General features: G+C 40.0%; 1 protein-coding gene and 1 long non-coding RNA gene across 5 annotated transcripts; one reads left to right on the top strand and one right to left on the bottom strand.

The window, feature by feature from the left end:
- Positions 1–999: 999 nt before the first annotated feature.
- On the top strand, positions 1,000–103,057 carry Memo1 (mediator of cell motility 1). 4 transcript variants are annotated; one of them, XM_076558679.1, is made up of 10 exons: positions 1,000–1,197; positions 1,922–1,999; positions 54,105–54,186; positions 57,729–57,797; positions 67,917–68,029; positions 70,898–71,009; positions 81,238–81,380; positions 90,062–90,138; positions 100,913–101,017; positions 102,394–103,057. In XM_076558679.1, exons 2-10 carry the CDS (start codon positions 1,939–1,941, stop codon positions 102,523–102,525), a joined length of 894 nt encoding a protein of 297 aa, XP_076414794.1. In that variant the 5' UTR covers positions 1,000–1,197; positions 1,922–1,938; the 3' UTR covers positions 102,526–103,057. The 4 variants fall into 4 exon arrangements, with proteins under 4 accessions (XP_076414794.1, XP_076414797.1, XP_076414796.1 ...); XM_076558681.1 differs by lacking the exon at positions 1,000–1,197 and adding an exon at positions 80,082–80,127 and having other exon boundaries at positions 1,941–1,999; XM_076558682.1 differs by lacking the exon at positions 1,000–1,197 and having other exon boundaries at positions 1,867–1,999.
- On the bottom strand, positions 41,530–45,789 carry LOC143270065 (uncharacterized). The gene is made up of 3 exons (XR_013046947.1): positions 45,681–45,789; positions 42,230–42,289; positions 41,530–42,071 (listed from the first exon to the last, which is right to left on the bottom strand). It is a non-coding gene; the product is annotated as an uncharacterized LOC143270065 (long non-coding RNA).
- Positions 103,058–115,339: the final 12,282 nt, after the last annotated feature.

The following is a 115,339-nucleotide window of genomic DNA, read 5'->3' as shown; positions in this document are numbered from 1 at the left end:
CAATGTGGGTGCTGTGACTCAACTTAGGTCCACTGAACAACAGTACATTTTTAAAAAACTTCTGAGCCATTTCTTCAGCCCAAGAACTTGCATTTTATTCGTCAGTGTGGTCTTTGCTAAATTTAATAAGTGACACAAGCTCTTGGGAGAAAGAAGCAATTTACCTTTTTTTGTCACTGAAATTAACCACAGTGCTTTCCTCATAACACTTGAGAGCTTGGCAAAAAAACCTAACCAAACAAAAAGTATATTGTTATGGCGTTAAGGAACACTGCATTTGGGTATTAGGCAGCTAAACATCTACTTTGGATCTAGTTTTATGTGAAACTAAGATATACCCGTTGTATGATTTGGGCCCCAAATATTTTCTGGGAGATGGGCAACTTATTACACTTTCCAGTTTTGGAATCCTGCACTTCAAAGCCAAAACCACTTCCTTTTTGATTCTACCCAACTTGGAATTCTTTGCTGCCCGACACTTAGTGGAATACTGGGATTGAATAAGGTAAGTGAAGGGTGACATTTGTAGTACGCCTTTTACCATGTCCGGCTCTTCGAACGCATTAACTCATCATAATGCCAGGTACCCCTCCTTGCCGAATGCCACCCCCCCCCCAGCCCCCATTTTACAGAGTCGGAAGTAGCTGAGACAATCTTTGCCACACTGCAGTTACGGCTAAGATACAATTAGTAAATATAACTGTGTCCAAGCCACTATTAGGAGGGAGGGAACGAGCCTGGGAAGCGAAGGCTGCATTCTTACAGCCTCCCCTCCCCGGTACGCTCCGCCGCGCTCCCGGTTTCTACAAATGAAACTTCGCAGCGCGGCCCTGGACTTGCATTCCCGGGGTGGGAATCCACCAAAGGACGCCCCGTGGCGGGCGGGCGGGCAGGCGGGGGGGAACCCCGACCGGACTCCGGCGGGCGGGCAGCGACCGCGTGTGCCTGCTGAGCCGGCGGCGCGCGGGGACCAGCCAGGCGGAGGCCGGGGGTGGGGTGGGGTGGGGAGGGAGGGAGGGAGGGAAGGGGTTCTCCCCGCCTCGCGGCTGCGTCCTGCGCCCCGCGCCCTGCCCCCCCCTCCCCCCCAGCTCTGCTGGCGCTAAACCCCGGAGAGCGGAGCGTGCACGCTGAGCCTCCTCGGAGGGCCCGGCCGCGGCGCTGGGCATGCTCAGTGGGCCGGCCCCGGTAGAGCGGAGAGTAAGGACGCGTGGGCTTCCCGGGTTCTGCCTTTCCCCGGGTTCAGGCCCCGGCCCCGGGCTGTAGGGTGGGGGATGGCGGAGGGGGTGCGGGGGATGATGATGATGATGGTGGTGATGGTGGTGGTGCCACCACCACCGCCGCCGCCGCCACCCGACCCCGGATGGCGCGGGGACCCGGCCCCGCTTCCGCCGTTGAGCGCGCCGCACGGCGGGCGGGGGCGCGGGGCGGGGCCGGCGGGCGCGCGGCCGGAGGGCGGCCTGGCGGTGGGGGCGGGGCGGGTGGGGGAGGGCGCGGAGTCACGGGGGTGGGGTCAGCGGGGAGGCTCGCAAGGCCGCGCGCGGCGGGGCGGGGCGGGCCGGGGGGCGGCTCGCGGAAGCAGCCCGGTCAGGGCGGCAAGCGGCGGCGGCGGCAGCGGCGGCGGCGGAGGCGACTCCGCGGCCGGGCGGCTCGGGCGAAGCCGCCGTGGGCCTTATCTTCCGGCGGCCGGCGGAGTTTGTGGCGATCGTTCCCGCCGCCCGCCCGGGCTGCCATCTCCTCCTCTTCCTCCTTCTCCTCCTCCTCCTCCTCCTCCTGCTGGGCCGGCCCGGTCCCCTCCCCGCGGCCGCCTCCTCCTGGGCTGGGCCCGCGGCGTCTCGTCCCCTCGCGGAGCCGCCGCCGCCGCCGCCGCCGCCGCCGCTGCTGCCGCCGCCTCCTCCTCCTCATTCATCCTCGTGCACCATAGGCGGCACAGGCACCAAGATGTCCAACCGAGTGGTCTGCCGGGAAGCCAGCCACGCCGGGAGCTGGTACACCGCCTCAGGTAGGGAGCCGGGCCGGGCCGGGTCGGGTGGCCGAGCCGGGCGGGCGGGCGGGCGGGGACGCGGGCGGAGGGCGGCGGGCGCGGACCGCGTGCCGAACGAAGGGAGCGGGCCGGGCCGCGCCGCCTCCTCCATCCCGGCGCTCGGGCCGGCCGCCTGGCGCCCGTGGAGTTGGGCGAGGAGTTGCCGGGCCGCGCCGCGCGGAGCCGAGCCGGGTCGAGCCGGGTCCCGGCCGGGGCGAGCGCGGGCTGCGGGGCTCCGGAGGACGGCCGCTAGCCGCGGGGAAGGACGGAGCCGGTGCGGTCCTCGTGCCAGCGGCCGGCCGGGAGGACCGCAGCCTTTGCCCTCACCCTCGAGGCACCCCGCGCCCCTGGAAGGAGTGACAAGCAGTACTTTTCTCCCCCACTTCGCGTTGCCACTCTTGGTCTCGCCGGGAAGATCTGTCAGCCCAGGGCCTCTAGGGGATTTGTCGCTTTTGTATGTGGAGGCTCGGGCAGAGGTGCTTGCCAGCCAGGGGCTCTGGGTGGCCTCCTAGCTCTTTTGTCAGTGTTTGCATTGTTAACTGTCATCCAGGGGCAGCTGGAGATGGCATCAGCACTTTTCCCCAGCAACCTCTCCAGTACCCGGCGCTCAGCACCGAGGGCTGGACGACCTGTCCGGTTAGCTTAGGTTTTGAGAGAATTCTGCGTTCTTGTCTGCACTCTCTTAAAAAAAAAACCACAAACCAAAACCATGTGGAGTTCTTTAGGTAAGAAAAGGCTAGGGCCGATTTCCCTTTAGTACACAACTCTGGTGATGTGGATTGCCTTTTGAGATTATTTTCAGGGGTCACATTTTCTGGTATGGTAACAAAGAAAAGTTCTTCCGTGATGAATTCTGGTGTCTAGTCTATCTAGGTTTGTCAACAACTGGCCCTGAACTTCATGTTGTCCTTTGCAAGTCCTAGGGTTGGATAGTGACAAGATTTTTTTTTTTTATTTTTTTTTTTGGAAAGGCAGTGGTTTTCTCTGAGATTGTTCAACCAGCATCTGAACAGCATGCACCTTACTGGTTCACAGGGGATTTGCCCTACTAAGACACAAAAGAATCACACTTGGGTTGGGAGCTCCTGCTAACAGGTAGCTGTAGTTTTTGCATTAGATAAGTATGTATGACATCTGATGCCCCTACAGTGTGGTTCCCTTCATGATCCTGAAGTACTTCACACTTTTAATCAGTTCGCACAACCTGGAAATGTCAGTTAAGCTATTCTTGTGTCAGTATATGGGGAAACAGAGAGATTTAGTGCTGCACCCAAGACTAGCAGAGTGGTAAAACAGGAATCGAACAAGCCGCCGGATCTCTGGCTCCCGAGTGGGCCCTTTTAAGATCAATGCATTGTTAAACAGCAGGCTTATAAATAAGTGCCCCCCCCCCCCAGTATGTTTTGGGGAATTAGACAGTCACATTTTTCATATGGCTATCTTTGGCATTTATTCATTGTGCTTTTTCTATATTTTTGTTTTTCCAGACAGGGTTTCTCTGTGTAGCCCTAGCTGAGTTCTGCAGACCAGGCTGGCTTCAAATTCACAGAGATCTGCCTGCCTCTGCTTCCCAAATCCTGGGATTAAAGGTGTGCACCACCACCCAGTTTACATTTGTTACAAATGTTTTAAACTTGTGTTGTAGCTTACCTTAGAATGTGGGCAAATATTCTGGGGAGGAAAATTTTAGATTGTTGAACATTTATATGGGTAGTAAAATTGGACACAGTTGACACTTGGTTATAGAATTCCTTAGTGTTCAAACACAGGATGTAGCCTTTAATCTGGTTCAAAAAATCCTGATTATAGATACTTAGTAGTAGTAAATAAACCTGGACTATTTCCTTAGAAGTGTTGATATAGGTAATTCCATTCTTTTCTAAAATTTGGGTGGACTGCATAATACATTACTGGAATTCAGATGTATGATTTTTTTTTTGAGGGGGTATGAGACTTTTTAAATTTGACTAATATTGAGGAAATTAAGGGAAAACTTAAAACAGTTTAGTTTTAGAAGCTTAGTTTGTATCCTAAAAACAAATGAAGCAAAATTATAGGTATGTAATGTACAATTGGTCTGATAACGTGAACCTGTAGTGTTAAGCTAGTGTCCCTATGCTGAAATAATGACCTACTATTGGGGAGTTTTTATTTGTATTCCGCTTTTTTTTTTTTCTTTTTTTTTTCCTTTTTTAATTTGAGCTAAGGATCAAACCCAGGGCCTTGCGCTTGCTAGACAAGTGCTCTACCACTGAGCTAAGTCCCCAACCCTTTTTTTTTTTTTTTTTTTTCGAGACAGGGTTTCTCTGCGTAGCTTTGCACCTTTCCTGGAGCTCACTTGGTAGCCCAGGCTGGCCTCGAACTCACAGAGATTCGCCTGGTTCTGCCTCCCGAGTGCTGGGATTAAAGGCGTGCGCCATCACTGCCTGGCGAGTATTTTGTCTGCTATTGTTTCTCTAGTCAGCTAGTCCATAAAGAACTGAGAAGTTTACTGGGTGGGGGGTGGTGGGTGGCGGCGGCAAACGCCTTTAATTCCAGCACTCAGGAGGTAAGAGGCCAAGGCAGAGGCAGGCAGCTCTCAGTGAGTTTGAGGCTGGCCTGGTCTAGAGTTCCAGAACAACCAGGACTGTTGTTAGACAGAGAAAGCCTGTCTTGAAAAACAAACAAACAAACAAACAAACAAAAAAAAAAGAACTGAAGAATTTAATCCCACTTGAGAGGCAGAGGCAGGCGGATCTCTGGTCTACAGAGTGAGTTGCAGGATAGCCAAGGTTACGCAGAGAAACCTTGTCTCAAAAAAACAAAAGAAACAAACATAACAAAAGAACTGAGGAAATACTTGTTTGTTGATTGTCATTTTGTGTCTTGTCTAGTAGTCAGGTTGTACACATAGAATGAAAGTATTCAGTTATTGAGAGAAGAGTAACTTCAGTTAACTAGCTATTTCAAAAAAAAAGTTGTCCGCTTATCACATACATTCATACACATGTGTCTTTATCTCATTTACACTTTGTTATATGTTGTTAGAGCCATTGACTGAGGGGTGTAAACTGCTGCCTGCCCTCCACGAATTTAGAGTTTATTTGAAGTACATTATAACTCAGAGCATCAGCTAAATATCTGTTAAATTGAGATAGTGCATTTAGAAGTTCTGAGGAGGGTGGAGTCATGCAGAGGGTAGCATCTGAATTGTGTTCTGAAGGAAGAATATTTAGTCAAGTCAGGAGCAGAAGGAAAGAACACTGGGTTGGGAAACAGCACACATTTACAGAAGCAGGTCGGTGTATGTAGTCAATTTAATGAGACGGTCAGTTCTTAGGGTTCAGTTTGAAAGCCTGGGATAGTGGATTGGAGCTGGAGATGCTTGTGAATGTTAGGCACTATAGTGATTGTACTTGTAGTGATTATACTTGCTCGGTACGGAGCACCTATGGAGATTTTCGAGTAGGGTATTAATTCGGTGCAGGTATCATTTTAGGAAACCTAATCTCATAGGAAGGTTAATCCTCATTTTCTTACCAACAAGGACCAGCAAACTAACTATGGCTCACATCCCACGTGTACACTGTAAACCTTAAAAAAAAAAGTTCATTAGCTAAATTGTGTTTTTAAAAAGATTCATTTTTATTATATTTAATTATCTGTGTGTCTGTGAGGGGCTATGTGCTCGTGAGTGCAGGTGCCCTCTGAAGCTAAAGGGATTGAATCCCTACTGGAGCTGGATGTTTTATTTATTTTTATTTTTTATTTTTTATTTATTTTTTTTTTTTTTGGTTTTCTGAGACAGGGTTTCTCTGTGTAGCTTTGTGCCTTTCCTGGAACTCACTTGGTAGCCCAGGCTGGCCTCGAACTCACAGAGGCCTGTCTCTGCCTCCCGAGTGCTGGGATTAAAGGCGTGCGCCACCACCACCGCCGCCGCCGGCTGGATGTTTTAACTTTTAAGTGATTGCTTAAAAAACAAAAAGAAGCTAAGTGAGATCGCTTTCACAGTTCTGCATGTATCCCATCGGCTCCTCATTAGTCACTGAACTCTTAAAACTGGTATTGTGGACAGTCACCGTTTTCTACTAGCTGTACTCCTTTTTTCTAGCCTTATCCGTTAATTCCACCTCTGTATTGCTTCCTGAATAATCTTTTGACGGAATCATTTCCTCGCTGACCCATGGTGTCTTTGGGAGGAGGTTGAAGTCTTGACTCCTCCTCCTCTTTCCTTGTCCTGACAGCTCGCCCATTCTGGCCCATCTTGGTGTTACTAGCCTCAAGCAACGTTTAGCAGCTGCTCATTGTTTCCTGAAATATAGCATGCTGTTTCTTATCTCTGTGCCTTTTGCTCAGACTGCTCCCTCTGTGGAGATGTCCTTAACAGGATAGTTCCTGCTCATCCTTTAGGGGGTGTTTACATCTCACAGAGGTCTGCTTTATGCCTTGCCTTTTTTGATAAGTTTGTGTCCCTGTAGCACCAAAGGTGTGTCTTTGTACTTTTCTCTAATTATTTATGTATAAGGTTATTGACTCCTTAAAGCTAGGAAGTTGTTTTATTATTTTTTGATACTACAAATAACCTAGCAGTTTTTTATTTAATTATTGCATTTTATTTAGTTTGTATACAGATGTGTGCATGTGCGTTGGCATGCATGTCGTGAAGGGCGTGGGGAGAGCAGAGGATAACTTGTGGGAGTTCATTTTTTCTTTCTACCATGTGTGTCCTGGGAACCAAACTCAAGTTGACAAATTTGGCTGTACCTTTCCCTGCTGAGCCAGGTCAGTGGTCTGACGCACAGGTTTTTACATAGATTCTCGGCAAGCCTCTACATAAATGAGTGTTAAAAGTGCTTGGTGTATAATAGATGTGATATTTAATGTTGATTGTCAACTTGACAGGATCTCACTGAAGAGACAAGCCTTTGGGCATGTCCTTGAAAGATTACTTAGGGTGGGTTCCTTGAAGTGTGAGGAGCCACCCTAAATGTGGGCTGCACCATGCTTGTGCTGGAGTTCTGTGCAGCCTGAAAGGAGAGTTCCAAGTGCCTGTTATTGCTCTCTGCCTTCTGATGGGGATGAAATGTGAGCAGCTGCCTCCAGCTCCTGCCACCAGCTTTCCTGGCTCTGATAAAGTGTCCCCGCAACTGTGAGCTAAAATAAACTCTTTAAGTTGTTCTCGTAAGTTATTTTGTCACAGTAACGAGAAAAGTAACTAATAGAGTGGGTAATTAGCAAGTAGTGAGTACTGGCAATAGATGTGTTCAGAGCGATACTCATGTTTCAGTTCTGAAGAGCAGTGAAAATGACAGAGGACTGGCCAGGGGCTTGAGCATAATAAAGGGGGAGGAAAGAGTTAGAACTCTCGATAGCAGTTGTGGATCCATTTAATGTTAAATGTAAAAAAAAAAAAAAAAGATGACTGGGCATGGTGGTGCACATCTCTAATCCTAGCGCTCTGGGAAGCAGAGGCAGGTGGATCTCTGTGTTTGAGGCCAGCCTGGGTCATGTCAGGAACCCATCAGAGCAGCTGGTGCCAGCATGGAGCAGATGAGTGTATTCCAGATTGCTGGAATGGGCCCTGGGCAGCCTGCCTCCCCCCCCTCCCCTCCCTCCCCCCAGGTCCACAGAGGGAGTTCCAGAACAATCAGCTACACAGTGAGACCTTGTCTCAAACACCTCCCCAAAGTGTGGGACATAATGTGAAGAAAAATGGAATAGTATATCGTTAGGTGAGTTTTCTCAAACACACACACACTCCTAACCTGCATCCAGCACACGAAACATTAGTTTACCTATGTTCCTTACATTCTTATAGCATGTTCATTGAGTTTCTTTTTTTCATTTTTTTTTTTTGGACTTGAAACTTTATTTCCTGACTGGGAGCCCCTTACGAAGGAGCCTGTGGACCAGGGGGTGAGGCAGGCTGCACAGGGCCCATTCCAGCAATCTGGAATACACCCATCTGCTTGCTCCATGCTGGCACCAGCTGCTCTGATGGGCTCCTCACACTAGACCCATGCTCTGTACTGGCACCAACTGTTCTGATGGATTCCTCATGCTTTGGGTCTAAGGAGTTCTATCATTAGCACAAGGACTGCCTGGGCTAGAAAGAAGTGGGGTTCATCTTACTGTTCTGCTGGGGTCCTGTTCTGCAAGTACACACCATTGACCTTGCTGGCCCAGGGCCCAGCTCAGATGATGGGGCTCACTCACAGTATGCTATTACAGCTCTAGCAGACATGGGAAGAGCATAGCCAGCCCTCTAGTGTCTTGGCTCACAGCACTTCTCAGAACAACACCCCCCACTTGGGACATGACTATCATCCAGAAAGCAGCTTCAAATCCAGCTTTGGACACTGCTTCCCCCTAGTGAGTCCTTGTCCTTACCGTGCTCTGAGCATGACAGAAACAGCCCAGTGGCAGTGGCAGTTGGTGTTCTAAGGGAAGGAAGGCCTTCCCAGGACGGTAATGAGGATGCCACAAGGATGAGGTCACAAGTCCAGGGAGAGAGGACACAGAGGCTCTAAGTGGTCAGTGAGTCACAAGCAGACAGCCTCATTTCATACTCAACCTAAGCACTTCCATCCCAAGTCCTGAGCCTGCTTCAACTCAGGAGGCCTACTTTTGTCTTTGAGGGTGGAGAAAGAGAGTCTGTGACCAAAAGAGGTATCAGGGGCCTCACTGGGGGCCTCGTGGGCTCGAACCATCTGAAAGCCACCACAGGATGAAGATTAGACCCAAGTCAGGATAATACCGAGGAGAAGGACAAAGGGACAGCTGGTTCTTCATGAAGGCTCCAACACTGATGTGCTTCATTGAAATTCTTCTGCTTAACTTGGCTTTTGTGAGATAAATTCATTCTCATTATTGCAGTATGTGAATATGCCTTGTTGTATCCATTCTATTACTGGTGGACATTTCGTTTTTAAGTAGTTTTTCTGCTGTATATACTTTTATCTTTTATATTTGTTTTGGGTGGATGTATTTGTGACTTTCCTGATTATGGAATTGAGAGAATTACTAGGCTATGGTGTAGTCATACTATTTTACTAGGACCTTCTGAAGCAAATTTGCACATGAGAATTGCATGAGAGTTTGTTGTTCTACATGCTTGTATTTGTGCTGTGTGGTGGAATAGAATAATTGTTTAACCGTGTAAAGGTGTGTTGCTTTGTTTATGCTGTGTTTAACTGTGTAAAGATGTGTTGCTGTTTTCACCTTGCCTGCCTAAGGCGCTGATTGGTCTAATAAAGCTGAACTGCCGCCGGGCGTTGGTGGCGCACGCCTTTAATCCCAGCACTCGGGAGGCAGAGCCAGGCGGATCTCTGTGAGTTCGAGGCCAGCCTGGGCTACCGAGTGAGCTCCAGGAAAGGCGCAAAGCTACACAGAGAAACCCTGTCTCGAAAAACCAAAAAAAAAAAAAAAAAAAAAAAAAAAAAAAAAAAAAAAGCTGAACTGCCAATAGTTAGGCAGGAGAGGGAGAGGAGGGGCTGCTGGGCAGAGAGAAAAGGGGGCCAACCAGCCGGGGCCCAGCCAGCGAGACACAGAGGAGGCAGGAAAGCAGGATGGACAACAGTATATAGATGAGGTAGACGAGCCTCAGGGCAGAACTTAGATTATTAGAAATGTGTGCTAATTTAAGTTAGAAAAAGAGCTAGCTAGAAACAAGCCTAAGCTAAGGCCAAGTATTCATAATTAACAATAAGTCTCCTTGTCATGATTTGGGGGCTGTTGGTCCAAGAAAGCCTGCTCCAGTGCTGGCTAGTTTAATGCCAACTTGACACAGGCTAGAGTCCTTGGAAAGATGGGAACCTCAATTGAGAAATGTCTCCCTAAGACTTGGCTGTAGGCAACTTTATAGGGCAGTTTTAATGTGGGTGGTGCCATCCCTGGACTGATAGTCCTGAATTCTATAAGAGAGCAGGCTGAGCAAGTCAGGGGAGAAAGTCAGTAAGCAGCACCCCTCTATGGCCCCTGTATCAGTTCCTGCCCTGCTTGAGCTCCTGCCCTGGCTTCTCTCAGGGCACCACAGTCATAATTCAGGATATGTAAGCCAATAAACTCCAAGTTGCTTTTGGTGATGGCGTTCCATCATAGCAATAGTATCCTAAGACAGTACCGTTGGTCTTTTTTATTTTCTGTGTTTTCTTTTTTTTTTTTTCAAGACAGAGTAGCTTTGGCTGTCCTGGAACTCACTCTGTAGGCCAGGATAGCCTCTGTGGAGACCCACAAAGGTTCCTAGTGAGATCTGAGCTTGCTTTACCCAGCAGAACTGACTAGAGGATTGCTTGACCATGTGTGTGGTTACCAGATGATTGGAAGGGTTGGCACTTGGCTGTCCTAGGGGGAGGTCTTTGCTCCACCCCTTGGCATTCCTATAAATAGCCCTTTAGAAGAGACAGAAGGGACCGATGGATTAGGATCCAGGCCCTCCCAAACTATCCTGTGTTTCTGTCTGTCTCTCTTCCCTCTATCCTTCTATCTAATTAATTTCTCACTTCTCCCTCCTCAAGAATACCCTGGGAAAAAAGTGGGGGCTGGTCCCCCACAAGCCTCAAACTCAGAGACCCTCCTGCCTCTGTCTCCCTAGTGCTGGGATTAAAGGTGTACACCACCACTGCGATGATTTTTTTTTTTTCATTTGGTCTTATTATTTTGCCTTAGAGAAAAGCAGGCAAAAAAGAACAAAATGAATAGGCAAACTCCTGTTATTGCTTGGTTGTTGCTAGTTCTTTTTCCCTTTCCTTCTTCCCCTTTCATATGCAGTTTCTAAGTAAACAGTCCTTTCTACTTCAGTGGTGCAGTGTGTATTTATCTACTTCTGCAGTTTGGTCTGTTTGAAGAAGATGTAAATGACAGCAGGGTTGGAGAGAGGGATTGACAGTTAAGAACATTTGTTGCTTTTCCAGAGGACCCGGATTTGAGTCATAGCACCTACATGATGGCGCATAACCATCTGTAACTTTAGTTCCTGTGGATCCAGTGTCTTCTGGTCTCTATGGGCACTAGGCGTGCTCATGGTTTGCATAGATATACATGTAAGCAAAACACCCACACACGTAAATAAAAAGAAAAGTAATTTAGAAAGGCCTGGGGCTGGAGAGATGGCTCAGTGGTTAAGGGCTTGGTTTCTGGCACCCATGTGGTGGCTTACACCGTCTGCAACTATAGTCTAACACCCTCTTCTGGCCGCTGCAGGTATCAGGCACCGTATCCAGTACACTGGTACACATGCACTCAAAACACTCACACACAAAATAAAAATAAGTCTTGAAAAGAAGCTCTCATGGGGCAGGGAAGATGGTTCACACACTAATTTTTTTATTTTTCCTTTCTGGACGCACGGTTTCTCTGTGTAGCCCTGCCTACTAGGATTAAGGGTGTGCTCCATCACCGAAGCCTGGCATCTTATACCTCTCTTAAAGAGGGGACAGCTTAGTTCCTATATTGGGTGGTTCACAACTACTTGCTACTCCAGTTCAGGAGTGTGCTTAAACTCCCACAGGCACATACATATACATGTTAAAATAAATCCCAGAGCTGGAGAGAGAGTTCAGTGATGACGAATGTGTACTGCTCTTCCAGGGGACCAGATTGAATTCCCAGCACCCACACTCGGTGGCTCACAACCACCTGTAACTGTAGATCCAGCGAATTCTACTCCTGGCCTTCATGGGAAATTAAAAATAATGAAGTAATCTTTAAAGCATCCTTCATTAGATTTATTTCACAGGTACACTACATGTATATGTGTATAATCTCTAACCTACAACATTATTCTACTAAGTTGCTATTTCCATTTATAGATATGACTCAGAGAGATTGAGTAACTTGTTTAAGGTGTAACAAGTAAGTGGAAGAGCCGGTTTGACATACAAGTAAAATTTAATGTTAGGGCTTTGGTGAGCTAGGTGCCGTCAACACTGAAATGTCTGTTTCATTTCAGATATTTCTATAGTATAGTGTGGGCACCTAACTTACACTTATATCATTTATGGCTTATAAAACATGCTTCTATGTTAAAACTTTCAACTAGTCTTATTACTAGGTATAGGACAGTTGAGACAGTTGGGCCTTTGATCACTCCCATCCTGCCATTTTATAGCTGAGAAACAGACTTGGAGGAGACTTCATTTTATGAGTCACACTTTTAGAAAAATATGAGCTTGGAAGTTTTAGTTATTTGGAATCAGTAAGCATCTATCCATCCATCCATCCATCAATCTATCTATCTTATCTATTAATCTAATCTATCTTGAGATAGCATTTCTCTGCAGCCCTGACTGTCATCTTTATGATTGTAAAGTAAATGTTTTTTAAAAGTATCTTTATAATTATGAAGTAAATATCTTGAGTTACAGAATATCAAAGATGAAAGAGGCTATGAAAGCATACCATACTTGCCGATGTTATTCAGGTGAATATCGTCAAGCAGTTGAACTTTGTTAGCACCACAGAGAACTTGGGGTCCGATGACAGCTTGAAGGAGTGGTTGTCTCCTTGCACTCTGTGAGTTCAGGTTTGGCAGCAAGTACCCCACCATCCGAGCCATTTCTAACTCCCAACCCCCCAGGTTTTTAGACAGGGTCTCATTTAGCCCAGACTAGTCTTCCCCTGCCTGTGTAGCTGAGGATGACTGTGAACTTATGATCCTCTCATGTCCATACTTGTTTATGTGGTGCTGAGGATGAGAATGATAGGAAGGCAGCCTTACCAGTTCAGTTAAACATGTAATTGGTTTTTAAAGATGAGCTCTAGATTTTGGATTGAGACTAATACAATTTTATACTTTTTTTTTTTTTTTTTTAAAAAGTGGGGTCTTACATAACTCCAGCTGGTCTTACACTCACTGTGTAGCAGAAGATGACCTTGGAACACCGCCTTCCTCCCCATGCTGGGATTACAGGCTTGCACCACCACCTCCAGTTTACAGTTTATATGGTGCTTGGGATCTTGCCCAGGGCTTTCTGCTTGCTAGGCAACCAGTCTACCAACTGTTACATCCTCAGCTCCCTGGTTACATTTTGTATGTCTTTTTCTGTTTTCAAAGAGGAGGTTATGCCACTAAACCCAGCCCCAGGTGTGTGGATACAATTTGAAGGAAGAATTGGGATTGGTTGACATGCTTGAAGAGAATGCTCTTGAGAAAGAGATGGGTCATGGACATCTTAAGGTTTATCACTGATCAGTTTCAGTAATGGAGTTCTAGCATCTCAAATAGGAAGACATTTAAGAGGCACACATTTGGAAAAAGGTTAGGAACTCAATTTTGGTTTGTTTGAGATATTTGCTGTCCAGTCCAGTAGTATAATATGAGTCTGAGTTGAAGGGAAGGTGTACAGTTGTGTTTTTGTTTGTGTTTTTAGTATTTTTTTTGTTTTTTTTGTTTTTTTTTTTGTTTTTCGAGACAGGGTTTCTCTGTGTAGCTATGCACCTTTCCTGGAACTCACTTGGTAGCCCAGGCTGGCCTCAAACTCACAGAGAACTGCCTGGCTCTGCCTCCCGAGTGCTGGGATTAAAGGCGTGCGCCACCACCGCCCGGTGTGTTTTTAGTATTTTGAAACAGATTTTCTCTGTGTAGCCCTGGCTATCTTGTGTCCAGAAACTAGCTCTGTAGACCAGGCTGGCCTCGAACTCACAGAGATCCTCCTGCCTCTGCCTCCCAAGTGCTGGGATTAACGGTGTGTGCCACCACCACTATGCACAGTTGGGAATTATTGGTGATAAAGTTGAGTGTCTGTCTGGATAAGGATAAAGCACCACTGGAGTGAGGATGATTAGAAAAAAGAGTGTCAGTGTCTGAACCTTACAACATCTCTAACATGAGGAGGCTGTGATCAGGGCAGTATGGAGACAAATTGTCTCTAAGCAAAGAAAATGCTCTGTCGTCTTAACACAATTAAGGATGCAGTTGAGTAGTAGAGTGCTTACCTAGCATGTGTGAGGCCTTGGGTTCAATCCTAAGAACCATTAAATACAAAACAACAGTTGGGAACCATGGCTCAGTGGTTAAAAACATTGGCTATTCTTCCAGAAGACCTGGTTTCAGTTCCCAGCATTCATATGGCAGCTCACACAGTCCCAGGGGATCTGATGCCGACTTCTGGCCTCCACAGACACTGTACAAATGTGGTGCCAGACATACATTCAGGCAAACAGTAACATACATTAAAAAATAAATAAAGTATATATAAAAAGCCAAAACCAATCAACATAGTTCATGTAGATTTGCCTGGGCACTTTTCTTTGGCAAATGCATGTAATTCTGGTCTAAGCTTCTCTGGTCTTAGTGTTCTCTTATATCACTGTCAGCTTCTTACTGGTTGCCCAGTTTCTGTTTTCTTCACATGGATGAACAAGAGAGACCTCTAAAAAATGTAATTCACATGCGGGGCAGTGGTGGCGCACACTGTTAATCCCATCTCTTGGGAGGCAGAGGCAGGTAGATCTCTGTGAGTTTGAGGCCAGCCTGGTCTACAGAGTGAGATCCAGGACAGGCAGGACTATACAGGGAAACCCTGTCTTGAAGAAACAAACAAAAAAGTAAATAATTTCCATGAGTGCCAGGCATGCATGTGGTACACATACATACCTGCAGGCAAAGCACTCATACATGTAAGAAATACATTATGTTGGGTTTGGGAGTTGCACAGATATTGAGTCCACCAAAGTTAGATGAGCAGAGGCAACTTTATTCCATCACTGTGGGTACCGGGACTTCTAACTAGTTAGGGCCACGGGTAGGGTGGGTTCTGACACCGTGACCCCAAACAGAGGGAGTAGCCCCCTTTTAAAGTAAAAGACACAGTGTGTGGGTTATATAAGACAAGAATTTTTACAATATAAGTCTTGGGTATATTCCGGGAGTTTACAACTTGTGGTAACATTTTACAACTAGAAGTACAATTTGTGATAACAGGGTGTTTGTATGAGCTTACTAGGGGGTTTATTTCCACAAGTTTGTGGTTATTTTAACACAGCTGGGGTCTTCATTTTTCATCAGCTGTTGTCACTGCAGAGACTGGACAAGGGTCATGCAGCAGAGGAAGCAGGGTAGGTGGCTAATGGTTTTGAAATATTGTGGACTCACAACTAATGTATTTACTGTATTTAACCTTTACAAAGAATTAGAAAGAAATCAGGTGATATTTTCTTAAAATCACAGTAAGACTTACTACGATACCAGGTCTTGTGTGCTGTGATCTCAGTTTAACTTTGTGGCTTTTGTATCACAGCACTGTTTTTCTTTTGTGCTGTTTCAACCATTCTGGCCTCCCAGCCATCTCCTAGTATGTCAGGCTAGTCTTGCTGGAGGACTTTTGCTTGTCCTTCAGCAGAGTGACTAATTCTGGCTGCTGATCAAGGAAAGGACATTTTTATTGACTCCTGTATTTTGTTATAGTTTGAAGGAAAAGTAGGCAGGAATGTTAAGAATCAATGAACGTAGCTTTCGTCGCAGTGTCCTGAGAACAGTAGGACTGGAGATACCTTTTGCTTGAAAGAGTTACGGTCAAATAAGTTTAGGAAATGTAACATCTGTTTTTCTTTCTTGGTCCCTGATAGCTTGCAGTAGACTCATTTATGGCTTATTACTTAGTCTGTTTGGTGAGTCTTCCGTATTCTTTTGGAAATAGTGTATATTTTCCTTAATTGTGTGGTTGGATGCTCTCTGATTGTAATTAGATAAAATTGGATTATTAATCTGTGTTGATTTTCTTTTTTACTATTTCTAAGTATTCCTAGAGCCCCGTTGAAGTGTGTAAGTATACTTGGGGGTTTGGTCCCCCACTTTGGTTTTGCTCATTGATTGTTTCATTTTGTTGTTTTCCAGAGAGTGCATGTCTTCCACCCCCAAGGGGGGCTGCACTCCTGCATAGTTTCTGAGACAGGGGAGTGGGTGTGCTCAGGTGGTATGGCCTCGGTTACCAGTTCAGCTTTCTTACGGTTAATACTTACATAGTTATTCTGAGTTTCTTCTGTTCCTGTGGTAAAACACTTTGACCAGAAGCAGCTGAGGAAGAGGAGGAGGAGGAGGAGAAGAAGAAGAAGAAGAAAGGGTTTATTTGGCTTGTTATTTCCAGTACACCATTGAGGCAAGTCAGGGCAGGAACTCAGAAAGTAACCTGAAGTAGAAACCGTGGAGAAATGCTGCTTGCTGGCTCTTTCTCAGGGTTTTCACAAATTCGTGTTTAGGTAGTTTTCTTATTTAGCCCAGTACCTCGGCTTTATTTCATCTCACATTTGCAGGTAAAGGTCATGTCTGAGTTGAGTCAGGGTTGGGACTCGGGCATGAGCTAAAGCAGGCAGTGAGGAGTGCTGCTTGCTGGTTTATGTGCCATGGCTTGCTCAGCTTGCTTGCTTTTAGAACCAAGGAGCAGGGGTGACATGGCCCATCATGATCCACATTCTCAATTAGTAATCAATTAGTAATCAAGACAGTCCCTTACAGGCATGCCCGTAGGCCAGTTTAAACTAGACGGTCCCTCAGTTGAGGCTTCTTGTTTGAGATGACTCCAGGCTGTCAGGTTGACAGTTAAGGCTAGCCAGAGCAGTGATACATGGTTTTCTTCTGTCTCTGGGTCACTAAGACTAGCCTAGGGTGTGATGACCGGGGAGAAGGACCCGAAGAATTTAGAAAAGCTGTTATACTTACGGTTCCAGTTTAGTACAGAGGAAAGATACAGATTAAAATTAGCAGAGGGGAAAGAAATCTCATGAGGTGGTGTCCAAGAGAAACAGATGGAGCAGGCTGCTGTCCTTCCTGTCCTGTGGTGTGTGACATGTATGAAATACTGCATCCAGGGAAACTCATCTGGATGTCAGTACTTAGGATGTTTGCTGGAGTTTACTCAGGTAGGTGGGGCCCATCTAAATGTAGGAGATGAGCAATTTATTTACCAACTACCTTCCACCCTCTGAGGGGGGTGCAGTATGGCTTAATATACCTTTAAAATGAAAATGAATTCACTGTAAATCACATTGATAGTAAAAACTGTCTGTAAACAGTACCTGAGTATATAGTTCTGTGGTGTTTATTTTTTATTTTAATTTTTTATTTTTTGGTTTTTCAAGACAGGGTTTCTCGGTAGCTTTGGAGCCTGTCCTGGACTAGCTCTGTAGACCAGGCTGGCCTTGAACTCACAGAGATCCACCTGCCTCTGCCTCTCAAGTGCTGGGATTAAAGGTGTGCGCCACCACCGCCCGGCATGTGGTGTTTAATATATATACACAATGTTTGTAGCCATTACCATTATCCATCTCCACAATGTTTTTTCCTTTCTCAAGTGAAAGACGCTGCCTTTATTTAAATAAGGACTTCTCGTTCTTCCCAGCCACGACAACTATTCTGTTTTGTTTTGTTTTATTTCATTGAGTACAGTGCTTTCAAAGTTTACCCACACTGTAGCACATCTAAAAACTTCATCCATTTGAAAATATTTCATGAACAATTTTATACACATATATTGTGTATTTTGGTAATTTTCATCTCTCATTACCTTCTCTCATCTCTTTCTCACCCACACTGAACCCGTTCTTCCCAACAAATACTCTTTTTTTTTTTTTTTTTTAAATTTTATTTATTTCATGTGCATTGGTGTTTTGCCTGCATGTATGTCTGTTTGAGGGTGTCAGATCCCCTGGAGTTACAGACAGTTGTGAGCTGCCATGTGGGTGCTAGGAACTAAACCTGGGTCCTCTGGAAGAGCAAGCAGCCAGTGTTCCCAACCACTGAACCATCTCTCCAGCCCCCCCCCCACTATCTTATTTTCATGTCTGTTGTTTTATTTTGTGATCCACTGAGTTTAATTGGAATTCTTTGAAAGATTATGGGTGGGATATTATTTACTAGAGAATGGGCAGCTTAATACTGGTGGCTATATTATTGAAGTAACTCCGCTGCATCAGCAACCAGTAGAGTCCCTCCCCCATCCATGATGGGAGGTTGTTTGGTCCCATTAAGTGCAGATAACCACAGTTGCTGTAATTTCATGAGTACAGTGGCCATGTCATGTCCGGAAGATGTGTTTCATATCACTTCTACCATCTTCCGCCTCTTAGTTCTTTCTGCCCCCACCTCCTGATATTCCCTGAACCTTAGAGGGTGTGATACAGATGTCCTGTTTGGGGCTGAGCACTCAGCAGTTGCTGATTCTCAGCCCTCTGACCACGTATGGAACTCTGAATTAACTGCTGCCCACTACGAAAGAGGCTTCTCTGAGCAAGGCTGAGAGCGGCGCTAATTCATGACTCCACATAAACATTGGGGTACAGTTTGACACCAAATAACTCCTCTTCAAGCCTGGGACCTTCCCAGCCATGAGTGTTTGACCAGGTTTAATGTACCAGGTACCAATTCCCTTCAGTGTAGTAGGCCACAAATTCAGTTAGAAAGCGGTCATGTTATCATTGTACCAGTCAGCACATCTTGCCTTGGAAGATTAATTAGTAATAATGATAATAATTGTTGTTAGAGACAGGGTCTTCTTTGTATCCCTGGCTGGCCTGGTATTCACTTTGTAGACTCAGAGATCCACCTTGAGTGCAGGTTCAATGTGTTATTTTAATTATTTTTAATCCTGTGTATGTGTGAGTGAGTATAGGTGCCCATGCAGGCCAGAGGAAATGGATCCCTGGAGCTGGAGTTAAAAAGTAGCTGTGTGCTGCCTAATTCAGTTCTTTTGCAAGGGCAACAAACTCTTAACCACAGAGCTCTCTCTCCAACTGTGTGTATGTGTGTGTCCGTCCGTCTGTCTGTCTACTTTGTGTTTTTGAGAGAGTCTCTGACTCCTTGGTACTTGCTGATGGAGCTCGATGGCTGGCCCCGTCTGCCTCCCTAGAGCTGTGCCGCCGTGCCAGGCTTTGGATGACAGTTGTTGGGATTGAACTCGGGTCTGAGTGCTTGTGCAGCAAACCCTTCACTTGGACCATCTTCCCAGCCCCCAGTTTTTTCTTGTTTCCCTATCTTAATCATGGCCTTTAAATAGTAGCTATTGCAATGTCATTTTTATAATCTCTGAGCTGGGGTATAATTGTTTTTCTTATGCTGTGGGTCATGATTTCCTCCCCCCCGCCCCTTCTTGATAGTGATGGGACTTGAACCTAGGGCCTTTCACTGAACTAACTGCATCCACATCTACATTTAAAAAAATTAAAAACAAAGATAGAAACAGTTTTACGTATTCCAGACTAACCTAAAATTTGCTCTGTGGGTGAGAATCATCCTGATCATCCTGCCTCCACTTCCCGAATGTTGGGAATTAGGCATATACTACCACATTGGGTTTCCTACTTGTTTAATTCCATCAAACATTATGTTTTGGGGTTTGTTTTGAATTTTTCATAATAGGAGTGAGATGTTTCTACCCAGGAGAGTAGTAGCTCCAGTGATTTATGGCCTCTGAGGACTGGAAATTATTTTTTTACAGAAGTTGTTCTTTGTTTTGCTATGTGGAATGTCACACTTTAAAAAAAATATTTTTTGTGTTTATGTGTATGGGTGTTTTATCTGTATGTATATTTGTGCACAGCTTATGTGCCTGGTGGCCACTGAGGCCAGAAGAGGGTGTTGCACCCGCTGGAACTGGAGTTACAGATGGTTGTGACCCACCATGTGGACCTGCCTCTGCCTCCTGAGTGCTGGAATAGAAAGGTGTGTGGCACCATGTCTCCTGGAGTGGTCCCTTGACTGTCTCTCTTGAAAATACATTTTTTTTTTGGCAGGGGAGGCCTGGGTCTCAGTATGTACTTGGCTGGCCTGCAACTCATGCACTATGTAGACTGGCCATGAGTTCAGAGAAATCCACTTGCCTCTGCCTTCTGAGTGCTAGGGTTAAAGGAGTGCAGTCCCAATCCTGGCCTTAAATTCTGTAAAAATTACATTCATTTGTTTATTTGGTGTGTGTGTGTGTGTGTGTGTGTGTGTGTGTGTGTGTGTGTGTGTGTGTTGTTGTTGTGTATGTATGCTGTGGCATGTGTGGCAGCACTTAGGAGACAACTTGGAGGAGATGGTTTTCTTCTTCTGCCATTAATGGAATTTCCCACGGGCCTGCCCTGAGAAAAGCCTCCCAGAGTCCTGGGGGAAGATCCTATGTCCGGCGTGGGGCTATCTGAGGGAAAAGAATCTATGTACACCATGCTCTTTATCCGTTTACTTTATTCTTCTATGACAAAATTCTGTTATATAGCTTCAGTTCCATCCTGAGTCTCAGTTCCTCTCTGTACCTACTTTTTCTGTCCCCTCACAGCCCTGGTAATAACTGAGCCTTATGCTGTTGGTCTCATCTTCGTCCTCCATCTATCCTTCGTGGCTCCCTGATAAACTCTACAAGAGCTCTGTATCACCGTCTACAGAATCTCTGCCTTGTCTGCAGAGAACTGGCTTGTCCTTCCTCTCCTTGCCATTCTACTCTCTGCCCCTCTGGAATTCTGCTCCAGTCCTTACTGCACCTGGGTATGCAAAAAGCCCCATTGTCCTCAGTCAGTTGCTCTGGAATGCCACTAGGCCTGAAGGAAGGGGATGGTCTGAGCTTTATTTGCACAAGAAGCAAAGCTGTGCATCTACAGCCTGCTTGTCTCCTAGGCTCAGTGGGAGAGTTAGTTACCTAGAGGAACAGCAGGTCTGAGACCTGAACTGTTTGCCAAATGGCCTAGTATTATATGGGCCCACAAGAATTTCATAGCAGAAGACAGCTGAAATAGTAAAAACTGAGTTACACCAAATATTCTGTGATAGATGGCTTCCTCTAGAAAAATGCCTTGAAATTTCTAGGTATGGCTTTAATACGCAGCTGAATCTGTATAATATATTCTTGTGGCCTGCAAGATACCGTGTGGGTCCTGGGGGTTGAGTTCAAGTCACCCTCCCAGCCCTGTTTATGCCTCCTGAACACTAGGACTGTAAGCATGTGCCACCACAGCTGGCTTTCCTTTCATTTAAAAATTTAAAGTATTTTACTTATGTGTGTATATGTGTGTGTCTATGCCTGAGTTTGAGCACTTGAGTTCAGTCCTCGAGGAGGCAGAAGAGGGTGTGGGATCCCCTGGAGGTTGTGAACTGCATGCTGTGAGTGCAGGGAACTGAACACAGTCTGGAAGAACAGGAAGAGCTCTTAACTGCTGAACTCCCTTTCCAGCCTCTTGGTTTTGTGAGTTCTCACTGTGTTGCTGGCTAGCCTGGAACCTGCTATGTGGTGTAGGCTGGCCTTGTATTTGAAGCGATCCTCTTGGTTTTGTGTTGCTGGCTAGCCTGGAGCCTGCTATGTGGTGTAGGCTGGCCTTGTATTTGAAACGATCCATAGCCTCCTGAGTTCTAGGACAGACATGGGCAAACATGCTCCCCGATTCTAAGAAGTTTGTGATGTTCAGCAATTTTTTTTCAGGGCTTCTGTGTGAATTGCTCTTATTATGTGCTTTTGGCTTGCTTCCCAGTGTATGCTTCTAATTGTTTCATTAATTCACTTTTTACATTGCCATCTTTTATCCATTTTGAGTTTATGATAATTAAATTTCAGATATGAACCTACTTTATTGTCATTACTGTAATATCCCTTTTATATTCTATTTTGAACATGAAAATTTAGATTTATGATTTTATTGAATTCTAGTGTTTGTGTCTCCCTCCAGACAGCATATTTGATTTCATTGCCTTATTCTTGGGTCTGTTAATACAGTTTTTATTATTGTAGCTTTAGAGTTACTATTGTTTCTCTTCTGTTTCAGGAATTTCCTGGATACTTTTCATTTATTTATTTATTTATTTCATACGGGGTCTTCAGATGTACAGCAACATGCCTTGTTATTTCCTGTTTAGTTTTTTCTTTTTATGAGCTTAATTATTGGTTGCTTATTTTACATATAAATTTAGAATTAGGCTTTCTACTTACTAAAACCAAAATGAAAGCACTGTTGCTTTTTAAAAAAATGTATTTTTATTTTATATGCACTTGTGTTTTGCCTGCTTGTATATCTGTGTGAGGTGTCAGGTTCCCTGGAACTGAGTTACAGACAGTTGTGAGCCACCACATGGTTGCTGGAAATTGAACTCGGGACCTCTGGAAGAGCAGCCAGTGCTCTTGACCGCCGAGCCGTCTCTCCAGCTCCTGTTGATGGTTTCTTTTCCTCAGGTTTTGCTAAGCTTATAAAGAAACTTTGAGAGAAATTATGTTTTTTAGTTTTTTTCCTCTCTCTTTTTTTTATAGACGTTTGATTTCCTAATTGTTTTTTTCAGTGCTAGGGATTGAACCCATGGTTTTGGGCCTACGAGGCAAGCGCTCCATCACTGAGCAGAATTCTAGCTCTTCAGGATTGCTTATTTACAGGGTCAGTTTTCTTCAGTAGGTTTCCTTAATTATTCTATGCATAGAAGCATTTTGTGTATTAAGACTTTACTGATTTTTTTATTGTTTTTAATAATTGATATTTGGTTCTGTTACTTTTCTAGGAATAGAGTAATATTTGCATTCAGTGATAATTTTACCTACTTAGCAAGTTTTTTGCCTTCAGTTTTTATTTTTCTTCTTCTCTAATAGTGTTTATTGGCTAGTACCCACCTGGAGAGTAATGTCTAACAGCGATGGCGATGGCAGTGGAAATGCTTTACCTGTTATGCATAACGGCTTTGTTTACATAGCCATTCTTCTTAAATTTTATTGTACTTATTGAGTGTGCATGTGTGTGCGTGTGCGTGTGCGTGTGCGTGCGCGTGCGTGTGCCAAAGTGCCTTTGTGGGAATGAGAGGACACTTTGCAGCAATCTCCTCTCCTTCTACCAGGGAAGCCCCAGGGATTGAACTCAGGTCACCAGCCCTGTATAGAACCTGTTTTAGGGACGGGGACACACACACACACACACACACACACACACACACACACACACACAGTTCCCCAGAGATAATAACTCATGAGCGGACCCTGAAGTTTCTCTAGGGGAACTTAACTTGTTTTCTGTCTTCCTACTGTTTTCCCCTCCTCTAGAGCGAGGATGAGCAGCAAGGTATAATTCTTACTCTAAGCCACTTGTTCCCAAACTGTAGATTGTGACCACCTGGGTCACCTAAGACCATCCGAAAACACAGATGTTTACATAACGATTCATAATAGTAGCAAAATTGCAGTTATGAAGTAGCAACAAAATAATTTTAAGGTTGGGGTCACCACAGCATGAGGAACCGTATTAAAGGGTTAGGAAGGGTGAGAACCACTGAGCTAAGCAGTGATAAGATCTCCTGTAGTAGGGTTCTCATCTTCAGTTGAATAGAATGTGTGTTTTCTAAAGGTTCAGATTGTTAATACATTGGCTTTACAGGCTATATTATATTTGCCTTTGCACCTATTCAGTTCTGTCTTTGAAGTGTGAAAGTAGTTGTAGTTATGTAAATGACTAGGTGGCAGTTTTTCAATGAAACTTTATTGACAAAAAATATATGGCAATAACTCTGTTAGATAGCATGGGATGTTAATCATTATGGAAAGAAATAATACTCTTTAATTAGAAAAGGTGGCATAAGTAATTTAAGAATTAAATTAACTACAGCTCTGAGAAAAAGATGTGAAAGTTTACATGTTATACAAACTTCATATGAAGTTGAAGTAGTCAGATTAAGTTATTTGTGACTGAAGGCACAGAACGTAGTGTGATTAATTTCCTTTCTCCATGGTGTTTGGGAGTAGAACACAGGGCCTGGTTCTTGGTAGACAAGTATTCTCTACAACTGAGCCGTAAAGGAATTGGTGAAATAACTTGTGCTCTTACTGCTTTTCTTATTTTATCAGTAATTGCTTAATTTATCCTTGTTTTGAGCTTTTCATGACTGATTTATGATATACTTAAAAAATGTTTTGCTGGGCAGTGGTGGCACATGCCTTTAATCCCAGCACTTGGGAGGCAGAGGCAGGCAGATCGCTGAGTTCAAGGCCAGCCTGGTCTACAGAGCGAGTTCCAGGACAGGCTACAAAGCTACACAGAGAAACCCTGTTTCAAAAAACCAACCAACCAACCAACCAACCAACCAACCAACCAAAAACCAGTTTTTCCTTGTGGGGCTGGGGATGTAGTTCAGGTTTTAGAGTGGTTGCATAGCATACGGAAGGGCCTGGGTTTGATCCCAAGCACCACCTAAACCAGGCATGCAAGCCCAGTGCTTGGCATTGGCAGGTGGAGACTAGAGATTAGCATGGAGTTTGAGGCAGCCTTTGATACATGAGACCCTGGCGCAAAACAGAACAAAAATACTCTCCCTTTTGCCTTAGAACTCAGATTGACCAGTCCTTATCTCCTGCTATGAGATTTAAGTTGCTAGCAGTAGTGTTCTGTGTCATATCTAATAAAAGGGGAAGATTAGAGCTTTTTGTTTTTCTGAAACCAGAATAAGAAATAAAAGTTGAAAATGTATTATAGGGGCCAGAGAATTGGTTCAGTAGTTAAGATCATTGGCTGCTCTTCCAGAGGACCTGGGTTCAATACCCAGCATCTTCATGATGACTCATAATCATCTGTACTTAAAGTTCTGGGGATTCTGACACCCTCTTCTGGCCTCTCTGGGTACCAGGCATGCATGTAGTACACAGACAGACATATAGGTAAAATACCCAGACTCATAAAATAAAATGGATGAATTGATGTATACATGCTTTATGTTATTCATTGAGAAGCCACTTTGTGTGTGTGTGTGTGTGTGTGTGTGTGTGTGTGTGCGCGTGTGCGCGCACATCTTGCACATCTATGTATTTGCGTGTAAGTTGAGAGGTCGCCCACCCTCAAGTACTGTTCCTTAGGATCTCTCCTAACACTGTTCACCCCCAGGGTTTCATTTTGGGACCTGGAGCTCACTGATTAGAGTACACTTGCAGATGAGTCACTCTCAGGAGAGTCCTTCCCTCTCCAGTTATAGGATTACAAAGCCCATTCTCCAGCAAGCTTAGCCTTTTACCTGGGTCCTTGTGTGTATGATAAGGATTTTACTTACTGAGCCGTATTCCCAGCACACTCCCCTCCCCATCTCATTTTTATACCCTTTCAGTGTTCTCTTTCTATCAGGTGGTTGCTTTTATGGATTAGATCTCTGCCTGGTGTTTGTGTTTTCAAGTATATGTGAGCATAAGTCATTATTTCCTCCTTTCTAGCACATAGTATAATCAATTAGCTGTTTCATAACTTGGTCTTTTTGTAAATTACTAATTTTAATAATTTGAGATCTGTTTACTTTATAAATAGGGAATCTATTCTGCTTATGATAATCTTTTCAGGATCTTCAGAGGAACACAGGTATTCAGATAAAATGTTATTTGATCTTCACCAAAATAGAAATTAAAACTGTAAAACCTTAAAGATAGCTTCTTCCCCCTTCTCCCCTGGAGACAGGATTTCTCTGTGTAGCCTTGGCTGTTCTGAAACTCACTCTGTAGACCAGGCTGGCCTTGAACTCAGATCTGCCTGCCTCTGCCTCCTGAATGATGGGATGAAAGGTGTGCATCACCATCACCCAGCAAAGATACTTGCTTTTAATGTATTTAAGAAATGACAGAACACCTGTTAATTGAAATGACATTTTAAACCTAAATAATGATCTTGACAACAATGGTTAAAGTTTATCCTAATTTATATTTTCACAAATGTGAAACAGCTGGATTCCCTTATTGATCCTCTTGTGATACATTGTTTTTCTTGAGGCCCGTTGGTAGTGTCTGGCCCCATGTAGGTAAGTGTTTGGAAAAGGCAAAGTGTTTTTTAAAGACTTTCCACATGTCTTTTGATGCCACCTTGAAACTCAACCAATGGTAGTTTCCATTTAAACATCCTAGTATTTGCATCCTGTTGACTGATTACTACACAGCATTTCATATAATGTGGAACTGTCAACAGAGGCAAGATGGTGCACCCTAAGAGTTGTTACTTAAGAATTGATTGCAGGGTAGAATTTGAAGTCACAGTAGTGGAGCTTTAATACTTCATTTTTATTAAGATCAGTTTGTGGCCTTCTATTTTGAATTAATCTTTCGTCTAGCCAAAGTTTTCTTCAAACATCATGCCTTAGTCATTTGGAAAATGTTTATTCCTTGAGTTACAAGATCGACTAATTGTTTACACATTCCTTGCTCATTGTCAGAGATCACTCTTTACTATCACCATTCTCGTGAGGACATTTCTGACTCGGGAAGCTGTTGAACCCATAGCGGTAGGAGCAAATTTTGCAGAATCCAAAGTCTGAAGTGTGTAATTTAGCAATAAATACTGTCAGCTTTTCCTTTGATGGGACAGGTTCTTCGTTCATTTTCAAGGAAATGTCTGCTAAATACCCAAGATGAAGTAACCATCATCTGTCAGTTGTTCTCTCAAGAAAAATGGTGGTGTTTGTAGTGGTTAGTTCCTGGCAGCTCAGTCATGCCTTCCTTGACATAGCCCTCTCCTGTTTTAGTGTGTGGACTATGAAAAGCTGTGCACCAAGGATTGAGATTGACTGTGTAATACTTCCAGCTTTATCAAGGACATTTCCTGTGTGAACCGTTAGGTGAAGTTACGGTGGTGAAGGATGCAGTGAGTATTACTACAGTTTTTTGCATCTGCTCATAGGACATCTGAAGTTCAGATGTCCTCCAAGGTTGTCAAGGAAATGTCAGGACAAATACCAGTCCAGGGAAGGCAACACACAATGTTTCAGTATTATGAAAAATTTGACCTGTAGTATAATTAATGAAAATTGTACTTCCTGGAAGTGTCTTGGGGATCCCGAAGAGATGTGCTTTGAGAACCCCTGAATTTAAAAATGCTTACTTCTGAGCTAGGTGGTAGTGGTGCATGCCTGTAATCCCAGCACTTGGGAGTCAGGGGGATCTCTGAGTTTGAGACCAGCCTGGTCTACAGAGTGAGTTCCAGGACAGCCAGGACTGTTTCACAGATGAAGCCTGTTTTGACCCCCCCCCCCCACTATAAAAAGCTACCTTCTTTATTGGCAGTTACATAGAAGGAGAGGAGAGAGGTTAGGGATGTGCTTCAGTGGCGGAGCACTTGTCCAGCATGCCCGAGACATGCCATTAATCCATCATTGCAGGGAAAAACAAAACCAATAAACCAAACTCAAACCCTTTCTTCTTATTTTCAGACAAGTCTTGCTGTGTAATCCAGGCTGGCTTTGAACCTTGAACTCTTAGTAATCCTTCTGCCTCAGCTTCTTGAGTGCTGGGATTACAAAAGTATTTCACCATGCCCAGCGTTTTCTTTTTGAGTGCTAAGGATTGTCCATACTGGGGTATTAGTTACTTTCTGTTGGCTGTCATAAAACACCATGACCAAAAGCAATTTATGAAAGAAAGTATTTTAGTTTATGATTCCACAGAGAGGAGATCACATTTTCAACCTTAGAGATGAAACAGAGAGAAAGAACTCAAAGCTGGGTGAAACTGTATACTCTCAAGGCCTAACCCTAGTGACATGCTTCCTCTAGGAAGGCTGGCCCTTCTAAGGGTCCCATAATCTCCCCAAACGTCACCATCAGCCAGGGGACCAAGTGTTCATATATTTGAGCCCGTGGAGGGCATTTCTCATGGAAAACTATTGAAAGGCAAATACTTTACCTTTGAACTACAACCCTAGCCCTTTAGAACTCTTCTAATAATTAATTAATCAATTAGTTAATTTTTATGACAGTTTCTTTACATAGTTCCTGATGTCCTGGAATTCACTATGAAGAGAAGGCTGGCCTCCAATTCAGATTCACCTGCCTTTGCCTCTCTAGTGCTGGAATTAAAACTGTGTGCTACTGCTCCTGGCTAGAGTTCTTTATTGTAGTGGTTACCAGCTTTTTCTTTTTTAGGTATTTAAATTAAAAAAAAATTAATTATGTGTATCTGTGTGTGGGTAGATGCACACGAATATGTTGGTTTTCCTGAGCTAGAGTTACAGGCATAGTGAGCTGTCTGATGTTGGTGGTAGGACCAAACTTGGGTTCTTCTGAAGAGCAGTAAGTTTTCCTAGCTGCTGAGCTGTCTCTCTTCCAGGCCATGGTTCTCAGTTTTAATCTTTCTCTATTCTTCCCCCTCAGTATACACTGTGCAAGACTACATATCCCTTCCATTAATTACAGTGGCTTATTTTGATATAATTCTCAAAGGGACTATGGGAAGAGTAATTTATGTCACAGCTGATTTTGATATATTTTCCAGCTTCTTGAGGTAAAGACTGATGAGAAACCCATTGAAGTAGAATTCTGTAAATGTGAGACCCAGATAGCTTTGGAAAAAAGAATTCAAAAATAGTTGTAGTACACAGCACAGTTAGATGTCTGCTGCTTTGAGCCTCGAGAAAGAAAACTGGATTATTGAGAGTAGAAGATGAGATCATCGTTATTACTTTAAAAAAAAAAAAACTACTGCTCACAGTAGAAGGTTACATTACCACTATGAATTTTGTATTTCTAGCACCTGGAGCATCTTCTGCACAGAGCAGGAGTTCACAGAATGCTTCATGAATGATAGTGACTCATCTGACTAGTTGTTATTTGTCTGATACCAATTTTCTGAATAAGTGATAGCAAAGTTTATGTGTTATAAGATCATATTTTCTTACTGTACTTGTCTCAATTTTATATCTTTTTTTAAAAAAAGATTTTATTTATCATGTATACAGTGAGTGTTCAGCCTGCAGGCCAGAAGAGGGCACCATATCTCATTGTAGATGGTTGTGAGCCACCATGTGGTTGCTGGGAATTGAACTCAGGACCTCTGGAAGAACAGTCAGTGCTCTTAACCTCTGAGCCATCTCTCCAGCCCCCCCCCCCTTTTTTTTTTTAAATTTGAAAGCCCAAGCTGGCTTTCTCAATTTTTTTTTTTTAAAGATTTTTTTATTTATTATGTATACACACACACCAGAAGAGGCCATCAGCTCCCACTATAGATGGTTGTGAGCCACCATGTGGTTGCTGGGGGTTGAACTCAGGACCTCTGGAAGAGCATCCAGTACTCTTAACCACTGAGCCATTTCTTCAGCCCTATATCTTAAAACTTAAAAAATATAAATCAGATAATGTGACTGTTTACCTGTTGTGACTTGAATAAGAATGACCCCCATAGACTAACATTTGAATGCTTAGGGAGTGGCACTCTTGTTGGGGTAGGTGTGGCTTTGTTGGAGGAACTGTGTCACAGGGGGCGGGCTTTGGGGTTTCAAATGTTCAAGCCAGGCCCAGTACCTCTATCTCTTCCTGCTGCCTGTCAGTCCAGATGTAGAACTCTCAGCTCCTTCTCCAGCACCATGCCTGCCTGCACTTCGCCACTTCCCTCCATGATGATAATTGTCTAAACCTCTGAACTGTAAGCCATCCTCAATGAAATGTTTTCTTTGTAAGAGTTGCAGTGTTGTGAAGGTTGTCTCTTCACAGCAGTAGACCTTGACTAAGACAGTACCTTGAAACATTCAGCAATTTCTCTGTTGTACTTAAGTTTATGACTAAAGCTTCCATTTGGCCTTTGCTTGCCTATCTTAAATTAATTGTCTTTATTATTCTTTCCCTTGGTTCACCATGTTTATTTACTTATGTGTGTGTAGGTCAGAGGTCATTGTTGGATATCTTTTTCAATTACTCATTGCCTTAGATAGGTTCCTTTGTTGAATCTGGAGCTCATTGATTGAACTAGATTGTTTGGCAAATGAGATCCAGGGATTTGCTTGTTCCTGAACCCTCACTAGGACTGAAGTTACAGATGTGAACCTCAGTTTGGCTTTTACATGGGTCCCTGCAGTTTCTTCATGCTTCCACAGCCTCTGAGGTCTCATTAAAAATAACCTACTTTTACTTTTTGGAAGTAGTTACCTTTCCTCTACTGCATACAGAATAGCAGTGAGACAAATAGTTTTCCTTTTTAATGGTATTTAAATTATAATTCAAGGTGAGAGTATTTACTTGCTGTCTACCTGTTTTCCTTTAGAGTTTACCTGCATGGGAATATAGATTTCTTTATCTTTACTGACATTTGCATAACTGGAAATAGCACTGGTACATCACAGACATTTGTAAAAACTATTCAAGTCAATGTGTTAGTGAGGAGAATATTTGGAAGACATGATTTTGGTTGCTCAAAGGTGACATCACAACTATTAGTTTTGTATTCCCAGCATCCAGGGTGTCCTGATATCAATAAAAGTAACAGTTATATTTACTAATAATTAAAGACTTTAGTAGTTTTGTTCTACTAAGCTACTAGTTCAACATTACTTGTACATTGGGGTTTCTGATCTAAAAATTTGCCTCCAGAATATGAAGCTTTCTATTAATAGATGAATAAGTACAATTCTAAATATGTTCAAAAGAAGTATAATAAAGAATACTAATTTCTAATATCTTGTAACTTATAGACTCTATCATCCCCAAAGCTAAGAATGTCCTCAGCATCTTAGGCCTATAAAAAGCTTTCTTGCTGGGTGGTGGTGGCACACGCTTTTAATCTCAGCATTTGGGAGGCAGAGACAGGAGGGTCTCTGAGTTCGAGGCCAGCCTGGTCTAGAGAGGGAGTTTCAGGACTGGCTCCAAAGTTACACAGAGAAACCCTGTCTTGAAAAACCAAAAAAAAAAAAAAAAAAAAAAAAAAAAAAAAAAAAAAAAAAAAAGGCAAGCTTTCTCCATCTTGCTGTAACTGCCTCTCTGTGGTACCCAAAAATGTATTATAAACTTGCTTTGACTTACGACTTTGTGTTGTATAAAACTTACTGAAACTACTTCCACATTGGTACATTGGAATTTGGGTAGCCTAAATCTGTGTTCCCAGGCAATGGTTACTCAAAATGGCCTAAGAAGAAGATTTCATTCTCCAAAAAAAAGGAATATTAATTTCTGATGAAAAATAAGCATATAAATAAAAAAGGTAAAACCATTGCTATTTGTTTATATGCATGTTGGAAGTAATTTTTTGATTATTACTTCTGTTGTTATGTTTTTATTTATTTAGTGTGTGTTTGTGGACTTGTACATGTGACAGTATATGTTTGCTTTGATATTTATCCTCATTCTAAAAAACCCTAGAATTTTGAGCTGGTCATGCTTATTACTAGTTCCGTGTCCCATCTGTCCGTTCCCCCCACCCCCACCCCCTGGTTTGAGGGTTTTTGAGACAGGTTTTCTTTGTGTAGCCCTGGCTGTCCTGGAACTAGCTCTTCCTTTGTGTAGACCAGGCTGGCCTGAAACTCAGAGATCGATTGCCTCTGCCTCCCAAGTGCTGAGATTAAAGGCGTGCGCCGCCACCACTACCCATCTGGACTGGTATTTTACAGGTATCTCAGTCTGTCCTTGAACTATGATCCTATTGTTCCAGCTACCTCACTGCTGGAATTACAGGCATGTGTACTGTCTTGCCTGAATAAGTTTTCAAGAATTATTGTCAAGTATTTTGCTAAATGTTGTATGAGGTTCTCCCTCTTCTCATGACTAGATTGGAGCTCTAGAATTTGGGAATAAATAGTACAGAGGCAAAATGACTTAATTATATTTTGAGGATACATAATACATGTCCTGGTGAAGTTAACCTTGACCTTTGGTTTAGGTAATGAGTATTTTTTCCATGTTTCCCTGCTGTATAAAGTTACTTTCTTTCCATTTCCATATTCTAGTCTTTGGATGTGTGTCATTAAAGTTCAGCTCACACTTTGGAGAGGGAAGTACCTAGATACTTTTTTTCTTTTTCTTTCCAAGACAGGGTTTCTCTGTGTAGTTTTGGTGCCTGTGCTGGATCTCGCTCTGTATGTAGACCAGGCTGGCCTGGAACTCACAGAGATCCGCCTGGCTCTGCCACCACTGCCTGGCTTTTCTCCCACTTTTTTATTCTATCACTTATTAATGCCATATAGATTGAGGTTTGTGTATGTGTTTTGTGCTCAGATCTTTCTATTGTCAGCTATTAGGAACATTTTTTAGATTGGTCCCTGCATCCCTTTGATGTGTTGCATCATTTAGAGTTTAAGTTTCCCTTGTCTTGTACTGACTCTACTAGTTCTCCTTGTACGCTGCCCTCGTCATACACTGCAACCTTTCTCTCCCAGAAGTTATTTCACTGGGAAATCGTGTTCAGAAACTAGAAATTGGGCACTTGGTGACTATGAATACAGAGTGTACTGCTTTTAGAAGCCTGAATAGTGGATAGAGGATAGGAACTATATTCATTTACAATATCTCATACATAAACATCTCTAATTCTTTATCCATTTGTGCATATATTAAACTAAATCTGAGTTTATACTCATTATTTAAACTATAATGCAGCACTTCTTGCTTGTCTGTAACATCTTCAACAGTAGGAAACCTAGCTCACACACATCCTGATGATTCATTTACTCATTTGTTCAACCCACTGACAGATGTAAGATGGGTTTACAATTGTCAAACATTGCTTTGTGAGACAACTTAACAACTGGAGTATAGCTAGCAATTTTTGCCTTTGTCTTTAGCCCTAACTTATGTTTCTTTCCCTCCCCCCCTTCATTTTCTCTCTACCCACTTTTTTTTTTAAAGAGGATCCTCTTACTTAACCTAGGCTGGCCTTGAGTTCATGGCATTCCTCCTTCCTGTGCTCCTCAGTACTGGGTTAGACCTGACTGTCCTTAGCGTTTTTAATCAGAGCATCATTTTATAGTAACTTTGGAAAGGTGGCTTAACTTTACATTTGTGCTCTCCCCCCCCCCCAATAAATGAGATAGTGGTATTTATTTGTAATATAGTAGATACTCATTTAAACACTTAACAGAATTTGCTCTGGAATATTTAGATACACTATTATGATCTTTTTGTTTAGCTTTTATTCATGTAATTTTTTTCTTTTTTTGATAATTTCAGTTCTTTAGGTTTGAGAAATGAGAAATGTGCCTATTTAAAGACTTTGGAGAGATGGAGCCATTTGGTAGAGATCCTGTCTTGCATGAGCAGGGCCCTTAGTTCCATCCTCACTGCTGGCAACAAAACAAAACAACTTTGTGTGTTTGTAATTTCTTTTAGATGTTATTGTATCTGTTCCCCCCCTCCCAATCCCTTTCTCCTTTCTAAATTGTTGCTTAATCTAGTGTGTATTTGGAGAGCAAATTTGTTAGAATTTGGTGAGATTGAGTCTTGAGATTATTCTAGAGAGTGAACTTCCCATTATAGACTCAGACATGGACTTTTGTCAGTGCAGACGCTTTTCTCTTCTGGCTTTTGCTTGTGGCTTTACAAGCAGAAGATACTTGGGAGTTGACCTTGTGCATGCCTGGGTGTGGGAGAGCTGGCCTCACCCCTTGCCCAATACCACAGGGCTCTCCACAGTTGCTGGCTTCTGGTGGGGATGCAGGTAGAGAAAGACACACCTTTCCTTGGGGGTTGGCCACTAGGAGTTTGACCATGCTCCAATGGACAACACAAAATGGACTTTTTCAGGGGGTCCTGGGGTGCATAATGTGAGATTCCCAAATAATCAATTTTTTAAAAAAAGGAAGGAACAGGGCTAGAGAGATAGCTCAGCTTTTAAGAGCACTGTCTGCTCTTCCAGAGGACCCAAGTTCAATTCCCAGCACTCACATGGCAGCTCACAACTGTCTGTAACTCCAGTTCCAGGGGATCTGACACCCTCACACAGACAGACATACAGGCAAAATAACAATGTGTGCTATGGGCTGCAGGAATATGAAATAGAGATTCAGCTGTATATGATAAAGCTATACCTAGAAGGATCAAGGAATTCCTTTGGAAGAGAAGCTAAAATTCAAGGAATATTTGGTGTTATTTGGCTTTTAATATATCAACTATCTTCTGCTATGAATTTCAAGTGTGTTCATAACTTCCCCAAGAACTTTTTTTTTTGTTTTTTTTCAAGACAGGCTTTCTTTGTGTAGTTTTGGTGCCTGTCCTTGATCTCGATCTGTAGAACAGGCTGACCTCGAACTCACAAAGATCTGCCTGGCTCTGCCTCCTGAGTGCTTGGATTAATGACATGAACCACCACCTGGCTTCCCAAGAACGTTTAACAGTGTATTTTATCTGAAGTTCTTCTCAAGCATCCAAGGTCAAAAAACAGGTCAGAAATGCTGTCTTCTGAATTAAGGTAAACACCCTTAGGGAGACACTACCTGCCTCCTAGGCATAGCTTTGTTTCTTGTGCAAATGAAGCTCAAGACCCTCCTTTTTCTCACAGCACAAATGGCATTCCAGAGCAGTTGAGTCAGAACAAAAGGGCTTTTTGCATACCAAGTGCAATGTAGTTATGAGACAGGTTTCCTAGCTCTGATCAGAAGTGTCAGTGTATGTCATCCTAGGAAAGTAGAGGCAGTTTTATTATAGTGACTTATAGACTCTTACCTAACCACCTGTAAGATTGTAGTTTGGGCATATTTATGATAGACTTGTAACATTTCATCTAATCACTTATAAGAATATATTTTGAGCACATAAATTCCCTGTCTGACTTATTCCAGGCCTTATCTGACCCCACCTCCTCTATTCACTCCCCTTTTGGATTGCAAATAAAGCTGACTATCACAGCTCTGGTAGGAACCTTGGAAGCTTAGTATTGTATTGTAAGAGTCAGGCTGCTGGTAGGGCTGAGACCAGTTCTGGAACAGTAATGGGATAGAACCAAGAAATGAAGATGAGGATGAGGCGAAAAGAACTTAGAACTGGGATAGGACAGGAGGAAAAGGGACAGAGAGGAGGAGCAGGATGTGAGAACAGAACTGAAACTGTGTAGACAGACTTTTGTCTTCGAGGAATAAAGTAGATGAACAAAAGAGCACAGTGTTCTTAGATTCTTTTCCCTCCAGATTACCCCTGCCTGCTGTTAGTAGTGTCTCTTCTGGGCCCCTGGGAAGGAAAACAAAGAGGCTGGACCTCAATAATTTCCAAAACCAATGCACATAAAATACAAATAAATCATTTTTAAAAAAGAAGGAAGAATATTTGGAGTTTGTATATGAAATTGATTCTGATGGGTGCTTTTGCTCTAATGCTTTGACATGACATGATTTTTAGTTTTTGCTCCCTTTAATTGATGCTGTTGACCAGTTTAAAGCTGCATAACAAAGATAAATGGGAGGGCCAGTTGGACACTGTTTGTCTAGACCTCATTTCTGCTTTGAGTAGTGCCCCCTGCCCCTGAAACTATCTTTTTTTTTTTTTTTTGAGACCAGGTTTCTCTGTGTAGCTTTGAAGCCTTCCTGGAACTCACTCTGTAGCCCAGGCTGGCCTCGAACTCCAGAGATCCACCTGCTTCTGTCTCCTGAGTGCTGGGATTCAAGGCATGCTCCACCACTGCCTGGCTTGTGAAGCTATATTATTGGCTGCTGGCCAGCCTAAAAATCAGATCTTCTAGGGGTTCAGACCATGTTTTGTGATGTATTTATTAAATTACTGATCCTGTGGCTCAGGCTGACCTTGTGATCCTCCTGCCACAGCTTTTCTGAGTGCTGTGCCCAGCTTGGAACTTAAGTTCCAGTGAGAGTCTGGTGTTGACTTTCATTGTGAAATGGCACACTGGAACTCCTAAAGGAGCCTGGTGTGGTGGCAGGCTGAGACAGGTGGATCCCTGAGGTGAGGCCGGCTGATTTACATAGCAAAGACAGCTGGGTCTACACAGAATTCCTGTCTTCAGCCCCCCCCCCCCAATAACTCTAGAAGGAAAAGGCTGTATTTTATGTTCCTAAGCAAATTATCAAGGCAATTTGTAATCCTAGTAAAGTCAAATGTTGAGTCTTTAGAAATTTTCTATATTTACTTATACTTAGTCAATTTTCTAAACATCTTACTGATTTTGATAAGTTCTTTTATTTTTTTCTTGTGATAAAGTCTCCTGTAGCCCAAGCTGGCCCTGAGCTTCTGTGTAGTTAAGGTTGATCTTGTGCTCCTGATCCTTCTGCCTGTGCTACTGTGGCTCTCTCTTTTGAAAATTAAGTTCTTTATGGATCAGAATTATATTGTCTAAATTGGAAATGTATGTAACCAAATTTTATTCTTACACTTTCTGCTTTGAGAGACATGGTGTATTGATTACTTTTCTATTGCTGTGATAAAACACCAAGGTACCTTACAAAAGGACAGTTTATTTGAACTTACAGTTTCAGGGTAATCAGAGTCCATCACGTCACCATCATGGTGGTGAAGCATGGCAGCAGGCAGACATAGTGACTGGAGTAGCAGCTGAGAGAGTGAACTGGTGTGTCATAGAGCTTTTGAAACCTTAAAATCTGCCCCCAGTGACATACTCAACCATCAAGGCCATATCTAAACCTACCCAGACAATGCTATCAATTGGAGACCTAGTATTAACGAGTCCAAGACTATGGAGGATGTCTGGTTGTTGTTGATCAGGTTGGTCTTGAACTTGACCTTGCTCAGTCTCCTGAGTAGCTGGGACTACAGTGTGCTGCTGTGGCCATCTGGAAGGCTTTTAATTCCAGCTTGCTAGTGCTGTTCATTAGTGTCTTTGTAGTTTAAATTCTATTCTGTGTGTGTGCATGTAAATATATGTACACGTGCATGTGAATGTCTTTTTCAGTTATTCTTGTCTTTATGTGTTGAGGCAGGGGCTCTCACTGACCTGGGAGCTTGCTGTTTCTGCTCTTTTGGTTAGCCAGCCTGCTCTGATGAATCTTCTCTCCCCCCTTCATTCTGAGATTACAGGCGGGCCACCATAGCTGCATTACTTCCATGTCATTTTTGGGGATCCAGATTCTGGTCTTTACACTTGCAAAGTCATATTTTACCTGCTAAGCCATCTCCCTATACCCTGTATTTAAATTTTTCCATTTAAAATTTCATTTTTTTGAGATAGGTTTTAATATGTAGTGCTGGTTGGCTTGGAACTCATTTATGTAGACCAAGCTGGCTCCAAACTCGAAGAGATCCACCTGCTTCTAGGATTAAAGGCATATGTCACTACACCCAGCCTTAAAATTTTGCCATTTGAAAAATTTCATTTGGTGTGTGTGTGTGTGTGTGTGTGTGTGTGTGTGTGTGTGTGTGAGAGAGAGAGAGAGAGAGAGAGAGAGAGAGAGAGAGAGAGAGAGAGAGCACACATCTGATGATCTGAGGACTATTTTGAGGGAGTTGGTTCTCTCCTTCCATCATGTGGGTCCTGGGGAATCAAACTCAGGTCACCAGCTTGGTGATAGGAACCTTTAACCTGCTGAACCATCTCTCCTGTCCTATAAGTTTTGAATTGAGAATTGCTTTTTTTTTTTTCTTTTGCTACATTATCTTTTCCCCAGTGTTGAGTTGTAGGACACTAATTTCAGGAAAAATGCTTATTAACGTAATTGAAATTAGCTACAGCAAGAGTAGTGTAAGAACTATTTGTCTTGATTCAAGTAGTACACAAGTATACATACATGTGCCACTACACCCAAGTCTGTGCAGTGCTTGTACGTTTTTCTTCTTGTTTTGGGAGCAGGTCTCATTCTGTATCTCTAGCTGTCATGGAATGCACTATGCTGATCAGGGTGACCTCAGACTCACAGAAATCCACCTGCCTCCTAAGTGCTAGGATGAAAGGCAAGTGCCATCATGCCTGGCCATGTATGTAATTTTGAAATGATATTTCTTTATGGATGTTACTACCTGTATCTGTTACTCTGAGCTTTGTTTGTTTCTCTGTTTGGCATGCAGCATGATAAACAACAGATTCAGTTGGTTTAATATTTATTTGGCTCTGTAATATCAAATGATATACTCTGTCTCCATAGACACTTCATGTGTTTACTGATGCTTTTTTGTTTGAGATGCTAGATGAATATAGGAACTGTGCATTTGGGAGTCAAATTTAAGTCATTAAAGTATTGGGCAAGGGTGGTGGTGCCGGGCTTCTTTAATCCCAACACTTGAGAGGCAGAGGCAGGCAGATATCTGTAAGTTCGAGGCCGAGGCCAAGGCCACCCTGGTCTATAGACTGAGTTGTAACACAGTTACAAAGTTAAAAAGACAGAAGCCGGGCAGTGGTGGCACATGCCTTTAATTCCAGCACTCGGGAGATAGAGGCAGGTGGATCTCTGTGAGTTCAGGCCAGCCTGGGCTACTGAGCAAGTTCCAGGACAGCCAGGGATAAACAGAGAAACCCTGTCTGAAAAAACAAAAAGTTCATGTTCTCTGAATATTCTCCAAATACAAAATTATGGTGACTGAGAACAGAACTGGTTGTGAGGTATTGGTGGAAAGGGAGCAGGGGGAGCAGATGTAACCCAGAGGGGTATCTGTGGTGGAAGAGTCCTGGGTCTTACCCAGGCGCAGCTACATGTGCATAGATGGCACGTGTCCCTGTAGCTAGGGGACCGACACCAGGTTCCTGCTGTTGATGTTGAATACTTACGTAAGATGTTGCCACTGGAGAAACTGGGCAAAGGGCACATGGGGCCACTTCTTAATTACTTTGCCAACTGCCTATAAATTGATTACTATTAAGAAATATAAAATAATTCACATTATAGATTTATAGAATATAGGTAAATGTGAAGCTGAAATAAATTGCCTATAATTTTAAACTTTTTTTCTGTTTTTGTGTATAAACATGAGATCATTCTATATATAGCTTGGTAGCCTGTCTATTCACTTAACAGTAAGTCTAATGTACAACTTGCAGTTTAAATGTTAGAGATCAGGAATATTGCCAGAAAGTTTATGTATTTAATATAGTTTATTAATTGATTAACTGAATCTAGTAACTTTTCTGATACAAGGGAAAGGCAGTTTTAGGAAAATTGAATTATCTGTGACATTAATCTAAAATTTCATTATAAATAAACATGTAAATAAGATGATAAACTCATCAACTTATTTGATATTTAAACTTTTTTTGTTTTTTTTTTTTTTTTTTTTTTTTTTTCAAGACGGTTTCGCTGTGTAGTTTTGCGCCTTTCCTGGAACTCACTTGGTAGCCCAGGCTGGCCTCGAACTCACAGAGATCCGCCTGGCTCTGCCTCCTGAGTGCTGGGATTAAAGGCATGCACCACCACCGCCCGGCGATATTTAAACTTTTATAAACTTTTTTTTTTTTTTTTTTTTTTTTTTTTTTAAAGATTTATTTATTATGTATACAGCAAGTATGACTGCAGGCCAGAAGAGGGCACCAGATCTCATCACAGATGGTTGTGAGCCATCATGTGGTTGCTGGGAATTGAACTCAGGACCTGTGGTAGAGCAATCAATGCTCTTAACCATTGAGCCATCTCTCCAGCCCTATAAACTTTTTTGTTGTAATTTCTTTGCATGTCAAAGTATGAGCTCTTCCTTATAAAATAAATAAATAGATGTGAAAAAAGTATAGCTAGTGGAGATTTTTCTGAATGGTATCTTGTTACTTAATTGTTTGTTTTGCTATGTAGGTTTTAGATTTCTCTGTCAGCCTGCCTATCTGAAGATTTCTCTCACTTTGAAGAGGATCAGCCTTGTTTTATTTAGACCTATTTGTATGAGGGCCACTTACACTTTTAGAGAGCAATTTAAATGTTAATCTAGTCCAGAAGCCTTCTTCCTGAGAGAGTCTGAATGATTCTCTCTGTCCCTTTGATAGGGTCTCATTATATACTCTGGCTGTCCTGGAACTCACAAGAGAGCTGCCTGCCTCTGCCTCCTGAGTGTAATCTCTGACATTAAAGGTTTGTGCCAATATGTCGGGCTGAGAACACTTCTTAGTATTCTATAAACTCTCAGATTTAAGATTTGATGATTGTGTCATCTTTAACCAATTGAAACTTTTTAAATTGTCTCCCAGTTCTTTTGGCGTGACTAAGAATTTGTGTGGTTTTTATTTGTTTTTGTGTATGATGTCTGCGTGCATGTCTGTGTATCACTTGGGCATGCTGGGTGCCTGCGGAGTTGGAGGTGGTTAGCTGTCATGTGGATGTTGGGAACTGAACCTAGGTGCTCTGGAAGAAGACTGGTGTGCTTTTATTTTTTAATATTAAAATATAACAGTAAAATATGAGACAACACAAAAACTATCACATGGAAGTTGTACAAGACAGACCAACAGAAGGAGAAGAACCCAAGAGAAGGCAGAAGATTTAGAGTATCGTTCCCATACTCGGGAAACCCAGAAACACACTGAACTGGAAGCCATGAAATACACACTGAAGACATGAGCATATCATGCAGTCACCGTGTGTGCTGCCTCAGCCTCTGTGAGTTCCTAAGCGCTCCGCTCATGTCCAGTTAGAGGACCTTGTTTGCTTGTTTCCATCCCCTCTGCCACATCTATCCTCTTCTGCCGCATAGGGGTTCCCTGGGCACTGAGGGGAGGGGATTTGCTGGAGACCTCCCATTTAGGGTTGAGTGTTCCAAGATTTCTCTCTCTCTCTGAATAATGTCTGGCTGTGGGTCTGTATTTGTTCCCATCTGCTGCAGGAGTTCCATGATGGTGGATGAACAACATACTGATAGTATAGCATAATATCATTAGGATAGTCTTATCACTACTTTTCTTTTTTTACATCAGTAGTATTGAGCTTTATCCTAGATCCCTGGGCTATCTAGAAGACTAGTGTTCTTAACGGTTAATCCAGCTTTTCAGCGTAATATTTTTTGACCATTTGTGTGTGTGTGTGTGTGTGTGTCGAGGGAGCGAGCATGTGCTATGTATAGAAGAGAGCTATCTATAGGTAATGATTGAGATAAAGAATTGGCTCTTATAATTTTTGAGGCTATTAGCTCTTAAGGTCTGTAGTCAGCCAGCTGGCTACCCAGAATAGCCAATGGTTGTTAGGCCTGATTCAGAATCCATGAGAGTGGAAGAGCCCAGGAGTGTTCATCATGTAGCTATAGTCTAAAGACTGGTTCACTCAGACCTGGGAGAGCCATGGTTTCAGTTGAACCTGAAGACAGGAAGAATCTGATGCTCCAGCTTTTTTTGGCACTTAGGCCAGAGAATCCTCTTATTTTGAGGAAGATCACTTTTTTGTTCTAGCTCAGTGGTTCTCAGCCTTCCTAATGCTGCAACCCTTTAATACAGTTCCTCATGTTTTGGTGACCCCAACTATAAAATTATTCCATTGCTACTTCATAACTGTCATTTTGTTACTGTTATGAATTTCAGTGTAAATATCTGATATGTAGGATATCTGATATTCGACCCCCAAAGTAGTTATAACCCACGGGTTGAGAGCCACTGTTCTATTTAGACCTAATTGGATAAGGGTCACTCACTTTTTAGGAAGAACATTTTAAATGTTAACTTCATCCAGAAACACCCTTAAAGATAGATTCTGAATAATATTTGATCAAATACAGGATACAGGGTGGCCTAGACAGAGTTTATATATAAAATTAGCTGTCACTTCCAGTTAAATGTACTAGGCTCATTTTGTACATTCCCTGTCACAGATACATAATCTACCATTTTCCCAAGCAATTCTTCTGATTTAAAAAAAAAATCAAGTTCTCAAATAATTTTGAAAATCAGTAAATATCTCTTGATATCTTTTCAAGATAAAACACTTTGAAATCAATAAATCTTCAAAGCTTTATGTAAGAATGATTGCTTAAGGATTTTTTTTTTTAATGAAAGTCATTAGATTGTCTTTAGTGGTAATGTTATGTCTTTTCTCACTTTAAGCCAGTTTTTACTGCTCTGTATGTATACCCTGTTACTGCCCTGATGGTATTTCTTAGTTTCTAATATGGCTTGAGAGAAGCATGTGTTACCAGGTTTGCCTTCAAACTGAGCCCTCTTATTCCCCTCTCAGAATCCTGGAATCAGTAATATTACTGGGCACCAATTGCATAGGCAAGTAGACTTTTATTCTTGACCATAAGGTGGGAGATAAATTTGCAAGTCAGTTTTTCTGCTCTTGGGGGCTGAGAGCCCATAAATGCTGAGTGAAAAATGAAGGAGAGGGATAGACTGATAAATGGCAGGAAGATTCATTTTTGTTTTTTCCTGGAAATGGTTGGAGAATGTCCAGGCTTCTAGGTGGCGACTCACTTTCCTCTCTTCTGTCCAGTGGTTGCCTGGCAATTGTCAGCTGTCATGGCGGTGGGTGGCTGTATTTGTTTAGCATGGGGATGGAGTTATAATGAAGTTAGAGGTGGTCTGGCAGTCACTCTGGTATTCCTTTTTAGTCTAAGCAGTTGTGACAAGCCTACCTGAAAAAGAAATGGCCTACAGGCATTTTGACCTCTAAGATAAATAAGATTTGGATGTGGTAAAAATGCAATTAGATGGCCCTAGGCAGCTCTCCTAGTGACAGTGACTTGGGATTATCTAGAAAAGACATGTATGTACTCACAATTATAGTACTTACAGTTTCATATTAATACTGTCTAGAGGTTCAGGACCAGAGTCATTTTCTCCACTGATTGAACTAAAAGGCAGGAAAATTTTGAAAGTCAAACAGTGCTAAAGTTTATTCAAAGTGACAGTTACAAGCAGAGAAGCAGACTCCTAGTAAAAGGAGATCCAGAGCTAGAGAGAGTCCCATCTGGGTTGCTAGATGATGCCAGGAAATCAAGATCCTATCTTCAAATTCTTAATTTCATTAGTAAAATAATTTTAAAATAGATTCAAATGGAAGCTTAAGGACTATCTTTAATAAGAGGTTGAAAGTGAAACACAGGGTTGGGGATTTAGCTCAGTAAATCTCTGCAACTGTCTGGAAGAGTAGAATGGGGAAGAGAATGGGAAAGGCTCTAGCATTTGATTGAGTTCAGCTCTCATGGAGATCAGTCACATGGAGGGGAAGAGAGCTGTAGAGAAAGAGTAAGGAAGCCCAAACGACCAGGAAGAAATGAGTGCTAGGGGTCTGGCCAGCATCCAAAAGAGAGACAGAGTATGGTCTGGAAAGATGGCTCAGCAGTTAAGAGCTCCTGATGTTCTTGCAGAGGGCTGAGGTTTGGTTCACAGCACTCACATGGCAGCTCACAACTGTCTGTAACTCCATTTCCAGGGGATCAGACATCTTCTGGTGGACACTTCAAACACATGTGCTGTGGGATGTCTTTCTGTACGCTGGGAATATGTGTTGCTCTGATTGGTTGATAAATAAAGCTGTTTGGCGGATGGCAAGTAAGGTTATAGCTAGGAGGGAAATTGAAGAGAGAGACAGGAAGAAGAACGGAGAGGGAAGAGAGACGCCAGCTCTGCCAGGAGAAGCAAGATGTAAAATTACTGGTAATGCCACAGCTACGCGGCAACTTATAGATTAATAGAAATGGGTCACGTTATAAGAGCTAGCTAGCGAAAAGCCTGCCATAGGCCATGCAATTGGTAATTAATATTAAGCCTCTGAATGATTATTTTATAAGGGGCTGTGGGACCTTGGGGCTGAGTGAGACTGGAGAAACCTTCCAACTATACACATTGTCCACATACATACATAGAGGCCACACACACACACACACACACACACACACACACACACACTCACACACACAGTTGTGGGGATGGGGAAGGGAGATGGATCTCAGAGGAGTCGTAGGAGAGGAGGTGAATATGATACAAACACATTGTATAAAATTGTCAAGGAACTAATAAAAAAATAAGACAGAAGAAGGAAAAAGGAAGAGTTGCATGTTTCTGTTGAGATAGGTAAACCCAGCCAAGCCTCTTGGCGCCTTACAGGGACTGTACTAGGCAGGACAAGAGTTCTGGAGAGGAAAAGTACAATGTCTCATTACAGGGATAATTATTCTACTTATCTTTTTTTATCAGGGCTTAAGGTTAGTCCACCTTTTTAGGGTGGCCCCACTTTCTTGAGGGTTAGAACCTTTGCCAAGTGATTGACCGCCTCATTGGATTTTCAGTAGTTTGGAATGTTAGGTCTCCACTCAAGCTAGAAAGATTTCATCCTCTTGACCAGAAGGACTTAGTTTTCCCTTAATGGAACTTTACTGCATGTTTCCCTCTCCCCAATATGAACCTAAACAATTCTGCCTCTTAATAAATTATAGCATAGAATAATAACCCATCTGTTTAGTGGTGGTCATTGTTAGTAGTGGGTGTACCAATGTGCAAGTCACATTGACGTACTCGACATCACATAGTTGTCATTTAGCAGCTACAAGACCTTGAAGAAAGCACGGGTTTCTGTTAACTTGTTAAACACAAGGGGACAGAGACATAACCCAGGCTCGTACCCTTTGCAGCCTGAGGAGTTCCTCAGCCTTTGGGACCTTAGTTTATACAAAACTGAATTTTGTCTTGAATGCTGAATAGAATTTCAGGACTAGCCAGTATAATGAAGTAGAGTTGAGGATTTTATTAAAGATATTATGATATAGTCTCATGTAGGATGATTAAAGAGAAAGAGGTACTCAGAAAGAAAGATATACTAAATATTGCTTGCCTTCCTAAGACAGAATAGCGGAAACTTAAGACATTTCCTATTATTTATTTATTTGTTTGTTTGTTCATTCACTCACCCACTTGTCTGTCCGTCTGTCCATCCATCCATCCATCCATCCATCCATCCATCCATCCATCCATCCATCCATCCATCCATCCATCCATCCATCCATCCGCTTACCTGCCTGCTTGCCTGCCTGCCTGCCTATCTATCTATCTTTAAAGAATGACAGGCCTTTCTCAACTCTTGGGAAGCTTAACTTGGGGAGCTAGGGTGCTAGGTGATCAATGGCCACCCAGTCCACCCTTAGCCAGTGGCTTCCCAATTCATTATCTCATGGTCAAGAAGAATTTGGACAAGGAATGAGCAGAATAGATTTATTAAGGAAAAAGGAGAAAAGTCAGAGGGGAGAGATTCCAAGGGAGGAATACTCATTGTTGCCCTCCCCACTGGCCTTTGAAGGGTCTTAGGTAGGAACTGGGCGGAGACTGAAGTAATCCTTATTGAGACTGGTTAGTTTTTTGTTTTTTAAGTCATAAAATGTACAGAAGTATTTTGCTTACATGTAAGTAAGTTCATCACATGTGAACAGTTCGCACAGAGGCCAGAGGAGGACATGGGATCCCCTGGAACTGAATTTACAGATGGCTGTGAGCCACCTGATATGGATGCTGGGAACTGAACCCAGGCTCTCTTCAAGAACAGCAAATGCTTTAAACCACTGAGCCATCTTTCCAGTCCTGGGACTGCTCAGTTTTGAACACATTGTGGGCCTAACTGGTAAGGCGTCTGCATGCCTTGGCCCAACTTGAATGGGGAAAAATGATAATCTGTGCCCCATCTCCTCTTTAAAATTACACTTAGTTATTGATGTGTATGTGTGTGGATGCATGCATGCCCTGGCGTGTGTTTGGAGATCCAAGGACACCTTGTAGAAGTTGATTCTCTTTAACCATGTGGTCCTGAGGGTTAGACTCAGGTTGTCAGGCTTGGTGACAAGCACCTTTCCCCACTGGGCCATCACACTGGCCTCCTTTTCCTTTTTAAAATAAGTTTAAATGTGGCTCTGGAGATGCTGTAGGTGAAATTAGAAGGTGAAACTAGAAGACACTTGGGAAGCCCAAGGCGTTTGTATATTCCTTTGCCTGTAAGTTGGATACTTGGTGAAATTACTAAACAACGGAAATGTTGTAATTGAAAAGGGAGAGAGGGAGAGGCCTTAAGCAGTTGTTAATTGTGCTGAAATTCTTGGTGTTTGCTGGGGAGAGATGTTGACTGGAGAGCTGGGATTTGGTATAGTTCATTATGGACAGACAGGCTTACATGGGGATGTGTGTTTACTTAGGGTTAATGAGAAGGGATGTGTGGGATTCTAGGAAAGGATAGGGATTTCCCCAAGAATAGGACTCACCTTCATTTCTCTCCTTCTGTGAAGTTTTGCAGATACACCATGGCGTCAGGTCCGTGGTGGGAGCAGCGATCTTACTAGGCCAGCCCCGTGTCTCTGTTGGCCGGTCCTGGGTACTCAGGGTGGTTTGCGGATTGCATCAGCTCCAGTGACCTTTGGTTTGCCTCTCGTTCCTGTGCCTTTGTGCTCTGCTGTGCTTCCACTTAGCAGTTGTTTCTGTCATGCTTTTAGCATTCTGGAATGTCAGATCTATCCAAATTAGTTGAAAAAAATACTATGCTTGTTTTTGTTTTTGATGTCTTGTTCATATTATTTGTTTAGCCTGCTTTTTTTACCTAGTAGAATTAAAAAAAATGGTTCTTTTCTGAGACAATTTTAAAAATACTTTTTAAAAAACATGTGTCTGAATGAGGGTGTTTGCATGTGAATGCTGGTGCTTGTGGAGCCCAGAAGAGGGTGCCCGATCCCTTATAGCTTGAGTTTTTAGTGACTGTAAACCATCTAACCTGGGTGCTGAGAACCCAGCTGTGATCCTCTGCAGGAACAGCCAGCATTCTTAACCATTGAGCCAGCTCTCCAGCCCTTTAAGTTGAGAAGATTTTAACTCCTCCCACCCCTTCACCCCCCACCCCCACAGTACTGTGGTCTTGCTGATGCCTCAGGCCAGCCTTCATCTCATTATTCTGGGCTTGAATTTGGGGCACTCTGCCTTTGTCAGCTCTCAGGTCCCAATGTTACACACTACTTTGTTATGATGGCCCTTCTTACCTAATTGTTATTGTGTGGTGCTGGGGAATTGAACCCACAATCTTGTATATGCTGAGCAAGGACATTGTCTATACCACCAGCCTTCCTTTTCATAATGAAATGCCATCTCAGTGAGCTGCCTGAGGAGTAGTTTTCTCTATCCGGATAGAAGTTGTATGTAGGCAAAGGGAATATTGGTCTTCAGATGTTGGCCTCTAAGCAGCTGTTGTTTGCATTGGTGTCTTGCATCTGCAAGCTGTGGCAGTAAGGAAGCAGCAGCAGCAGCAGCAGCAGCAGCAGCAGCAGCAGCAGCAGCAGCAGCAGCAGCAGCAGCAGCAGCAGAGGCCTCCTGTGGGGTTATAGTCCTCATGCAGTTTTGGGGTATTGGAATCCTTAGTCCTTCAGTGGTCATTGGTGTGAAAGTCTGGTGACCTGAAGTGTCTCACGTTTAGCCCCACACACCTTTTGTTCTTATGCTCCACTTTGTCTTATCCCACATGTCTCTCTTTCTGTTTCTCTTCTTCTTTCCTGACCATTTGGACTGTTCAGTTGCTTCTTCAGTTGTCCGTACCCCCCTCCCCACAAAACAAACAAAACATTCCGGTGCAGAGTGGGCTGTTTGGGAGAGAGCAACTCAGAGGCTGGACGGCTGGAGCAGAGCACACCACAGGTCTGCTACTAGGCAGCACGGAGCCGCTGCTTGAGCTGTTTAAGCCTCTGCATCTGTCCGGCTCTCAGTTGTCACCACCACTGCCATTCTGGTACTTCTCCATTTGCTGCTCTGTGCTATTCCTGCCGCCGCCGCCGCCGCCGCCGCCGCCCTCTCCCAGCTCCCTCTGACTAGTTCAGCCACACTACTGAAAGGAGGCAAGACACTTAGAGAAGCATTGTGTTGAAACAGGTGCTTCAGTTTCAGGGGAAGCGGCACAGGAGACTGCCTCCCAGCTAGCTCACTGCTCCTGACCAGCCTTATGTAGCCCCAGAAGGGCTGTTTGGACCATTCCGGCCACTTGTTTGAGCTAATTTTTAGCATCATCTCTTAGTACCCATAATAGTCATTGTGTTGGGCCAGTCATGGCTTGCTTCTTATAGTCCCTCTGTGAGGGGAACGTGCTTTCCCTCTGGCCAAAGTAGAAATGATTTTTCAAGGTCATCTAGATTTCATTCAGGATTGTGAAAGGAAAAAATTGGTGTAAACTGTTTGGTACAGTTCTGGCTGGTGCTGTACCTTCAGGAGCCAGGGCGGTCAGCCTCCCTCTTTTCCTACTTGTTTCAAGGTATTCATGGTGACCTGAAGTGTCTCACCTTTAGCCCCACACACCTTTTATTCTTATGCTCCACTTTGTCTTATCCCACATTTCTCTCTTTCTGGATGGCTGGGGCTGGTGAGTAGTAGTCCAGCTGGCTGTGAAACTGATAGTCTTCTTTTCAAGGCAGCCAGGGCAGCAAGGAAGAGTCCAGCAGCTGCTAATTAAGAAGTCCAATTGCCCATCCCTAATGTTCTTGTTTATTTGCAGGAAAATGAACATCAGAAAATGTTGCATTAACAGTATGAAGATGAAGAACTTAGCATTAATACTAGTAGTGAATTTTATTTTTAGGTTTATGTGTATGGGTGTTTTAGCCAGCTCCTCTGCAGGAACAAACACGTTCTCCTAACAGTGGAGCCATCGCCAGTCCCACTAATAGTGGTTTTTGTATGTAGTGTTTTACTAACTAACTGCCCAGTACTTATGGGGAAGCTAGAACTTCATACAAAAGAGTGTTAATTATGGACCTTCACAAGTTAACCTCATACCTTGTGTCTAATCTTGGTATAGTAGAATCATGTTCATGCTTGCATTCTGTTAATAGTCAACAGGACTGTTCAGAAAGGCTATAATTAATATGCTTAAAGGTTGCTTTGATATCCATAGATTGAAACTGTGCTACGAAAACTAAATGCCAGTGTTTTAATTATACTCTCCTTAGCATGAAATACTGGTTTGAGTTTTGTAGAGCTAACTATAGGATTGTTAGCCTGTAATACATACTTAATGTGACTATGTAGAGAAAATTATAGAAACTGCTTGTCCTTCAAAAGTGCACTTTTCCCCTCTCTAAACAGAGCCAAGAGCCATTTGCTTACAAATGAATAGATGAAGAGTTGAGAGTAGACATCCTTGTTTGATGTTAGGATAATAGAATTTAGGTTTTCACTATTGAATATGGTGGTAGCTATAGATTTGTCATAGATGTGTTTACCTTATTTAGGATATTCCCTTCTCTTCAAAGAATTTTGATTAGGAATGGATGTTGAATTTTATTAAATGATCCTGACCTACCCCCAAGTGTAGTGATGAATAATTATATCTAAAATTTATCTTTAAAAATTTTCTATTTGGAACTGATGAGATCGCTTAGCAGGTAAAGGCACTTTCTGCATTAGCTTGGTGACCAGAGCTCAAACCTTGGAACCTATATGAAGGTGGAAGGGGGAAACCAGCTCCACAGAATTGTCCTTTAAACTTCCACACACGCTTGTGACACATGTGCCCACCCCCCATTACACACACATATACATACACACTCCAAAAAATTAAAAATTGTAGGGGTTGGGGATTTAGCTCTGTGATAGAGCGCTTGCGCAAGACCCTGGGTTCGGTCCTCAGCTCCGGGGGTGGGGAGTGGGGGAGGGTGGGGGATTGGGGGATTGGGTTGTATTATTTGAAGATATTTAGATAAGTTTAAAAAAATTTACTGCTACTAGATAGAAATAAAAACTATTTTGTATATTTAACCTTGCTTTTGAAAATTAGATTTATTCATTTTTATTTTATGTGTGAGTGTTTTGCCTGCATGTATGTATGTGTACCAAGTATGAGCTTGATGCCTGTAGAGGTCAGCAGAGGGCGTTGGATCTGCTGGAACTGGAGTTATGTATGGTTGTGAACCACTATGTGGGTTCTGGGAACCAAACTCAGGCTCTGCAAGAGCAGTAGGTCCTCTTAACAGCTGAACTGTCTCTAGTCCCGACTTAACTTTTAACCATGGAAGTGCTCATCTTTTCTGTATGTTGAAGGTAATTATATTGGTACCAAAAATGCAGTTTTAGATTCAGGTTATTTGCTGTCTATGTGGATACAGTTTTAGAAACGTTAACTCTCTGAATGTTGGTTTTCACATGATATTGATAGATAGCTTTCCCCGCCGTGAGGTATGAAAATGTGATTGTTAATGCCCAAGGTTGTGCTCCTAAGGCTAATCTGTCCTACCTGAAGCGTAGCAGTCATCAAGTTTCATGTTAAGATATGTTGAAAAACTCCTTTCAGGTCCTTGTTGGAGTGGTTTTCATTTGCTTTTTTCTGTTTTCTCTCAATCTATTTGTCTGTAAGTACTTGCACACAGAGCTTTTCATCCCTACAAGTAGTCACTGCAAGGTTAACTGATTTCCATAACCACAGAATCCTGATTTTTTTTCTCCCTGTCCTGGCTGTGTTGCTGTTCATTACAGAATTTTGGATTCTTTTAATGTTCCTGAAGATGTATTTTTGCCTTGTCCTGTGTTTTCCTTCATCTCTTGAATTGCTGCTTTTTTATATCAGCTGATAATCTAGATAGGAATTTCTAGAGGAGTTCCAGTTTCTTTTGTTTGTGAACAGAATAGAGCAGATAGCCTACTATGGAGGAGGGAGTGTGTTAAACCAAGGATAGATTTCAGCAGCTCAAAGGGCGCCAGAGTACAAGGAGTTGGTGTTTTTATATTAGTTCAGGCGGGGCTTTTGGCTTGGTAGTATAGCTCAGGCTTCCCTGTGCATGTGTTATCTGTGGTTCTGTATTAACTTCACGCATGCCTCACTACTGTCTACTCAAGGGTGTATCAAGGTCATCCTTGAACACACTGGAATTTCTCTCATCTGTATCACTGGCAATTTTAGTCATCCTCTCTGTCTGAGGTTGGTTTCCAGCTTGTTTCTTTGCCTACTTGGTTTTTTTTTTTTTTTTTTTTTTTTTTGCTTTTTTATATGCTAATTTTATAAGGCTTTGAACAAGGATTTCTGGACCTACTTTCTTCCGCTCAAGTCTCCTCCATCGTTTTCCTCTCTGGTTGGCACATCTTCTTGGCTCTGTGCCCAGGTGTCGATCTTATTATATACTTTCATCTCCCTCCCTCCCCCTCTTCTTCCTCCCTTTCCCTGTCTATGTGCTCTAAGCTGGCCTTGAATCCATAATTCTTCTGTTTGGCCTTTGTACTGGGATTTTAGACACATGCTACAATGCCAACTTCTTGATCTGTTTTAACATTTGTACCGCCATCATCTGTCCATCCCCCACTTAACCATTCTCTTGACTGTACCCCACCTTAAATGACTCCAATCTGTGATTCATTCTCAAGTCCTTTTCCTGCCCCAAAGAGTCTTACTTTTTACCACCTGAACATCATCCAGTATTATGTACTATAATTTATTTTGTCTCAAATCAGTATTTTATTTTATTTTATTTATTTATTTATTTTTTTTTTTTTTGGGCTTTTCGAGACAGGGTTTCTCTGTGTAGCTTTGCGCCTTTCCTGGGACTCACTTGGTAGCCCAGGCTGGCCTCGAACTCACAGAGATCCGCCTGCCTCTGCCTCCCGAGTGCTGGGATTAAAGGCGTGCGCCACCACCGCCCGGCCTAATTTTTGTTTTTTTGAGACAGGGTTTCTCTATGTAAGAATTCTGGCTTTCTTGGAACTTGCTTTGTAGACCAAGCTGGCCTTGAACTCAGAGATCTACCTGCCTCTGGCTCCCAAGTCCTGTACCACCATCATCCCGGCACCATATTTTTTCTTTCATTTTTTAAAATTTATTTTTTGTTTTCTGTGTATTGATGTTTTATCTGCTTATGGCCTATGCACTATGTGAGTGCAGCACCATGGAAACTGGAAGAGGTGTTGGACCCTCGGGGCTGATACTACGAGACAGTTGTTAGCTTCCATGTAGGTGTTGGGAACCAAATCCAGGTCTTCCGGAAGAGCAGCCAGTGCTCTTAACCACTGAGCCATTGCTCCAGTCCCAAAGTCTTCATTTAGAACAAACTTCCCATGGATAATGACTACAACATCATTGTTTATAACTAGTATTCTGTCAGCGTTCTAGATGCTGTGGGACCTGGGAGAATGGAGCTGATAAATGAGGCAGATTAAAGGCTCACACAGTGCCAACTTTATTCAGAGCATCAGGAAAAAAACAAAACAAAACAAAACACCTGAGTGAAGTTCTCATGAGTTAAAACTGTATATAATCACAAGGACAGTGTTTTTCCATAAAAGCATATAAAGGATAGTTTAAACATTTAATTATATAACAGCAGCAAGCAATACTGAGTAAGTGAAGTGAACTCACTTCTGTCTGCTATCCCTGGGAGGAGCACGAAAACATATTCCAAGAACAATTCTGTGTTCTGAAGAAACTGAGGTCACATGACTCTTGTTTTCTTGGCATGTTCTCACAAGCATTGAGAATTTCTGCCACTCCATTTCTGGACCACGTTCCATTGTCCACTGTTGTTGTTGTTCTTTTTTCCTCCTCCTTCTCTTCCTATTATTATTATTAATTATTACTATTTTACTTAATTTTTTAAAAACAGGCCAGCCAGGGGTATATAGTGAGACTCTGTCTCAGAAAGAAAGAAAAAGAAAAAGTGAACATGTAAATTTTGAGAAATGTGTAGGTCACTTCAGACTTCAACATAGTTTGGAGGTAAATTTGATGTGCTCATTTATTTTTAGTTTATGATTTACAATGAAAAACTTCAGTCATAAACTATTCAGATATGTGGTTTGCCAATGAAATCATTATAGCATGTGTACATAAGCCCCTTATTGGCAGAATGCTTCACATTTCAGTGTCTATGATTAGAGTCACGTGGAGAGCTTGTTAAAAATTTTTAGCACCATCCCCAGAGGTCATGCCAACTTAACTCTGGCAATACCAACAGATTTTTTTGAAGTGAACAAGTCAGGTGATTCTGGTGTGTGGGCCATCTCTGGATGATTTCAGGAAGAAGAATTAGGATTCTGTGTGTTTGGTTAATTGACTAGCTTTAATGTTAGAACATCTAAATAACAAGGTACTTTAAGCCAGTAGCATGCTCCAGTGTAATAGGATTGGTGTTGAAGTTGATTCGTCTTCTAAAGACAGACAGAAGTTGTTCTTTGAGTATTAATAACGTGTCTGACAAGAAAACTCAGTTCTTTTGTCGCTATTGCGTGATCTAGAATACAGATCTAGCATATGCAAGACAGGGCTTTTCAAAAGTTTAAAAAGAGGCTGGAGAGATTATTCAGAGGTTACGAGTACTTGGTGCTCTTGCAGAGCACCTGGGTTTGATTCCCAGCGCCTACATGGTGGCACATAACCATCTGTAACTCCAGTGCCAGGGGATCCATGCCCTCTTCTCACTTCTGTGGGCCCCAGACATACATACATGCAAACAAAACATGCTTAGAAGAAAATGAATCTATAAGAAAAAATAAATAAAAAAAAAAAACCACTTGAAAGAGAATGGATAGATGGTGTGGGAAGGAAATAAGGATATCCATTCATAGTTGCTGCAGAAGTGGCACAGAGAAATGGGTTTTATTAGAAGAAAAAATTAATCAGTGGTATGCTTAGATTTAAGTGGTGAGAGTGAAATCCAAAAGGGACAAGGTTGATGCAGGAGATTAGACACAATTGGGAGCAGAGTTTTTGAGTAAGAAAATCATAGTGGGGTTCAGTGTGCTTTAGTGTGTGTGGCTTTTGACAGGAGCGAGGGCAGTTTGTTGAAAAGGGAGAGAATTCTTCTGTCTCTACGTCCTAGCTTTCAGTGGGAGCTTTGGGATTTCAGGCACATTCCACTGCTGCTGTCTTAATGGATTCGGGGATTGGTGCTTCGGTCCCCACATGTGTATGGGAAGCACTTGTCTCTCCAGCTTCACTCAGTTCAGGTACAGATACTGTGTTAAGTGGAAGTTGACTTTAACAAGTATGTTTTGACTGATATATTCATATTATTTATATTCGTATTCTCATATTAAAGGGGTAATAATGGCTGTTTCACTTTGGACAAGGCAAGAAGTGAACAAAGAGAGGATGAAAGACTTGAGAAAGTCTTGATCTGTTGAAGGCAGTGGATCCCTAGAGTAGTAACCTGGAAAGATAGGAAGTGAAGAGCGTGAGTTGTTGGCAACTGAAATTTTTGAGGTGATGAAGTTATTAGTTATTGATAGGGGAGCAAGGTGGTGGAATGGAAGAGGTAGATCATTGAGTGTGGGAGTTTTCAACTACATGGATGTCATTTCAGTGATCAAGTAAAGTCATAGTTTGTGCTGTGAAAAAACAAATTCACTTATTTACACTCTTCATTTAATTAAGAGTATTGTACTTCCTGTTGTATTTTGTTTAAATGTCACCTCAAATTGTAAATGGTTGATCTATATGAAGATACTTTTAAGAAGTAGGTGGATAAAATTTTACTTCTGTCAATATTCAGCCCTGTCATATGGTTTGGTAGGGACCTATGACTTGATAAATTGAGACTTTAAACATCCAGACTGATGTTTCTGTTGCCCAATAAGTTACTTTAATACTATGGAGGTTCAGTGAAGACATCGCAACAAGGCTGGTTATCTGTAATACATTGCTTTGCTGACTCTCCTTTTCATTTGTCTTTTCATAGGACCTCAGCTGAATGCCCAGCTAGAAGGTTGGCTTTCACAAGTACAGTCTACGAAAAGACCTGCTAGAGCCATTATTGCACCGTAAGTTTTAGAGGTCTTTTGATTATTGATAAAAATGAGTGTATATTGGACTAAAAGTTAAAAAACCAAATGTTGGGCTGTAGAGATGGTTCTGTGTTAGGACTGCTTACTTTTCTTGCAGAGGTTCTGTTTGGTTCTCAGCACCTGTGTTGGGAAGCTTACAATTGCCTCTGACTTCAATTCCAGGAGATCCAACACCCTTTTATGGTCTTTGTGAGCATCTGCACACACTCAAGTAGGCATATATACATACACACACATAAAATAAAATGAACAAATATCTTACAAAAAACTGGTAGTGATTGAGGTAGATACTCAACCTTTGGTCTCCACATGCGTGTGCATATACATACACTCAGCCCCCACATACACACAAAGAACCTAGGTTAATGTTTGGATGATATTGATAAGCATTTTATATGCCAAATACTTTGTAAGATACCCATTTATGACTTGATGTGAGACTCTACCACTTAAAAAGCTATAGCATGCAAGTTTCTTAATCTCTTGATCTTTACTTTATACAATATTAATTGATACCTCCCTGTAGACATTTTTTATTTTCATTTTTTAAAAAATGAGTTGCTGGGGTCAAACCCATGTTCTCGGAGTTCAGAAGAGGGTATTGGACCCCCAGTAACTAGGTACTGGTGGTAGTTGTTAGCCAACATGTGGGCGCTGAGAACCAGATTCCAATCCTCTAGAAGAATAAGCTCTCTTAACCACATTTCTAGCCTTCAGCAAAGTTTTTATATAGTATGGGAAAACTATTATCTGATCATCAAACTGAGTACAATTGTTCATAACAACTGAACTTCATGCATATGTCTTCATTGTACCATGCACTTTAAAGTTTGAAGTTGACAAATGATACATATTTGTGGGTGGGATGCAGAATGATGTTACAGTTAGGAATGCAACCTGAGATGACCAAGCCGGTCAGTCCATCTATCACTTGAAACATTGGACATCTGTAGTGGTAACATTTAATATCTAGCCTAGAGTGAAGCTGAAACAAAGTATTCAACTGTAGCTATTCATCACATAGTCCTTTGACTGAGGCATAGGTACCATACTCCCCTTTTGTTATTGTTTCCCCTTAACTATACTTCTGCAATCTGTGAGTTCTGTGGTTTCAGAAAAACCCATGTATGTTGTGGGATGGTACCCTGGTTTTTTTTTTCTTTTTCTTTTTTTCTTTTTTTGTTGCTATGATAAAACAGTGGCCAAAAACAACTTGGAGAGGAAAAGGTTTATTTTGTTTTGCATTATCAAAGTCCGTTACTGAGTCAGGGCAGGAACTTAAGGCAGGAGCTGAAGTGTAAAAATCATGAATGCTGCTTACCAGCTTGCGCTCTTACACAACCTAGGAACCCTTCCATGTCAGACATTGACAAAGAAACTGCCTCATAGACATGCCTACTAGCCAGTTTGATGGGGGCTGGTCTTTGCCCTCTGCTTGTTTGAGACAGGGTCTCGGTCTCTCTCTCTCTCTCTCTCTCTCTCTCTCTCTCTCTCTCTCTCTCTCTCTCTCTCTCTCTCTCTCTCTCTCTCTCTCTTTTCTGCTGCTGCTGCTTACACTTGAGTGACTGGTTCTGGAGCTCCTGGGGATTCTTCTGTCTCCACTTCCAAACTTGCTTGAGGACTACCAGGATTATGTGTGCCACTGTATCTGGCTTTGCACAGGTTCTGGGGATTGGGATTCAATTCAGGTCCTTATCGTTTGACACACAGTTTTACCCACTGAGCCATCTCCCTAGTCCTTGTGACTTTTTTCCTTTAAGGTATTATATATCTGTGTACTACGTTTTCTTTATAGATTCATCTGTTGATTGACACTTAGGTTGATTACAGAACTTCCTTTGGTTTTGTGAATAGTGCTGCAGTGAAAATAGACATTTCTTGCGATATATTGGTTTCACCAGATGTGGAACTACTGGGTTTGTTCCATTCTTTGTGTGTGTGTGTGTGTGTGTGTGTGTGTGTGTGTGTGTGTGTGTGTGTGTGTGTGTGTTTGAGGCAGGATCTCACTGTGTAGTCCTGGCTAGCTTGGAACTCACTGTATAACCAGGGTGACCCAGATCTGCTTGCCTTTGCCTCTGCAGTGCTTGGACTCATGGCTTGTGCCAGCACACCCAGTCATCTATTCTTTATTACTGCAGCCATAGCTTGTTTATAGGAGTTAAGCAAGTAATATCACAGAACATAAATCAACAGGCTATATGAAATTTATCAGAGTATTGCATATTTTAAATCATTATTCATAAATTGTTAAATCTCAGGAGCATTGTATAAAAATTTATGTACAGATGAATGTGTAATTTTTATTTCCTTCAGAGTCAGTTGTTAAAACATTTACCCCATGGCTGTATACTGTCTACCAGTGATGTATCTGAAAGGGGCTTGGTATTGGCTCAGGACACTTCTCAGCACAAAGGAGGGACAAAGGGCAAGGAATAAGAGACAGACATGTGACAGAGGACAAGGGAGAAAGGGAAGGGAATAGGGGAGAGGGGAAAGGGATATTTGTCCTGGGAGGTGGGAGTGGGGAAACAAAGGGCTGCCTCTGGAAAGAGAGGAAACAGACAATGGCCCATAGGTAAATGGTGGTTTATAAAGGTACGAGGGAAAACCTGGTGTAAAGATGAGGTGTTTAATTTTAATTGGTCATGTTAAGTAGGTGAGCCAAAGGGGGCTTTTGATTGCTGGACTTTAATACTTTGATAGCTGGACCTTGGTAGTCAGCCTCAAGGTAGACCTTGGTGGCTAGCTTTAGGAATGTAATCTAACAGATTTTTTAGGTATAGGGGAGAAGGGCAAGGCCTGCCAGAGTCATGTTTGCATGCTTCGGCTGGCTAGAGTCACTCTTGCCCTTCTGTACTGTCTAAAAGAAGTAAGTCTAGACTCATGTAGCAGGAATGATTCAGGAGAGAAAAATGATTAGAGAACAAAGCTGTTCTGTGGGTGATAAGAGAATTGACTGAATACTGAAGCCAGAGGGTGAACAGAGAAGGATGATGGAGAGAACATGAGAGGCATGATACAGAGAAGCCCAGTCAGCTTCTTTACTGCTAAAGGTGGAGGGGAGCACAATCCCTGCAGGGTATTTGCTTTGGTGCTGTTGTATAATAGTCTGCTAATTTCACTACAGAGGATTATCAGAAATGAGCAGCTCAGAGTAAGCCTTGAATATCTTCACCCAAAACCAAACTGTCTCTTGGTCCCCTTTCCCTCTACTCCAGATTGGTGCTGGAGGTTAAACCCAAGACGTTAAACATGTTAAGCAGGTACTCTACCACTCAGCTACATAACTGACACCTAAAATGTTTTTGGAAGTTTATAATTGGAATATAGTATGAAACAACTACATGTTTTCCGTTGTCGTCTAGAAGTTGCATCATTAATTATATTGCTTTTTAATCTGTATATTCAATTCTGTTGCATATATCATAGTTTTTACATTTCTTTCTGTAACTTTTATTTTCTTTAGACTATCTTGATTTTGAACGTGGAGATTAAATTAAAAACTGTTTTGTTTGTAGCCATGCAGGATACACATACTGTGGCTCTTGTGCTGCCCATGCTTACAAACAAGTGGATCCATCTATTACGTAAGTAATGCAGTTAATTAGGAACAGCTTGGGAATGCCATAATGGTTGCTTTGTCATAGAAGTCATATTTCATTCTTTTTGAGCTTTTTGGGAATTCTGTCATACCATGTGTTGGTTAGGAAATATCTTAATACCTTTTTTCGAGCATTTACTTTTTACTTTGTCTTTAGTTGTCAAATGTTTCATTCTGAAACTACAAGTTAAATATTTATGTTTTAGTGTTCATTTAAAAACCCAGATGTGAACATTTTAAATAAAGATGAAGTTTCCTTTGTAATTACTAAAAGTAAAAATTTTATAACAGTAAAAAGACATTAAATTGAAAAGATTCTAGAAGATTTTTTTTATTTGACCTCTGTCTGAGAGTCAGCCATAATCAAGGTTATTTTAAATAATACCTTGTTCTAAACTTTTCTGTTTGGCAGAATTTTTATTGATGATGTTATATGCTAGAAGCATGCCTCAGAGTTGGTTTGGTTTAGGAGTCTGTAACTCAGTATAGTCTATTCTGGGGGATGTACGAAGTGGGCCGTAAGCACATTGGTGGGAAGTTAGAGTCAAAGGAGCAAGGAAAGGGTGAGGGAAAAGCCGAGAGTACAGGACAAAGGGAGGAGGAGGAGGAGGACAAGTGTAACTGATAGTAGAGTGTATATTAGCATTTTAGAAATCAGATTATTGTAATGATCAATATATGCTGAATAGTAATCAAATAGATAACTGGTGGCTTAAATTTCAAGTAAGTTCTAAGACTCTGTCTTAATGAGTCCTAAAACATAAAAAGTTAAGTCCATTAAGATTACGACAATAGCGTTATGTTTTAATATCCAACATTGAATAGTGAATTAAATAAAAATGACAGCTTAAGTAGCATAATATTTTATAGATATTAAAAATGATGATTGCCAGACATGGTGATGCACACCTGAAATCTCAGCAGTGAGGAGGCTGAGCTAAGAGACAACAAGTTTGGGGCCACTGGAGCTACATTGTGAGACCATTAGTAAATAAAATGATGGAATACACTATGAGGCATTGTAATTTTAGAAGGTATTACATTATAGACTAAAAGGAGGATATAAACTTGTGCAGAATTGAGAAGAAAGTATGTACTATATTAAGCAAGATTTTTCATATCAGTATTTTTAAAATCCATAATTATTTATGGATGATGATATATTGTATGTGTTTTCCTTTAATTTTTAATTCTTTGGTAATATTACACATATAGATGAAGTCTTTTGTATTCACTCCCTATTTTGTACTCTTACCCCATCCCACGAAGCCCCTTCTTTTAATTAACTGACTGAGCTTACCTAGGGCTGCTTGCATGAGTGTGAGTGCAGTTTTCCTTAATTGGTGCATGGTAATTTAACAGTGATCAGATCACTGAGGATGATGACTCCCTCTTCCCCAGAAACCATTAAATGCTTATAATATTATAATGCTCCTCAGGATAGTGTATGTTTGACCCTTTTTATATAAAGAATGGACAAATTGGGGAGTAATGGTGATGATGTGACTATAATCAAAATGAATGAAATTCTCAAATGAATTTACAAAATATTAAAAATAATGGACATGACTATTGTATTGGTCTTTTGCCTATTTTGGCTTTTATTTCTGTGTTTTGTTGGTATCTTTCTTTTCTTTTTTCAAGAGAAAGAACGTAAAGCTGGGTGGGTAGAGAAGTGGGGAGCATCTGGGAGGGATTGGGGAGAGGAAGGAGCATGATCAGAATATAGTACATGAAAAAACTTAAAAATATCTTAATGTGCTAGAATTAAAAGTTAACACTTTACAATATTATTTAATTTAAAAAAGAATTGTCAACCACTTTCATGGTGAAAAATAAAAAACTTTCCAAGTACAGAAATATTTGTAAGGGTTGGAGAGATGGCTCAGCAGTTAGAGCACTGGCTGCTCTTGTGGAGGACCCGAGTTCAGTTCCTGCTTGGCAGCTCACAACTGACTGTAACTCCAGTCCCAAGGCATTTGGTGCCCTCCTGACCTCAGATGCCCTCTTGTGACCCCCAAGGGCACCAGGCATGCAGGTAGTGAACATACATACACGCAGACAAAATAATCATACACATAAGAAAGTTAAAGAAGAAATTAGAAGAAAAAATTAAAACTATTTATCAAAATAATAAAAATTAGATATTAATGAAAGTGACTTTCGTGTAATGATGCAAATCAAATCCAGGATCTCATACTTGCTAAGAAAGCCCTCTACTATTGTCCCCAAATACCATGAACTAAATGAAACAAGTACATTTCCTCATATCATAGTGAAGGATAGTAGGATAGAGGCATTGCTCTTTATGTTATTAGTTGTTTTTGCTCTTCTTTTTTGTCTCTTTTGAGGGGCCCGCCACCCAGCTCCCTCCACCGAGCTCCCAAATAAGTCACACATGGAGGCTTATTATTACTTATGAATGCCTGGCCTTAGTTTGGCTTGTTTCTTGCCAGCTTTCCTTAACTTACCCCATCTACCTTTTGCCTCTGGGCTTTTCCTGTTCTCTTACTTCTGTAAACCTTACTCCTCTGCTGGTTGTGTAGCTGGGTGGCTGGATCCTGGAGTCCTCCTCCTTCTCTGGCTCTTTCAACTCTTCTCCCAGATTTCTCCTTCTATATTTTCTTTCTGCCCGCCAGCCCCGCCTATCCTTTCTCCTGCTTCACTATTGGCCGTTCAGCTCTTTATTAGACCATCAGGTGTTGTACACAGGCACAGTAACACAGCTTCACAGAGTTAAACAAATGCAGCAGAAACAGAAATAACACACCTTAAAATAATAATCTACTACACTTTTACATTTCAATTACAAACTATAGCCAGGCTTGGTGGCACATACCATTAATCCTAGCACTGGGAAGGCAGAGGCAAGAGGATCTCTATGAGTTCCAGGGCATCCTGGTCTATATAGTCAGCTTCAGGAAAGCCAGGGTTACATAGAGAGACGCTGTCTCAAAAAACAAAACATATATATATATATATATATATATATATATATATATATATATATATATACACACACACACACAATTTTATATCATGTATATATTATAATGTATAAATGTATTAATATATTTTTATGTTTATTATATATAAATCTGCTGTACATTTTTATATTTGAGACAAGAATCTGGCTTTGCAGCCTGGACTGGCCTTGAGTTTACAGCAGTCTTTCTGCCTCGGCCTCTGAAGTGCTGGGATTACAGTGTGTGCTCCCTTGTCAGACGCTGGCTTCATGTATCATTTAACTAGAAGCCACCTCTGTGCTCATGTCTGCCTCCGCATTCAGTTTGTTCTCATCCATCTTCTCACACCGGCACATAGTTTCAAAGGGAGGAGCAGATCCACCACCTTTCCCATTCACTGGAAATGTTTCCTTTAACACTAAACTAGAACATAATAAAAAGAGTGGCTTGAGGGTCAGTGCAGATCTTTCAAATGATGTTTCGTTATACAGTTTTAAAAATTGCGTTTGTTCATACCACCATCTGAAATATATTGGACTTAATTTTCACTTGAAAGCTTCAGTTTTATTCTGTACAACAAATATGTCAATTGTTTTGCTTGAAATGGCAGCTTATTTTGTTTATTTTGGAGAAAAATTCTACCAAATGCCTACTATTGGTTTTTTAAGTGAAAATTCCATGAAAAATGTGTCTAGTTCAGCTTTCAGCTCATAATACATAGGTATTTTCCCTGAGATACAGTGTTCATCTGCAGAAGTGCTTTATGCATTTATCCCCATGTTTGAATATGTTTTGTCATGCAATGTTAAGATGTATTCACAAGGGTCAAGAATTCTGATGAAATTTGCCTTAAAAGACAACAACCAAAACCAGTGTAGCAGTGGAGGACTCCTGATGCGTGTTGGTTTTTCTGCCCTGGAGGTCATGCCGACAGTTTGACTTACTCTTTTTTCTGCAGCTTAGGTGCATATCAGCAGAGAAGAAAGCAGGGACCTTCCTTTTCACTCTTCGGGATGAGTTTGAATTGCATACTCCTTTACAGGGTCTTGAATGTTGTTAAGAGTGTACAGATCACACTGTGACAACTGATATGATAGACCTTCAAAGGGTGATTGGATTTCAGGCATGGGAAAGGCCAATTGGGAAAGTTTCACTGAGGAATTGGTGTTTAAATTCAACCAACCAACCAAAGGGAATGACAAAGTGTAATTAAACTTGTTAGTTCATCCAGGGCCTGTAGGACTAGTGTATTCATAAAATGTTAACAATCAAGGGGGTGCGAAAGGAGTACAAGAAATTGCTAGGTCACTTGAGCCTTTTAAAATCCATTTTAGGGACAGGCAGAGGACTTAGTGGTAGTGTTTGTTGCACAGGCATGAAGAATTGAGTTCTGATCCCTAGCATTCCTATAAAATCAGTGTGGTGGTGTGCCTCTGAAACCCTAGGGCGTGGAGTTGGGAGGGTCGGTGGTACAGAGACAGCTGAAACAGTGAGCTCTAGTTTCTGCTGGAGACCTTGTCTCAAATATAAAGTGGAGCGCTACTGTGGAAGACACCTGTTGTCAAACTCTGATTTCTGCATGTGTCCCCATTCTGCATCTATGCCTCTAAACACCCCCACCCCAACCATACACATACACTAGGGGGGAAAACAGCCCACAAACTCCCACTTTTTAAGGGTTTTACTTGACTTCATAACCATGAAAAGCCGGGAAAGAGTTTTGTTTGTTTGCTTTTGTTTTTTGAGACAGGGTTTGTCTGTTGTAGCCCTGGCTGTCCTGTAGACCAGGCTTGCCTCAAAGTCAGAGATACCTGCATTCTTCTGCTTCCGAGTGCTGGGATTAAAGGTGTGCACCACCACTGCCCAGCTCAGAGAGGGCTTTAATCCCAGCCCTTGGGAGGCCGAGGCAGGCGGATCTCTGTGAGTTCCAGGCCAGCCTGGTCTACAGCGTGAGATCCAGAACAGCTAGGACTACACAGAGAAACCCTGTCTTGAAAAACCAAGGGGGAAAAAAAGGGCAAGAGTAAGCAAAATGATCAGATTTGTGTTTCAAAAGATTATTTTGGGCTGTCAGAAAATGTAAAAAATGGGACATTTCATTAAATTACTTTTCATATTGGCTGCTAACAAAACTAACAACTAAAATCTGAAATTTAACAGGCAGTTAGGCAGAAATTTGAATTTAATTTATATTTTTCAAAAAACTTTGCAGGACAAAAAGTAAAAGACTAATGACAGTTTTAGTCTTTAGTTAAAATATTTTTCCTCCCTGTGAAACATCTTTAAAAAATTACATTCCGCCGGGCGGTGGTGGCGCACGCCTTTAATCCCAGCACTCGGGAGGCAGAGCCAGGCGGATCTCTGTGAGTTCGAGGCCAGTCTGGGCTACCAAGTGAGCTCCAGGAAAGGCGCAAAGCTACGCAGAGAAACCCTGTCTCGAAAAACCAAAAAAAAAAAAAAAAATTACATTCCATTAGTTGGAATAGGTAGTTGAAAAAATATGAGAGCAAGTGCTCATATACCATATTCATTATAGTAATTTCACAGAGGTGAATTCTCAGGCGCTGTAGTGTGTGGACTATATTTTAGGAAAATGTGAGCCTCTACCATCACTCTGCTATTTAGTACTAAGAGTTTCTTTTTCTGATCTAGTAATAGCCAGAATACTAATACTGAGGTTATTTCTTTAAAGGCAAAACAACTTGCAGTTAATTAAAGGAAAGGGACATAGGCTTGCTGACTTATTTCCCTCCAAACTATTGCAGTGGCTGTGCTGTTTATGGGTCTAGCAAAGAAAGGAGGAGGAAACACATGAAATTCAATGTGCCTTGTTAATTTTCTTGTGTTAGCACTTTAGCTAACACAGAAGCCTATTTTGAGGTCACTATTTCCTTAATATGCCCCCTTAACTGTTGCAGTAATGTCTACCCTTCTGTGTTTCACGTGTGTCAGTTTTAAGGATTTTTGTACTGATGGCTCAGTTTTTTCCCTTGTTTCTTTCTTGTAAATCAGTTTTAGAACTGCACTAGGTTGATTGTGGGTAAGTTTTTACCAAACTAGAAAGAATGTATTGGGAAAACATCTGGCTAATTCCGGTTGGTAGGGACTCTTTTGTATAGGCTGGCTTGACAACAGGTGAGCAAAGAAAGCATCCAGGCCTCCGCTGAAGGCGTTGGACTCCCGAAGACCACCACTGTACTGGAGCAGCACTCACTGTGATCTAGACCACCACTGTACTGGAGCAGCGCTCACTGTGACCTAGACCACCACTGTACTGGAGCAGCGCTCACTGTGACCTAGACCACCACTGTACTGGAGCAGAGCTCACTGTGACCTAGACCACCACTGTACTGGAGCAGCGCTCACTGTGACCTAGACCACCACTGTACTGGAGCAGAGCTCACTGTGACCTAGACCACCACTGTACTGGAGCAGCGCTCACTGTGATCTAGACCACCACTGTACTGGAGCAGCGCTCACTGTGACCTAGACCACCACTGTACTGGAGCAGCGCTCACTGTGACCTAGACCACCACTGTACTGGAGCAGCGCTCACTGTGACCTAGACCACCACTGTACTGGAACAGCACTCACTGTGACCTAGACCACCACTGTACTGGAGCAGCGCTCACTGTGATCTAGACCACCACTGTACTGGAGCAGCGCTCACTGTGACCTAGACCACCACTGTACTGGAGCAGCGCTCACTGTGACCTAGACCACCACTGTACTGGAGCAGCGCTCACTGTGATTTAGACCACCACTGTACTGGAGCAGCGCTCACTGTGACCTAGACCACCACTGTACTGGAGCAGCGCTCACTGTGACCTAGACCACCACTGTACTGGAGCAGCGTTCACTGTGACCTAGTAGATTAATATATGCCTTCAGATTGACGTGTGGTCGCTGCTGTTGTCAAGATAGGACTTTACTTTGTAGCCCTGGCTGTCCTGGAACTCAATGTGGAGATCAGGCTGGCCTGATATGCTTGCCTTGCTTCCTGAGTGCTGAGATTTAAAGGTGTGTGCCACCACACCTGACATTTTAAAAGTATCATTTATATTTTAACTATATACCTCAGAGTTTCCCCAAAGCTTTTTTTCTCATAGAAACAGATTCTTCAACCAGAGCCACACGCTTTTGTATTGAGTTTTCCCTTTCCTTCCCTGCCTAATCCGCTCCTTCTCTTCCTTTTTCTTTTGTAAGTGGAGTCTTACTATGTTGCCTTCTGCTCTTGAGCTCAACTGATAATCAACCTTCTGGGTATGTAGACTACAGACATGCTCTGCTGTGCCTGGAAAAGTGTCATTGATTCTTAGTTCCAGGCATTAATCAAGTGACTTAAACATTCCCAAGGTTACCATTTTATACATATTTCACATTAGACATTAATCAAAGAATTAATTAATATTTATATACTGCTGTAATAGAGCAAAATGGTATCTTTTGGTTTTGTTCATTTAATAATCTGAATTAGACCCTTCTCCATGTTGCTGATGATACATGTGATGATACAAATGTGGATTGCGCAGGGCAGCGGTGGCACACACCTTTAATCCCAGCTCTTGGGAGGCAGAGCCAGGAAGATCTCTGTGAGTTCGAGCCCAGACTGGTCTACAGAGTGAGATCCAGGACAGGCACCAAGATTACATAGAGAAACCCTGTCTCGAAAAACAGACAAACAAACAAAACAAAAAACAAATATGGATTGTAGTGCTAAGAAAATGGAGAAGAGGGGCTGGAAAGATGGCTGCTCTTCCAGAGGTCCTGAGGTCAATTCCCGGCACCATACAGTGTCCACAACCATCTATAATGGGATCCTGTGCCCTCTGCGGGTGTATAGACAGACATGTAGACATAGCACTCATATACATAAAATACATAAATAAAATCTATAAAAAGAGATGTAGAAGAGAAAGGGTAGAAGAAAAGATTATTTCTGACCCACATTAGCCTAAGGATAAAATAGTTTCCTGTGTTGTGTGATCTCATCCAATTTGGGGACTCTAAGAATAACAATCCAAAACTTCCTTATCCCTTCCTTCCCCAACCTAGAGGGACATGTCTTCAAAAAAGAAAAAAAAGTAAAAGAAAAGAAAGAAAATTAATTTTCTTACCTTAGTAATAGATTTTGGTTGGTTGGTTGGTTGGTTGGTTGGTTCATTGGTTCATTCACTCATTCTTTCTTTCTTTCTTTCTTTCTTTCATTCATTCATTCATTCATTCATTCATTCATTCATTCGTGGACATCATCTCATCTTGCATACCAGGCCTGCCTATGCTTTGCCTCCTGTGTGCTAGGATTAGAGATAGGGTCTGATCTTTGTAGACCATGCTAGCTTTGAATTCTTGATCATCCTAGGTCCGTAAGTGTTGGGATGTAGGTGAGTGCTGTCACCCTTGGTGCAGTAATAGACTTTTGTCAGAGTGTATTGCTACAGCACACAGTCCTTGTCCTCCAAGCATCTGACGGTGGAAGAACTAGGTCATTGTTTTCTGAGTACTTAAGCCCATTACCAGTCTCTTTTTTTTTGCACAGTTTTGCATTCATAACTTATGTTTGTATAATGTATGGTAAGATTGGTTTATTTGAATTTTAGAAAACAGAAAATGCATAGTTTGAGAATTCAGATTGTAGGACAAATTTGGATGTTTGATATGAAATAATAGTAAGCTAATTTTACTTTTGATGCTGAGACAAAAGGATTGTAAAGATTATAGCCAGCTAGTATTAGCCCAGTTATTTTCTTTAGTGTACAGTGCAGATAATGCATTATGAAGTTTCTTTGTATTTGAGGATGACTTGTGTGTTTGAATGAGAATAGAGAAAGTTGATTATATAGAATTCTTTTCAACAAGATGTTCTATTTCTTTGTTACCATAAAAATAATTTCCAACCCGGCGGTGGTGGCACACATCTTTAATCCTACCTAGCACTTGGGAGACAAGTGAATTCTGTGAATTCGAGGCTAGCCTGGTCTACATAGTGAGGCAAGCCAGGATAGGCTCCAAAGCTACATAGAGAAATCCTGTTTCGACCCCCCCCCCAAAAAAAAACAACCCAGTGATGTTGAAATAGGGTTGTCAGAATGCTGCTTTGTAATGCTGTTTGACATAGATATTTAGAAATTTGTACCAGTATTTAGTTTTATTAAAAATTTAGAATTTTTAGCCGGGCAGTGGTAATGCATGTCTTTAATCCTAGCACTCAGGAGGCAGAGGCAGGTGGATCTCTGTGAGTTCCAGGCCAGCCTGGGATACAGAGTGAGTTCCAGGAAAGGCTACAAAGCTACACAGAGAAACCCTGTCTCAAAAAAAAATTTAGAATTTTTAAATTTTCATAGCTGAAATATTTAAACTGATAGTCTTCTTTGAAATGTGTCTAGTTATACATGTAGAAATGATTTATGTATAGCATGTTTATTATAAAAATTGTAGCTGGTATTTCCAATTATTGGACATAAATGCAGATGAAAACCGAGGAGCAAACCATCTAGCTCTGTTGTGGAATTCCAAGGACTGTGTGCTTTAGCTTGCAGAAATCTTATTTCCTCACAGGTCTGGAAGGGTGGAGCCGGCCAGTGGCAGTGGCCTGGAAAGCTGGAGCCCTTTGTCATGGCTTGCTTTGAGGCTCTTTGGTTGCTAGGCCTCCCACTGCATGACGGTTAGGCATGTCCTTGGAGTCATGTGTCATGGTTGTGTCCCGTGTGCCTCCCACCCCCACTCCAGGATCTTGTTCTGTAATCCTGGCTGGCTAGAACTTGCTATGTAGCCCAGGTTGATTTTGAACTTGCAGCAGTCCTTGCCTCAGGGTTCCCAAATTCTGGGATTATATGGGACACTGCTCCTGGCTATGAAGTCTTTCTGTATAAGTCCATCAGTCACATGATAAGGGCCTCATTCTAACTTCACTAGCTCTTGAAAAATTTATCTCCAAATTGGCAGTCAGATATGGGAAGTTGGAGCTTCAGTATATGAATTTTAGTGAGACCATAGTTTAGCTTGTCTGTTGACAGAATGTGGTAAAAGTAGATAGTCAGCATGGAAAAACAAGTACAATTTAAAGTGACTTTTCCTTTTCTTTGATAAGATGTGTGTAGAAGTACATTTGTTCTGTGTTTCTGTTGTGTACCTCCCAGCCGGAGAATTTTCATCCTCGGGCCTTCCCACCATGTGCCCCTGTCTCGGTGTGCGCTCTCCAGTGTGGATGTATATAGGACTCCTCTGTATGACCTGCGTATTGACCAAAAGAGTAAGTACACAGAGATCATGCAGTTTTCACATGGCCAGAGCTCATTGAATAAGGATTGCAGTTTAATTTAAAAACATTGAAAGACACAAATATCATAAATAATATCTCAATTAAATGTTTTTGGTTGTAACTAATCTGTATAAGTCAGACACAAAAAAGTAGTATTTTCCTCAAAACAATAAAAACGTGTTAAAGGCACTTGGCCCCATACCATAGTGGTTACATTTATATTTAGAGAAATACTTTTTTTGTATTGCGCTGTAAAGCAAGAAATTAGTATACATGACAACCTGATAAAAGACTTGGCAGGTTTACTATATTTTTATGTGTATCACTTTTTTTCACTTTAAATGATGGTGATAATACTTTCATTTCCTCTCATTGTTTTTTATGGGAAAATTATTCTATAGGTTTTGAGGCACTGAAAGGTGGTACAGAAACTTTAAATATATTTTGTTTTAACGTGTTATTTTGTGTGTGTATACGTATGTATGCATGCATATGGGCTTACATATTTATAGGCGTGTGCGTGTGTCTGTGTTATGTAAAGGTACATGTGTGTGCTATGTGGAGGCCTGAGACTAACGTCAGGACTCTTCCTTGAGCATTCCACCTGATATACCGAGGCAGTGTCTTTGACTGAGTTCAGAACTTGGTATTTTGGCTTGCCTGGCTTGCCATATATATATATATATAAAATCTGGGGATCTCCTTCTGCCTCTGTGCACTGAGGTTACAGATGGAACACCACACCTGCCCAACTTTTTACATGGATTCTCAGGTCCCAACTCCAGTTGTCAAGCTTTTCTGGTAAGCATTTTACCTGCTAAGACGTCTGTCCAGGTCCCATGTCTGTTTTGATTTTCTTTCTAGAGGGAAAACAATTTGTGTGTGTGTGTGTGTGTGTGTGTGTGTGTGTGTGTGTGTGTGTGTGTGTGTTCGTTCGTTCTCCTGTGAGTGAGTGTGTGACATTTGTGTTTGGGTACTGTATGTTCCTTTTTCTGTGCTGTCTACTTTTTTCTTTGGAGACAGTGTCTCTGCTGGCCTAGTACTCACCTAGAAGGTTAGGCTGGCTGGCCAAGGAGCCCTGTCTTCACCTTCCATGGAAACATAAGCGTGCACCACCATGCCGGGTATTTTTGTATTATTCTAGGAATCCAATTCAGGGTGAGCAGTCGTCTTCCCAGTCCCCAGATGTCATCTTTTATTCACTTGTTTCTTATACAATGTATGTCATGTAAAAAACAAAACGAAACAGTATACAGAGTAGAACAATTAATATTGCTGTATTCATTAACCACAGTTTACACTGAATTTTCCTTCTTTCTGCATCATAACCACTTTTTATGAAGTTGGGAGTGTATCCCTCAGTTCATTATATTATATTTTAAGTATATAAGGGATGCTATTTATTGTTTTGTTAAAGTTCATAGCAATTTACATTAAATAAAAGCATCGGTAAAAGATGGTTAGCTCACTTAGGCCTTATTTAGGCTTTGGTTTTTATAATTTGAGGTTGTCTCATAGAATATTAGCAGTGTTATTTGAATAGATCTTATTAATCAAAATAGAATATTGCCTTCCTGATTGAGATGACTTAAGGGACACACTGCTTTTTTCTTATTTTTAGATTTATTTATTTGATTTAATGGGTATGAGTGTTTTGTTCACATACATATCTGTGCACTGTGTGCCTGCCTGGTAGCTGAGGAGGTCAGAAGAGGGCTTTGGATTCCTTGGAACTGGAGCTGTAGATGGTTGTGAGCTACTGTGTAGGCTCTGGGAATCGAACCCTGGTTCTCTGCCAGAACAAGTGCTTTAACTACTGAGCCAGCTCCCAGCCCCATCTCTCCAGCCCACCTGCCCTTTACTTTTAAAAACCTTATTTGGTACAAAGCAAAGAAATGGATAATTTTTAAAAAGGTATTTTGTAGAAATGAGGTCTTAACTACCATTTTTTGCCTTTGTTTTTTTTCTTTCTCCTCTGTTCCTCTTTCCCTCCTCCCGCTTCTCCCTTCTTTCTCGTTCATTCCTTCCTTCCCCCCTCCTTCCTTCTCTCCCTCCTTCTCTTCATCCCTTCCTTCTCCCCTTCTCTTCTTTTTCTTACTTTTTTTTTTGCTAAGGATTTTGCTAAGTAAACTCAACCAGACCTCTGTAGCTCAGGCTGCTCTTGAATTCATGAGCCTCCTGCTTTAGCCCGAGGTTGTTGGTGTGTGTTGCAGACCTGACTCTAAGTTACTTTTCCATTGTGTTTGGCATACTAAATTTCATGTCTTGCTTTACAGTCTTCAGGTTTAAGTATAGTTCATCAGAAATATCCAGATAGCTAGATTATTTTAAGTTGTCATAATACTGTGGTGGATTTATGATTTCTGCCATAAGTTAAAATTTGAAATTTGGAAAAAATTTGGAAGTGAGAATTTTATGATGTTGATATGGTGGAAACATGAAGTGAAATAATAAAACTACACAATTTATTATAAAAAACAAAGCAAACATAAAAAACTATATTGTTAATATATGTAAATAGATGGTGATTTTTCTCTGTTATAGTAGAAATTCTAGTGAACTGTTTTGGCTAGAACATTTAGATTAAAATCCAAAGAATAGCCTAGACCCAGAGTTTATTTTAGAATTATTAAAAGGAACTGATGAAGAATGTACTATGTTTCTATCCAAATGGTAAGTCTTTACATGCATTATTTTATGTAATAAAATTAGCCATGTGTCTTTCACTTATAGTAAAAAATGGGGTATATGGTGTTTTTGTTTCTTGCCATAGCTTATAGTTTTGTGTTGCTGAGTGGAAGCTCATAAAATAAATGTATGCATTAATATTTGTTTTAATATATTTTGAAATTTCTTTAGTTTATGGAGAGCTATGGAAGACAGGAATGTTTGAACGCATGTCTCTGCAGACAGATGAAGATGAACACAGTATTGAAATGCATTTGCCTTATACAGCTAAAGCCATGGAAAGGTATATGATTAATATAAGAACTCCTAGAGAAGTCACAGAGTTTAATGTCTTGGAATTATTTTAGCTTAGGATAATTTTTTAAAGCAAGGAAATTAAAAATTTCTTAATTAAAATGAAATAAAATTGGAGATTGCAGTGTCTTTATAACGACTAAAGTTGATTTTTAACTAGTCTATTAAGGTTGAACATATGAATTAATCTGATTATTTTTTTTAAAGTGGAAATTAAGACAACAACCCCTACGTGTGTTTGGGTTGATGTATCTTGGTTTGCTTGGTAGCCAACTGACATTTCAGTATCTTAGAATAATCATTATTTTTAGTACAGTGCTGTAGTTGTAAAACTTTAAATTTAGAAATAGCTTTGAAAGTCACTCTTTTCAGAATTTTGTAAAGGTACATGAGATTCTTACACTTAACTGAGGATGATGATGATGTGTAGTACCTGCTAAAGGTCTTCCTATCGTAAGGTGCCCCTGGATGATAAGTAATAGGAGGAAAGGGCAGGATCTGTTTTGCTCTCTACCATATATATGCTTTAGTGCCCACTTTTTTGCCCAACACATAGTAATTGATTTGTTTGGTAAAATGAAGCATAAACTGTTTCTAGAATTTTCTGTTTTCAGTGCCACATTTGTTTTTAACTGTTTAGCTGGGTCGTTTGGGCTCCTTTACTTTTCCTTAAGAAATGGACTTTCAGGGCTGGCATGGTGCAAGCCTGTAATCCTAGCATTTGTAAGGCTTGAGGAAGGAGGATCATTGTTTGAGGCCTGTGTGGGCAGTAGAGTAAGAAGACCCTGCTAGCCACAAAAAGTGGGGGAAAAAGTTAAAAACAATTCCAAACCAGAAGATTGCAAAAGGACAAAAACAGACAAAGGGGTGGTGGTGGTGGTGGTGGTGGTGTCCTGTTTTGTGCCTGAGTTTTCATTCACCGTGTATTGGTTTGAAAGCCTAGAGGCCTAACTCAGTGTTTTAGTTCAGACTGATCAAGTACTTTATAGGTTTTTTGTATATCAAATAAGAGCTGTATTCTATTAAGAAAAAATTGCCACCTGAGATTCTTTTGAGACTGCTTTTCTCTCCTTTGGACCCTAAGGTACGGTTGACAGGGAAGCTCTTTAGCCTGCAGGGCTGTGCAAGCCTGTGTTCCTAAGTTCTGAAGAAGGGAGCTCAGAGCTGCGCTTCATGTCACTGCCAGTTCTCTGATTTAGTCTTTGTCCCCATACTGGCTTTTATCTTTATCCTTTCCCCTCCTCCCTCCTCCCTCCCTCCCTCCTTCCCTCTCTCCCTCTCTCCCTCCATCCCTCCCTCCTGTCCGCCTCCCCTCCCTTCCCTCTTTTCCCTTCTTCCTCTTCTCCCCAGTTTTCCTTATTTTCTGTGTATATGTGGTGAGTGCATGTGAGTGTGCAAGTGTGTATACCATGTGTGCACACGAGGAGGTCAGGGAGGATATTAAATGTATTTCTTCTCTGCATCTAGTTATTAGTTCCTTAAGGCAGGTTTTCTCACTGAATTGAAAGCTCATCATTTTGGCTAGGGAGGCTTGCCTGTTTCTGTCCCCTAATACATGCTAGGGTTACAAGTACATGAAGCCTGACTTTTTTACTTAGGTGCTGGGGATTCAGACTCAGGCTTTCATGCTTGCCCAGTGAGTACTTTTGCCCCCTGAACCATCTCTTGAGGCCCCCACGATGGTTTCTGTGATAGTCTTCTGCCATCTGAAGAAGCTGGTGACGAGTTCTTTGCCAATCCAGAAATCCTTTATTATGAATTTTAACAGGTTACCAAGCTCATGATTTCCCCTTACACCTTCTGGTATGTGTGTATTAAAAAAAAAAAAAAAAAGCTACTAACACTTTGATTATTTTGGTGGGAAACCTGCCGATCCACAGATTCATTCAGTGCATTTTACTCTTCTAGGTTACTTGATGTGACAGTTAGGGATCGCTCTCCAGTGTGTAGTGTACGTTACACTTGTGGCTTCCTGTGGCAGGGGTTACACTGCTCCTTCAGTTTCCACAGTCACCGTGTTCTTTCAGCTTCGCTTTACTCTGTGTGCCAAAGGCCTGTGTGAGGTGTTTAGGTTCCTTACACTAAACTCCACCTCCAGCTGGAGGTTGTTTTCCTCCACGTCTGGTATGCACAGTGAGCCATGCTCTCATGTCTTCTTACTATTTTTGAGTTAGTTTGGTCAGAGGTTGTGGTGATGACTTGTCTGCTCCATTTGCAGCTGAGGCAGCGTGGTGTGGGCTGCAGGCTGCAGAATGCCTCTCGTCTTGGAGCTGTGGTGCTGAGTGCCTTCTGAGGTTTTGCAGCTCTCCTCTTGGTCTTCATCTCCTTCCACTTGCCATTACCCTGCAGGGGTTCTCTCTCCCTGGGGCCTCCTCCTTCACGCTAGTCTGGACCACTTGCAGTTGGCAGGTGAAGGTAGCAGTTGTGTGAACCTGAGATTGATTCCAGGACTTACTAAACCTAGGTCTGGGACTGGCACTGCTTTACTTCCATCATGTTCTACTCCTCAAAGCAGTTGACAAGTCTAAATTCAAGGGAGTCTGATGGGGAAGGACTTTGGACCTGAGGTGGGAGTCATTTTGAATGGTTATTTTTGCAGATGATAAAGCTAACTCTTTGGATGAGAAATCATTCTGTTTTTCTTTTATGGTAGTTCTCTATCTAGTAAGTTTTCTGCTTGGAGCAACTAGTCTAATATATATCTATAGCCTGTGCCCAGTGTAAGCCCTGGTCCAAATAATTTCAGTTATTAAGTTATTGAAAATAGATAGATATATTATCTTAAATATAGAATCATGCTTTTCATATCACGAATTCTATGCATGTTATTTTTCTTGCTCCGCGTGATTACACAAGAGCTAGTAGTATCCAGTTGTGGTAGCAGCATATGCCTGTGATCATAACATTTGGGAGGCTGAGGAGGGACAACCACGATGCTTGTGACTTGTGTTGTTATTTGTCTTTGTTTTGTGAGACAGGGTTACACTCTAGTAGCACAGAATGGTCCTCTTCCTCAGCCTCTTGTTGGGATTGTAGGTGTGAGCCACCACACCTGGTTTACTTTTTAAATCAGTCTTTTAAAGATTTACTTATTTTTATTTATGTGCATTGGTGTTTTGCCTGCATGTATACCTGTATAAAGATGTCAGATCGCCTGGAACTGGCGTTATAGACCCTTGTGAGCTGTCATGTAGGTGCTGGGAATTGAACCCGGGTCCTCTGGAAGAGCAGCCAGTGATCTCAACAGCTGAGCCATCTCTTCAGTCCCTAAATCATTTTTTTAAACATTTAACTTAACTCTGCTCCCCATTACTATTACAAACATTATATAATTTTTTGAAAAGTGACTAATATATTTATAATTCTATTTTACTTTATTTTTTCTGTTATTTGTAATTCTATTGTGTGTATACACACACACACACACACACACACACACACACACACACACACACACACACACACACACAAAGACAAAGTTTCTTTGCATAACCTTGGCTCTCCGGGATCATGCTCTGTAGACCAGGCTGGCCTCGAACTCACAGAGATCCCCCTGCCTCTGCCTCCTAAGTGCTAGAATTAAAGGCACGTGTCACCATCATCCAACTTCTGTTATCTTGTTTATTTTATTTCATTTTTGGATTTTTGAGATAGGGTTTCTATGTAACAGCCCTGGCTGTCCTGGAACTCACTCTAGATCTGGCTGGTCTTGAACTCACAGAGATCCACCTCCCTCTGCTGGGATTAAAGGTGTGCGCCACCACCACCTGGCTAACTTCTATTATCTTAAATGTAAAAACTGATGATTTTGTTTATTTTGCATTTTTAAAGTGTGTGTCTATACACATGTTGTGCAGGTATTTGTATGTGGTATGGAGGCTGGATGCTGATGTCTCTCTTGATTGCTCTTCATCTTACTTTTTGGGACACGGTTTCTCTCTGAACTCAGAATTCACTTCATGACTAGATTGGCTGGCCAGTGATTTCCAGGATTTTCTCCTCTTTGTCTCCCAAGAACCAAGGTCACAGATGTGTGTCACATGTCTAGCTTTTTACTTGGGTGCTGGGTATAAAACTCAAGCCTGTGCTTTGTATCAAGTACTTCACTGATCAGAATCTCTGCAGCCCTTCCTGGAACCTCTTAGAAACATTGGATGTCTGCGCTGCAGAGTAATAGGAGAATGCCTGCCTAGTATGCTCAAGTCCCTGGGCTCCACCCTACACTGACTGGAAAAAAGACTATAAAGAAAAAAAATGTAAAATGACTCATCCTATTGCTCATCTTATTCCTCTGATACTTAAAAAATAAAGACATGATTTCAGATTGTAAATCGAATCATGAAGGATAAAATGAACAGTGGAAGTCTCTCTGGTCCCATTTAACATATTTATCATGAGTAAAAATGGTTAAGAATACACTAATGTGCATATAAGTTTGTATACACAGAATTTTTTTTTTTTTTTTTTTTTTTTTTGGAGACAGGGTTTCTCTCTGTAGCCCTGGCTGTCCTGGGACTTACTCTATAGACCAGACTGGCCATGAACTCAAGAGATCTGCTTGTCTCTGCCTCTGAAGTGCTGGGATTAAAGGCCTATGTGACCATTCTTGGCCCATCTTGTAGTTTAATGTTGCTTGGACACACACACACACACACACACACACACACACACACACACACTATTTATTCATTTAGAATTTATCAAGGCAGGGTTTCTCTGTGTAGCCCTGGCTGTCCTGGGACTCAGAATCAGCTTTCCTCTGCCTCCCAAACGCTAGGATTAAACATATATATGACCATCTCCTAGCCAGCAGTTTTTAATGCTTATAAACCTACATGTTTTGTTCCATTTTCCCATTGTTTTATAGTTAATTCATAATAAACTTTATTATCAAATACAACTAATTGATTTTGAGGAATTAGGATATGTAAGAATTATATCTTGTAAAAATGAAATTGAGATTATTATGAAATCATAATTCCTGTTAGGGGAGTTGTTGTTGTTTGGAGTTTATAGTTTGATCACCTCTTTTTTATATTTATTACTTTTTTTCTTTATTTGGTTTTTTTTTTTTTTTTTTTGACAGGGTTTCTCTGTGTAACAGTTCTGGCTGTCCTGGAACTCACTTTGTAGACCAGGCTGGCCTCGAACTCACAGAGATCCACCTGCCTCTGCCTCCCTCTTTATTTGGTTTTTATACCTTAAAGTTTTTAATTTAAAAAATGTGCAGAAGTAGTAAGAAAAATAGCATTGAAAGTGTTTGATTGAAAAAAGTATTTTGAGTCTGGAGGATTGGCTTACAGTTAAGAGCGCTTGTTGCTCTTATGGAGGACCTGGGTTCATCTCCCAGCACCCATATGGCCTTAAACAACTGTCTATGACTGCAGTGTTTGGAGATCTAACTTCCTGTTCTGGCTTCCTTGGGCACTGCATGTTCAAGGTGCACAGACATTCATGCAGGCAGAATGCTCATCATGCACATAAAATAAGAGTAAATACATCTTAAAAAAATAACCACCAAAAAACCAAACAGTCAACTATTGGTAGCTGGGCATGGGGTGGTGTGTGCCTGAAATCCTAGTATTGGAAGACAGAGACGGGGAAAGTGAACTTGTATGACACAGCAACACTTGTCTCCAAACAAAATTAACACACACAAGTCACCAACTGTTCAGATTCCTTACAGCTTGTGTTAGTTTTGTTACTGCCATTGTTTTAGAAATGGAACACTTGGGAGTGTCTTTGTAACTCTCTTTAATCTTCTGCTTTGATTGGTTCTTTCCAATCTTAAAAGTTCATCATGGCTGGGATTGATAACTTTTTGGAGATTCTTATAAAACACCCTTATTTTTGCATGGTCGATTTAAATAGTGAAGGCTGTTATTTATGGTTATTGTGTATAATGTTATAAACATTTCTTGTACAAGTCTGTGTGTCAACATATATTGTTTTGTAAGTAGGAAGCCACACCCAGATACTAGTATATTGTATTGTCTTTGCCCACTGTCCTTCTGTAATAATATTGGATATTTTTAGTCTGAATATTGTATGGCCCAGAAAACCTAAGTGTTTTATGGTCCCTTTAAAAAGATGTTTGCAGTAGGGCAGTGGTGGCCCACACCTTTAGTACCAGCATTCAAGAGGCAGAGGCAGGCGGATCTCTATGAGTTGGAGGCCAGCCTGGTCTACAGAATGAGTTCCAGGACAGCCAGGGCTACACAGAGAAACCCTGTCTCTCCAAAAACCAAAAATAAAATAAAATAAAAAAGAAAAAAAGATGTTCCCTGATCCCATTGGTCTAGATGAGTTACAGCTTTACCTCTTAAAATCCTTGGACATAGTTTGAATTAATTGTGACTGGTATGAGGCGAAAGTTGTAAGTTTATTTTGGTGGGGAGCCTCGTCTTTAGTTGGAGTAGGTGAGGATCAGATTTGTTTGGTTAGTGTTTTCCATGAGATTTAGAGGACATTTTCAGCAACTATTCTCTCTTTCTTTCCTCTGTTTGGGTTTGATGCTAGTTTGCATGCTTCATATTGTCTTAAATTCCCCAATTCTCTTTATATTTCCTCACTGTTTTTCTGTGGTTCAGATTGGCTAATGATTTAAATTAAGCTTTGTCTTTGCCTGTCCCCTCAGTTGAAGGCAGGATCTTCTCTGTGGTCTGGGCTGGTTGCTATCCTCTTCTCTTAGCCTCCTCAGTATGGCTGCACTGCTGTACCTGGCCTCGAGCCCACTGCTGATCGCAAACATTCACCCTTATTAAAAGGTTAATTCTGTTCTCTGATCCAATAGGTAAATGTTTTCATTTAGTTGTACTTTTCAGTGATCCATTTTTTTTTTTTTTTTTGGTTTTTTTTTTTCAAGACAGGGTTCCTCTGTGTAGCTTTGTGCCTTTCCTGGAACTCACTTGGTAGCCCAGGCTGGCCTCGAACTCACAGAGATCCGCCTGACTCTGCCTCCCGAGTGCTGGGATTAAAGGCGTGCGCCACCACCGCCCGGCTCAGTGATCCATTTTTAAAAAACAGTTTGCATTACTTTGTTGATATTGGTGTATTTCTTGTTGACACACTACACACGCACGCACGTACGCACGCACGCACACATTAAGGTGGTGTTTTAAATAGCTTTCTTTAATTCTTTGATTATATTTCTCAGAACAATTTTGAAATTTACTAAATCTAAGCATTGAGCTGATTTTAACATTTATTGGCTATTATTTTTATAGAGTGTCATAATTTGGTGTTTTTTTTTTTTAACATAGATTATATTTTTTTCTTGAGTGGTACATTTTATGTAGTCTTGTAGTAATTCTGGTTTTATTCATTTTCTCCATGCAGGCTTTATTATTTAGCATTTTGTATGCATTCCAGCTGCAGAATTTGTTTTCCCACTATTATTTCAAGAAATTAGTATTTTTATGTTTTCACTCAGCTTTCAAGGACTTTGCCAGTGATTGTAGTTTAGTATTTAGCAAATGATTGCTTATAGGTTGTATTTAAACATCATGAGCCCAGGATGCTTTCACTGTCTATGCGGAGTGTTGTGTACTTTGGGGAGCATAGTCCAACAAGCTCAGTGTGTTTCTACTTCCCCTTCCTCTTGAGTTGTCTTCTGACTCCTGGGTGAGCCCTCTACAGCTGAGCCAGTCCCCCAGCATTGCAGGCATGGCATGTGTGATTAGCTTCACCTCAAATGTCCTGGTTCTTCTCTCTCATACTCAGAGGCTCTGGAATTTTAGTGACCTTGGCATCTTTTGGGTCAGCCAAAGTTATGTGGAGGATGAAAGTCCCATTCTTTAGGATTTTAGGACAATTTATCAAGTGTGTGGCCCTTCCCTATCTAGGGTCGTCCTATTAAGTTTGTAGCTAATCCGTAGGCTTTGGTGTGCTCCACTGACTTCAGGCTGAGGAACGTGTGAGATTCTCTAGTTTGCACTTAGCAACCTGCAGCTCTGCTGTGGTGGGTCTTCTCTGCCTGTGGCACTGGGCAGGGATGGAGACGGCCTACTGATCTTAACAGGAAGTGGTTATGTGTCATGAAGAGACACGCTGTTTTCCTCCTCTTTAGTTGACTTAAGTGCACAAAAATTGTTGTTTAAAAGCTTTATCCAGTTTTATAATTTTTTCAGTGGGTATATTTGTACTTTACTGGAAAATCAACTTCAGAACTTGGATTTTAAGATTCTTTAAGACCCAAAAGTACTTATTTTTCTTTTTTTATAATTGATTTTTATTTTATGTATATTGGTGTTTTGCCTGCATGTAGGTCTGTGAGATTTTGGAGTTACTGACAGTTGTGAGCTGTCATGTGGGTGCTGGGAATTCAACCTGGTTCCCCTGGAAGAGCAGCCAGTGTTCTTAACTGTTGAGCCGTCTCTCCAGTCCTGGTACTTATTTTTCAAAGTCAAGTGTTCTTTTTTTTCTAATTCATGCTCATGGAGACAGAGAAACAGTAAAATTTTAAAAATGGCAAGAAAGACTGACATGATGAGCCATGATTCACTCCCTTGGTTTTTGTGGTGGACTGGACTTTTTTCTTTGTAGAGATAGATTTATATGCTCGTTGAGATTATTTGAAGGTTTGGGTCTGTGAAGAGTAGATTTGTTGTTTCTGCAGAGCAAGCCATCTGCAGTTGACACTTGATGACTGTGTGCTTCATGTGATAACTTTGATCAGATAGCTTTTCTAGGTGTGATCCTTCTGAAGATAAGGGCAACCATTTCAAGTGCCACAGGAATGGTCTTAAACCCACCTCTGGCTTCCCTTTGCTTCTTATCATTTGCACAACAGCTGCTTCCCTACCATACCATAATTATTTGCAATCTCTTTGATCTTCATGTATTTATTTTTGGAGGTAATTTTCGAGGTTAGAATAATTCATGGCAGTTACCAAAAATTTTTATTAGAAGCCAAAATTCTTTCAATTAATAATTCACCTGATTAAAGAAAAAAGCCTTGTTTGCTCTGTGTAGTTACTTGGCAAACTGGTAAGAATCAGAGAATGAGATGTCCCATGGCAGCTTCCTCTGCCAGCTTCTTCTTTTTTTCCTTACACCGTAGATGCAGATTCTGCCCAAGAAGCCCCTGCATTGCAGAGGGACTGGAGGTCTGTATGGTCTGTTTATTTCGCAGTTGACAAGGGTAAGGGGGCTGCTGTGGGGGAGGTGTTGGGGGCCCTGCAGTAGTGGCATACAGCTTAGCCAACATTTATTTTGTGATTGCTTAAACTTAGTGTTAAAAACAAAACAAACCCTTTTATGAAGTCTGTTTGTCCTATGTCAGGTTATTAACATTAAAAATAGTTATTAAATGCTGAATTTAAAAGTCCTATTCAAAACAAGTTTAGACAAACATAATTCATGCTTCTAAAACTCTTAGGACCATTGATACATAAATACTGAATATATATATATATGTATATATATATATATATACTATTAAAATTCCATTATAGTGAACAATTTTAAATATTTTGTAAAATGCAGTAAATTATAGTTACTTAAAATCATAGTCGCTTAAATCATGGTTATTAATCTGTTTTGTTTTTTTCCATAAATTTGTCAGTCAAAAGTAACTGGATATACCATAAATGATGTGGGTGGGTGCGTGTGTCTTTTGGGGGGGTGTATTAGAAATGAATATATCCTTTAATTCTTTTGTTACTCTTGACATCAGTGAAATTTGAGTTGTATTGAGGCTGGCATGTATTTGACTGTTGGGGTTAGCAGTCGATGAATCTCACAGGAGCCAAGTTCAAGTTATGTAGGTCGTGCTTTGCAGGCTTATAGAATAGGTGCCAGAAATGGTGTATATTTACAAGATCAAATTGAAGTAGATGAGGAAGGCTTTCATGCTCTGAAAATGGTAGGACTGGGTAGGTGATCATAGCTTTCATGAATAGTTGGGGATGGTCTGATGGACTTACTTTGGAACATATTTTATACCTGGAAGTATAATAGCTTTGTTTACTTAAAGCAATGCACGTTTTTGGTAACTTAAAGAGATACTTTTAGTATTTTGTACTTGTTTTAAAATCAGCTTCCTTCAAAATTTCTTTTGTAGAGTTTTAGAATTCAACAATCAAATATGTCTGTTATCATTATCACTGTTAATAAATGTTCCACTTTTTAATGCCAACACATTGGAAAAATATTTTTAACTTTAAACAGCTTAAATGACTTTTATTTTTATTTTTATTTTTTCTGTTTTCTTTAAGCCATAAAGATGAGTTTACCATTATTCCTGTACTGGTTGGAGCTCTGAGTGAGTCAAAAGAACAGGAATTCGGAAAACTCTTCAGTAAATATCTAGCGGATCCTAGTAATCTCTTTGTGGTCTCCTCTGATTTCTGCCACTGGGGTAAGTCCTAGATTTTAACATACGCTAGATGCTGTGTATTTGTGCTTAAAGGGTTCTTTCCAGTCCAAGCTCTGATTCTCAATTCTTTATCACTTTTTGCAAAGTTGTATTTGTAGCAGCCATGTTTAAAAGTGAATAAAACAGCCTTTTGGTCATTTAACAAGGATGAGCAGAGGATATAGGCACATTTCCAAAGGCGACTGGTACAGTTGGATTCACACTGTGAGGGCATCCTTGCTTTTGAATACTTCTGTTAGTGGGAGTTAAAAACTGTTAGCCCCCATATTTGTGTACATATGTATAGTGCAGGGTCTTGGAGGTCAGGTTTGGTAGATAGAGCAAATTCTTCACAATGTAGAAGAGTACTGTGTGCTATACTGGTCCTTCTCAGATTTTCTTTTTTGTAATTAGTCTCTTTTCTTTTGGTGAATATTTTTTGTCCGCAATTTCAGTAATTTTTTTGAGTTGCCCTCTAATATTAGAACATACAGGCTATTAGCACTGTGATCTTCAAGTGGGTTTTATGATTATTGTAAACTAAGAGGAATGGTATTTTACAGTGACTAGATTGTAAAGAAGTGATATGTTGTGGCTATCTATCCTCTTCTAGGAAACTGATTTTGCTTTCTTTGAATACTGTGTGCTTTCACTTATCTTTAATTGTCTCAGAATATTTAAGTTTCATTCATTTTAGGATATCTCTTTGGCTCATTTCTTCACAATTTTAAGTCATACCTAATAGGTTCATTCTCTTCTGCTTTTATTATAAGGAAACATAAAACCATACTTTTAAAGATTAAATACCAAAATGCCAGAAAACATCCTCAGTGAGTTATATAGGGAGCCCTTTGCTTTCTCTTGTGAGAATTGAGTCGGCATTTTACCTCCTTGCTTGGGTTCTCTTTGCATTCTTCTCTGAGTAGACCTCTTAAGTTGTACTCTCCACTTGACTGCCTTCCATGGTATAGATAGTAGAATATGTAAATTACTAGCATTGTTGACACTAGTTCTCCATGAGTGTGGTTTTCCTCCTAGGGAAAATTGGAGAATAGCAGGAAATCTTTTTAGATTTCATTGTCACATCTGTGAAGTGATTTGAAGGATGATGAAGCATCTGCTATCAAATGAGTAGAGTTCAGGGAATTTTCTAAATATTTTAGTGTACACAGATCAATCCCCTGCCTCCACCCAATGAAGGTCGAAAGTATCTATAGTGCTGAGGTTAGAAACCCATTGTTAGGGTGTATGGGAACTGAGCTTCCTTCTAAAGACTTTTCTTGGGTTCTTCAGTAACTCATTCAGCTGTCTAGTTTGCATTATTTTTTCTGTTAGAAGTAATTTTTTATTCATGTCACTATATTTCTTAGATTCTCGGACCCATATAGAGGCTTAGAAGGGAATTCCTATCTCAAGAATGAGAAATTAGTCATAGTCGGTCTTGAAGTAAGGAGTACTGTTAGGAAGAAGAGCTTCCTCAGTGTGTAAGTTTCTCTCAGGAACAAGACATGCTCATGTTTTGGAAAAAAAATTTGAAGCAAATGTTTTTTCCTTTTTTATTTTTGAAGGCTCTTATGAATCACTTGATACTGTTCTCTTGATGCTCTCCAGATTACTCTTTCTATTTGGCAACATAGGCAACCACAACGTAAACCAGCATCAGATGTGGAGTTTTGAAGCTTTTTTTTTAAAAAAAAATTTATTTATTTATTATGTATACAGTGTTCTGCCTGCATGTAGGCCTGCATGCCAGAAGAGGGCCTCAGATCTCATTATAGATGGTTGTGAGCCACCATGTGGTTGCTGGGAATTGAACTTAGGACCTTTGGAGGAGTAGCCAGTGCTCTTAACCACTGAGCTATCTCTCCAGCCCAAATGTGTTTTTTTTTTTTTTTTGTTTGTTTGTTTTATGACAAGCTTTCACTGTGTTATCCAGGCCAGCCTCAAACTTACAGTCTTCCTGCATCTTTCCCCTGGGTGCTGGGATTGCAGGCATGAGGCATCATGCCTGGTAATAGGTGTAGTATTCCTGTTTTACATGTGTGTGAATCATCATCCTTTTACCTCTCCAATAAAGGATTGTTGTTGTTGTTAGTATTATTATCATTTTCTTTTTCCAGACAGGGTTTCTCTGTGTAGCCCCAGCTGTCTTGGAACTCCCTCTGTAGACCAGGCTGGCCTCAAACTCAGAATTTGCCTGCCTCTGTCTCTGAGTGCTGGGATTAAAGGCGTGTGTGTGCCACCAAGGCCTGGCTGTTATTTTTGTTATTGTTTTGAAACAGGGCCTTGCCTTGTACCCCTGGCTGGCTTGGAATTCACTATGTGGACCAGGCTGGCCATAAACTCAGAGATGCACCTGCCTCTGCCTCCTGAGTGCTGGGATTAAAGGAGTATACTACTGCTGCCTGCTTAATAAAGAACTCTTAATGCAAACATTCCTTACTCTACAGTTGAGAGAGAAAAATAAATTTGTTTTTTACAGCTAACCAAGATTCTTAGAAAGTTACAGTTGTTTTTCCTCAGGTTTCTAAAAAAGTTAATAATTAAGTTGTAATAGGATTTCCAGATGATAATTGAAAAAAGAAAAACCCTCAAAATTTTCTAAGGCTGGTAAATGGCTAGCAGTAAAGACCATCCAGGCTTATGTGTTTACATTGAGTGCTTAAGCGATGGAGCTTTTCCCAGTCCTCCATAGATAGCTGCAAATCATTACTGAGAGTCACTAAGTGCTCATTTTACTTACATAAGGCACTAATTCCTTCTGGGCAATTTGGGCAATAGTATGGCAGACCATGTCAGGTGTGATGTGGATAATATTTGAAAATTGACATCACAGAAAATAGTAATTGTCACTTTGTAAAGCATAACACTTTCTGGTTTGCATGCTTATTAAGGTGAATCATTAGCTAACTACAAGTTATGTCATTTAAGGAATCAAATTCATGTTTTTCAAATTTATATTCCAATAGTTGAGCTCTTTAGGAAGGTTGATATTTTGTTTCTTTTTCCTTTTCCTTTCTCCCTCTCTTGTAGAATCATGCCATTCCAGGCTGACCTTGAATTTGCATCCTTCTGCCTCAGCCTCCCTAAGTGGGTCCCAGGCATGTACCACTGCACCACGCTTTTCTTTTGTCCTACTTGTAAAGGTATGGGACATGTTGTTTTTAAGCCATATAAAAGCAGTCATAATGAGTGAATGGCCAATAATTTCCCAGGAGTGATTCAGTTCTTCAGTACATAGGCCTTAAACATTTCATTGCTTTAGACTCTTTATAATTCTAAGTAGCTGAAGTAAGTAATTTGAAATAAAATTACTAGTTTATGGTATTACTTGATTACAGATAGAAATACATAGTGGGCCTTTGTTTTTATTGAATTAGGCTAGTGGTAGTGACTACCTTGTTCTTCCTGGTATTTGTTCTCTTTGTTTTTTTGTCCAGCTTTTGTGGAAATGGTGAAAACTGTGCTCCTAAGAGATGCTTGGGAAGCTGACTGACAAATTGGAAGTGTAGTCTCCTCATTATCAGCCAGTGTCCCTTTATAAATACAATTTCTTTCTATAAAAATAGGTATTCATCTTTAGAGAGATACCAGAGTGAAAAAAGTGGAGAGACTAGAATATTTGGGAATCTTTGGGAATGAGGCAAGGCATGGGGTTGGGGGAGGAGCCTGTGTTCTGTCACCTAGCTCGCTCTTTGTGTCCCTCAGGGGAGTTCCCTAAAACAGAACTGCATTTCAGTCCCTGCTTTGAACCTTGTCATCGTCTTAGGCATGAGACCAATGTATCAGCCCCATAGTATGGAAGAGTAATAATCCTCTTTCACCTTACTACCTATTAGCTTTTGATTTTTTAAATCAAATGTTTACCAAGTTCTATTAATACTTAATATACTTACCAAGTTCTACATCCTGGAGGATGATTCAGTGTAGGAGAAACTTGTCTGGACTTCTTTCAATGATCTAATTAGTACATTTTTATCCTATTTCCCAAGTTTCAATTCTGACATTCTCCATATATACTGTTACTGTTTGTTTATGTCCTCACAGAAATTTATGTTTCCAAGTTTAGATTGATAACTTTCATTAGCATAAGTTTTAGTAAACTATTAACAAATTTTTAAACAAAATTAGACCTAACAAATTGGAAGTGAAGTAGTTATTAATTTGCCTTTATGGTGGTTTTACAAATCAGTTCCAATAAATTTACTAAGTAAATGTTTATGACATTATTTTGTTAAAATATAACTATAATCTAGTGTAGTTTCTTTAGCAATTTAAAATTTGCTTAGATTATATCATTTTTTTCTTGAAGCTTGAGCTACTTATTCAAAGTAACCTTACCCAAAGCATTTATAAAATTTATACTATGTTCAGATTTCTTCTGTGCTGTTCATTAAGTGATTCATATATACTCCTTTTCCTGTTAAGTTTCTTAGTGCAAGGATATTTCTACTTTCTAAAGTCTGAAGTTGGTTTGAGTATGTTAGTTAATTCCTAAAATGTATCTTATCCAAGCCTATACATTTGTCTTCTCAGGTCTTTGTACATCTTCATCCCAGGTTTAGGGTTTTGACCTTTTTCAGTGTTGGGATAAGACTGATACTTTCTTTTGCATTGTAACAATTCAGGATGAACAGATGATAGATAGCATCTAGTTGTTAGAAAGAATGATCTTATTTGATAGAGCACAGATAGTATTTTCTTTGTGAAATACATTTTTTTCTTTGACTGTGATTTCAGTTCTAGGTGTTCAGAGGTTTAGGACCTCCTTGTAGAATGGCCTGCTAATCTCCCTACTGGATTTGTGGAAGGGTTCACACATTTGAAAAATGGCTCACCATTAGCAAAGTGAAGAGTTAATGTACACAGAACAGATTCTATTGGTTTCCTACTGACTGATACTTTGGGGGTTTTGCAGAGTAACATTATTAGGTCATTGCTTATTTCAGCAGGCTAGTGTGTAGCTTACTGTTGAGGTGTTTAATTTGTTTCTTTTTGTTTTGAGATCCTTCAAGCATAGTGTTGGTTCTTGTGCCATCCATCGTTGTCTGTCCTCATTGGTTGATTGTTGTGTGTTAAACAGACATCCTTGGAGCTTCCTCTCCACACTCTGTGAATCCACTCATTAATCAATCACCAGTCACCTTTGGAGATGGGAAAATTACTTACCTGTATTTCTTTTTCTCAGAAAGCGTGCTCTGGAATGGATTCACAAATGAGCTACCCTCCTTCCCTCAAAGAGTAAGGTTTCTGCTTTACAGGATTTTTTTCCCTTGGGTTATTTTTCCTCTCATCTTTTGAATTTGAAAAGAACTGAGGGAAGGCACCTGAAGAAACCACTGACATACTCACTAGGGAGTTCCAGAGCTTGTCCCGCCCCTAGGGCGGTGTCCATGGCTCTTAAAGCTAGAAAGCTCATACTTGAAGTTGAAACAGGGGCTCAAAGAATCCATTTTCCCAGTGTACCTTCTGAAAGGATAAGTTTCAGGTAAGTAATTTTCTCTACTATGTGATATGCTTTATTCATACTTAGAAAAGAGTGTACAATTCCCGTCCTCCAGTCATGGAGACAGATGTTTGTGCATAGTCAGCTTCACAATTGCCCCGAAAGTATAACAACTTATAGAATAAAATATTTTCTCATGAGAATCATGCAATCAGAATTTATTTTAAATGAACAATTCAAAACTAAAGGTGCATTTTTGATCAGTATATTATGCTAGTACTATCGTTTCCTTTATTAATGAACGAAATCTTGAGAAATTAATTTTTAAATAAGAAGTATCTTGACTCAGTTTCCAAGCAGCATTTGACTTTCATATTTGTGTGTGTAGGCACACGCATTCATATACTTGTGTGCATGCATACATACATACACATCCAGGCTAAAAGTAAGATGAAATCAGCTATTCAGATTAGATGCAGTATCTCTGTATTGACTAGAATGGGTTGTTCAAATAATGTGAAAATACTTGTATAATTTAAAAATTATCATGAAAACATTATAAGCTGTTAATGAGTAAAATATTCAGTACTTGCATGTACTGAAAATTTAGTTTCTTTATTGCTATGAGCTATTTATCTTTATCTTTTAACTTTTATACTACTAAATGTGAGTTGGTCACAAAAAAATAACAGGTAGCAAAATACTAAACATTTGTTCCAATTGGTTTCCTATGTATACTCACATTTGCATTAAATTACATGATGATTCCAATATTTTAAAGTATTTCCAACATCTGTGCCTTTCTTCAGAAATACTTTAAAGTTAGCTGGAAGGTCATCTGTATGGTATAACCTCACATAAACACAGTTACACCCCTTGCTCTCTTGGCAAGGTTGTTACTTGAAAACAACTCCTCCTTGGAAGTGAGCAAGGACTTTTGAGTAGCAAATAACTGTCATGAAGCACCCAGGAATAGCAGTCTTTTGTAGGCATAAGGTTTACAGATAGTAGCCAAAAGGAGCAGCCGTTTCCAGAAGCAGGGAAAAGAGAATACAGTTGTATAAACCTGAAATAGTCCAGCTTTAAAAGAATTGAGACAGAGTACTTTGATCTTCTAGAATGTTATTTTTAGAATAGTGGCAAGGAAGCAGAATTTCCTTGTTTAAGGTGTTCATTTAATTGTTTTGCAGGAGACGGGCAGTTTTATCAAAATAACTTTGAAGTAGACATGAATATAGTACCAGTGAGTTGAGTCAGTAGGCTAGGCTGACTGAAATGTAGATTTGCCTTCATATAGTCTCCTTACAACTACCTGGCAAGTGTGGAAAATGGGGTCAATTGTACAGTCCTTATGGTCAGACAGTCCTCACTACTGTGCATAATACACCTTCTCTAAAGAAAAACCAAGTTATAAGAAAAACATACTGCATTATTTAACTCAAAGGCCAAGTTGAGGGCTAGCAAGATGAGCTTCTGAGCAGAAGTGCTTGCCAACAAGCCTGAACTCTGAAGGTGATCCTTGGACCTAAGGTAGATGGAGAGAGCTGACATTGCAGGCCATCCTGAATTTAATGACAGAGATGTCTGCATGCGGCCAGACATGCTGTGAGATTTACTACAGTCTCTGAACTGGAAGGATTCATAAAGCCAACAATCATCACCTACCACACAATGCCGCATGTGTGTGCACTTGGACGTGTATGTACATTAAAATATACCATGTCTAACTGCGTGCAGTCATCTTTGTCATTAAATTCAGAGAACAGACTAGTTCACAGCCTGTTCAATTCTAGGATACCAGCTATAAGAGAACTTTAATAATAGCTCTGTGGAAAGTTAATAGTTATTATATTGAGTGGCATTAGGAGATAATATAAACATTTAAATAAGAAAATTAAGAAATATGGTGCATTTTAGGAAAGTAAACGTAAATAAAGAGATTAGCACCCACAAATGAAATACTGAGATACATGGTGTGTTTTTTAAGAAGATAACAAAGAGAGTTTTATAAATTTGCACTGATCATTATATGTATGATAGTGTTTTCAATAAGATGAACAGGAAACTTAAAAACACCATAAAATTCCAACGGAATCTGCTTTCTCAGTTGTGAGACTAGAAGTTGGACTTATCAATAGTTGTAGACATAATGCCTAAGGCACAGTTGTGTGTACATGATGAGTATATATCTGACACCATTAGAAACACATTTTGGCAAAGCTTTAAAAATTAGGAAAATATGGACTGAGAAATGGCTCGGTGGTTAAGAGCACTGGCTACTCTTCCAGAGGACACAGTTTCAATTCTCAGCACCCAGTTGATGGCTTATACCCAACTGTAACTCCTGTTATCAACCTCTTCTGGCCTCTACAAGCACCAGGCATGCACGTGGTAAACAGACAGGCAGGCAAACACCCCCACACATAAAAAACAATTAAAATTTAAAAAGGAAACATAAAAGTAAAGAACAGCATTGCTGAAAGCTATATTAGAGGTATCTCAAATCTGCCATAGTTAATCTGTAATTAGTTATGGATATTACCTTTTGAATTTCATATTACTACATTAGGAAGCTATTTATTTTCTGAATCTTTGTTTTCTTTTTCTTTCTTTTTAAAAAATGTCTTTGTAATCTCTGCTATTTGAAGAGTAGCTGAACATTGACTATTTTGTGCTTGTACTCTGAGCTGGGGATTTCATGTCAGTGTAGGACAGTTGATTCATTCTTTTGTGAGTTCTGTTCACGTTGCATAAGGCACGTGTATCGGTCCTTTTCCTTAAAAAAATAATGGCCGTAAAAATCTCCCAAGCTTCAAGTATGGCTGACACATACATTTGCTCCTGAAGAGAGCTCAGCAGTGATAACCCCACTGAGATAGTTTCTGAAGTTTTCTTGAGTCGTAGTCTTGGGGTTTACCTTCAGTTATAGGCTGAGAGGATGTTTAACAATGCTTCTAACTTTAAGCTCTTGGTTTCCTTATTCTTGTATTGCTGGTGATTTTAAAGTTTCTGCAGTATGAAATAGTTTTTAACATCTTAAAATTCTGGTGATGTGTCATTTCTTTATTACCTTCCCAAATATACCTCTTTATGTTGAGGGCTCTTGGGAATTGATTCTTGCAGAGGCTTAAGCTGTGCTTTGCCTTTTGTGAGAACTGAAATTATTTGGTAAGCGCTTGCTTTCTTTTTAGCTTCTAATTTTTCCCTATTTTATTTTGTACATGATATTTGTTTCAAGGTCAAAGGTTCCGTTACAGTTACTATGATGAATCCCAGGGGGAGATTTATAGATCCATTGAACATCTAGATAAAATGGTAAGTCTTTCAGGTGTGGGGTTTTAATGCTCTAAAAATCTTTTAATTCTAGATTAGTGATTTGAGATTGACTATGTTAAAATATACAATGGGCTAACAGTTCTTTCCCTTTCTTGAATTAAAAGTACAAACTGCAGTGTGTCCTTGAATGGATAATTCCTCTAAGAACTTTCCTTTATCATACTTCTTTTTGATTAGTGAGAATATTTAAGAGCACTTAGATACAGATTCTAATTATATTTTTGGAGAAGTATTTGGTTGAAGGGGCAGTGGCATGTTAATGCTATATCTTGTGTTAAGCTGCAGTGGTAGGAGATGGTGGGATACGTGACTATAATTCCTTGATGGCCATCTGAAGTAACTTATTTTGAGTCTTTCTGAACTATGTTACTGTTCTTTGAAATTTATTAAATAACTTAGTTTAATTTTTAGATATGGTTTCTTAATAGGCCAGATTTATTCTTGTGATGCTGAAGATTTTCTGAAATACTTGATAAAGTATATAAACTAAAATCATAACTGTCTAATTGAAACACCAGTTTTTCAGTTATCACCTTTTTCCTCTGGAAGTAATGACCTTATAGCTCTTTCATTTTATGTTTTTGCTTTGCTGTGTATTAAATTCAGGGCTTTGCACATGGAGGACAAGTGTTCTCCTGCTAAACTGTGTTCCGGGTCTGATGACATAAGTTTATGATGACAGGTTTTAGTAATTTAGCAAACTTAAATTTTGTCTGCTGTACTGCAGGAATTTTTACAGCTACATCATTTTAATGTTTTTAAGTTTTTAAAGTTCCAGAAATATTTAGTTAGGAATTAATACCATATTCCAGATTTTTCAAAAACTTCCTAAAGTGAATTTAACCTTAGTGAAATTAATAACTTTAAAATGTTGTAATTTTGAGTTTTGGTGTATTTCTATAAAACCTCCTTTAAGTCTTGTTATGTATTGAATTGTATTTTCAATTTTCATTTATCATATTCAATTTGAACTTGAAATGTCTGTGGTCTTTAGCCTGTGTCTACTAAGGTATGTTGTTGGATTTTCTTTTACTCTAGCTCCATGTTGGAATGCCAAAATGTTGTTGTTGGTTTTTTTATTCCTACTCTTTGGGCTGTTTATTCCTTTGGGGGCTCACTACCCAGCTCCCAAATAAACCACACATGGAGGCGTAATCTTAATTATGAATGCCAGCCTTAGCTTGGCTTGTTTCTAGCCAGCTTTTCTTAACTTACCCATTTACCTTTTGCCTCTGGGCTTTTACCTTTTCTTATTTCTGTAAATCTTACTTTCACTCTTACTCCGTGGCTGACTGTGTGGCTGTGTGGCTGGCCCCTTGTTTCTTCTACTCCTTGCTCTCTTGCTCTTTCTTCTTTTCCTCTCAGATTTCTCCTTCTATTTATTCCCTCTGCCTACCAGCCCTGCCTTTCCTTTCTCCTGCCTCTGTATTGGCCATTCAGTTCTTTATTAGACCATCAGGTGTTTTAGACAGGCACAGTAACACAGCTTCACAGAGCTAAACAAAATGCAACATAAAAGAATGCAACATATCTTTGCATCATTAAATGTTCCACAGCATAAACAAATACAACACATTTTAAAATAATATTCTACAAAAAAGGAAACTACAGAAAGTACCTTAAGAAGACTGGATTACTTTTTATAAGTACAGATAATTTGCCTTTCTCCCCTTTTGTCTTTTGTTCTTTTTTTGTAGATATTTATATTAGTTTTTTTTTGGCTACTGGGCTTTCCAGTGTTGAATTTTATCTTGTTTTTCTAAATGTGACATTAAAAAAAAATACAATTCTTATTTTTTCTTGTATTGATAGTATTGATAGTTATACAGTTATTCTGGAAATATCTGTGGGGTATAACTCTTACCTCTACCTAAGTGGTTAGACTTTCAGTTTCCTTTCCCTGTTAAATTGTTCAGAGTGTAACCTGGGACCAGGACCTGAAAGTGATTTAAGGATGACAGGGTATGTGGAATGCATAAGCCTAAGGTAATTAATCACATTAATTACGTATATGTAATTTTTATAATTTTTAAAATTACATATATGGTCTACATTATATTTTAATTGTGCATTTCTGGTTTAGAGCACATAGGTATGTCTGGATGGTGGTAAACATTAACATTTTTTTGGGGGGGGTGCTGGAGAGATGACTCATCAGGTCCTGAGTTCAATTCCCAGCAACCACATGGTGGCTCACAACCATCTGTAATGGGATCTGAGTCACTCTTCTGATGTGCATGAAGACAGGTCACTCATATACATAAAGTAAATAAATATTTAAAAAACATTTGTTTTCTTTAAAAGTTATTTGAGAGGTAGGTCTAATTGTGTAGCTTTGTTTGGCTGGAAACGTACTATTTAACCCAGATTCACCTTGAACTCAGAGAATCCCTCTTGTGTTCTGGGATTCTAGGCATGAGTTACTGTACTTGGCTGGAGGCAAACATTTAAAAGTCAATGTTGTGTGGAGGGCAGATAGAAAGGAAGGCGGTCAGTGCCATTGTCAGAGAGAATGGAGGGAAGAAAGGGTAGTTAGGTCAGAGTGGTGAGGAAATCAAAGGACAAACGTTAGGAGTTGTGTTTAGGGGAACTAAGAGTGAGTGATGAGAGAAAAAGGCTTTTAACTAGCAGGGCACAAGAATATCAAGCTACAAACTTTGTAAGAGTAGTTTCAGAAGAATGGTTTAAGTTAGAAGCTAAATTGGAACAGAGACGTGTCAAATTGGCAAGAATGTCCTCTGTCAGTTGACTGACACAAGGGAACGGTGTTTGAGCGGTATCTGGCTTGGATGAGCTGATCCACTGAGCATAGTCAGAGAAGGACTCTTGTCTTTCCCCTTTTCTTCCACCTCTTATACTCTCCTTGGACAATAGCCATCCTTTATATAACAGTGATATAAAAGTATGTCTCTACTCATACCTAGCTTTGCATTCTAAATCAAGATGGAAGTTGAGATCATTTTAAAATCCCCAGTAGCATTAATCACTAAATCTTAATTTTTGACTCTCAAAATATTGTCACTCATGTGGTTTTCATTCCACACTTGTTCATTTCTTCTGTTCGTTTAGGAATGACTGTCTAGGGGCTGGGGTTTGGTAGCTCAGTAGTAGAGCATCATGTTTAGTGTGCACAGGCTCTGGTATGTGCCTTTGCCTCACAATTATCTATAAGGAAGAAGTGACCGTGTCGTGTGCATGTGAAGGTTTTCTTTTCATTACAGTTGTCTTCACTTGTTTATTGATGTTTATTGAACTACTCTAAAGTAATTTTATAGGCCAGGCTGACCTCAGATTTGCGGACCTCTGGCCTTAGCCTGATAGACATATGCCAGAACACCTCAACATCAGGCTCAAAAGGTGCTCTTTAGCATCAAACATGTGTGCGCGCGCGTGCGCGTGCCTTGTGTGTATGTCTAACAATTTGTATTTTATTTTATGAAACAGTATTTTTAGTGCCAAAACCAGTAAAAATATCTTGATCCAGGACTGTCCTCTCATACTCCTTATATATCAGGTACTAGCTTAGTATTTTCACTGGAATGTCACATAAACAATTTCCAAGTTCAACATGGCAACAGTTAAAACTTCTGATTTTTTTTTCTTGACAAAAGTCTGTTTTTACAGACTTTTATAAGTCATTTGATGGTGGTTTATACTTTCTCAGCTGCTATTGTCATTTTCAATCTCAAATAGCTGAAAATAAAGCCCAAATAGATTTCCCCAAACCCCCCTAGACAAGGTTTCTGTCTGTAGTCCTGGCTGTCCTGAAACTTGCTCTGTAGACCAGGCTGGCCTCAAACTCACAGAGATCCCCCTGCCTCTGCCTTCTGAGTGCTTGGATTAAAGACGTGTTCCACCACTGCTGGGCCCCCAACAGATTTGTGAAAACTCAAATCACATTGTGTTATTCTTCTGGCCCATATCTATAATATTGTCCTATTTCAGTAAAATCCTTGTGTTTACATAGAAAAACCTAAAGGGATCAACAAGCTTTGCAAGCCTTCTTCCACGTGGTTCCCTTTGCTGTGGACAGACTGTTGGTTGATACTGCCCCATGTGTCCAGTGTCTGTCTTCTCCTTTGTACTTAACTGTTTCACTTACATACCTCAAACAGGGTCCACCTATATATAGCTTTGACTAGCCTTGAACTCACAAAGATCCACCTGCTTCTGCTTCTTGCTTCCCCAGCACTGGGATTAAAGGCATGCCCACCAAGCCTGGTTTCTTATCTAGCTCCTAACCAATTCAGTAGGGTCTGCTGGCCCCTTGTTCAGTTTTCATTCTACACTGACCCTTCTGGTGTTTGGTCCCTAACTACCTTAGTCTGCTTCACTGTTAACTTGTAAGAACCATATTTTCTGTCAGCCAAGCACTTCAATTTTTTCTCTAATGTATTCAAAGGGCCTAGAATAGTGATTGGATCATAAAAACTCAAGTGTTTTTAAAATGAATGAATATAATAATCTTCCTATATACACAGCTAAAAATATGAACACACTAATATAAAAGTGAGATAAAGGGAAAGTAATTTATAATAAATTAATGTCTTAAATCTCAGTGTTCAGAAACAGCTATGTTAGAAGACACAATGAAGTAGTAGGATCCATGTATATATATAGTATCAGTAAAACAGCAGTAAACACAGACTCCTACATGGCCATTGCCTTTGTTCCTTAAATTACTATGTGGCATTGCTGGGTGGCTTGAATTTTTTCCCCCAAAAGGGGAATAATTCTTAGTAAATAAATAAAACTTTTAAATAAAAGAAACTATAATATTCCCTCACTTTAGATGACGATTTCATCCATGGGAAAATCATTCTTTATTAAAACCTTGGAAAACTGTTTTCTTCTTCTTATACAAGGTGGAAATGGTACAGGTAATTAGAAGTTCTACCTAAATTACATATCAAAAGTCTTATGGGTGGAAAACAATTAATTGTGTATGGAATTTTCCTATATCAGCATCCTTAGAGCCTACCAAACCTCAAAATATATTGGTGTTGGGGACAGCCAAAAATTTGTGCATCCTATTTGCTTGTAGTCTTCCTATGAACAGTTGTATCAGCTTGCCTGGCTTATTTCTATTTTTAATACTTACTGCTATGTATACTTATCATTTCTTGATTTTGTTCGGTGACTGTATCTCATCCATCCATCCATGCATCCATCCATCTATCCATCCATCCATCCATCCATCCATCCATCCATCCATCCATCCATCCACTATAATCTATATATCTGTATTGTAATTCACAGTAAAAGTTGATGTGAAGTACAGAGTATACTGATATAATTTACGTGATTTTGAAGTTCACTCTGTTGGGTGTACAGAAAGCAGATTCTACAAGATCATGGGTAGCAAACAGCAGGCCATTTGGCAGTGTTTAGGGGGAAACATGATAATTTAGAGATGGTGGCAGTGGACTTGGGAAGAAATGGATCAAATTAAGATACTTATAAGCCAGAGGTAATATTAATAACCTTTGCTAATAGGCTCTTCACTAGCTGCAGCTCAGGGAGGTGTGAGTTTGGGAAGTCTTGTCATACTGATGATGGTAAGGCTGCAGGCCAAGAAGAGATTGCCCGTGGTAGGAATAGTTAAACAACCCTGTCATTACACTGAAGTCATCCATGGGACCCTGAGAATAGAGCTGTCCATACCCTCCCCTTCTGTAGCCTCAGAGCTTCAGCATCTTTCTCACTGTGACTATTGGTGAGTTTGTGTTAACTCTCTGGTCTGCTGACATAGATCATGGGCAGGCTTCTTAGAACTTTGCCTGTTTAGCTCTGGAAGGAACATTTTGTTAATTACATGAGTGGCTGTATATAGAGAACCAGTAAACCCAGGCTGATTGCTAAGACCTCCCCAGATTTCCTTCCTTTAGATGGCAGATTACCAAAACTTTACTTGAGACTTTTGTTTAAAAAAACATGGAATTGGCCGGGCGGTGGTGGCGCACGCCTTTAATCCCAGCACTTGGGAGGCAGAGGCAGGCGGATCTCTGTGAGTTCGAGGCCAGCCTGGGCTACAGAGTGAGTCCCAGGAAAGGCGCAAAGCTACACAGAGAAACCCTGTCTCGAAAAACCAAAAAAAAAAAAAAAAAAAACATGGAATAGAACTTCAAAATAAATAGGGTATTTGTTGTATGTTAGTGTGTCTGAACTTAGTATTTGCAGTAATGTTTTACTTGGATTGATTTTGTGGTGCACTTGTTGAAGTATATTTCTATGTAGAATTTTAAAGAGGCTCATAAATGTCTTATCTTTATTACCATATTTGATTTATAAGCTAATTCTTAGATTATATGAATAAAAAATAATGGTTAGCTCTCAATAAACTCAAGTGGCTTTTTGCATATAAAAATGTTAGTAATTTTGAGTATACTGAAAGTTGAGTGTCAGTGATCTGAGACTTTTTACTTGTTTGACACCACAAGTCAGAAGTGCACACTTGCTTTCATGTGACAGGTCACAGTTAAAGGTGTCACCCAAGGCAATGAAATGGATAAAGCATACGTGAAGTATTATTGAATTTTGTGCTTAGGACTTTGGTCTCATCCCCAAGATTTTTTATTTGCATACAAATACTCAAAAATCTACCGGAAACAAATCCAAGACATTTCTGTTGTCAAGTATTGATTAAAGGATGTTCAACCTATAAGAGCTATCCGTTTTCAAAATCAGTAGGCTAAAAAATCTGTAAGAGTTTGAATTATATCTGTACAAAATTATTGATGTAGTCAAGTTTGGGTTTGATTTTTAGTTGGAAAAATCTTAATATTGCTATTAAAATGTTAGAAAGTAAGCTATTTTTAAGATGCAAAAGAACATACCTGTTCTTTCTGAAAATATTCTTAGCTCTAACTTGAATGTGTGGGAAACTAATGTGAAAAACACAGAAAGGTAAATGTTTATAGGAAAATTATGTCTTATTAGTGTTATAGTTGAGAAAATAACTATAGTATAGAATATGTAGAATTTGAAAGTCTTATGATTTTATTGGCTTTCTTTTTTTGGTAAAAAAATATTTTGTAACTTCATTGTTTATACTGACAAATCGAATGTATTTTAAGACACTGATCATGTAAATTTTTGATTTTTGAAATATTAGCCATATTTACATGTGTTTTCCATATGTAGTATGTAGTATTTTTACTATGCTACTTTTTAGGAGTATACCCTTTTACTATGCTAACTTAGGGGGTTTCATTACTGACATCAGCAAATTATTTGGCAGGGAGAATCTGAAAATATCATCGCAGCCATTCAGTTGATTACTTTATTAATAACTTTGTTTAATTTGAATATTAGCTACTTTCTTTTCTTCCTACTATTTTTTTTAACCTTTTTAGAGCTTTATTGGGGGTGAGAAAGGAAGAGAGAGAGAGAGAGAGAGAGAGAGAGAGAGAGAGAGAGAGAGAGAGAGAGAGAGAGAGGAGAGACAGACGGAAGGAGCGGAAAGGAAAGAGAGCTTCTTCCTACTATTTTGAAAGGAGAAATGGTTAGAATTTACTAAGTCATGCTTCTTTCTCTTGAATTTATACCATGTCTACTTTATTAGGTTTGGTAGCATTCTATGTAAGGTAGCCACTTATTAATGCATTGACTCTTAACACTGCTACCTTAGGATAAGAGTTGTTTTGTTTTGAGCATAGAATTATTTATACTGTTAAAATTTTTATCTTGATTTCTCTTTAGGAAACTCAGACATTTCCTTTTCCCTAACGTGTATCCATCTTCAAATGAATGGATTACAGTTCTGATGCTTGATGATGTGCTCATTAATTATGTGGTCATTATTAAAAAGGCATGGTTCTTCTTATTTATAAATGCATATAAAACATATGTTAGTCTTTTTGTTTGCTATTTGAATAAGATTTACTTCTGTGTTGTAACAATAGCTATTTTGTTTAATGCAGATAATTTTATTTTGTTTTAAACAATTGGGAAGGTAGTTATCCGAGTTCTGAATTTACAGATCTTTGAGAATCGCCCGCTCAGTTTTAGATTGACCCTTGGGATGTAACATCACAGGTTCTTCTCCATTGCTTAGAGAGTCAGCAGAATGATAATTCAACACATACCCCCAAAGTTAGGAACTTGGCATGTATTCTGCAGAGTTCTAGCTAAAACTGCTAAATTAGGTAGTATTTCCATACTCGAGGGATAGATAGGCTTTGGTGTTTCCAATATCTCTTTCTAACTTGAAGCTGAAATAAGTGTTGAATCATTTCATTGCATATGGGGTTTATGTAAATAATCAAGTTTTTAAGTTTATGGGGCCCTAGGGTACTTTCTGTTGCCTGGTCTTTAGACTCACTAATCATATCTTCTAGGGTTGTTGAGAATAGTTAAGTTACCTAGGCATATTTGGGAAGCATTTTGTTTTTCATCATCTTAGAGTTTGGATAATAGCATTGAATTAGCATTTTTTGTCTTTTTTTGAATTTTAGTACCAGTAATTTTACACTTATCATCAAGTATATGTGACATATATGTCATTATTATGTACTAGTCAGTGGATGTCCCATTTCATAATCTTATCCTTATGCTTTTATTTATGTATCTCATAACTTTTCTGTGTTGAGAGGTTCACTCATGAGAAAAGCTCCTATTCCCCTATCTTCTCTTTATAAAGACATGCCATTAGATCATCGTGTTTGTCAGAGGGTTTAACGGGATGGAATCAGTTTCTATCTAATAGGCACTTAATACACTTAAAGAATTAAAATTTTAACACACTTTATCTCTTGACTTCCACTTTTTCATGTTGTATTTTCCAGTTAATCTTTATGAGTAAGCCAGTTAAATCTTTATTTTGAGCTCCTGTTTAGTAGTGTCTTCTCTACATTTGTAGTTTTTATCTCTTCTTTTAAGGGTTTCTTGGCCAGTTACTTAGAATTCGTTGCTTTAAATGTAATTCATTTTCTTCTCTTAGAATTCATATCAGTATAAGTATGATACTTGTTCCAAATGTGCTTGGAGATTTTATTACTAAAATGTGTGTTGGAACTTTTCATCCTAGAGTTTATTAAAGTAGATTCTGTTTATGGGTAGCTGTCCTAGCCTTTGTTCAGGAGCACTAAACTTCTCATACTGTGTATACCAGTTGTAGTTACATCGATGTTTGATGAATCATTAATGTAATTCTTTTTATACTATGATACAGCCAATGATTATTGGGGCAGAACCTAGGATTAGGAACTTTTTATGCCCATTTTCATGCATAGGAAAGTTATATCTTGACTATCCATATTTCTGGAAGAGAGTTATAATTCCATCTTAGTATTACTACTTACTGGTTTAGAATTACACTGTTTCTTTGCATCCTATTGTCTATATTAAGTTTAACTTTTAATATTTCTTTAAGCTTGTACCAAATGTTGTTATTGCCCTGAAAAAGTCCCCTGCTTGTCAGGAGAAAACCAATATAGCTTTAAAAACTAGTTATAGATTGGCTAATTAATATATAGGCAAAGTGATTCTATACTTGTATTCTTAAGTCTTATTCTAGATTGGATAATGATTATGGAAGATGTAGGCATTTTGAAACTTGTATAGTTAAGGTTTTGAAATTTCCACTGTAAAGCTTTATGTCATTATTAACAGCTGCCATTTTCCAGATGACTTCATTAGAGTCGTTTGTCCTGTTATTCTCTGTGCTTTTAGACTGTTAAGACATGAATAGACTTTGGCAATCACATAGAATTTGTCAGTTAAGACCACTTACATTTCTCTCAGACATTTATCTAGTATATTAAATACAAATATAAAATGGAGTTGATATGAATAAAATAATATATTGTTGAGTGTCCAAATTAGTTAGATTGCCTGCTTCAATGAACAAAGTTGCTCTGTTTTAGTGGATTAAAAATATATTCTGTGGACTGATGAAATGACTCAGTGGGTAAAGATGCTCACTATCCAGCCTGCCCACCCAAGTTCAGTCCCTAGAACCCATGTGGTGGAAGGAGAGAACTGACTCCCACAACTTGTCCCTGATCTCTAACTCATGCCATGGCAAGTGAATGGCTGTAGTTTCTTATCTGTGCATGTGTGCATACACACAAGTAAATATCAAACAATTAAAATATATTAATGCTTTTGGAGACAGCAAAATTTAGTATGAGCAAGTGTTCAGTTTGTGGTGGTTTGTTTAGCAGTACTCTAAAATTACTTTATTATTATCTTCAAAGACACTGGTTTAAAATAGTGAAAAGCTTTCCTTCTTAGAACTGGCTTATAACAACCTGTCTGTCATTCAACTCATCATCAGCCTTAGGAATGTTGAAATAAACTATGTTAAGTATTTTCTTAAATGGTATTTTATCAGATACCTACATAACCTCTGACTGTTTAAAATGTTACTCAGCTACAAATTAAGCTTACAGCTTTAAACAGCTTTAAATCAAATTTAGTTTCAGATTTTTTTTGTGTGTGTGAAAATTTCACAGATTTGCTTTTGTAACTATATTCTTTATGTAGGGAAAATATAATATTGTGAAATGTGTTGTGAGGTAAATGTCAACTGGTAAAGGTGATTTGCAAGTATCCAAACTTAGAAAAAAACCTGGAGTTTCTTCTGCCAGTGATTAACTGTTATGAGATTACATTTTATGAATGATTTTGATATTTTCCAAGGATCGTTTAATGTATTTTGTCTATTTTTAATTGAGAAATTTATAAGTAAATTTAAAATGTAATTAAATAATAAATTTGTCTTCTTTTCTTTCTCTTTTCTTTTTTTTAGGGTATGAGTATTATAGAACAATTAGATCCTGTATCTTTTAGCAATTATTTGAAGAAATACCATAATACTATATGTGGAAGACATCCCATTGGGGTGTTATTAAATGTGAGTATCCTTAGGAAGCCTTGACCTTTAACATCTGTTGCTGTCTTATTTCAGAATATCTGAAAGGTTACATTTCAGTACATTGATAACATCATTGGCTTTGTGTACATAGCATCAGTTTCTTCCTGGTAACTTTTAACATAATTATAGGTTTATATTATTTTGTTTATTTGAATAAATTTATCACTGGGATTCAGGTCAATAATTTGTTAACACAGAGTTATTTAGAAGATTGCCTTATCTTTTCTTGACTCCGCAAGCACTGATAGGTTTTTCTTTCTCAGAAGATTGACTTTTGGGGTTGTGTGTCTGTGCAGACATGTGGCTGCATATACATAGACAAGCAAAGATAGATTGTGTGTGTGTCTTTTTCTCTTAAACAATAATGATAAAACTTAACTTTATTTAAAAAGTGCAGGAGAAGCCAGGCATAATTGCTCATGCCTTTAATCCCAGCACTGGGGAGGCAGAGGCAGGTGGATGGATCTTTGTGAGTTTGAGGTCAGCCTGGTCTACATTGTGAGTTCTAGGACAACCAGAGCTACATAGTTTAGACCTGGTCTCAAAAATAAACAAAACAAAACGAAAAAAGAATTTCAAGAAAGAAGTTTTGGTTTAGTTGGATTTTAGAAGGCTAAATTACTTCCTAATAAATAAACATGAATTTTCTTGAAAGAAAATGTGACACTCTTTAAGAAGAATAAGAAAATGTCTTCTTAGGAGTCTGCAGTGGTCTCATTGAATTGGTTTGGCAAGGTCTAGAAAAGGATCAACCAACAGTTGAAACAAGGAGCTTGATGGTCACATGATTTGACCCTTGTAGATGATGGGGTTTTAGGAAGCCTTTTTATCTTGTTACAGGAGTTCAGATTGATGAAGGGAAAGGCTGTCAAGGACCTAAATTAATTTCTGGAACATAGATTGGCGTATGCTGCACTAATTTTCTAAAGTCTGAATTGAATCCAATAGAGTTGTTTTGTTTTTTTGTATGAAAGAAATTATAAACCAGTACACAGTTAAAGTAAAAATTATAGCATACTTCTATATCTGTGAGTTAAATAGAAATTTCAGATTCAGTCTTAAGTCAGATGAATAAAAGCCTTTAGTACATTAAGACAGAGGTGGCCGAGATCTAGAGAACGGAAAAAAATATACACCAATTATTAAGAAGCTAGGTTAGGATATATATACTCTTTGTGAAAATGAAATAATGAGATTTTTCTCGAGTATGAGGCAGCAGACATTTAAAGATAGAGTAATACAAGTTGATTTCTCAAATGTGCAAAGTTAAGCTCCCAACATTTACAGTGTTCGTTTTTTTATGTGATGTCCGTCATAATCAACTTTTTCTTTTTCTTTTTTTTTTTTTTTTTTAGGCTATCACAGAGCTCCAGAAGAATGGAATGAATATGAGCTTTTCCTTTTTGAATTATGCCCAGTCGAGCCAGTGTAGAAGCTGGCAAGATAGTTCAGTGAGTTATGCAGCTGGAGCACTCACGGTCCACTGAAGCTCCGACCCTCAGGGACGCCACCGGCACAGACTCATACTCTGTCCAGGGTCCAGCCTAGCCTTTACCACAATGTTGGTTCTGGTGTGGGGGGATTCTGAAACCTCAGACTAACAGAACTCTCTTCTCTTCTTTTCTAGTAGGTGTAGTCCTCCTTAATTTCAACTCATTTAAAAATGCTTTATAGTTTGGGGCTGTGGAAGGAAGGCTGGAATCAAAATATTTTGATTAAAAAAAGATGACATTGTAAAGGCCCAATTGGCACACAGTTTTTGAAAATGACTTGTAAAGCATTTAGCATATCCGAAATTTGCACTCTTTGCAGACTCATGCACATATATTCCGCTTTCAGAATAGTTTTGCAAATTGTACACAGACAAAAAAGGGTGGAAGCTTTTTAATAAAGGAACTTGCATTTATAAGTGATCTGTATTAGAATATAAGAAATCTCCAGTTATAGACAATTACTACCCATGTTGTACAACAGATACCTTCTATTTTAGTTGCTAATAAAGGGCTACACAACTCAAAATAGTCTGATTTAAACTTATTGCTTTGTGCTATACATGGAAATTTGATTTTTATTAATTCATCTCAGAATTTTTGTTGAAATGGCAAGCCTCAGCTCCTATGTAAGACTGTTGGAATATATTTTATTTTTACATTCATGTGATTTTTCTTAAATCACAAAAATCATAGTCATACAGTTTTAAAGTTAACTTTCAAAATTAGTTATTTGCCTTTTTGTGTGTGACATACCCTCATGTCATTATTATATTGTAGTAGAATATAAATTCAAGGATGCTTTAAAAATAAATAGATTTAGTCCTTTCCTTCAAATACTGTGGTTGATAGTCTGCAAATGAAGAAACATTGAAGAGTGTTAGTAGTGTGTTTCAAGTCATTGCAGACCACACACCACTATGTGATTTTTACTGCTTTAAGCAATTTGACTCTTTACTTGAATTTTTAGCAAGAATTCATTGACAATAACAGTAACAAAGCCTACTGGACTTGTAATAGTCCTGCAAATTTATTTTTTTTTGGGGGGGGCGCGGGCATGATTTTTGGTGCGGCTCTTCCAACTAAAATAATGGTATGGTGTTGTATTAATTTATCATAGATTTATTCTAGTCATTTTGACAAAAAAAAACGTGTAATTCATTAAGCCATCATGCATGTTCTTCATTATACCTATTTTAACATAACACTGGGTGTCTATATCACATTGGAGAGTGTTTATATCTTCAGTGTTATACCCAAGTAGCACAATTTTTAGATGCCTTGCACCAATTTTCTTTGGAAATTTGCATTTCTTATTTATTAAATATCAATTTTATATACTCAAGAATGAGAGAAAAATAATACTACCTTTTAGATTCAAAATTATCTACTTATACATGTAGGGATTATACTCTTATACTTCAGTGATTTATTTTCCATTATTTAGATATGCTTTTGAGTACTATAAATATTTATCCTTTGTTTAATACAGATTATAAAAATTTCTGAATTGACAATAGTGAATTTTTAAAATGTTTTCTGAGTATAAAATTTGAAAATTCAGAAGAAAAAAAGATTACCTACTTCTCACTACCCAGAGATACACTGTTAATGTTTTTCTGTATTTACATTTAGTCTTGTGTTGTTTATGAGTGTGTATGTGTTTGTGTGTGCGCAATAACAGAATGAAATTCTAGTGCTCATGCGGTTGCATTCTGCCATTATTCTAAGTACTTACTACCTATGTCTTTGAAAACTCAATTTAAAAAAATGGCTAACTAATATGTTAACACTGTATGGAAATAATCAGTTCTCTCTTTGAACGTTAGGCTGTTTCTAATCTTCTGCAATTTTGTAATGGGAAGGGCCTTCTGTGTAAAGTCTGAACTCTATTAGACCCATTCTCCAGGGTACAGTCAAGACAATGAATTAGGTGGGTTACATGATGAGAGTTTCTTAGGCCCACTCTTTAGAACATGCCAAGTTTTGTTTATAATTGTACCAAAACAACAGTGTCCCTCATCAGCATCCTTTCTTCTAACTTTTGACAAATTGTTAAACAAGTAATTGGTTATTTCTTTGTTAAGTTTGAGTTTCTTTCAAATTAATCATTTATTATCTTTCTATAAAGTTAGAGTGGTTTTTGAGAAACAACATAAGAAAGATGTCTAGTCCTAAGAGTGCGTTATACTGCACAGTTTTGTTTGTTCATTTATTTGCTTTGAGACATGGTTTGCCTGTGTAGACCATACTCACCTGGATAGCCCAGGATGGCCTCAGAACTCATGTCTGAGCCTCCTTCCTCAGCCTCCCAAGTGCTGGGATTGCAGACATGCAGTACTGTGCCTAGATTGTACTGCACTTTTAAAACTAGAATATTCCAACATTACTTTGTCCTTTCTTAGAATGAGCAGGGTTTTTTTTTGTTTTTTTTTTTAAATTACCTGTTTTTAGAGTAGACACATTTCTAAACTGATACTGTGTTCAATTCTAGTTCTGTCTCTGTCACTAGTTAGTTCTCTGAAGTGGTGTTTTCCGTGTCATGCTGAAGCTTCCTTGTCTGTGCGGGGTGCAAATGACCTCTTAAGCACCTTCTTGTTTGAGAGTGCCAGGTTTTATGACTTTATTTTTTAATAGATTTTTGGCATGGCATCTTAGATAGGTATATGATTGATTTAGATATTTTTATTTCAGTTCTGCATATGAAAATGAAAGTAAAAACCTTGTTATTTCAGAGAAAGCAGGAATTAATTCACTTTACATCTAAATTATTGGACTTAGCCTTTCTATTTTAAGTGCCTTTAAAAGTTTTGTATTTCAGATATAAAATGTGAAATTATCATGTAGTTCTATAATACAGTTCCTCTGTTAAAAACTTATGAATTATTTTCAGCAACCTTTTATTTACCTTAGGTTACACAGAAAATAGTATTTGTGGAGTTCCCTTTCCCCCACTAGTTAGTCCTTAAGAAATGTTACTCTAGAGAAAAGCTAATTGAGCAGGTAAGTAAGTACTCTGCCCTGGAAATAAGAAGCCCATATAAAGAAGAAAGAACCAGTGGAAGTCCAATGCCTATATTTGTATATTCCAGTAGGGATGTTATTTCCTGAGCTCTAGCTGATGGTCATGATTGTAGTTATCATAGTTTGCTTTGGAAGCATGTAGTTCATCCCCCTCGATTAGGGGTTGGGAAATGTTTTCTGTGAGGGACCAGATAATTATTTTGGACTTAATATGCCACAGTGGTCTCTGATCTGCCATTGTAATACAAAAGCAGCCATAGACAACATGTGACCAAACATATGTATATGTTCAATAAAAATTTAATTTATACTAAGATGGAATGCTGGAATTGGCCTGCAGACCATAATTTAACATTCTTATCCTAGGTGGTATAATTCCTTTGTAGTTCAAAGTTGGCTAATGGTCTAGCGATAGTATACAACAGGTGGTTATATGTTTCTGCCATGTGAGCCTTCTTTTAATTGGATGCAGCGTCACTGGCTGAATTTCTTACTGAATGCTGCTCACAAAGGTAAGTGCGAAGTAGGGAAAATTAGGAACTCCTGCAGATACCTGTCAAAGCACCTTGAAATCCTTATATTTGCTGAAGTACATTGAGTTTATTTTGCTGCTGTAAACTAATCAGGAGTGGAAATGATGCATTGTTGACCTTGCATGTAGCCAAGGCTGTCCTCTAGCTCCCTGGTGTTGGGACTTCAGGTGTGCACCCCTAGGCCTGTCACAGTGAACTGTTCCACATGAGTATTTCAGGTCACTAGGAAAGACTTGAAAAAGTGCCCTTTTCTATCACTCTTATTTTATTGAAACAATGATTTCTAATAAACTCAGAATAAAAGAGAGAAGTTTAATTCAAATAACTTTCGTTGTACTACTATTTCATCATTGAGGATCACAGAACACCTCATCACGTGGTGCTGTCAGCCCTACAGAGGTGCCAGTCATTCTAATAATAACTAATCATTAGAAACTGTACAGAGGAGACTTAATAAGCCACATACATGCTACTGTTTAGACTGGAAATTGTACATCATTGGATTAAATCTGAACATCTACACAGTAAGAGAAACAGGCCTATGTGGAACATGATGTAGTTGAAGGAATAGGGGGCATTTGTTTTTTAAGAGGATAAGTTTAAGGAGAAGAGGTCTTCAAATATTTGTATGACTGCCACTCAAAAGGAATAGAATTGTTGTGTAATTGTTGTAAGTTAAACCTTTTTTGTCTTTAATCCCAGCACAAGGGGCTAGAGGCAACTGGATCTCTGTAAATTAGAAGCCAGTTTGGTGTGTGTAGCAAATTCCAAGCTAGCCAGAAAAATGTAGTGAAATCCCGTCTCCAAAAAAAGAGGAGTTAAGAAGTGTAAGTTTCTGGACCACATTAAATGTGGTATGTGAACATTTCTGATGATGAAAATTGGCTCTCTTCTCATCAAATCACTGGAAATATTCAAATAAAAGCTACATCAGTGATTCTCAAAGTAGCAGTGATACCACCTGAAACTGTTTTATGAATAGTGTGTGTGTGTGTGTGTGTGTGTGTGTGTGTGTGTGTGTGTGTGTGTGTACACATTTGGAGGAACAAAAGACAATGGAATTAGTATAATTTAATGGAAGTTTGTATAAAGTGTTATTTTCAAATCAAAATAGATTTTAAACTATATTAACTTCTAACAAATTATGAATTGTTAAAATGATACTTAGAACCTTAGGCTAATTCTTTAAGGTAAAGATGTCAATACAAACAAGTTTTATCAGTCCCTAATACAAATTGAAGTTGTTATTTTTTATTTTGTTTTGTTTTGTTTTTTTTAAATGTCTGCTTTCTCAAACAGGCACTTCTTCAAACTGAAGAACAACTTTATCAGTGTCAGGATGGTGTACTGAAATGAAGTACTAAGGGAACTAACATTAAAAAGGAAAATAAATTTTCCTGTTATGGCTAGCATATACTTGCAAATAGGATCACACTGCAAGGTATATTATCATCAGAGACCATCCTGTTTTATAAATGGCCCCTCCAGTAATGCTGGTACCTGAGACCTTGGCCTTTTTAAAATTGCTGTGGATGAATTCTGTTTGCTTAGCCTTATCTTCCTGAGTTCGTAGTACTGTGTTAAGAGGTTGAATGTTTCCAATACCTAGAATTCACTGGTGTTTTCAGACTGGTTTATATCTAGGGTCTATTGTGTTTCTATTTTCCTTTCCTTCCTGTGTGTTTGGGGGCAGGGGTTGCTGTTTTAAATTTCAATACAAAGTTTTGGCTATTACCCTATAAAATAATGGGAAAAAATTTAAAACCAGTTCTTCTAATTTTGAAAACCATAATATAATGCAATTAGATTTTTTGTTAATAAGTTACGTTCAAGTGTACATTTCTTAATGCCAAGTCAAATTTGTGTGATACGATCATGTATATTATTCCTGTTATCCCAAATAATGAAACCAAAGAAAGCATACATGCCATTATAAAAAAGCAGTTGAAGGCCAACTATATTCAAACATATAAGCAGGGCATGGGTTCTGATCTTTGAATCTGCCAATATAAAATTCTGGAAAATATTCAAAATTTATTGGCTGATACTCGGAATTCTTCACTCAGTATGATATTATATATTTAAGTAAAAAGAACTAAAACACAATTTAAATGAAGTAGAATATATTGACTGAATTTTGTGTTTTAAAATTAAATACTTAAAAACTGTAAAATCAGTTTTAATAAAGGTATTTTAAACTTAACTTTTATAAATGTAATTCTTTTTGAGAATTTTTTATTTGGAATTTATTCATTTGCATATAGGACAGAATAGACATTCAACTGGTGGTGTTCAGTTCTGGTGATGTGAATTTTGAAAGATGGAGAAGAAAAGAATACAATAAAGTGTTTTCTATAATACAAACCTTTTAATTGGAAGCTTTTTCCATCTTTCAGTTTTAGCTGTGGAAATCAAATTTCTAACTAAATCGAAGGAGGGCAGAATTATTTTGTTAAGTATATGTCCTGCCAAGTGGACTGAGTGATACTGAAGTGTCTGGTGTGTTCAGAACCGTTGGTTCGTGATTCCTTTTATGCAGTAACCCATGGTGTATATCCTGTCTCATAATATTGGAAAGACCTTGGAAGTTAGTTGCAATAGCTGTGGCTGCCTGACCAGGGCCACCAGGTTGTCTGTAGTAGGACACGGGTGCTAGAAGCACCTGACTGGTCCATTTCAGCTTTGCAGGTGAATCCCTTTGGGTTCCTGGAATAAATCACTAGATGATGACGAGCAGCACCTCTTCCCGGACATAGCTAGGGTGAGAATTGGGTTCTGGTTCTTTAGTTCCGTGTATTTTGAATATTATACCATACTCCATATTTTGGTTTTAGCACTGGCTATTTGTTGTACGTTATGGAATTTAGAAAGTAAGGGGTTTTGCAGATTTAGTGAAAACCATTTATGGAAACACCTCTTAATTTGTAAAAGTAATTTCTTTTGTGGGCTCACATCCCTCAATTGCAGACATTTATATTCTGTTATTGGGGGATTATTTTACAGTTTTGGAATTCTGCTCTAGTGCATATGTGCCACATGCTGCTTTTATGTAATGGGACAATGACAACAGTTGTGTGTGTGAGTCTTAGTGCTGGTGAGATGAAGACAGACGCCCAGCTCTTCTGTTCTGGTCCTCTATAAAGTGTTCTCCAAGCACCTGCTACTCTATGGAGTTTCTCAGCTGCCCACACAGCACAGTAGAGTGCTGGGAAACTAGTGCCTGAGGGGGATGGGAATTAGTGGATGATGACTCCAGTCTTTTCGTCTTTATGGATGGTCTGGAGGCTTGTTTCCTAGAGTTCCCAGAAGAGGACTGGTCCTCATTGTTCACAAGAAACTGTTAAATACAGATTCTTACATCTTTTCCTCCCCTGACACTTCCATTCCTGTATAGGCATTTCCTGGGATTATCTCCCAAATAAGCCTCTTAGCTTTGAATCTATTTCTGAGTCTTATTTTCTGGGACTTACTTGAAATGTTCATATTATATATGAGATAGGTTAAAAAGAAAATTATTTTGGGTAAAAATCTAAAACATCTTAATTAGTTTGTCTTACCACATCCATACTCAATTTATTTTTTTTTTAGTTTCATCTTATAATAGAATTTAGAACTCTTAATAGATTTTTCTATTTGTGCTTTAAAAAAGGTATGGCGCGGTTATATAAATATGGACAAAGTGGATTATTTGGTAGAGATTGAAGCAGAACAAGGAACTTGGTGTGGTCACGGTTAGACAGTATGTGCCCGTTGGATTCAGTGTTTTCACACCTTTCACTGCTGTTTATACTGAACCAGGGGCCTGGCCTTGCTAGTGTTGATCATGATGGTGAATTGACTCTGGGAGCTTGGCTAGACGGTGGCTTTCTGCAGGCTGTAAAAGAAAAGGGATATGCATTTTACAAGTTGAGTGAGCTCTATGTTTAATTTAAAGGCCATTTAAGGGGCAGGAGAGATGATTTAGAGGATAAGATCACCAGCTGCTGTTGAAGAGGACCTGGCTCAGTTTCCAGCACCCACATGGCAGCTCACAGCTGTTTGTAATTCTAGCTCTAGGGGATCCAGTGCCCTCTTCTGGCTTCCATGGATACCAGACATACATGTGGTGCACATATGGATGTGCCAGGTACACATTTATACACATAAAATACAAATCATTTTTTTAAATTTTATTTAAGTAACATTTTCCCATTTATTTATACAGACCACAGTTTCCCCTCCTCCCTTTCCTCCCAGTCCTGTTCCCAACCCCCCTGCTTCCTATCTACCCCCCCCCACCCCTCCCAACCCCCCCAACCCTGTCCTCTTCCACTCCATCTCCATTCAGAAAGGGCCAGGCCTCCCGTGGGCTTGAACAAAGCATGGCACATCGAGATGAGGCAGGACCGAGCTCCTCCCCTTGTGTCAAAGTTGGACAAGGTAATCCAGCATGGAGAATAGGTTCCCAAAAGCCAGCCAAGTGCCAGGGACAGGTTCTGATCTCACTGCTAGGAGTCTTACAAATAGACCAAGCTACACACTATCACACATGCAGAGGGCCCAGGAGGCTCCCTAACTGTTGGTTCAGAGTCCATGTGCTCCCACGAATTCAGGTCAGCTGCCTCTGTGGGTTTGCCCATCATGAAGCCCATGACTAACACAATCCCTCCTCCATTTCTTCAGCAAAACTCAAAGCTCAGTGGTTGACTGTGGATCTGTGTATCTGCTTCCATCAGTTACTGGATAGAGTATCTTTGATGATAATTAGGGTAGTCACCAATCTGACTACAGTAGATGGCCAGTTCAGGCACTCTCTTCCACTAAGAGTCTTAGCTGAGATTATCCTTGTGGACTCTTGGGGGTTTCCCTGGTGCCAGGTTTCTTTCTGACTCCCCAATGTCCCTCTCTCCCATCAAGACATCTCTTTCCTTACTCTCCCTCTCTGTCCTGCCTCCAGCCCACTTCCTGTATCCCACCTGTCCAACGCAGTCCCTCGCATCCCCATCCCTTCCTACAACTTTCCCCCTCCTTCAGTTTACCCAGGAGATCTCTTTTCCCTTCCCAGGGAAATCCATGCATCCCTCTTTGGGCCCTCCTTGTTAGCTCGCCCCTCTGGGACTGTAGATTGTAGGTTGGTTGTCTTATACTTTCCTCCTAATGTCCACTTATGAGTGAGTACATATTATTTGTCTTTCTGGGACTTGGTTACCTCACTCAGAATGATTTTTTTTTTTCTAGTTCCATCCATTTGCCTGCAAATTTTATGATTTCATTGTTTCTTATAGCTGAGTAATACTCCATTGTTTAAACGTACCACATTTTCCTTATCTATCCTTCGGTTGAGGGGCATCTAGATTGTTCCAGGATCTGCTATTACGAGTAATGCTGCTAAACATAGTTGAACAAGAGTCCTTGTGGTATGATTGAGCATCCTTTGGGCATATGCCCAAGATTGGTATAGCTGGGTCTTGAGGATTGATTGATTCCCAGTTTTTTTAAAAACCACCATATTGATTTCCAAAGTGGCTGTACAAGTTTGGACTCTCATCAGCAGTGGGGGAGTGTTTCCCCTTGTTCCACATCCTCTCCAACATAAGCTGTCATATGTTTTTGATCTTAGCCATTCTGACAAGTGTAAGGTAGTATCTCAGAGTTCTTTTGATTTGCATTTCCCTGATGGCTAAGGATATTGAGCAATTCCTTAAATTTCTTTCTTGGCCATTTGAGAGTCTTCTGTTGAAAATTCTCTGTTTAGATCTGCATCCCATTTTTTAAATTGGATTATTTGGTATTTCTTGAGTTCTTTATATATTTTGCAGCTTAGTCCTCTGTCAGATACAAAGTTGGTGAAGATCTTTCCCATTCTGTAGGCTGCCGTTTTGTCTTATTGACTGTGTCCTTTGCCTTACAGAAGCTTCTCAGTTTCAGGAGGTCCTGTTTATTAATTGTGAACCTCAGTGTCTGTGCTGCTCGTGTTCTATTCAGGAAATAGTGTCCTGTGCCAGTGCGTTTAAGGCTACTTCCTACTTTCTCTTCTGTCAGATTCAGTGTAACTGGATCTATGTTGAGGTCTTTGATATGGATCTATTTGCATTCTTCTACATGCTATTTAGTTAGCCAGCACCATTTGTTGAAGATGCTTTCTTTTTTCCATTGTACAATTTTGGCTTCTTCGTCAAAGGTCAGGTATGTGGATTTATGTCAGGGTCTTCGATTTGATTCCATTGATCCACCTATCTGTTTTTATGCCAGTACCAAGCTGTTTTTATTACTATAGCTCTACAGTAGAGCTTGAAGTCAGGGATGGTGATGCCTCCAGAAGAAGTTCCTTTATTGTACAGGATTGTTTTAGCTATCTTGGGTTTTTTGTTTTTCTATATAATTGAGTATTGTTCTTTTGAGGTCTGTAAAGAATTGTGTTGGAATTTTGATGGGGATTGCATTAAATTTATAGATTGCTTTTGATAAGATTGCTGTTTTTACTATATTAATGCTACCTCTCCATGAGCATGGGAGACCCTTCCATTTTCTGATATCTTCTTCAATTTCTTTCTATAAAGTCTTAAAGTTCTTGTCATACAAATCTCTCACTTATTTGGTTAGAGTTACCCCAAGGTATTTTATATTTGTGGCTATTGTAAAGGGTGATGTTTCTCTGATTTCATTCTCAGCCTGTTTACCATTTGTATATAGGAGGGCTACTGAGTTTTTTGAGTTCATCTTGTATCCTTCCACATTACTGAAGGTGTTTATCAGCTGCAGGAGTTGCTTGGTAGAATTTTGGGGACTACTTATGTATAAAATCATGTATCTTTAGGTTCAAAAAAGAAGAGTCGAGTCTAAGTTTTTTATGTCCTAGTCTTTGGATATTCTGCTCCTGCCTTTGTCTGTTTCCCTGTGTCATGTTCAGTCCTTTGATAGCTTCTTTTAGACATGAGAATCTGATTTTAATAGCAGTTGAAGGAATATGTAGAACGTGTGTATTTATGTTAGATATATAGTTGTCTTTTTACTATAAAATTTATGATACGTGTCTTAAATACTATATTGATTTTGTTTTATGGTTTGAATATAGATGAAATTTAAGTAAATACTTTGTTCCGTTTAAAGACCATCCTAAGATGAGTATGAACACAATTGTAACCATAAGAACACATTGAAAAATATATTTCAATTGATTTTCCTGGTATGTTAGACCTGTTGTTTATCCATCTTTCAATCTCTCATCAGACATACCAGAAAATGTTGACTAGATGCTGTTAATTTGCCTGTGGACCCTTGAGACTCTGCCGTATACTTCTGAATCTATGACAGAATATTTCTTGACTTTGAGGTTGTATTTAACAGAAATGATCAAAGATGAGCTAGATAATACAATTTGGGAAAAAACAAATGAGTTTTTATTTTGTTTTGTCTTTTCCAGACCTGCTTTCTCTGCGTAGCCCTGGCTGTACTAGAACTCTGTAGAGCAGGCAGGCCTTGAGCTCACAGAGATCTGCTTGCTGAGTGCTCTGGGATTAAAGGCATGCGCCACCACCGCCTGGCAACAAATGAGTTTTAAAGGAAAAAAACCTGCTTTTCTCGTGGGATATGTCACACTGCTAAAAAAACAAAACAAAACAAAAAGCACACCCCCCCCCCCATTGGAATAAGCTTGTATTTGGTAAAGGCATTGCTTCTTTGTACATATACTTGTGTTATTAGAGAAAAATTAAGCTTGTTACTTTTCAGACTTTTTATCCCAACAACTACTTGATTTATTACAACATTCTTAGATAAGGGTTTTCCATTTCAAGTACAAAGATCTAATACGAACCACACGTGAATTTTAAAACCTATCTACACTTAGCCCATTTTCTGAACACTAAATTCTTTGTATAAGGAAATATTAAGATACATTCATTAAAAATAAGAAATAGCCTTTAAATAATTTAGCTGGAAGCTAAGTTTTTAAGTGGTAAGTATTAGTAATGTTGAGTGTTAAATATGATCGTTCTGATGATAATTTCTGAAAAACAGTTCAGAATAATAGTCTTTCAGGAGTATACCTCCTGTTCCTCAGGCATTGAGTCAACTTTTATGACATATATACATCTATTTAAAATCTATCAATGAAATGAGAGCGAATAGGGTTTTTTATCTTCCTGTGACTGACTTCATTCATTTAACATAATTATCCCTGGTAACTTCATTGTTTATAGTTGAAAAAATTTCATTGTGTTTCATGCCACATTTCTTTTATCTATTCTCACTTTGGACATTTAGGCTGATCCCACAATTTAGCATCTGTAGACAGTGCTGCAATACACATTGACGTGAAAATGTCATTGTGATATGTACACTTAGAGTCCTTGGGGGAGTGCCCGGAAGTGCCATGGCTGGCTTGTAGAGGAGATCTGTTCTTATTTTTTGAAAGAACTTACTGCTTTCCATTCCCACAGGACCGTGTGAGGTTTCCTTTCATACCCATTCTCCTTGCCAACCTTGGTTGTTGATCTGTTTCTCTTCTTCCTGGTGTTTGTTGTGGTGTGCCTTTTTAGACAGCTTCCTGCCATCTAGCCCTAACTGACCTGGAAGTTGCTATGGAGACCAGGCTGACTCTTCAGTGGGTCCTCCAGTCTCTCCGTCACTTTAATTGTAGGCATGGCTCCCACTTCAGGCTTGTTTATTTTCCTCAAGGCTGCCATTCTGAACGGTGAGGTAGAATCTTATTTCTCTGAGGGCTAATGAGGATGCAGACCTTTTCGTGTTTATTGCCCATTTATGTGAGATTCTTTTGGTTTTTGGGATTCAGTAGCCCATCTCCCCCTCCCTCTGTCCCTCTCTAGGACTGGCCTCAGACTCAAAGAGTGCTGAGATTAAAGATTTAAAGGCACGTGCCACCACACCGAGCTCAGTAACCCATTTCTTATTTGTGCATATATTTGTGCATGGATGCAAATGTGTGTGTGTGCTGGTGCATATGTGTGTGGAGGCAGTGACCAGCCTTGGTGTCATTGCTCAGGTGGTGGTCACCTTCGTCTGCTTGTTTAAAACAGAGTCTCTCAATGGCCTAGGAACTTGCCAGCTAAGCTAGGCTGTCCAGTGAGCCCCTGGGATTTGTGCTTTGCCTCCACTTGCCCTGGGCTTTTTATTTTTAAACTGTGACTTGTAGATCGAGCTTAGGTCCTGTTTGCCAAGCAAGTTCTTTAACCAGTTGAGGTATCTCCCTCCCCCTCGTTACCTTTCTTGATTGGGGTGATGTTTCTATTGTTTGGGTTTTTGAGTTCTTTCCT

Source organism: Peromyscus maniculatus, chromosome 22, assembly GCF_049852395.1.
Source record: "Peromyscus maniculatus bairdii isolate BWxNUB_F1_BW_parent chromosome 22, HU_Pman_BW_mat_3.1, whole genome shotgun sequence".
Lineage (NCBI taxonomy): Eukaryota > Metazoa > Chordata > Mammalia > Rodentia > Cricetidae > Peromyscus > Peromyscus maniculatus.
The sequence above is the reverse complement of the archived record's forward strand: the minus strand, read 5'-3'. Positions and strand labels throughout refer to the sequence as shown.

Excerpts from the sequence above, each read along its gene's own strand:
- Memo1 (XM_076558679.1), top strand. The coding sequence starts at position 1,939 with ATGTCCAACCGAGTGGTCTGCCGGGAAGCCAGCCACGCCGGGAGCTGG. Across the intron at positions 2,000-54,104 it reads GAGCTGGTACACCGCCTCAG|GACCTCAGCTGAATGCCCAG; the intron begins GTAGGGAGCCGG and ends GTCTTTTCATAG. Across the intron at positions 54,187-57,728 it reads GCTAGAGCCATTATTGCACC|CCATGCAGGATACACATACT; the intron begins GTAAGTTTTAGA and ends TTTTGTTTGTAG.